Raw genomic sequence first — 144,179 nt, 5'->3', positions numbered from 1 at the left:
GCCGTCAGACTCTGTTACTTCACCCTCAGGGGCCATGTGGGATGCAGCTCCCTCCTGCTCCGGTGCCACTGCTTCTCTGCCAGATGATGCTAACCCACACAAGAACAGGGTGACAAAACAAAAATGGGGGGAAGACAGAAGAGACACATGGTCAGTGCATGCAACACCACAACCATTGGCGGACACAACACACAGGTAGCAGCCCTATGCACTAAGCCATGCACTAACAGTGCAGGGGAAAAGCACATGCCCAAGGGGGACTCTGTCTAGACCCATTTCATGCACAGCTGGAACCCATGGGAGCCTGACTAGGTGTAGAGGACAAATATCCCCTTTGGGGTTGGAGTTGGAATGAGGCTTCAAAACAATGGATCTACCTTTGATCGTCTGCCCTTGCCTAGGGGAAACCACAGGCCACCACCCCCACCCAGACACATCGGCAAGTGCGCAGAGTCAGCTGAATGACAGTGTACTCACCCCCTTGTGGCTGCTGTGATGCCCACAAGCGCCAATCCAACTCCGTATATGCCACTGCCAGGATCCGGTATATCAGGGGGGTCATGGTGCGACGGGCACCCCTTCCACATTGGGAGGCCATCCCCAGCTGGGCCTCCGCCGTCTTCTTGCTCCAGTGGCGCAGGTCCTCCCATCTTTTCCGGCAGTGGGTGTTCTGTTTATTGTAGACCCCCAGGGTCCGCACTCCCTTGGCGATGGCACGCTGAACACCCTTCTTCTGGTGGGCGCTGACGTAGAGGAAAAGTGTGGCAATAATGGATGTTACTATCCTGTACAGTTCTTCTCACACATTGTCAAAAAACCTCCCACCCTGCCCCAGACATATATACACACACACTATCCTCACATGCTGGTCTGCCCCCCCATCCATCCACGACACTCCATACAATCATGTGCCATCCACCATGCTCACAGTGTACTCACCTGTTTGTCCAGACACTGTAGCCATTGTCGCTTCCAGACACAGGTTACAGCAGCACTTGCAGTGTTGGTCCTCTCCTGTTGAAGGTCAGGTATCAAGTGAGTGAACAGTTAGAAAATGGCGACCATGTCCACGGCGGTGCATACCGTCACCGCCGGCATACATCGTCATTGGCTCCTGGAACCCATAGGGCCCAATGTTAACCAATGCTGAATTGCGCCGCGGTCTTCAACAGCCTACCGCAACGGTGTGCAACGCCAGCGCAGTTACCTCATTTCCCCTTGTCCCAACCTACAGGTCAGGCAGCCGCCATTTCAGGGGGCCACATGGCAGGCCAAATAACTGCATCACACCTATTTAGGCCAGGAGTACAGACAGACAAAGGCATATAGAGAAAATGTAACGTTTTTACAAAACAGCATTGTGATACCTAAGTGTTGTATGACACTCTGCTCACCCTTCTCCTCCATAGGGCACATCTGCTGGGGAAGGTGATGAGATGGCGGCATCCTCCAGTGTACAGACCCATGGTGGACCTGTGGACAATGGAAGAGAGGCACATAGGGCCTGATTACAACTTTGGAGGAGGGTGTTAATCTGTCCCAAATGTGATGGATATCCTGCCCACCGTATTACGAGTTCCATAGGATATAATGGACACATAATACGGCGGGTGGTATATCCGTCACATTTGGGACAGATTAACACCCTCCTCCAAAGTTGTAATCAGGCCCATAATTATCACTCACAGACTTGATTGTGCAACAATCCAGGAACTGTGAGCCCAGTTGGAGCCAGACCTGATTTCACCTATCCGCCATCCCACAGGAATACCCCCTCTAGTGCAGGTCCTGTCTGTACTCCAGGGAAGTCCCAGCCAGTGTTCTCTAACATGTTGTTCAAAGTGTTGTCTGCCCTGCTGACACACATGCACAGCTACATCATTTTCCCTCAAGTGGAGGATTTGCCTACAGTGAAAGGTGACTTCTTTCCCCTGGGACATATCCCCCACATCATTGGTGCCATTGAGGGTACACATGTGGCATTTGTCCCCCCCGCAGGAATTAACAGGTGTACAGAAACCGGAAAAGCTACCATTCCATGAATGTGCAGATAGTGTGTTTGGCAGATCAGTACATCTCCAATGTGAATGCCAAGTATCCTGGCTCAGTGCATGACACTTACATTTTGAGGAATAGCAGCATCCCTTATGTGATGGGGCAACTCCAGAGGCACCAGGGGTGGCTAATAAGGGAGCCTGAAGTCACCACACAGTTTTATTTGCTGTCTGGGTATAGGAGATTCCCTAATGTTTGGAGTATATCAAACAGTTGTCCCTCAGTATTTGCAGGTGACTCAGGTTACCCCAACCTGTCATGGCTACTGACCCCAGTGAGGAATCCCAGGACAAGGGCAGGTGACGCTACAATGAGGCACATGGGCGAACTAGGAGGATAATCGTACGCACCTGCAGCCTCCTGAAGGCCAGATTCTGGTGCCTCCATCTGACAGGTGGCTCTCTATACTACTCACCAAAGAAGGTGTGCCAGATCATCGTGGCCTGCTGTATGTTGCACAACCTGGCTTTGCGATGCCAGGTGCCTTTTCTGCAGGAGGATGGTCTTGTGGCAGCTGTGGAGCCTGTGGACAGTGAAGAAGAGGAGGCAGAAGAAGAAGAAGTAGACAACAGAAACAACATCATCATGCAATTTTTCCAGTGAGACACAGGTAAGACGATGCAACTGCTTCCCACATATCATACTATTGTAGGACCTAGCATAAGTCTGCCTTTTTAACTCTGTGTATGGACCCTGTCTTGTCACTTTGACTTTCCATTTCACAGATCTGGGTCCCCATTTGTGCCCTCTGCTATGTTTACTCCTGGCCTACAGCTGTGTAACACTGGTATGTGAACACGTATATTGACATTGCTATGTTCCAGAGATTTTGCAATTACACAATTGTGAAAGCACATACTGACTCCAGATTGTTTTGTGATTCAAGGGTGTTTATTTCTGTGCAAATAAGTGGAGGGGGGTATGAAATGGGCTGGGGTGATGGTGGAGGAATGTCTATAGCAGAGTCCAGTCTCTTGGTCTCACATGTGCATTGTCCAATGGGGCATAGGAAGTGGAGCTATGGCAGTTTAAGGTGGACAGGGTGACAAAGTGGGACAGAAGGGTGACATTCAGGAGGGTCTTATTTCCTGGTGGGGGTCTTGGCAATGTTCTCTGTCTTGTTCCTGGATCCCAGGGACCGTCTGCGGGCTGGTTCGCCTTCTGCAGGGGGTGGGGTGTTGGTGGCCTGTTATTCCTGTGGCGGTGCTTCCTGTCCACTAGCGCCGGCGTGGGTGGAGGGCTGTTCATCATCCAGGCTAGTGTCAGGGGCCTGTTTGTGTGCCACTGTGTCCCTCCTGGTGTTGACAAGGTCTGCCTGCACCCCTGCAATGGTGACCAGAGTGGTGTTAATGGACCTCAAGTCCTCCCTGATCCACAGGTAGTGTTCACCCTGCAGCCGCTGGTCTCCTGAAACTTGGCCAGTACCGTGCCCATGCTCTTCTGGGAATGGTGGTAAGCTCCCTTGATGTTGGAAAGTGCCTCGTGGAGTGTCGGTTCCCTGGGCCTGTCCACTCCCTGTCGCACAGTAGTCCTCCCAGCTTCCCTGTTATCCTGTGCCTCTGTCCCCTGAACCGTGTGCCCGCTGCCACTGACCCCAAGTCCCTGATTGTCTTTGGTTGGTGGGTTTGCCTGGGTTCCCTGTAGTGGTGGACACACTACTGATTGACGTGTCCTGGGGACAGAGGGATGGGACCGCTGGGTGGGTGCTGTGGTGGTGTTTCCTGAGGGGGAGGTTCAGTGGTGGTTTGGGACTGTGTCAGGGGAACCGACTGTCCCGAGGTCCCTGATGGGCCGGGCTGGTCATCTTTATCCGGGCGTGCAGAGCTGCTGTCATCTCTGTGGGCCTCTTCTGTGGGGTGGCTGGATATGTCTGGCACCTCCTGTCCGGTGACGATGGGTAGGGGTCCTATTGGGGTGTAAATGCATAGTTTTATGTTTGTGCCATCTTGTGCATTGGGTGAGGTACCCTCTACTCCTGTGCTTGCATAATTGTGTTTGCCCTTTTGTGATAGTTGTTTTGGGGTCTGTGTGGGTTTCTGTACTGGACATGCTTTGGTGAAGGTGGTCCATGCATAGGTGTTGCATGCAGGGCCTTGGTATTGAGATGTGTGGGTTGTGATAGTGGGACATATGGAGATGATGGTGTGATGGGGTGAGGGTAAGGGTGGGGGTATGTGATGGCATGCAGGTGGGGTGGAGGGGATAAAGTAGTTAAGATATGACTTACCAGAGTCCAGTCCTCCTGCTACTCCTGCGAGGCCCTCAGGATGCATTATTGCCAAAACTTGTTCCTCCCATGTTGTTAGTTGTGGGGGACGAGGTGTGGGTCCACCGCCAGTCCTCTGTACAGCAATCTGATACCACGGAACATACCTTCTGCCGTAGGTCGTTCCACCTCTTCCTGATGTCATCCCGTTTTCTTGGATGCTGTCCCACTGCGTTGACCCTGTCGACGATTCTCCGCCATAGCTCCATCTTCCTTGCAATGGATGTCTGCTGCACCCATGATCCGAATAGTTGTGGCACTATCCGGATGATTTCCTCCACCATGACCCTGAGCTCCTCCTCTGAAAACCTGGGGTGTCTTTGAGGTGCCATGATGTGGTGTGGTTGATGTGTGAGGTGCTGTCTGATGTGATGTGTGGGGGGATGTGTTGGTGTGTGTGTTTAAGGTGCGTGGATGTTGTATAAGTGATGGTGTTGTGTGTCTGTGGATGCTGGTCTCTCTCTCTGGCCTTCTTTGAAATTTTAGGTTGTAAGGGTTTGTGGGTAATGTGGGGGTGTGTTTTATAGTGGTGTGGGTGTGGTGTGTGTATGTGTATCAGGTGTATGTATTTCCAATGTAGTTGTGTTTTGTAAATGTGTGTGTATTTTGAGCATGGCGGTGTGTACCGCCAATGGATTACCGCAGTTGAAAGACTGCTGCGTTGATTCGTGGGTTGCGATAGTGTGGGCGTATTCTTGTTGGCGTGATGGTGTGGGTTTTGGTATCACCAGTTTAGCACTGATCTTTGGTATGGTGGACTTGTGTGGGTGTCTGTATTGTGGTGGATCCGAGATGTGGGTCGTAATACCTGTAGCGGTATTCCGCCGCCGCAACGGTATGTCGCCGTTTTCAGCACGGCGGAAAGCGGGATTTACCACCAGGGTTGTAATGAGGGCCTCAGTGTTCTCTTTTGTTCCTATTATTAGACATCTGAGTTAAATAGCTAAAGAACATGATATAGTATTAGTTCAAGGCTTCTTTTTTTACCTACATTAACATTTGGCACTGCGTATGCCCACAAGAATAATCTGACATGTTTACTCACCCCGCTAGAAAAGAGCTTTATAGGACATACTGACGACAGGAGAAAGGCATTGAAGGACAAGTTAGAGAAAGGATTAGAGAAGAGGACTTATAAGAATGATTATGCTTACACTGCTATTAAAACACATAAATTGCCTTAGATGCATTACATGTAGGGAAGCTTTGTATATAAAGGCCGAAATCACACACTGACACTTCATTTGTGGGAACGAGTGAATGTAGGCATGTGTTTTTGTTTCAGAGTAAATGGACATTTATGTTGAATGGTCAGGACCCTGCGATTCCTGGGATCTACTAAATGTGTGGACTTAATGCTTATTACCGTCTTCCTAGAGGATAGGATGGGACATGCTATTTGGAGATAGTTTTCCCTAAAAGTTATCAGATAGATTTCCGAAGGTGACTGAATTACATCATAAGCGACAGATGAGGGAAACCTCTTCTACAATTGTGGGAGATATTTTTTTTGTGCGGTAACTCCTGCTGTAGGAGTTATTTTGAATGCAATCAAGATACGAAAGTTGTCTATTATTGGGGATATCATGCTGACAAACTTTACAGGGGCAATACTCCTGTTAGATACTGAATTAGCTGCGGATAGAGCTTTGACTCTTCAAAATAGAAATAGGCTTGCTCTAGACATACTTTTAGCAAAAGACGGCGAAGTCTGTAGGATGATTAGTGCTAGGCATTGTTGTTGTTACATACCCAATAAGGATAAGATGATAAAAGACTTAGGGCCAGATGTAGGAAACAGTATGCACGTCGGAAACAGTGATTTTTGCTGTTTGCGACGTGCAAACTGCACTATGCAATGCACAAAACCCATTTTGCTATATAGTAACCTGGTTACCAAATCGCAAAATGGGTTTGCGAGTCGCAATTAGGAAGGGGAGTTCCCTTCCTAATTGCAAGTCGCAGTGCAATGCAGGATTGCTTTGTGACCACAAACGCGGTTGCAATCCAATCGCAATTAGCAACCATTTCAAATGGGTGTTATCCCATTCACAAAAGGGAAGGGGTCCCCCGGGGACCCCTTCCCCTTTGTGAATGGCATTAAAAACATTTTTCCTATGGACCACTGCCTGCTCTGAAAAAATGAAACGAAAACGTTAAATTTTTTAGTTTTGTAATGCACCTTGTTTTCCTTTAAGGAAAACGGGCTGCACTACAAAAAAAACTTGCTTTATTTAAAAGCAGTCAGAGACATGGTGGTCTGCTGTCTCCAGCAGGCTACCATACCTGTGAGTGCCGCAAGTCTCAAGGGGGTCGCAAATTGCAAACCCACCTCATGATTATTCATGAGGTGGCCATTTGCGACCCCCTTGCGAGTCGCAAACAGCGTCTGGGACACTGTTGTGCATAGGGTTTTGTGACTCGCAAATTGCGAGTTGCTCTGTCTCGCAATTTGCGAGTCGCACAACCCAATTTACCTACATCTGGCCCTTACTTACTAACTTAGCTAATTCGAGTAAAGATTTGAAGGAATTGAAGGAACCAGGGGTTTGGGAAAAGGTTGGCAAATATTTGCTTCAGTGTGCAATTGGTTTAGTCAAATTTGGAATGGGGTAATATTGAAAATTGTACAGGGGATATTAATTGTGATTGCTTGTATATTAGGATTATGGGGTATATGCAAATTATGGCAAAGAATAAAATTAAAAAGGTCTAAAAATAATCAGAGGAGGGAAGAACAACCCAGGGGAAGAATATATAGGGAACATTTCAGAAGAAGGCAGAATACATCAGAGACAGAATTGTAAAATGATGGTAAAGAAAGGTGTGATGACATATTTAGTCATCAGAGGAGGGACTGTTGAAGCAGATATGCTAATTAAGAAAATTAGTAATGATGTATATGTGTTTACTAATGAAAACTGCATAGAAAAATTAACCATAGAGAAAATAATGTGCAAGTTTCAAAATGTGCCCTCAGGGTGTGATCACCATGTGTACTAATATAACTGAAACTGTATGAGATGATGAAAATATATGAGAACAATTTTGTAATATGTCATTTTGAAAGGTAAAACCTATGTTTTTGCATTATTTTGTAGTGCTAAATTAGCTGAACTTAAGACCTAGTCTTCCTAGGCCTCGCATACAGAGAGCAGAAATACTAAACGCCTTGCAAGAAACTGGATGCATGAACTGACCCTGACCTGCCCGATGTAAAAGTTGCTCAGCTAGAATTTTCGGCAATATACCGGCAGACAGGAGATGATGAAGACAATTTGATAGAATTATGTGTAGAGTAGGCTAAATGTACTTTCCCAGGACTCGAACAATAGAGACACTGACTGAAGAGGAACATGCAACAATTTTGGTACCTGAAGAGCCGGATAATGAGGTCATCCTATAATGGACCAATCCACATCTTGTGAACAAACTGATATTGAAATTAGTAGATTCGGTAAAGAAATACTATAGGTTAAAGTTATATCTGCTGACTGACTGACCAATTAGGAATTAGGGGGATGACCCTAATAAAAAGTAATGACAAGGGGCTGAAACATCAGATGCAAGGGGAGAATTGATGACGTCAGGAGACACTGTCTGAGGTGCTGTTGTCGAGCTCATAATCTGTGAGCCTGATCCGTGGCTGACTAATTGATGACCTGAAGACGAAGGCTGACTTATTGCTGATTCATCCTAGATAGGTAGCTATGAAAATGTGACTGCCGATTTTCGGCCTTTCCTTCTAGGTACCAACTGCGCTGATTATAGAAATTCTCACTTAGATTGATTTTTCCAAATTGATGATTTTTGTCTAAAAAGTTTTCCAATGAAGACCCACATGCTGATGCTAATCTTGGTTAGGTAGGCTGTCAAGGGTGACGTTGACAGTGACAATTGACTGACAAACTTATTTACTGAACTCTGCTATTAATCCTGGTATTCTTGGCTTATGAAATTGCATTTTCCGCATATGCTTTCTTCAAGTGATGATGTTTTCTATTAATGAATTAATAAATTGAGTGGATTGAATAAAGAGTGAACTAATAGATGATTTAGAGTTGTAATCAATAGGGAAATAAAAATTGTCAACTCTTTACCGAGTTGTGGTTATTCATGAGTAGTAGTTGGTCTTTCACAAAGTGCTTCCTGGATATTGATGACAATTGTATATCTAGTAATTACTGCATGACTAGGATACTCCATGCGATTAAAAAGTTTAATCGACCTATATGCGTCCCCATGTAAGTTTACTTACTAAAGACCAGGCGCGCTATCAAATGTTAAGGGTTTACAACATCCTGTCAAAAGGCGAACAATTTTAGATTACCTAAAAAAGTTTACAAGAAAACCCATGTTGATGACAAAATCTTATGTTCAATGTCAAAGGGATAGGTAGGCGACAGGAGGCAAAAATGGGGTAGCTATTCTCTTCTCATGAAAATCTCATATACAACTAATAACTCACCATCTCAATTCAGAAGGTAGATATGTTTTTGCACAAGTTAAAGTGAAAAAACATATTTTTTTACTTTTTTAACATCTATTTTTGTAAAAATGTTTCTATTGAAATTATAAAATTAGATAATACTCCCCTTTTCTTGGGGGGTGATTTTAATTTTAGTTGTGTCTCGTTACTGGACTGTTCCCCTACAGTCAAATTCTGGACCCACTAAATCTTATTACATTTTGAAATCGTTTTTCTATGCCAGTAAACTAATTTTTAGAGACTGGCACATCCTACAGATAAAGAATGTACCAACATTTCTAATGTGCACTCCTCTTTCTCCATGATTGACTGAACTCTAGCTCATGTACCTTATGTCAGACGATTACTGACTCCAACATACAACTTGTTCCGATGTCTGACCATGCTTTAATTTCCTAACAGTCGCCCAGTTGACATTTCAACAGAAAATCCATCCGCTGCCATGACGATCCAGCCACTGCAATTAGATGTTGGTGGTCCCATAGTCGAAAGTCCGCATTTGAACCCCATCTTCACCAAAGAACAGTGCCTGTGTCAATGAGGGGAGAGGAAAAGGTGGATGCCAGCAGGAACCCATACACCCTTACCGCCATATAGCTTTATATGTGACTTACCACCAAGGAAAAAGTGTTGGTTAGGCCTCCATTTCTAAACTGTTGGATTGGGGGCGAAGGGGGTGTATACTCACCTTTTTTCCTGATTCCACTTCTGTTGCTGCTGCCACTGACCCATGGAGAAAACACAACACCCTTGTTGCCGGACTTGAAGATAGGGATGCCATATTGTGAGGGTAAGTTGGGTGGGCATTGCACAGGAGGATAGCACTGCACTGCAGGCATATAGATGGCACAGTATTTTTTTTTAATCACAGTAACATGCAAATGTTGGGGAGACAATTGTGTCACACATGGCTGGGGACACACTGGCAGAACACGCAAACATTCACAACTTTTATTATGGTGTCAGTATTCATTGCCAAATGAATGCTAAACCACAATGATGGTACATTCACACTTGCCAATGGTGTCCATGTGTGCGCAGTGCAAGGGGACCTGTACAGGTAGATTTTTGCCATCAGCGTATGTGAGTCAGTAAGTATATGTGTGTGAGTATGTGTGTGTGTTTCTGTTGGATTGGCTGGTTGAGGTAAAGAGAGCTGGAATGGGTGGTGTGGCTGTGTCCTAGTGTATGTCACTTACATATGAGATCGATGTTGTTGTGTATGTTGTGTTGCTGTGTGGCACATTCAGGTGAGTGTCATTGTTGTACGGTGGACGTTGTCATGATGTGTGTAGTTATGTTCGTGTGTCTGTGTGTTTGTGTGGATGGGTGTGTAGTTGTGTTGGTTGTTGTGGTTGTGTCATGTGTGGGTGCAACATCAATAGGGTGTGGATGTTGTGGCATGGATGTATGTCAATGTATTTTCCGCATGTATATGCTGTGTTGTGTTGGAATAGCAATGGGTGATTGTGTGAATGTGATGTGTTGTGTGTAGTACAGGGGTACACATATTGCTGAGGGACAATTGTGTGCATTACTTAACTCTATTCCATTGCCCCTGCCATTGTACAAAGTCCATTGGGTCCCACCACCATCTCCCTCTGTCAGCAATCAGTCTCCTGTCCAGTGCTTACAGAGCTGTACAATTTAAATTCAGTGGGTGGACCACCATTGACTTTATGGTCTTTTCTTGTCCACCGCCGACATACCTTGGCAGTACACCGCCAAGATCTAAATCAGGCCCATAGTCCTTAATCCAATTAATTCCAAGAAATTGGCATCTGCGATAGATTATCATTTTCTCAAGAATAATCATTAAGGGCCAGATGTAGGAAGATTTGATTTTGCGACTCGCAATTTGCGAGTCGCAAAATCATATGCAGAATTGTGTCCCAGACACCTTCTGCGAATCGCAAGGTGGTCACAAAGACCCACCTCATTAATATTAATGAGGTGGGTTGCAATTTGGGACCCCCTTGCGATTCCCTGCACTCACAGGGATAGTGGCCTGCTGGAGACACCATACCTCCATGTCTGTGACTACTTTTTTAATAAAGCAGTTGTTTTTTTTTGTACTGCAGCCCGTTTTCCTTAAAGGAAAACAAGTTGCAATACAAAAGAAAAAATGAAAACATTTGGTTTCGTTTTTTCAGAGTAGGCAGTGGTCCATTGGACCACTGCCTGCTCTGAAAAAATATTTCTCGCGACATTCACAAAGGGGAAGGGGTCCCATGGGGACCCCTTCCCTTTTGCGAATGAGTTAGCACCCACTTGAGATGGGTTCGCGGTCACAAAGCAATTCTGCATCGCGGTGCGAATCGCAAATAGGAAGGGAACACCCCTTCCTATTTGCGAGTCGCATTCCCATTTTGCGAGTCGGTACCGACTCGCAAAATGGGAATGTGTATCGCGATGCACGTTTTGCATGGCGCAAACTGCGATTTTCGCAGTTTGCACCATGCAAAACGCTGTGTACGTCTGGCCCTTAGATACTTCAAAGATTATTCATTGGAATATATTTAAAGCATTTATTCAAGGAACCTCAATATCTATTATGGCACATGAAAACAAAGCCTTTCATGCTCACTTTTCTACATTTGAGAAACAGATAGCTTACCTTAAAAGGCTTTTCATCTTTTCACAGAGAATAAATACATATCTCTGCTTCAGAAGTTCAGATATGAATATAATAACTTTCTAAGTAAAAGGGCACGGTTGCTTATCTCAAAGGTAAAATCAAACTTTCACTTAAATTAAACACATCTGGTTGACTTTTAACCAATTATCTACAGATTAAAAAAGAAAAAAACTCAAATACCAGCCATTAAAAGGTGGTACATTGCTTACTACTCCAGAGGAGCTATCAAAGGAGTATTTTGTCTTTTTAATACCTCTTTATATCATAAGCATACAGTCCACCAGGGTGATGTCATTAATACATTTGTCAGAAACTGCTAGTTACCTCAACTTTCCGATACAAATAGACTCATTTTAGAAAACTCTATTGATATTCAAGAAATGTGCATGCCCATTAAATCACTAAACTCCAATAAGTCACCCAGTCCAGATGGTATCCTTGCTGAATTCTACAAATGTGTCCAATCTCAACTCTCTTCTATTTTAATTTCATTACTTAGAGAATTTCAAAATACTTCCATAGTGAGTGGATCTTTTAATGAAGCCACCGTCATTGTCCTTCTAAAACCTAATAAAGACTCTACTTTGGTCCCTGGTTATCATCTGATATCCCTCATTGACCAAGATTGCAAAATAGAAGCCAACATTTTAGCAAACAGGCTAACACCTCTTTTCAATTCACTCAATTATCCAGACACACCAGACAGGTTTTATAAAAGGTTGATTAGCTGAACACTACCCTTGCTTATTATGCCATTTACTTTCTTCTGCTAATGACCTAAAGTATCCAGTACGCCTAAGGGCCTTAGATGCATAAAAAGCATTCAATAGAGTAAATTGGCAATTAAAAAAAACCACTAGAAGTTTGGATAATAATTTTGTTGGGCTAATAAGGGGAAGCATTTTAAACAGGTAGTCGAAACTTGGTGCTACCAACTTTTTACCTCATATATACTCTCCCAAATTGATAAATACAAATGTGGCCATATATTAAAGACTTTGGAGGTTTGTTATAGAAAAAGGCTCACATTTTCTTCACTCATGTTTTGAGGCTTCTCTTACTGTGAGTGATAAATGTATTGTACTCTTCCAAATATCATGATAAAAAAGCATGAGAGAATATAGATTACTAGGCGTGGGTGAAATTGTAATTATACCAGAGTAATTGACATAGTACTGACAATTCCATTGTCTAAACTCTGCGAAATTATGTCATTACGCCATATCGCATAATTCTAGGAAGAAATTGTACTGCTTGGGTAATTTTTTAATATGAGCAGCAATAATTCAGGAAGATTTTTTTTACTCCAGCTAAACATTTGGGTACTTTTTAGTCCAAAACTATAAATATAATAAGCAAATCGTTCAAGTAATTTTGAAGTAAAAAAGGTACAAATCCTAATGCGAGCAACTGGAAATGAACTCAAAATTAAATTTAGGTAATTTATTCAGTGTGAGGTCCATTGTGCAGAATTATGCAGAGTTTTGCATAATACACTACTCAAAAGTAAGTGACTTATACCCTACACTAAAACTTAGTCATACGACCAATTCCTCAAATAGTATACAGACCGATGTATCCCAAAATCATAAAACTGAGACACATAAAAACAACTGTTACAATATTTGTTTAAGATTACAGTAAGCATAATCTAAACATTTTATAAGTTTACTTATAAGAGTTAGTTTGTGAAGTAAAACAGTATTTTACAGCCTCACTAATCATCCTTACTTTAGCTTCTCTATAAGCTGGCCCTAAATATTTCCATCGGAGGTCTAATAGCTTTGGCTTTCAGTCTTCTAGCCACAAAGTCTACACTCATCAATGCCAGCTAGAAGGGTGTTCCATGATCATTTGATCTGAAGCAAAGTAATATCCATTAATCTAAAGTTGTAATTAGAACATTGGATTGCAGGGAGCTCCATTGGAGGCAATGGAGTGCTCTGAGCTCTTACTGGTTGGTAAGGGCCCAGAGCATCAACATTCCAATGTTCTTTGTCAACAGCAATAGCTGTGAACAAAGGCCTCACAGAGACCAAGGGGATTTTAATCCCTTTGGGCTCTGTGAGGACTGTGAGGACTTTGTACTATTTATTTTCACACTCTGCCCTGTAGTGGCAGAATGTTCTAATAGCCTTTTAGCTTTCGTTGTTGGGCTACACCGGCAATTAAAGTCCCACTCCCTTGTTAAAGGCTCTCATCTTTGGCTCGGGCCTTTAACGCTCCATCTGGCCTTTAATAGCCAGCATAGCCAACTATGGTGGGCTCTAAGGCTGTATTAGAACATTTGAATGTTGGGAGCTCCTTTGAAGACAATGGAGTAGCCCCTGGCTTATAATAGCTGGTATAAGCCTTCTGCTCCAACATTCCATTGTTTGTCTTTCTGTTTCTCCCTTTTTCATTTAGTACATTCTACCCTTTGTGCTTGGAATATTCTAATAGCCTTTTAGCCCTTCTGCGTCAGATTATACCTGTTGCTAAAGGCCCTGACCCTTGTTATAGGGTCTCACCTATGGCTCGGGCCTATAATTCGGGTTCAAGGCCTTTAACAACTGGTATAGTCCTCAGCACTGGGCAATAATCCCATAGTATTTCCTTTTTGCTGTAGATTCCTGGATTTGATATATGGTTGTTTTGATATGATGTAAGAATCGATTATCAGTTCTCTATGTTCATGCCTCACAGTTAACTATAATTCTTCATCACATTCAGCAGGGTCTTCCTTATCCAGCTCTTAGGCAAATTGCTAGTCATTGCAACAAGATCAGCCAATTGCACTAGTTTTTGTGCTTTAACTGTCTAATTTAGTGTTAAAAAGTCCAGGACCAATCTCCTAAAGTGTCTGGATTTGAACTCTTACAGTATTAAACCCTTTAGTGTATTATACTCTTAGTATTGCAGTTACAGATGTAATTAGTTTTGGCAGTAAAAAAATGGGTAATTAATGATTTTTAAATTTAATTCAAAGTGTAATTTACATTAGGGTGTAGTTGCACATAGTCAAAGCAGAGATTTGATGTTTTTCATATACATTTTATTCAAAGTCAGTGTTATCTTACTACTGAAAACAGATGATGCATTGAGAAGTGAGGGAATGATTTTAATATTTAGAAGTTGTACTCAATCTCCTGTTGCTTTCCTCCATAGGACTCGGCAAATGTTTTAACAGCTTTGGTGATTAGACCAGTTTTTACCTATCTTGTAGCAAAATTCTGGAACTATGGTACCCATTTAGCAATATTTATTCTCAGATTATTGTAACTGTTTACATTTCTAATTGTTGCTAATAACCCATGTTCTTTGCTTACTCTGATTTCAAAACAGAGTGCTTTTGTTTTTGAACAGTTTACTGTGAGGCCATTATCTGGGTTATAATTGTGCAATCTCTATAATTGAAATTGGAGCCCTTTAGAAGTCGTTGAAAGTATTATCAAGTAATCCGCATATCCCTGGTGGGCAATTGGTTATTTCCCCGAATTCTGAGACACCCTTCTATTAAGTCAAGATACTTGGCAAAGATGTCTCTGATGTAATGCAACAATAAAATTGGTCACATCATCAGGACTGCAGTTGGTTCCACAAGAGATTTTGATTTACCTTGTCAAAGTCAGTACTATAATCTATGTAATAAACTTGTAATGTAAGGTGTCTGTTGATTACCTTCTGGGCTAGCAGTGCCAAGGCTGCAGTAATATCCAATGTCAAACACCCTTCGTGAAAGCCTGTTTGATGTAATGGTACTACATTTATTTCTTTTGTGCATGTTTCAGACTTGAGTAGTAGATATTTTGCGAAAATCTTACCAATGCAGATCAGAGGCACAATACGTTTTCTTGGGTCGTTTTTCGTTTTTGGGTCGGCCATTTGGACTGGACACTTGAGAAGAACAACGCTTTACAATCAAGGAGGCAATTTTTAATTAGGTTAAAAATAGCATGATTTTTTAAAAAGATACATCAGAACTTTCTGATGATTTTGCTTTGGTCTTTTATTTGCTCCATATTCAAGTTTAGTTGCTAGAGAACTAATTTCCCTGTTTTGTTGATGATAAAGTGTATTAACTGAAACAAAATTAAGTAAGGACCTTGTTCAGTAGTTATTCCCAATCAGCAAGGCAATTGTTGAGTTTGTGTTTTTTAGTGGGCATCTGTAGACCAAAAGAACAGATTCGCTGGACACAGGAAGACAACTAACACAGAAGATCCAAGGCACGAGAACAGGAGTCCTGCTGCACAAAGAAAAATATGGCAATTCCTGCCTACTGCCCGAAGGACTCAACAATTGCTTCTGATGTGTCTCCTGGAAACCTAGAGGACTCTAAAAAAAAACCAGAGCACTTGCAGCCTTCTGAAAATTGCCAAGGTCCTCCCTCAGAGTGAAGGTATTGCTCTCTTGCACCCTACAGTCAAGGAACCAGTGAAGTCCAGTTGAGCGGCTGGATGCTGACCAACTAACCAGACCAGGCAGCCCAACTGAAATCCATACAACAGATTTGAAGGACAAAACCTACCAGTGTGTTAAGTTTGGTGGCACTGGGACTTTCAGGGCCCGAGACATACCATTACCCTGGGTACTGGACCCCTAACATCAGACTCCCAGAAAGAAAGTCCACTTCAGATGCCCAAAAGCTCACAAGAAAACACCAGTAAAGGTACTTCAGGACACATAAGAACCACCCCCCAGAGAGGGCCTGCTGACCTGCAATCTACCTTCAAGGACCCTAAGACCCACAACTCCTGGCTGACCAATCTGCGCTGCACCTGTCCTCCCTGGCCCCTACATCAACAAACCAGCTATGCTCTAGAGCAGTGTTTCCCAACCTTTTGATTTCTGTGGACCCCCACCTTAACATTAATGGAACCCAGGGACCCCCACTCAATCATCATTAGAATTCGGGGACCCCCGTCTGAGTCATTACTGGAAGCTGGGGACCTCATTTGTCAATATTAATTAATATTTTTTAATTTTCTAGGCTCTTGCTGACCCCCTGAGAAGGCTTCGCGGACCCCTAGGGGTCCCCGGACCACAGGTTGGGAACCACTGCTCTAGAGGTCCCTAATCCCTTGCGGCTTCCAGGATCAAAGGGGTCCACCAGACTTACCTGTTAGTCCATCTGTGCAGTCTGTTTCCAAGTGGCCCCCCTCTCTGATGTGCACCAGCTTCAAGATTTTCAGCCATTGCTCCCACTTGAACCCAAAAGCAGAACATTTTCTAAACTTTGAAAAATAACTAAAAAAGTACTTACCGTAAACTGATAATGTTGTTCTTAAAAGGTTTATAAAAATCTGAAGTATTACTGTAAATTGGTCTCAAGATATTTTTTTGACTGTGTCTCTACATTTATTGATACTGTGAGTATGTTTAGCACATCTCCAAGATAAGCTTAACTGGTCACCTACACTACATCAAAAACAGAGCATTATGTGATCTGCTTTTTACCTCTGGATACCAAAGTGGGTTTTACTGGTCTCTCTGCACAGTGCAAGTCTTTTTTGTACACCATATAGAGAGCCAGCCTCCTCCTTTATGCACCAATCATACACTCACTTGCCTATAGACACACTTAATCACCCATGCAGGACTCGGACACTCACTTAGTCACACATACACAACCTCATACACTTAGTGAATCACCCATGCAAAACCTATGCACTCAATCAGTCATTCATACACTACTTATACACTCAACTATAGATGCACTCATGCACTCAGTCACCCATACACAAGTTATGTACTCAGTCAACCAAACACTATTCATGCACTAACTCACTGATTCATCCACTAATCCTGCACTCACTCACACATCCATACATCACATATGCACTCACTCACTTACTTATACACCACTCATGCATGCACTCACACACCCATACAGGCGGTCATGTTCTCAGTAAATCACCCACCCACCACTTTGCACTCACTCAGTCACCTATACACCACTCATATTCTCAGTGAATAACTCATGCACAAAGTGACACAAACACAAAACAAAGAACATGTATTTAGACTGTTATAAACAAACGTATTACAAGTAATTATTCTTTTTAAACCACAATGGGTGGTTCTACCAATAACCTTAAATTTGTTTGTGTTTTCAAACAATTTTCAGGTTTTTGGGGATTTTTTTAAACAAAACTTTGAAATATAGGGTTATGAAACGAAAAACACAAATCTTCCTTTAAGAACAACAGAAAAGAATAGCTAAAACGTACGAGTGATAATGCTGCTAAGTATGTTAGGGATTGATTGCTCCCCAGCACTCAAAATGCCGTTACATTTTAGGCAGTATTGTCCCACATCAGAAAGTTCAGGAACAGTGGCTGGTGGATCTATAGAGACCGCAGGGTGAGATGATGTGCCTAGTTGCATACATTCAAGGGGCTTCATCATGGATGAAGTTCAACAGGAATATTTTTTCTTCGCTTCCTAGAAGAGTACTTTTTTTGCACAATGTTTATGTCACCTTCCATGCATTCATCTTCTTTTCTCCTTCAGGGATTTCAATAAAGGTTCAGGCAATGCTTTCCTTCCTCTTTCTTGGTGGTTCTTCCTCTTGCTGAGAATTATTGCTGTGAATGTCTTCAGTGCCTTGTGAAGCAGCTGCCATGGTGTAGTTTTTTCAACAACTAATAAAAAATGTAAAAAAAAAAAACACTAGAAAACACAGGTCTGTTCTAGGTGAAACACAACAAAAGGATGGTAAAAAAACATATGGGGCATTCCTTTGCAAATAATAGAAAGGTGTTTCACCAATCAATTCCTGTTTTGTCTGTGTCACATAGGGTGTCCAATGTCATTGTGTTCACATAGCGACGGCATTACGTCTTCATGAAATTTTATAAAAAGACACTTTAAAACTTGTTTGTCTCCATTACTACAACTTTTAGTATTTTATTAGTAAATATCTTACTTCAAATTATATTTTAAAAGTCTCTTTCTATACAATTTAATACTGTAAAAAACATGGTAGAGTCGCGACCCTACAAAAAAGTATTAAAACCATCAGTAAAATTAATTTGATCTAAAACTATAAAATGTGTATATATCTGTTTTCGGAGTATGAAAATCTGGTGGAGTTGCATCTCCCATATGACTAGCGTGACAGGTATGTGACTCCACAGGATAAAAAAAAAAATATAGAAATATTTTAACATCATAATAATAAATACACTTTGGAACAACCATAAAAAATTTAAAACATCAGTTAAAAAAGCAAAAAGATACAGTTACACAATAAAATTTTAAAAACAACTGTTACCAAGACTTTATAGTTAGGAAACAACATTAAAAAAAAACGTAGATATCACTGTAAAAACCAAAGGTTACAGGGATGTTATAGTTAGGCAATAGAATTAAAAGAACCATAGAAATTCAATGAAAAAAATCAAAGTCTCCAGGGACATTATAATTAGGAAATACAATTAAAAAACATTGAAATTCACTTAAAAAATCAAAGGCTACAGGGATTTTACTGTTAGGGAATATAATTTAAAAAACCTTAGAAAATCATGTGATAAAACCAAAGGTTTCAGGGACGTTATTGTTAGGAAATAAATTTAAAAAAAACTTAGAAATTCATTGAAAAAAACAAAGGTTACACAAATGTTATAGTTACACTCAGAGTTCACTCATATAAAACCATAGAAATTCAACAGTTATAGTTACCTGAGCTAACTTTAAATTACACCCCTACAATGCACTGCTTATGACCTCACATATTACATCACTCGTGACATGGTCAGTGACATCACTGATGACATCACTTATGATGTCTCAAATGAAATCACTGATATTATCCACAGAACCACTCGCACACTGACCCCCAAACCCAATCACCCTCTGATACACCCACTCAAACACCCATTTATTCATCGACAGAGCCACATCACACACACCGACTCAGTCATACATACAATCACTCACCCTGCCGCTAACTCACACACCCACTGACTCATTCATACAGCTACTCACTCACCCAGTCACTCACTCATTTATCCTGTCAACAAAGCCACTCACACAGCCACACCGCCCCTTACTTACCCATTTACTCACCCATAAACTCACTCACACAGCAGATATTTACCTATACAGCCACTCACACAGCCACTCACCCCAGAAAGCCACTGACAGCCAGTCACTCACCCATCCAACCACTAAAACACCCACTCATTCACCAATACAGCAACTCACACAGCCACTCACTCACCCATACAGTTACTGATATACCCACTTATTCACCCACATAACTACTCACACATCCATTTCCTGCAGCCTCTCATACACCCACTCAAACATGCATAGAATCATTCAGACTTTGACTCACTCACCCCAACAGCTACTCACACACCAACTTATTAAGTCTTCCATATACTAACACATATACATTCAACTATATGCTCACTATCAAAAGAACACACTCACTAATCATCCACTCTCACACTCATTCACTCACCTATACACTCACTGACACACCCACACACTCTTCCCAACACTAGTTACACGCTGTCACTCACTCTCACATCCACTCACACACCCACTCAGTCACCTATACAGTTTGTACAATGCCTGCTCACTGATCCATACAACACTGTTACACCCACTTATCCATTCACATCCATTCATACAGTCATTCAAAAAAGCCAATCACTCACCCACAGAGCCACTTAGACACCCAGTCTCTCACCAATACAGATTCTCATACACCCACACACTCACCCATAAGCCACTCAGTCAGCCACTCACACACCCATTCACCCATCTCTTGACATTCTCACACAGCCAGTCACTCACCCATACGGCCAGTCACATAGACACTCACTTACCCATACAACCAAACACCCAACCATTTATTCAAACATACAGGCACTCACATACACACTCATCCACCAATACCTTTACACAGAATGAATGATGTTATCAGTAATGTCATCAGTGATGTCATTTTTGATGTCATCAGTGATTTCATCAGTTTATGTCCCTGACTATGTCATTAGTGATGTAATATGTGAGGCCATAATCAGTGCATTGTGGTGTCGTAAGTTATAATTAGCTCAGGTAACTATAACTGTTGAATGTCTATGGTTTTGAACAAGTGAAATCCAAGCCTAACTGTAATGTCCCTGTAACCTTTGTTTTTTTCAGTGAATTTCTAAGGTTTTTTTTTTTATTCTATTTCTTAGCTATTATGTCCCTGTAAACTTTGTTTTTTCAGGGAATTTCTAATGTTTCTTAATTCTATTTCCTAACTATAACACACCTTTAACCTTTGGTTTTTAAGTGAATTTCTATGTGTTTTATTTTGTATTCCTAACTATAATGTCTCTGTAACCTTTGTTTTTTCAGTGAAAAAACTAACTATATATATATATATATATATATATATATATATATATATTGGGAGATACTACAGCTTTTACCAGTGTCCCCCACTTCTTGCCCCAATTATGACTGCTAGATACTGCTTTCTGATTCTGAGGGTGCTCTGGGCTCTGCTAACCAGACGTAGGGTCTGTGTTGTGATTATATGTATATGCAAATTAGTCATCATTATAATTGCCATGACAACCTACATGTAAATCTTTCATATAAGGTAGGGCATGTAGGTTTAAAAGCCCAGCATATTTAATGCACTCAAGTGTGCACTGTTGTGGGGCCTGCTGTCAATTTAAAAGCCAGCCCTGCCTTGAAAGCTGTTTTTAAATTACATTTTAATGCAAAATTCGACCTTGGAATTAAGGGTACTTCCAAAGTCTCAAACTACCTTACTTTTACATATATGTCACCCAAAGGTCTCCCCTAAGTGTCCCAGGGGTACAGTGGCTTGTAACTATCAGCAGGGACATTAGAAAATATGTTGCATATGCCTTGGTGAGGGATAAACTGGCAATTTCATTTTTTACCATTTTAGTACTTTGGCTCCACAGTCTAACATGGGATTGCTTTATTCAAGTATAACTATTGATAGAAAGGAGGTGGAAATGTCCTTCTTGGACTCAAAATGGTAGAATAAATCCAACAACTTGACATTGTTGTATTTGTTATCAATTTTACAGAAAAGATGTTATAGATCTTTTTTTTCTGTGATCAAAATCCAGCATTCCAGTAGCTCTTCCCTGATTGGCCAGCCTCTGCCAGGCTGAGACAAGCTGCCTTAATGAGGTGTGAAGTGGCCTGCTCTGAGACAATGGACATCTGATGGGTATAGATCTACAATATCCAGAGCAAAAGGTAGGAAGGGGGCTGGGTAACCAAACTGGTCGTCAAAGAGGAATTGATAGTAAGGACAGGACCCAGGCTCACCGCCACATTCTCCCACCCCTGCCAGATGGGAGCCCCAGTGATTAGATTAGCAGAGGGCCTGAAGGGGGAGGGTTGGGGAGATTAGGCCACACTAGTGGGATGACTTTGCCAGACCTGACCTAAAGGAAAGATTTTCTCCATCTTGGATTTTGGAAAAATAGCGCTTCCTTGGATAGATTTTTGCCACATTTCACAGGAAGTGGTCACCCCAGAGGGTGGCACCCCGCACCCCATTGGTCAGGTGTGCCCCCCTTAATTGTCAATCCAGGAACAATGAAAAAATATGGGAGAATCGACCAGCAACTTAGATCATTGCCCAAACTCAATTAGAAGGACTGTCCTTCTGAAACCCTGGTCCACACCCCAAAGGACTGCACTCTGCATGACTGCACCTGCTGTGCACTGAGGAACAACAGCTCTAAGGACTTTCCCTGGCTTCAAGAAATGTGGACTCCCTGATAGCAATAGGTTAACAGAGCTTGGGAGCCGTGGCCTGCAGCCACTGAAGCCGCACGCCTAAGCGCGATGCTCCGAGAGCCGTGAACGGGGCCCAGCTAATCCTGCAGCAAAAAAGCCCTGAACGGAGCTCTGGATGACACCTCCAACTTATGAAGGCTCGCAGCACTTGTAGGTAGGAGTGCTGCCGGTGGAAATTGAGCAGCAGCAGAGGGGGAACCGGAGCTTGAAATTCGCGGCTGCGTCAAAACAAAATGGCGGCCGCGACTCAGCATCGGACCGGTGGAGCGCTCCTCCAGGAGGAGAGCGCGTAAAGCATTGGGGACCGCAGCAGCTAAGACTCTACTCCCCAAAAGGAAGTCGAGAACAGTGGCGAAGCCCCCCTCGATGGAAATCGAAAGAGAAAGTGGTAAGAGGAGGGGGGAAGCGCGGCAGTACGGGAGAGCCTGATTAAAACGGCCCGTCTGGCTGAAGCAGAGTGGACAGATCTTCACACTGCAGCCGCAGTTCCATAATAGCGAGGTACAAGGAATCACAGGAGATGACCACCCCACATTAAACTAAGAAATTGTTCCTGGCCAAATATATACTGCAATACTGGATCTTAATTTAACCCCAGAATAAAACCTACAATCAAGAAAAACCTGAGGAACCCCAGAACATAAACAAGCAAATGGTAGGAGTGCAAACAATTTTTGACTGGAAAGTCAACGCCCACCCTAATAATCAGGGGCACGAAACCCTACAGCTCCCTGAACCTCTCCCCCCCATCTGGGGGCCCCAACTCTTTGACAACGACTTAACACAAACAGGAAGGGAATAAATACTAAGCCATCCCTCACAGCACTACAATCCCTCCCAATCGGTCACCTCATTGAATATATGCAGAACGACAGAGAGGTTCATTCCATTAAATCTCTGGATTATTAATACTCTGTGCTTAACGGAAGAAGATATTTTGCCCTTGTAAATAACCACAGAAGCAGCGAAATGGGTAAACTGAAAAAACGTGAAGGCCAAGACCTGCAAGAAACTACAGTAACCAAGCTCCCTGAACAATCCCCCAGACTAAGCTCCCAGGATAGCACAATAAACCAGGAGATGACACTGGACACGATAGTACAAGCTATCAGGGAATCTCGCGATGCCCTTGAACAGAAGATAGATAGTTTGACTTTGGGACCTCCTGGACTCCACCGCACCAGACGTTGCCTTCATCACTGAGACCTGGATGAACACCTCCTCGGCCCCCGACATCGCCATAGCCATCCCCGAAGGCTACAAGATTTCCAGGAAAGAACGCACCAACCAAGTAGGAGGAGGAATCGCCATTGTCTTCAAGGACTCCATCAACGTCACCACCTCCACCGGAGACACCCCCCTCGCCGCCGAACACCTGCACTTCCAGATCCACACAGACCCCAGGACCACCCTCAGAGGAACTCTCATCTACCGACCCCCTGGACGGCGCGCCCTCTTCAGCGACTCTATCACCGACTTCATCTCCCCACACGCACTTGCCTCGCCGGACTACATCCTCCTCGGCGACCTCAACTTCCATCTGGAACAGAACAACGACCCTAACACCACCGCCCAGCACGCCAACCTCGCCAACCTCGGTCTCAAGCAACTGGTGAACACCCCCACCCACATCGCCAGACACACGCTCGACCCCATCTTCTCCGCCAGCAACCACGTACACTTCAGCCACTCCTCCGCTTTACACTGGACCGACCACAGACGTGTCCACTTCACCTTCCGACGCGAGACTCGCCACCTCCGCACACAACCCATCCCACGTCGACAGTGGAACAAAGTCCCAGAAGAACAGCTTCTCTCCACCCTCATCGACAACCAACCCACCTTCTCCTCAGACCCCAACGACGAAGCCCTCAGCCTCACGAATTGGATCACCAACTGCGCAGACAACCTCGCTCTCCTCAGACGCCTCCCATGACAGACCAACACCAAAAAACCTCTCTGGTTCACTGACACCCTTAAGGAATAAAAAAAAACTGCCGCACTCTCGAGAAAGACTGGCGTAAGGACCACACCGCAGATAACATGACTGCCCTCAAGAACGCTACCCGCGAACACCACCAACTGATCCGCGCCGCCAAAAGAAATTTCTTCACAGACAGACTGGACAAAAACAGCCACAACAGCAGAGAACTCTTCAACATCGTCAAAGAGCTCTCCAACCCCAACGCCAACGCCAACGCCATCACGCCCTCACAAGACCTTTGCAACTCCCTCGCCACCTTCTTCCATCGTAAGATCACCGACCTACACGACAGCTTCGGACACCAGACCCAGCCGACCACCACAGAACCCACAACCCCAGCCATCACCCTCAACGCCTGGACCCACATCAACACGGAAGAGACCAAAGCCACCATGAACTCCATCCACTCCGGTGCCCCCTCGGACCCCTGCCCACACTTCATCTTCAACAAAGCCGACTACATCATCGCCCCGCACCTCCAGACCATCATCAACAGCTCCTTTTCGTCTGCTACCTTCCCCGAGAGCTGGAAACACGCTGAAGTCAACGCCCTACTGAAGAAACCTACGGCGGACCCAAGCGACCTGAAGAACTTCCGCCCCATCTCGCTCCTCCCCTTCCCTGCCAAAGTCATAGAGAAGCCCGTCAACAAGCAGCTTACCAACTTCCTTGAAGACAACAACCTTCTCGACCCCTCTCAGTCCGGATTCCGAGCCAACCACAGCACAGAAACCGCCCTCATCTCAGTCACAGACGACATCAGAACCCTGATGGACAACGGAGAAACAGTCGCCCTCATCCTCCTCGACCTCTTGGCTGCCTTTGACACCGTCTGCCACCGCACCCTAATAACCCGCCTTCGCTCCACCGGGATCCAAGGACAGGCCCTAGACTGGATCACCTCCTTCCTCTCCAACCGCTCCCAAAGAGTCTACCTCCCACCTTTCCGCTCAGACCCCACCGAGATCATCTGCGGCGTCCCACAAGGCTCCTCGCTCAGCCCAACTCTCTTCAATGTCTACATGAGCCCCCTCGCCGACATCGTACGCAAACACAGCATCATCATCACCTCCTACGCCGATGACACTCAGCTGATACTTTCCCTCACGAAGGACCCCACCAGCGTCAAGACCAACCTGCAAGACTGGATGAAACTCAGCCGTCTGAAACTGAACTCAGACAAAACGGGAGTCCTCATCCTCGGAAACACCCCGACCGCCTGGGATGACTCCTGGTGGCCCACGGCCCTTGGCACTGCACCGACCCCCTCAGACCACGCACGCAACCTCGGTTTCATCCTGGACCCACTTCTCACCATGACCAAACAAGTCAACGCCGTATCATCCTCCTGCTTCCTCACCGTCCGCATGCTCCGAAAGATCTTCCGTTGGATCCCCGCTGACACCAGAAAGACCGTGACCCACGCCCTCGTCACAAGCCGCCTGGACTACGGCAACACCCTATACGTCGGAACCACCGCTAAACTCCAGAAACGTCTGCAACTAATTCAAAACGCCTCCGCCCGCCTCATCCTCAACATACCCCGCAACAGCCACATCTCCGCCCACTTGAGACACCTGCACTGGCTTCCCATCAGAAAAACAATCACCTTCCGACTCCTCACCCACGCACACAAAGCCCTCCACAACAAGGGACTCGAATACCTCAACCGCCGCCTCAGCTTCTCCACCCCCACCCGTCTTCTTCGCTCCACCAGCCTCGCTCACGCCGCCGTCCCTCGGATCCGCCGCTACACGGCGGGTGGGAGGTCCTTCTCCTACCTGGCGACCAAGACTTGGAACTCCCTCCCCACCATCCTCAGGACCACCCAGGACCACTCCGCATTCCGGAGACTACTCAAGACCTGGCTTTTTGAGCAGCAGTAACCCCTTCCCCCTAGCGCCTTGAGACCCGCACGGGTGAGTAGCGCGCTTTATAAATGTTTATGATTTGATTTGATTTGACTGTGGGCCTTTCAATACTAAGGGATGACCACCGCAGACTCACAGAAAGAGTGGGATCAAATGAGAAGGCGCTTGAACAACTGACTTCAACCCAGAAATCCTTGACCACAGACCTCATTGAACTTACCTCTCGGGTAAAAACGCTGGAAACAAGAGCAGAAGATGCAGAAAATCGCGCCCGCAGGAGCAACCTTAGAGTGATCGGTCTGCCGGAGGGAACGGAATCATCAGTTGCGAATATGGAATCCTTCCTAGAGAACTGGCTCAAGGAAATTGTGGCTCCGGAGGGCCTCTCATAATTTTTTGCAATAGAGAGAGCCCATAAAGTCCCTGGCAAACCCCCTCCCCCGGAGTGAGACCACGACCGATTGTTTTGAAATTTGCTTCATTTCAAAGACAGGGACTACATTTTAAATCAAACCCATCTGAAAGGTGAAATTCCATTGGAAAACCAGAGAGTCATGATTTTCCCAGATTTCACGAAAGAAACGCAAGCACAAAGGGCCTCCTTCAAAGACTCCAAACGCATATTACGCAAGCACGGAATGCAATATGCGATGCTCTTTCCGGGCAAACTTAGAGTGGAGTAAGAGGGCAAGACACATTTTTTCACATCACCACAACTGGTCTGGGATTGGCTGGAGTCTATGAACATTACCTCTTCTAACCCCCGGCACAAGGATCTTTGAACATCCCTTAGGAAGTGCCGCAGATCAACTAAAAGAGGTACGGAGGTTGCCCCCAAGACACAAAACACTAAGAAATGCGAGAAGCATTGGATGCAGCTGCAGCATTGAGTGGAGGAAACTTCCCCTTGACCCAATCCTCTGGAAATGTCTCGGACCACTACTCGAGCTGTGGGGGCTCCTCAATATCCTCACGGGACACCCTCATCAGTATGCCCAAAGTGACCCCGAGATCGTCAGAAGATATCATTTGATCTTTGATAAGATGAGGTGTTGTGAGTAATGATACGAAAATAACTAGCTTGTGGTATTGAGGGGGAGAAGTAAAACTTGGAACTAATACAAGCAGTCTAGTCAATACCAAGAGAACATGGGAATAGTATAAATGATGGAAGAACCTTGAAGTAAAATGTTATTATTTAGAAACTTAGCAAATGTTACCAGGACATCCTGAGAGGAGGAAACTCAGAGGGGTGGGAAAAAAAAAAATGGTCCGGGGCGTGGGCTCTTGGCTTCTGATGCACCACCCACCTATAGGATGCTAGGTAAAGTTGTAATAGTTTGGACAGGGATAGTTCTGGTCACCGGTCCTGGGGAGAGGGAGTTGGGAGTTTGGTTTATTCATTTAGAAAGGGGAATAACTCATACACTCACCGTTATCAAATCATATAGCCTTCAAACTAGAGACACGCTATCAAGGCGTAAATTTAAACGCCAGGGAAAACGTACACATCATAACTGCTCCATGCAAGTAAACCTTGAAAATTACCTCAAAGTATAAAATAGCCACCTGGAATGTCAGGGGCCTAAATAATATGTCTAAGAGGTACAAGGTGTATAGCCAGCTTAAGCGCTAGGGATAAATATAGCTCTAATACAAGAAACGGACCTCATAGAACAAGAAATCAACACCCTTAAAAAGAGATGGAGAGGCCAAATAACTGCCACTAATTACTCAGCATTTGCCAGAGGAGTGCTGCTATGGATCCGTCCTGGTGTGCCCTTCCAAAAACTGCACAAGATCATAGATAAAGAGGGGAGATATGTAACAGTAGTTGGAAGACTGGAGGGAAAGGATATATCAATAGGTAGTATACATGCACCAAATCAAGAACAGGGAACATTTTTTAACAAGCTATCTCTGGAAATAGGACCATTCCTTGCAGGACCCAATATAATCGGGAGTGACTTCAATTGTATAGCAAATATTAATCTGGATAGATCTCATCCTCCCTTAACACATTCTCAGTCTACAAAAACTGCCAAATTGTTTAAAGAATGGCAACAAAACTGGCAACTGAGAGACTGCTGGAGACAACTCAACCCGCACACTCGAGATTGCTCATTTTACTCATCAGTACACGATTTACATGTTAGGCTTGACACTTTTCTAACATCCCCTGAAATGCAAAGTGAAGTAATAGCAGCTGAATACCTTAGCCGCACGATATCCAATCACATCCCTCTGGTGGTTTCATTGGCCCGGGGTAGAGAGAGGCCGACAATCCCAACATGGCACCTCAGAGCAGAAATGTTGGAAGACGAAGCTTTCAAACACCTACTTCATATAACTATGGACTAGTTTTTAAAAACAAAACACAGGGATGGCGTCTTCCAGATCCATTGAGTGGGAGACGTTCAAAACAGTAATCAGAGGCACTTGCATTAATGAGAACATAGGGGTTCAAAGGTCACTGGAAATGGAACTCCAGAGGCTGGAAGACTCCCTCAGGGATATTGAGCGCAGATGCCCGGACTGCCCAAACCTTGCCCCCCTGTTAACAGAAACCAAAGAAAAAATAACTGAAACAAATACGATACTAGCATGCTTCGACTATAGGCAATGCTTAACTAAACAACACACAGGGGGAGGTAAGTCGGGCGCCCTGTTGTCCTGGCTCGCTAACCCACCGAAACAACAAACAGTCATAGTGGAAATAGAAGACACCCCAGGCAATAGTATATATGGGCAGAAAGAGATAAACGCTAGCTTTGCTGACTACTACTCTACACTATATGCACCTCCTACCGAAACTCTTAATAATTTCCAGATGCGGGAGCTGGAAGACCTTGCCCTCCCTAAATTGGGAAACGGGGATAGTTTGACCTTAGCCAAACCAATATTGATCACAGAGATCAAGTCCACGATACAAAGTATGGCTAGAGGCAAGGTCCCAGGCGCTGATGGACTCCCATGGAGTTCTATAACATATACCAGGATCAATTAGCCCCACATCTGTGCACATTGTACTCGGAGGAATGGAACAGTAAACGCCTACCTCAGTCCACTAATGAGGCTATTATGGTACCATTATTGAAACCAGATAGACCGCCTAATGATGTCCGCTCATACCGACCGCTGTCGATGCTTAACATGGACTATAAAATTCTAAGCCGGATATTAGCCAATAGACTCTTACCTCATATGTCCTCATTGATCCATCAAGACCAATCGGGCTTTATCCCACAGCGTAGTACAGCCCAAAACGTTAGGCGACTGGTCACAATACTTCACTCAGTACCTCCAACAATGGCACAGGCAGCGATTATATCAGTAGATACTGAGATGTGATTATTTAGAACAGGTCATGTTAAAGCTGAGGTTAGGATAAGCTAGGGATTTATCCGCTGGACAAAACTGCTATATACTAACCCAACTGCGAGAGTACGAACATGCAGCACTATATAAAACCCTTTGCAGATAGTTAGGGGCACCAGACAAGGTTTTCCATTGTTGCCTTTACTGTTTGCAGTGGCCGTGGAACCTCTGGCCCAAATGGCCAGAACAGGGCGATTCTTTAGAGGTATATCGGTTAGCCACTGGACTCACCACATTGCTCTCTATGCAGATGACATGCTGCTCTCCCTTTGGAACACTGAGGCCGACCTACCGGGAGCAATGAACATGCTAGAGAGCTTTGGAGAAGCCTCGGGTCTGCGAATCAACTGGAAGAAATCAGCAATCTTCCCCTTGATAGAAGGCACTGCAAGGCTCAATGACACAAGAGGACTGCCCTGGTCATCTAATACATTTAAATACCTAGGAGTGAACATATACCACAAAATAGAAGACTTGATAGAGGGGAACATACACAGAGCACTGAGAATGATAAGATCCAACATGCCCTTCTGGGAAACATTGCCATTGGCAGTGCCAGGAAGAATCGCCTTACTTAAAATGATAGTGCTGCCCAGATTGGTATACTACTACTCTACAACCCCACTCACAATCCCAAAAGCAGTGTTCAAGGACATAGAATCAATGACCACAAGCTTTATTTGGGGAGCGGGCAGACATAGAATTGCATTGCACTCCCTCTAAAGACCCACTGCAGAAGGGGGATTAGCGGCCCCAGACTTAGAATTATACTATTGGGCTGGGCAGTTACAATGGCTTGCAAAGTTAATCAGTGAGCCCCCAGTAGCACGCAAACTACAAGCCCCCCTAAATTGCCCACTAGAAGCGATACTGAGCATACTATTGAACCCTAGGAGACAAAAACAACAACTGCCACTGGAGTGGGAGTCGACAAGATATTGTTGGGAGCAATACCTAAACCATACACACACAAAGACTCCGTACATACCAGAAGCGCCTTTAACCTGCCTGAAACACATAATGGGGAGTCCAGTACTAATAGGACTTAATAAACTAGTGGCACATAACATAACAAAACTGGGGGACCTGTGCTGCAGTGGGAAACTACGCACATACACAGAACTGAAAGAACAGTTCGATATCCCGTCCGGACTGTTTATTACCTACAACACAGTTACAAGAATTATACAAAAGACAAGGAGAGCAGGCACACAGGAACCTCCAACCCACAGAGGTTGCAGTCTTATTTGCTCAATAGGGGAGCAGAGAGGAATGATTTCAGCAATCTACTAGACCCTACATAAAAGCACATATACACCTCTAAACAAACTTAGACTTAAATGGCAGACAGAATTAGAAACTGACATACATGATCCGCAGTGGACAAGGATTACCTCTCATGTATACTCAGTATCTAGGAATACCAGATTTTAAATTAATAAACCTATATATTTATTTTAACCCCACATATGATAGCTAAAAGGTATAATACAAGAGGAACAGGCTGCCCTAAATGTGCTGAACCAGCGGCAGGACTTGTGCATATGCTGTGGAGTTGCCCACGAATAAGACCATATTTGGAAGAAATAATCAGGAACATCTCTGCTAGCACAGAAAGAACACTGACTCCTTCCCCATAATGGGGCTACTGGGAGACTTCCCTCGCCCCTCAGTCTACAAAATATCTAACAAATTTATTGATCTAGCCCTAGTCCTAGCTAAAAGGGAAATTACGTCACATTGGAAAGATACAATGGGCCCTCAAGTAAATAGATGGCAAGACGCTTTAATAAAATGGGCTGAAATTGAAGGAACTGTACTACTGCAAGAAGCCATGCAGGGGAGGAGACCAAGGGATGTTGCAAAACAACAGGGACTCAATCTTGGAGAGCTTAAAGTTCCTAGACAACCCTACACCTGAAGATGCCATATCTACCTCAGAATCCGACTCCGAGCTCGCCTCTACACCCAAGACATAAAACTGTACATGTTTGTGATAGGCTGTTATAATAATCTGTGAAACACTGACTCATGGAAATTACACAGTGGCTTCAAGTGCATGAAGGGGGGGGTCTTAAGAGTCAAAGTTTGGAATGTCGACTGTTTGGAAAAAGCAATAAAAGATATAAAATAAAAGGTTAACAGAGCTTCACCTGCACCATCTCCATCAAGACGACCTCAGCAGGACAGCCTTCAGTGGCCTTTGGAGATATTAGCCAGGTGCATTCTGGACAACATAGTCCCAACATCCCAAGGTCAGAGCTTATAGACCCTTGGACTGGTGTTGTGGATGCCCCAAGGTCACTGTCGGACCCTATAAAAAGAAGAAGGACTGCCCTGCTGAACCCCAGGTCTGCACCAAGAAGAACTGCACTCACAAGGACTGCACCTGCTGCACACACCGGGCTTCACAAAAGATGACTTTGCTGGGGTTCTAAAGGATTCAGAAGTGCATTCTATATAAGCAACAGGTATAAAAGAGCTACTAAGAGTCACCTGCATCAACCCCTGCCAGAATATCCCAGCTGGACAGTGTACAGTGGACTTTTAAGGATTTGGCTAAGTGCATTGTGGAATTGTTGTCCCAACATACCAAGGAGGAACTCAGAGATTTTGGAACCTTGTATTGGTGTCGCAGACCACTTTCCTGCATCAAGAAACACTACTGGAAGTAAGTGTAAAAGTGTTACATCGTGCGCGGGTGGAACTCTTGAGTTTTACTGTTCCAGCAGGACCTATCTCAACCCTTTGAGCGCTATTTACTTCTAAGTGCTAGTTTCACTTTTAATCTTTAAAAACTCATATCTCTGGTTTCCTACTTTGGATTTTTGTCATAAAAATATAAGCTATTTTTAAAAAAATTGGTGTTGGATTTTTATTGTGTTTTGTGTTCTACTTATTTAATGTATTGGTATTTTTAAATGGTTTGCACACCTGTCTCCTAAGCTAAGCATACCTGGTCATTGCCAGCTACCAAGGGTTGAGCAGGGATTAATGTATTGAGCCCTTGACTGGACTTATTATTAGTGGTGAGTACTAATAAATCACCTTTTACCATTCAACATATATATATATATATATATATATATATATATATATATATATATATATATGTATATATATATACATATGTATATATATATATGTATATATGTATATATATATATATATACATATATATATATATATATATGTGAACACTTGGTTAAGCGTTTCTATCTCTGCACCTGAACGCCAAAGGTGCTAGAATAGGACGCGCGCCGCCACATCTATTATATCGAACACAACACCTTAAAATATCATTAAGGCTTCCAGCACTCCACGATGGTTAAACCGAAGATTTATTTAAACAAAACAGGAACGCGTTTCGGCGTAGCCGCCTTTGTCAACCTGCGGGCCGCCATTTTGGTCCCCTTTATATATCCTATGTGCTAGAGTTCACTTAAAGCAACACCCTTCACCAAAATAAATCAGATGATAACATGTGAATCAAAATGCATACAAGTCACAAATGAATTGATACAAAACAAAAAAAAAATTTATATTTTAAGGTGTTGTGTTCGATATATATATATATATATATATATATATATATATATATATATGTTGTTTGGAAGTAGGTAGCAGGGTAGTTATACACCTTCACGATTTAGCGGTGGGAAGCAGTAAAGGGTAGTAAGGGTAATGTTAGGGTTTGGGGAGGACAGTGGTAAAGGGCGGAGGGTAAATTTAGTGTTCAGGGGTGGGCAGTGGTAAAAGGTAGTAAGGGAAATTTTAGGAATTAGCGAAGGTTCATAGAAATCATTTAGGGGATGTCAGGGGTTGTGGCTGCAATTCCTGACTTGCCCCTTGCAACCTCTGGCAGTGTAACCCTCAGAGGTGGCATATTCAGTGCCAGGAACACAGTGGCAGCTAGATCCTATGGACAGGTGAGGCTCCTTTCTTGTTGTTTTCCCTCATTTCTTATTACACTAATAGTAAATGTTAGAAATGGCGTCTCTGGTTGGCAATCAGTTTGCACTCTGTCCAAGTAGGGACCCTCATGTAGCAATGCATCATTTTCTCACTCTCAAGTGAAGCCACGTATCTCTTTCCGGCCGGGGCACTTCAGGTCCACACAGGTTTACGTTGGTTTTGATGGCCAGCAATGATGCATGAGAAATCCAGCCACACAGTGATGTAAAACCATGCTGCATGGGGTTTGCTTTTTTTTCAGCAGCTGCAAGTGGGTGTTGCGTCATTTCTCCAACTACAATGCAGGTGATGTGTTGATTTCCCAGCAGGGATGCAGGTGATGCATCGATTTCAGCCACATGGCAGGTGGCTTGTCATTTTTACAGCTGCATTGAAGGTGTTGCGTCAAAATGTTCCCCGCACAGCTTCCCGTGCATGGATTTTAGTCCTTGTTCTACCAGCTTCACCTTTCAAGGGACCCAAGGACTGGATAGGGCACCACTTGGCAGGGCAGGAGTCTCAACAGAAAGTCCAGGTGCTGGCAGAGGAAGTCTTCGATGGCCTTGAGACTTCAAAAAAGGAAGCAAGCTCAGTCCTTGCCTTTGGAGATTCTTCACTAACAGGAATATACCACAAAGTCCAGTCTTTGTCCTCTTTCAGGCAGAATCAGCAACTGCAGGCCAGTCCAGCAAAGCACAGCCACAGCAAATGGGCCTTACTCCTCCTCTAGCTCTTCAGCTATTCTCCTTGGCAGAGGTTCCTCTTAGTTCCAGAAGTAATCTAAAAATCTAGGGTTTTGAGTCCACTACTTATACCCCTTTCTTCATTTGAAGTAGGCAGACTTCAATGGAAAGTCTCTGTTGTACACAAGATCCTGCCTTGCCCAGGCCTGGCCCCAGACTCACAACTGGGATAGGGGACTGCATTGTGTGAGGCTATGTATAGCCCATTCAGGTGTAAGTGACCACTCCTCCCTCCACTCTAGCTCAGTTGTCCCATCCGGATATGCATGCTATACCCCAGATCCCTTTGTGTCACTGTGTAGAGGGAATTCACAAACAGCTCAATTGTCATTTTGACCCAGACAGGGAATACACAGGCAGGCTGAGACACAGGATGGTTTAAGCAAGAAAATGCCCACTTACTAAAAGTGACAGTTTCAAACTGACCATCTAAAAACCAACTTTACCAAAAGATGTATTTTTAAATTGTGGGTTTAGAGACCCCAAACTCTATTTCTCCATCTCCTCCCAAAGGGAAACTGCACTTAAAAGATATTTAAAGGCAGCCCTCATGTTAACCTATGAAAGAGGTAGGCCTTGCAACAGTGAAAAATAAATTTGCCTGTATTTCACTGTTAGACACATAAAACACAACCGTACATGTCCCACCTTTAACATACACTGCTCTCTGTCCATGGGGATACCTAGGACCTACCTTAGGTGTGCCTTTCATGTATAAAAAGGGAAGGTTTGGCCCTAGCAAGTGGGTACACTTACCAGGTCAAATTGGCAGTTTAAAAATGCAGCTACTGCAGTGGAAGGTCTGAGCCATGTTTACATGCATAGTCATGTGGGTGGCATAACCAATACTGCAGGCCCACTAGTAGAATCTGATTTACAGGATCTGGGTACCTCTAGTGCATTTTACAATGGACTTACTAGTAGATCAAATATGCCAATGAGAGATAAGCCAATTACACATACAATGTACATAGGGCACTCTTGCACTTTACTTGCACTTTAGCACTGGTCAGCAGTGGTAAAGTACCTAGAGCACCAAAAATAGCAAAAACAGTCCAGCACACAGTCAAAACATGGGAAGAAGAGGCAAAAAAAGAAGTCGACTTCTAAGTCGACGAATAGTTCTCTTGGACCCCTCTCCTGGTGACAAGCGTGCTCCTTGGGACACAGAGGTTGGACCCCATAGACACAGACTGTCCTGAGGTCCTGCTGTCTCCAATTTGGAGGAGGTAAGATCTTGCCTTCCCTGAGAATGACAGTACAGCGTCTTCTTTACCTCCTGAGGCCCCTGTGCACTATTTGCAAAATTCCTTTGTGCACAGCCTTGCCCAGGTCCCCAGCACTCTATCCTGTGATGCTCACCTCGCTGAGTTGTTCTCTGGTGGCGAGGGACCTTCCATTGCAGTGCTGCACCAACAGTATTTTGTACCCCCTTTGTCCCTGGGTCCTGGGACTCCCGTGGGTGCTACCTGGTGTCCTGAGGGCTCTCTAAAATCCTGAGAGCACCCTCTTCCTCCTCACACAGAGTTGAGGCCACCAGGTACCTCCTGGGTCCAGATAGTGCCAACTTGACACAAAAAGTGACTTTGCCGGAACCAAGGCTTGTTGGAGATATCCAGCGCCAAAAGTCACCTGCATCCAACTCCTCTTCGTGGGAAATCCAGTGCATCATGCAGGAACCCACTGACATCTTCCTTGGGTGCATTTCAGCACTCTTCGTCCAACCAGGGACTCTTCTTTTGTACCCTCTTCCGGGTTGGCAGGGGCTTCTGTCCTTCCTGAAACTTCTTTCGACTTCTAGACTTGGTTTCCTTCCTTTGCATGTCTTCAGGTCCAGGAATCCACCATTTTTTGTTTGCAGTCTTGCTTGGTTCTTGCAATAACTCTAATCATGAATTGTAGTATGCCCTAAGGAAACTTGCAGTACTTTACTCCTGCTTTTCTGGGCTCTGGGGTGGGGTAATTTACTTACCTTTACTGTATACGTACTCTCCCAGCGATTCTCTACACACTACACTTGTCTAGGGGGGAATTCGTAATTTGCATTCCACTTTCTTAGTATATGGTTTGTGTTGCCCCTAGACCTATTTTCTTCCATTGCATTCTATAGCATTTCATATTGTTTGCACCATCCAATTTTTTAATTACTTACTTTATTTTGGTGTCAAGTGTATACTTTGTGTATAATACTTACCTCCAGAAGGAGTATTGCCTCTAAGATATTTTTGGTGCTGTGTCACTCAAATTAACTACCTTTATTTTTGGTAAGACTGAGTATTGTATTTACTTGTGTATAAGTACTGTGTAACTATAAGTGGTATTGCAGGAGCTTTGCATGTCTCCTAGTTCAGCCTACACTGCTCTGCTATAGCTACCTCTACCAGCCTAAGCTGCTAGAACACTACTACATTTCACTAATAAAGGATAACTGGACCTGGTGTAAGGTGTAAATACCCAAGGTATCCACTACAAACCAGGCCAGCCTCCTACAGTTCCCTGCCCCTTATTCTTTTTTTGTTTTATATTTAAGGACTCAGGGACCAGCCAGTCACAATGATTTGTCTCTTGTGGATCTGTGGTTCCATTGTGAATCTGCAGCAGGAAATATACTATGTTTTGTTCACCATCATTTCTCCAAAACTACTGAATGAATTTACACCAAATCACAAAAAGCATGCTTTCTAGACCAAGATATTTCTTTCTACCAAATTTGGTGCAATTCCATTTTCATCCAACCAGTCGTTTTAGCTGTAGCTGTGCCCAATTTTCCAATGGAAGAAGGAATGGGAAAAAAAAATATATATATATATATATATTTACATGGACATTATAATTAGGTTCATGTTTTACCCACATAAAACCATAGAAATTCAGCAGTTATGGTTATACTTATGTTAAGAAACTATAACTTATGGTCTAAAGTTACTTTCTGCACCCCCCTTAGGCCATCCTCACGGGCAATGCAATGGCATCCCCCGTCTTCACTTCTTGGCGGGGCTCCAGGATGGGGTCCGGGGCCACTCTTCTAGTTTCCCAGGGAAGGCGACTCTGTCTTCTCTGTGGGGCCCCGGGATGGTGCCTAGGACCCCATCTTGCACCTTCACGGGTGCAATGGTGTTCCCCAGCTTTACTTCTTTTGAGGGCAGCCCTCAGGGCCTAGCCCATCCATGGGGCACTTAACCAGAGCAGCGGCAGAACCCTACGCACTTCACCGTTCACTTAGAAAAGGTCACAGACGCTCATAGGGGGTCATTACAACATTGGCGGTAAATGCCGCTTACCACCGTGCAGAAGACCGCCCACACACTGCCACGGCCGCGGAGTTCTGCCACGGTCATTATGACCCAAAGCCCGGAATCTGCCAAAATCTAGACACCCACACAAGTCTGCCACACCAAAGGTCAGTGATAAACTGGCGATAACAAAACCGACACCGTCACGCCAACAGGAATACGCCCACACTATCACGACCCACGAATCCACGCGGCGGTCTTTCAACCGCGGTATTCCATTGGCGGTACACACCGCCGCGCTCAACATACACACACATTTACGGGCTGGACTGTTCCTATGGGTAGCAGGTTCAAGACTGATTTGCACATGTCTGGGTCCAGACTGCAGTGGTGTGGTGAGCATAAAAATGATGGATTAAACACAGATCTGTGACTGGGGTGTATATTTGATTTTTTCATCATTACATTCATCATCTGTTTTTTTTCGTTTTGTTGCCCTAAGTGGGAAGGGTATGCCAAGACATAGGTCCCGTGCTCACTGTGCCACTGGATTTAAGCTAGCCTGGCTGATGAGGGGTGATATTCTGAAACTGGTCCTGTATCCTTGTTTCAGGTCCAGGGAGCACCTGGGCCGCCAGTTCGAGCTGGACTGTTCTCATAGGGAGCAGGGTCAAGACAAATTTGCATATGGCACAGTGAATAAAAAAAACAATTGATTATTTCCAGATCTGTGACTGGGGTGAATATTTGATTCTTTCATCATTTCATCCATCATCTGTACGTTTTGCTACTCTGCATAGTTGCCATTTGAGAGATTGGTTTGTTAGCAGAGGGTAGTCCCTCCTCATATTCCAGCATGCACATCCATTATTCAATAGAGAGTTGTCAGTGGAGAGTTTAGTTCCTCCCATATACTGCTAGTTTTCTATAATTGTGTTGTGATCCTGCAAGAGTCTCACAAGAGTAAAGTGCAAGCTTCAAGGAGTGACACTTGCCATATTAGGTGTCTCATGAGACTCACATGGGAAATTACTGTGTCTTCTATGAGTTGTCATGATATTCCATGTGTCATGATATTGTATGGGGAGAAATAGGAAAAAGGAGCAAGGTTAATCAATAGTTAACATTCTTATTACATGTTTGAAGAAACACTGTGATGTGATTGGCTGCAGAGTCAGTGATAGCTCAGATTGTCATTGGTGGTTTGGAGGAGAAGGAAGTCTTTTTGACTTTTGCTTAGCAGAGATGATTTAATATGGAACTGAAAAAAACTGGTGTCATCACCTCCACTTAAGAGAAATACTAATGAAGTCAATAATGTAATAGGCTTTGCATTTTCCAACAGTTCCAGAGTTTCATGTTACTATAATGTAGAACTTAATGTTGTATTCCACCTACAACTGGTGGTTGACATTGCAAAAAAACAAAAAGGAACATTTATGTCAAGCTTTGACAACTCTGTTCAGTTTAGTGCGCACAGAAAAAATGTGTAATTTAACTGCATTTACACGTGTCAAAGATGCACAGGAGTTTTTGTTGGTGATGCTAAATGTGATAGAACAGTGGTTCCCAACCTGTGGGCCAGGGCCCTCTGGGGGTCTGGGGGTCTGTGAAGCCTCTTCAGGGGGTCCCCCACTGCTCAGAAAATTAAATAATATTAACAGATTAATAAACTGCATATAACAAAGTTGTTAAATGTACGAATTACATTTTTAAAACATACAGTAAATGTCAAGGAATTCGAATTTGGGGGCTGAAAACTAAATTAGTATGCTCAGATTAATTTGTGGGAGCAGTGCAGATGCAACAGACAGAATATAGTTGACAATGTTTGGCTTTTGGCACAGTTGAATTTTGAAAAGCTCCAACCTTCCTATTAACATTTTAATTTTGTATATATATTTGTTTGCAAATTAAATAAAATGTGTCATTGTTTTTGTATGTGTTTGATGAATGCTTTTGAATTTTTTTGTGTATTGCTTTGCATTTCAAATCATGTATAATGTTTAGGCAGGGGTTCCCTGACTTTCATTAATGACTCTGTGGGGGGGGGGGGGTCCCTTGATTCCAATAATGATTAAGTGGAGTTCCCCGGGTTCTAATAATGATAGAGTGTTGCTCCACCAAAGTTAATAGCTTGGTTATTCATAGAACTATGAGTGTGACAATTTTCACTATCCAGGCCTAACAGTCATTTTATCAAACTATTTGTGCGCCTTACAATACCAGACTGAAAGTCCGTAGCTTTCAAAAACGGTTTTGTGAAAGCTGTATAGAACAACTCCTGTCTAGACTGCACATCAGAACTACTGTCTACATTAATTGAAAGACACGGTTCAAAATATCTTATTTTCATGCTACAAAGATGTACAGCTGATGGTAGCAAAATCAATCCTGAAATCACCAACTTTAAAGCTGGTCAGATATCCATTTGTAAGAAAACATGCACTACTGTTGCCATTTTATTTCACCATGGAGAGTTAATCAACTCTGGCCACTACACCGAGTACCCTAAAAACTCACATGGCTGGACTGAATGTAATGGCTTGTCTTACAGTAAAGCAAAGTTTATCCTATAAAGTTCCAAACTCTTATCTCTTATTTCTGGATGCAAAGTTCTAGAAAAACAATATTCACAAAAATGTATGTAGATATAAATAGGCAGAAAATGTTCATTTTCATTGTCCTTATGGCCTACCAAGGATAATGACTATATCATGATTGCTATTTTTCTAATAATCATAAACAGAATTAAAATAAATAAATGAGAATCAATGGGTGCTCTGCACTAACATTGGTTTCATGCACATAAAATATGTGGGGTCTTTCATAAAACTAATTGATTTATTACTCCCCTCAATTACATAATGGATTGCATTTCATCAAACTATATACACTGTTGGTATTCTGGAATATATAAATTATACATATTACATCAGAATATATTCAATGTAAATTCAAACTACATTATGAAAAGTACAGTTTTGCAAGAAAGGAAAACAGGAAGTACTGCCCCCATGGAGTGCACACAAGGAATTATCTGCCAGGCTCTTGTGAGATTCTCACAGATTCTTGAGAGAGACTTGTGAGAGCTACCAATTATAGTGGGCTTTTCTGGCTCTCTCAAGGGTTTTTAAGAAGCAAAATTGAAAACCTACTACAAACAATATTGATAATGAAACTGTAGGGTAGCTCTGAAAAGAGTCACTTTTATTAAAATTTTCAACAACTTTAAAGTTTTTTTGTGTTTTCCAGCTTTTTAAAACATTTTGTATGTTTTTTAATTTTGTTATTGGGTAGAACTAAACCAACATTTATGGAAAACATAAAAAACATAACATCTCCTTAAAGACAAGCAGGAAAAAACTGTGGAAAAAATAACTGTTAAAAAAAAAAATACTGCCTAGCGGGAATTTGTGATCTTGGCCAAGCTTGGCCTGTGCATACCTTCTTTTTTCTGATGCAAAACATGATATCCTGACATAAGCAGCAAAGAAGTGCTTTATTAAGATAAGCAGGGTTTTTATCTGCTTGAGCACTTCAAGTTCAAATGAAGAGTTTTCTACCTCCATGGTACGTGCTAACTCTGCCTGAACAGGCCTTTGTGAGTGCATACACCTGAGGTATCTCCCCATGCCTGTGGTGCTCATACAGTACTGTTGTTTCTACACACCCAGCTGAACTCCTTCTTGAAAGGTTTGCAGTTGACATACTTTTCGGAGACTTTATTGCCACTTAGTCTCATGTTGAAAAAAGTCCACACCAAAGATTCTTTGGCAGGCTGTGTTGGCTGAGCTGGTGAAACTGCACTGGCTGCTCATCAAAATTTGATAAATACATTTTTGTACAGGAAAACAAGCTAAAAACTTCTACCCACAGCATAATTCAATTGAGCAAATCAAGCAAAAAGGATAGAATGTTTTTTTTCTAAACATAAACATTCATGTGAACTAATCATAATCCTTCTTTTAGATATGTTTCCTGTTTGAAAGCACTGTTATTAACCTAATTTTAAATGTATGATCTTGTGAGTCATTTGCAAAAGCCAGGCAGGAAATGCAGCCCCCTCGGAGTCCACACACGAGATTCTGTGCTCGACTCCTGTGCGCAGCGCACAATTGTCATCAATAAAAAAAAATAATAATAATTATAATGACTCTCTTATTACAGATTTGCTTTACAAAATAACTGAAGACATGAGTAAGATCTCTATACAATAGAATAAAACAAAAATGATAAGTCTACCACCTCACAAATGTCCTGTGAGTGGCTCAGGAGCCTCTCACAAGAGTAATCACATACCTTTAAAATAGATTTATATAGTGAATACAGATACTATACAATATTGCAAAAAAACTGATCACGCTCTTTCCGAATTTTAATTAAGACATAAATGTAAAAACAAATACAATGGCTATGAAAAGTAGGGTATTAGAATATTAGTGAACTTGCTGGGAAGGTGTCGCAATATGAGACTTACAAGAACTGAATAGATGGACATTCTCAATATAAATATTGTTGTATTACTGTGTTTTAAACTCAGATATCATTTTCAGAAACATTTTGCAAACTGTGCATCCTTTCCTCCTATGTTACAGTACAAAAGCCATTCCATTTCAAAATAATATCCTCACACAGGATATATTATTCAGTTATTCTACCATACATACATAAAATAACTATTGTACTTAAAAAAAAAAACTCTAGAAACTCAGTGAAAAACAACAAAGGTTAAAGTTGCATTATAGGTAGGTGAATTTCTCAGTGACACATTAACATTTTGACCTAGAAAACACAGAAATTCAGCAGTTATAGTTGGTAGCACAAATTATAACTTGCACCCCCACTAATGACCAGACATATGACATGACTCATGACATGAGAGCCATCCATTTGAAGAAACGGGTAGCCCCCTCTTTGAGGTCTTGCAGAACCCATTCCCCAGAACCTATGTTAAAATAGGAGGCGGGCCACACTGCGCCTCTGACAGAGCCTAAAAAGGCCCTGCAGAGTGCCCACATGAGTCCAGCATTTTCCAAAATGGGGAGGGGTGTGCACAGACTCCCTCCCTGAGTCTCCAAAGCCCCCAGGGTGTCCACACCCATTGCTGAGATTATTTAAAATGAGGGTGGCCCACATGCCCCCTCCCTTAGCCTCTAAAGGCCACAGAGAGTCCCCACTTGGGGGCAAGATTACTTAAAACAGGGGCTCCCTCCACAGGGCTCACAATTTTGAAAGAGTGGTGCCCTGGTGCCCTCCTAAAGCACCTAGCAAATACTTGTTGTGGGGGGGAGCCCCAAGCCCAATTGGCCCCAGTTAGCTTCCCGCATGCAGTGGGAGCTTGCGTTTCTCTCACCTAGAGGGAGCAGATACTAACGCTGCTCCCTACAGGTGGGAGCAATACTTTGATAACAGATCAAGGCGGTCATTAGGAACACGGCAGTAAACACCGCTGACCGCAGTGGCGACGGTGAACAGAAGACCGCCATTGGCGGTGAACAGAAACCCGCCATATAATGAACCAAAAATCAGATTCCAACAAAAATCAACAGTCCACCAGTTTCCGCTAGGACCCTGTCGGCGGAAATGCTGGAGCTCCCAACCCATCACCACCAAGCACACCCGCATCCCTCCCTCCAAATAATGATGCAAAAATCACCTTGGCGCTCAGTGGAAGCAGAAAGACCATTGGCGGTGCACACCGCCACGGGCGGCAAGTGGACCCAACAGTAAGAAGTGCATGCATTGGATAAGTTAGAAACCCACACACATGACACACATCCACAACACCACAAAAATGCTCGCAGACACACCCCACAATCCTTTACATGAAAGTAGGCCAACGAAGACAGAGACCACCAGAAGCAGACACCAAACACCACAATCCACAAGTCTCACACCCAACCGCAGAAGAGCACCCTCACCGTGAGTCCACCCCAGACATTATTCAGCAGACTCACTATGTTACGCCCCAAATACCCACGCTTCACAGAAAGGTAGCTAAGGACCATGGTGGATGAAATCCTGAAGGTGGAGCCACAACTATTCGGGGCTCAGGTGCAGCACACACCCATCGCCAGGAAGATGGAGCTATGGCAGACCATGGTCAACAGGATCAATGCAGTGGGACACCATCCACGCACCAGGGGCGACATCCACAAGCGATCGTACAACCAGCAGGGGAAGGTCAGGGCCATTGCAGTCCAGAAGACTGGGGGAGGACCTCCACCAACACCACCCGACTACACTGACTGGGAGGAAAAGGTACTCCTGCACCCTGAGCAACTCACTGGACTCACTGGAGAAATGGACATGGGTAAGTTGTCTACATTTACCCCATATCCATCGCACCTGGAATGCATGCATCACCCCATCCCTCCAAAACCCACCAGGAGCAACACCCCAACCAGCCCACAGGCACTGAATCCACCACCCCTGCATGCTCACAAACCCACTAACAGTCCCACATCCCTCTCCCTGTGCACAGCCACCCACCCCTGCAAGGAAACACAATGCAGCTCCACATACAAAGCCAAAAGCAATGCTACCCCCACTAAAGCATCCTGCATGGCCCCAAAGTGTGTAAGCTGCACAAGCCCACCCAGGCCTCTGCACCCCATCCGACCATGCAAATGTAACAGACATGTCTATTTCCCCCAACAGGCACCACCACCCATGCCACCCTGATGGACAGGACAAAGAGTGCCAATGCCCCCCAGGGAGAAAGACGTATCTCACAGGACACTGGGGATGGAACCCTGGACACCGATGAGCAGGCTGGCCCCTCACACAGCCCTGGACTTTCACCATCCAGCAGCCCCACCCAGGATACCACTGACACCCCTACCACCCAGGCAAGAACATCAGCCCCGGGCAGCCGTCCACACACCTGTGTATCCAGGCCACAGACTTTTGGAACACAGGTACAGAGGCCACAGTCACCCCCAACCAACAGGCAGGAAGACGATGGCCCCAGTACAAGTGGCACCGCCAGACCTGTGCAGGGGACACAGGCACAGGGGGCTAGTACACAGGATGGATGCTGCAGCCCAGGACGTGATCTCTGAGGTCCTGGGGGCCTACCAGCATACCCATGACAGATTGGCCCAGATAGTATCCACCCTGGAGCAGAGTCAGAGGATGCAGCAAGCACACTACCAAGAGGCCATGGAGCACTGGAAAATGCACAACGCCACAATGGCCAGCATAGCAGGTGCGCTGCTGCAGCGTGTACAAACCCAGCCTGAGGCCCACACAGTACAGGAAGCCCCTACTACAGCACAGGAGACAGACCGGACAATGAGAGCATCAGCAGCAACTTCACACAAACTACCCTCTGAGAAAACACAGGGGACATTCATCAAATCCCCTATAGTCCAACAACAGGAGCCCAAACGGACCCTCAGGCCAAGATATGGGACTGGAACACCTGCCAAGAACAAGGCCCCCTAAAAGAAGTGACTCTGCAATAATCTGTCCACCAACTATCCACCACAATCAACCACCAAACAGTGCTAACAATAAGTAAGAACTCATGTAAGCATTGATGGACCTACCAATACTTACAACAGTGCTGCCACCATGTTGGCATTTAGGATACCCACCCTTGACCCACTGCCATCACTGTAATTTGCACGATTCAATCACTGCACCAAATAAAGCAGATATCACACCTGTAACATTGTCCCCTGTCATAATGTGTGAACAAAATGAAGTATGGATGCAACTGGTTGATAACTACTTTATTTGTACCTGCATAGCATGAAATGACCCACTCGCCTTACATGTTGTTGTGCCTAAGTATGTTTAGAAAAAGAAACACTAAATTTTATTCTGTCCTATGCAGACCTGGGCACAGTGGCAATTAGTACATTCCAACCCCCCTAGATGAAAGGCACACTGACAGTATGATTCACAGACACCAATCTCAGCCCTTATTCCCACATAGTTACTGGAAGTAGAGTTGTATCACTTGGGTCCTGGAATTTATATCTTCCCCTTCCTCATCAGCACTATCACTCTTGTCCCCTCTCTGAGGAAGCTGATCTGGATATACAGCACCCTCCACCTCCAAGAGGGGGATAGAATTTCTCACAGCCACGTTGTGCAGCATGCAGCAGGCCACCACTATTCTACACACCTTTTCAGGCCCATAGGTCAGGTAACCACCAGAGATATGTAGACAACAAAATCTAGCCTTCAGGAGACCTATTGTGCGCTCTATCACCCTCCTAGTACGTCCATGGGCCTCATTGTAATTCCTCTCTGTATCTGTTCCAGGATTCCTCACTGGTGTCAGGAGCCAATGCAAGTTGGGATAGCCAGAATCACCTAGAAAAAGGTGCAAAACAGAACTGTCATTGACAAGCCTCAGAGGCAGACAACCTGGCTGTCTGCTAGGTGGCAGTAAGTGACAGACACACCTACCTATGATCCCCCCTCTGTTCCTTTGTAGTTGTTCCATCTTCTGTGGCACACTACTGTTCCTCAGCACAAATGAATCATGGACTGAACCAGGGAACATGGCATTCACATGTGAGATGTACTGCAGCACATAACAATTGAATGTTCATGGAGTGAAAGTTCTTCCTGTTTCTGTACACCTGTTCACTGACTCTTGGGAGGATTATAGGTATGTGGGTGCCATCTATGGCACCTATCACATGTGGTATGTTGGCAAAGGCATAGAAGTCCGACTTGATGGCAGGGAGTTCAGTACTTTGGTGATACCTCACATAGGACTGCAGATGTCACCCAAGAGAAAATGGAGAGGCTTGTGGATGGGGTCCTTCCACTGTATGCCAAGCTCTACAGACGGCCAGAGGTACAGGTGAGTAGGGGGATTGTGGGCAATGGTTGTGTGTAATGGATGGTGTTGGCAGCATATATGTGTGCACCTCTGACCCTGGATGGGCCAGGGTTCCTGACATGCTGCGAGTGTATGTGCTGTTAGTCTATTTGTACTGTCCGCCCCACAGTGGATGTATAGCCAGCTGTATATGTTTGCCAAGTGTCTGACCTCTGTGATACATTTCTGTGTGTCCGTTTTAGGTCAGCACTCACCAGAAGAGGGCACTTTGGCATGCCATCACCAAGGAGGTGCTGACCCTTGGGGTCTACAACCGGTGGAGCACCCACTGCAGGAAGAGGTGGGAGGACCTGCAGCGCTGGGCGTGAAAAATCTGCGAGGCCTAGTTGGGGAAGTCCTCCCAACAGGGGAAGGGGTGTCCGTCGGGCACTGACCCCCTTTATGCTACGCATCCTGGTGGTGGCGTACCCAGACCTGGATGGGCGCTTGAAGGCTGCACAGTAGTCACAAGGGGGTGAGTACACATACCATATATTTGACCCTTGATGAATGTCTGGGTGTGCATTCAGGTTTATGCTGCTTAGTTGCAGGGAATCTGACTGATATTTATCGACATGATGGTCCCCGTAGGGAGTAGGGGTGTTTTGTTCAGTCTCCTACATGTCGGGTCCTTAAGTTGTTTAGGGAATGGGTATAGAGCAGGGTTCTGGACACTAGTCAGGGGCATGGCCATGGGTATATTGGAAGCTGCTGCCTGTTGGAGGGTCTTCTGGGTGTATGTATGAACCACTATGTTCACTCCTTTCAGCTATTTACAAGTGTCTCTCCTGTTTTGTCTCCCCATCAGTGTTCTCTTGTGTTGTCTGTGTACATCAGCATCATCTGGCGAGGGAGCTGAGGCACCGGCGAGTGGGGATGTAGCGGCCCACGGATCTTCTGAGGCAGAGTCATCAGACACTAAGGGGACCAGTGGGTTGGAGGGTGAGTGGAGTACCACGGGGGAGGCGACTACCACTGGAGGTAGTAACTCCAATACCTCCTCTGATGGGGGCTCCCTGGCAGTGGCAGACCCTAGTGGGCCCACAACTACTGTATCATCTACGCCACCCCCATGCCATCACAGCCCTCCCATTTGCTCCCCATTGAGTTGCCCGTGCCTGCTCACCCAGAAGGTTGGGCGTCTCCTTCGCCCCAGGCACCTCTTCCCCTGCCCCAGTTAGCCCTTCTGCCCTCACGGAGGAGGCTTTTGACCTCCTGAAAACTATCTCTGTAGGGCAGACAGCCATCGTCAATGCCATCCAGGGGCTAGCATCAGAGATGCAGCAGACCAATGCCTATCTGCATGGCATTCGTGGTGCTGTGTCTTGCCTACAGAGATCTTTTCAGGCTCTGGCCTCCTCTTTGATGACAGCCAGTGTCCCTGGTCATTCCGTCCCCCCTCCAACCTCCTCTACCCCTTGCATCACCCCACTCCCTTCACCCGTCCAAAGCACACATTCTGACATGCAGGCACACACCTCAAACCACAAGAAGCACACTTCTAAACACAAGCACCACACCTCCCACCACAAGCATTCACGCAGCCAACATACACATGCACACAAAGCAACATTCACTTCCCCCAGTGTGCCCACCTCTTCCACCTCCCTCTCTGTCCCCTCTACATGCACACCCCCAGGCACTGCACCTTCATTCACTGTTGCTGAACCTATTCCTGCACTCACCACAATAGAACACATCCATACATGCACCCCAGACACCACACCTTCACTCACCACAACTACTTTAGTTGACACATGCAGCACACTCACCAGACTTGCAGACACCCACACAACATACATTCACACTGGCAGCCTGTCTTCTCCCACTATGTCCACCCCCCTCCTCCAAAAACACACAAACGCACCAAAACACCCACCCATCACACATCCACCACACCTCAGCATGCTGTCCAGTCACCTGCAACCACAACATGTACCCCTACACCACTTATGTCCACACCCTCTGCCTCCACTCCCACACCCTCCTCCAGGTCCAACCCAATTGCTCCAAAAACTTTTTCTCTCCTGTGCTGAGCTCTTCCAACCCACTGGCCCACCCCGTCTCATCCCTAAATGTGCACACCTCCTTGCACTTTCAACTCCTTCAATTTCACAGCTCCCCGTACGCCCTTCACATTCCTATGCCCCTTCCCCAGAGAGGAAGAAGCCCCGTGCTGAGCCAATTCCATCTGGCTCCACCAGGTCCAAGCACACTCCCCCCCCTTCCAAGGCCAAACCCAAACTCATTCCACCTTCAGAATGCAAATCCAAGGCCCACCCCATCATAAATCCCCATCCCCACCACCCCCTGACCCTGTTCCCTGAGGTGCCTGGATGCCCTATTGTTGCCCCTCTAAAGTAGAGTAACGTAGCATTTGAGGGAGTCAGGTTGAGGCCATTGTAGCCCATGGGTCGCATGACACTGTAGACTGGCCATTGGCCTTACTTGAGAATTGCTTGTTCAGAGAGCTGCCTTAAAAGTTTATGTGTGGCCTGTGTTTTGGAGGCACACTCTGGATCCCTGGTCTCTCTTTTCATTGTTTGTGGGTGTGGGGCATTTGTATGTACTATGGTCAGGTTGGATTTGGCTGGTGCCGGGTAAGTACCTCTTGCTGTGGGGTGAATGGCTTGTGCTGCTGTGAAGGGCTGGGGGAGCGTTGCAAGTTGGGTGGAGTGGGTGGGTATGTAACTGTACCCTTTCTTCACTTGTTTCGTAGGTTGCAGTACTTACTGTTGATGTCTTCGTCGGCAGTCTCGGTCATGGAGGTATACGGCAAGGAGCAGGGCTGGCATGACCTGCAGCTCTCTATCCATGTCTGCTTCGGCGTGTTATGTCAGCCTCCGGTGAGTGTTCCCTTATATTTGGTTTGTTTCCGCCTGGCTTTGTGTGGCGGTGTTTCCCACCCCGGAACTGATGGCGGTCTAGTGGTTCATTATTTGATGGGCGGGTTGGGCTTTTCCGTCAGTCTGTGGGCGGCCTCTGCCGTCGTTGTCGGCACTCCTCTGCTGGCACTGGGTGGTTTTCAGGATGCCTGTGTTTTAGTTGCTTCATTATTTGACGGTCCGGACCGCTCCTCTGTTAGTGGTTTTTACTGCTGCCGTTGCCATTTTGTACACCAGCATGGCTGCTGTTTAGCATGGCTAAAAGTTAGTGGCATAGTGGAGAGTTGTGTGTAGTATCCTAGAGTGAAATTGTGAAGATGTGAGTAGAGTGGAGTGCAAGGGACTGTGATGTATTGGAGCAGCATAGTGTGGAGTCGCCTAGAGTGGCATACACAGGAGTGGTACAGAGTAGAGTGGACTGGTGAAGAGTGTATTGACATAGAGTGTAGGAGACTAAAGTGGCATAGAGTGCAGTGACATTGAGTGCAGTGACATTGATTTAAATGGCATATAGCGCATTGTAGAGTGCTGTGGTGTAGACTAGAGTGGTGCACAGTAGATTGCAGTGGTGCAGAGTAGAGTGCTGCAAAGTAGAGAGGTCCAGTGCAGAGTGGTGTAGAGTAGGGTGGCATAGAGTGGTGCAGATTGGAGTGGCATAGAGTTGAGTGTTGCAGAGGGCATTGGCACAGAGTAGAGCTGAGTGGCATAGAGTCCAGTGGTGTGGAGTGCAGGGTAGAGTTGAGTGGCATAAAGTTCAGTGTTGTAGAATGGTGCAGAGTAGAGTAGCATAGAGTGGGGCAGAGTGTAGTGTAGTGTCAGAGTGCAGTGACAGTTTGCAGTGGCATAGAGTGGAGAAGTGCAGAGCAGAGAGGTGTAGAGTTCAGTGATGGAGAGTGCAATGTTGCAGAGTAGAGTGTCACAGTGCAGTGGAGTAGAGTGGAGTAGAGAGCAGTGGCATAGAGTACAGTGATGTAGAGTGCATTGCAGTGATATAGAGTACAGTTGTGTAGAATGCACTGGTGTAAAGTGCAGTGCTTAAGAGTACAGTGATGTAGAGTGCAGTGACATAGAGTGGAGTGATGCATAGTGGAATAGAGTGGTGTAGCATGCAGTGGCATAGAGTAGATTGTTTCAGAGTAGAGTTAACTGGCATAGAGTTAAGTGGTGCAGCGTAGAGTGCAGCGGCATAGCGTGGAATAGAGTGTAGTGACGTAAAGTGGTGTATAGTGCAGTGGCATGGGGTGCAATGGTGCAGAGTAGATTAGATTAGAGTGGGGTACAGTGTATTGGTGTAGAGTGCAAGGGCATAGAGTTGAATGTTACAGGGAAAAATACATTGGTGTAGAATATGTTGGCATGGAGTGCAGTGGCATAAAGTGAAGTGTTCCATAGTGGCATAGAGTGGAGTTGTGCAGAGTAGTTTAGTGTGGCCTAGACTGGAGTGATGCAGAGTGCAGTGGCAAAGAGTGGAATAATGTAGAATGCAGTGGTGTGGAGTGGTATAAAGTGGAGTGGTATAGAGTAGAGTGCAGTCGTGTGGCTGTTTGATCACAGATTTAATTGCTGCTTAAAAATAGTGATTCTTGGGGGGGTGCTAGGCGCGGACCGTGACGTCCTCCATTCTCTAATCCCCCTTATATCCATACAACTATCTGGCCTCCCGACAGAGCGGAAGGGCTGGGACTGGCCACACTGACGGGGCGGAGGTCTAGGGGTGATCTTGCCCCAAGATTCACAAAGGAGAGGGCCAGGATGACCTGTGGCCTGTGAGCAGTGGCGTGGCCACGTGGTGTTGGCTGTGGAAAGGTGGTGTGCCACGCCGTTGGACCGGCATCAGCTGGCAGAGAGAGGAGGGCAGTGATCGTGGGTGGCCCCCAGGTACAGGGGCTCATGTGTGGGGTGCCCTGTCTGGGGTTGTCTCGGCCAGCAGAGCTGCTGCCGGCGCCTGATAGAGTCTTTACTCCCTAGCCCCGCCTCCCTCTCTGCTGGCAGTGCTGGTGAAGACATCCAGGACCCAGGACCCAGGAGGCAGACAGCACGAGGGGCAGCGAGCGTGGGGGTGAGGGCGGAAGAGGCCCGCTGCTGCAAAACGTCTCACGGCTGAGGTACGGGATGGGGTGCGGTGCAGGTGGGCCGGGGCCTAGGCCCGGTGGATAGCGCTAGGGGCTGTTGGAACTGCGAAGGGGTAGCTGTGGATGGTTGGCTCCCTCTCCCCCCCCCCCAATTGCCCCTGCCCATTCTCCTCTGTGGAAGCGACGGCACGGCTGACACAGCAGGGGACTGTGGGGACCTGCTTTCCCCCCCCCCTCTTTTTTTAGTGAAGAGCCTTTGGCGGATCTGGTGTACGGAGGCAGAGCGGAATGGTGCAGTGTGGACGTGTGCACTGCGCACAGGAGGGGGTCCAAACGGCTTGTGGACCTTTCCCTGGGAGTGTATTGAGGCCAGTGGGTGAGCGTGACTGCAACTGGAGGGGCTGCTGGTAGACCTCCTCGGCGGGATCGCCGTACTAGCGTGGTCAGAAACATGGGGTGCCCTCAGCTCTAGGTGAACAAAAGGGACAACTATGCAGTGCCGAAACCTGCAGGAAGATCAGTGGTACCAGATGTTGCTGAAGGGGGCCAGGAGAAGGACCGGGCCAAGCGGATGAGCCTTTTTTGTGCACATTTATGGCGGCAATCCAAGATCTGCGTAGATCGCTGGATGTGGTCATGGTGGAAGTAAATCTTCTTTGCCCAGATCTCAAAAAAGTAGCGGAGAAGGTCATTAATGCAGAAATGGATATTGCCTGGTTACAGTCTACATCTAAGGGGCTGGAGAATCAGATCCAGTTTCTTACCGCAGAGCACGAGAAACAACATTAGAGTGGCAGAGGTCCCGAAGGGCACTGAGGGCCTGAGTGTCGAGCTTGTCTTGGAGACCCTGATCGTGGTCTCCTTGCACCCTAAGAGACTCTCTAGTTCTTCACAGTTGAGCGGGCGCATAGGGCTCCGGTCTGGCACCCGAGGCCAGGGGCTCCCCCGACGACCATCATTGCATGAATTTTTAACTTTCGAGACAGAGGCGCCATCCTGCAGGCTGCCAGATCACATGGAGATCTTCAATATGAGAATGCTACTGTACGTTTCTTTCCAGACTTCCCACTGAGGATCCAACAGAGCAGCCAAAGCTTTCAGGAGGTCAAAAAAATGCTGCGGGACCATGAATTCAAATACATAATGCTCTACCCGGCTAGACTGAGAGTAATCGCAGAGAGGAAGGCATGGCATTTTGACACTCCGGAGAAGGCCTGGGAGTGGCTTGAGGGGTCCCGGTCAGCGGGCTGTGCTGCTCGAGGGGGTCCCAGAGGTGGCTGCAATGGGGGGGTAGGATGAAGCCTTCCTCCCTGAGACAGGAACAGGGAGTGGAGGCCGGCTGAAAGTAGTCATCAGGAATGGTACCGTTGGCCGTAACACATCGCTGTGACTACTGGGCCCATTTGGTGGTGGTCCCTGGTGTCGACTGGGGACGGAGCACACGTAGCGCCTGCAAATAATTTTCTGGAGGCACACATCCCATAATGAATATTGGGGGATGGTTTTGAAATGCATTTTATCTTGGCGTTACTGTTGGAAGTGACGTGGGACAATGGCGCCTGCTCACCCACACAAACATTGAAGTTGTAATGGACGACAGGCACTCCACTGATTGGGGGGTGGGCAGTTTTAAGCCCGCTAAGTGGGGTAGCGGGGTGTGGGAATGTTTAGTTGAGAACTATTGATGTACTGTTTTTGGTTGTATATTGTTTCCAAGCCACTGTACGACAATGGGCTACTGAGTGATGCTGCCAGGGATGGTGGAGCCAGGGAGGGGACACCAGATCAGATGTGCAGCGCAGTGTCTCGGGTGGAAAGGAGGGAATACACATGGTAGGGACAATGACACGCACCCGTAGCGTCATGACATGGAATGTGAATGGTCTTGGTAGTCGTATTAAATGCACCATAGTCATTCAGTACTTGCGTAGGCACGGCCCGACCTAGTCCTTTTGCAAGAAATACACCAGGTGGGGAACCGTTATAAAGCTCTTGACAGGTTTGGGTACCTCTTGGTAGCACGCTGGAGTAACACATCGGACTCTAGAGGGGTGGGGATTCTCCTAAAAAAATCAATGCCCTTCATGCTGTTAGGCACCTGGTGGGACCCCGTAGGCCAATATGTGGCTGTTTCAGGTGTTTGGGAAGGCCGAGTCCTCAATCTGTGTTCAGTGTATGTTTCCCCAAGACTTCAGAGAGCCACCCTGATGGACTTTTTCCCCCTGCTGCTCCATTTCTTACCGGGACTTCTGATTATGGGGGGGTGATATGAACCTGGGTTCTGACCCTGGGTTAGATTGGCTCTCACATGCGAAGGGGCCGTCTGCCTCTGCGGCACTCCAGTCCTTTATGGAATCTTTTGGTTTGACAGATCTGTGGAGGGCACTCAATCCTGGAATATACCTCTATCCCCCATGACAATTCATCTAGGCTGGACTATTTACTCACGTAAGGAGCCCATGTGGGCGAGTTCTGAGAGGCAGCCCATTACCCATGAAGGACTTAGGATCGCTCCCCTGCAGGGGTTGTCCTGCTGGGTCCTTTGGGGTCCAACTCCTGAGGGACAAGGTTTTGCAGATGAAATAAGGGAGATGGCCACCCAATATTTTGAGGAGAATTTAGGGTCGGTGTACTCGTCATATATCCTGTGGGAGGCCCTTAAAACTATACTTTGTGGCCACGTTCAAGACTTGATCGGTAGGAAGAAAAAGGAGCATAATCTATAAGCATCGGACCTCGAGCGGGAGATCACAGCTCTCAAGGCCCACTGTGATGTGGACGGGGGCGGAGAGTGACCTTCGCCACCAGTAATGGCTCAAGCGCTGCGAGCTGCGCACCATGGCCGAACAACATATGCTGGCATATGCGTTGGCGACCCAGCATCGCCTCTACGATAAGGGCGACAAAGCCAAGAAACTGCTGGCTCGGTTAGACAAGAGGGACAAGGAACGAACATGGGTCGGGCGGTAGAGAGTAGGGGCGGCGGCCACTGTGAGACGAATGAGTCCATAGTGGAGGCGTTCGCAACATACTACGAGGAGGTGTATACGTCGGTGACTCGGATGAAGGAGGACGAATGCGCAGACATCCTGCGTGACATAGCGCTTCTGGGGCTCTCTGCTGAGGAGAGGGAAGCGTTGGATGCTAAATTGACAGAGGGGAAGGTTACCGCAGTGTTTGGGGGCTGCAGTTGGGTAAAGTGGCGGGTCCCAACGGACTCCTCGTGGAGTTGTTCAAATGCCTGGGAAGCAAGATAACTCGCCATATGTTGCTCATGTTTCGGGAGGCGAGAGAGGAAGGAGCACTACCGCCGGACAAGCGGACTGCCACTATCGTAGTGATCCCGAAGAAGGGTAAACCCCCTGAGAAGTGTGCCTCCTACAGGCCCATCTCCCTTTTAAACATGGAGGTCAAGGTCCTGGCAAAAGTTCTGGCTACTAGATTGGGTGTGCTTTTTACTAAGCTCATTCATCCGGACCAATTGGGCTTCATTTCGTCCAGGTCAACGCGCTTAAATTTGCAGAGACTCTACGGGGTCTTACACATGATGGACCAGTGGACGGAGGGGCAGGCGGATCTTCTGTCCCTTGATGCGAGAATGGCCTTCAACAGTGTGGAATGGCCTTATAGTTTTGTAGTCCTCAAAAGGTTTTGAGTGGGCCCACGATTCCTGGCCTTGGTCAGGCTGTTATACAGTGAGCCGGTGGCTAGAGTGTGGGTCAATGCAACATTGTCACAACCATTTGCCCTACACAGGGGCACGAGAAAGGGTTGTCAGCTGTCTCCGTTCCTATTTGCGTTAGCGCTTGAACCATTGGTGGAATGGATCAGACAGGACCCCCTGATTAATGGCATTGACTTGAGAGCATCATGGGAGGAGCGTATATTCCTATACGCAGATGATATTCTACTGTATGTCACCCGTCCCCGATGGTCAGTCGATAGGATCCTGCAGATCTTTCACATATTCAGCGATCACTCTGGCTACCAGATCAATTGGGCCAAGTCACTGATGTTCCCTCTGGCCGGTGGCCCACTAGCCCTCCCCCAGGAGTTTGATGTATCGATCTCCATGGGAGGCTTCAAATACCTGGGTATATACGTGACAAGGGACCGGGAGCGCTTCCTCAGTGAGAATCCGAAGCCCCTGCTTGACGGATTTCAAGGAGATGTGGCTCAATGGAGAGCGCTGCCCCTCTCTCTTATGGTTAGAGCAGCCCTTTATAAGATGATGACACTGCCACGTCTGTTATACGTTTTTTAGAATACCTCCTTTAGCAGGGTTCTGCAAAGTTGGTCCTGGAGAACCTGGTCCATGCCAGATTTTTTGCATATCCACATTTAGAAAAATTTATATTTTTGAAACATCTTTTTTCTAAATGTGGATATGCTAAAAACCTGGCATGGACCCGGCTCTCCAGGATCAACTTTTCAGAATCCTGCCCTATAGGATTTCAGCTGAGGTGATCCAGCGCCGGGACATCAGATCACTGCTCTGGGATGGTGGCTGCTCTTGGGTGAAATTGGAACTTGGGGTGTATGAGGGAGGTCTGGCGATTCCGGTTCCTCTTCGTTACTACTGCTTGATGCAGTTGGTGACGGTCAATGACTGGGCCTTTGCTGACCAGGAGGACCCGACATTTCGGGTGTACAGGCAGATGATGGGCAGAGGGGGTTGTGAGCAGGTGTTATGTGCCCCAGTGAACGCGCGGGTGCTGCTGGCGCACACCGCATCCGTGGTGGGGGGGTGGTCTGAGGCTACCCGATTCCTTGGGTGGGGAACTACTCTGATGACCAGGACTCCCCTGTGGTGTAGAGATATGTTGGGGGACTTAAAGACCCTGGAGACGTTCCGAGGGTGGTCTCTTCTGGGGATTGAGTGTTTGGGAGACATCTGGAAGGGTCAGGCAATGGTGACGTTCGAAGTCCTGCAGGGGGAAATATGCCATGGCTGGAGCAGAGCAGTTTAGACATCTGCAACTGCTGGATGCTCTGGGTCGCTATGTCCCAGTTGAGGAACAGTTGCCGGAGGCAGCCCCCCTGGAGGAACGCCTTCTGATGGAGCCTCTAGTGGCAAAGGTCATCTTGTTACTGTACAAGAAATTCCCCGGACCCGATGACCACCCTGCGTGCTAAGTGGGAGGTGGACATGGGAGCACTGAATGATGAGGACTGGGGTAGGCGAGACAGGGTCCCAGAGTGGTGGCAATCAAGGCATGTCTCTGATTGATCCAGGTATGGATTCTACATAAGGCATATTACTCCAGGGTGGTATTGCACAAGATGGGCAGGGCGCAGACCACATTGTGCCTGTGGCGATGCGGGCTGGAGGGCACCTTTTATCATAGTCTTTGGACCTGCCCTGTGATAAAGACCTATTGGGAAAGGGTTACTGGGGTGGTAGCCCGAGTGTTGGGGAGGGAGGTCCCACTTTACACTAGGCTGCTCCTGCTGAATGTGACAGGGGAGGAACACTGGTCGGAGCAGCAAGAACTATGGCTAGCCATTGCAGCGATGATAGCCAAACGCATCATAGCGCGAACATGGGGTACTGAGTCTCCACTCAAGATACATGACTGGGAGACGGACCTGGACTGGTGCTGCAGTGCTGAAAAAGTAATATATGAGAGTAGGGGCTGCCCCAAGAAGTGGGCGAAGATCTGGGGTGGGTGGGGGGCCTACAGATACACGGGATGACTTTTGGTGGGCTATGTAGCGGCGGGGGTGGTCAGGACCTTGACAGCTCTGGACTGGGGAGTCGCTTGAGCGGTGTACGAACTCTTACAATTTGCTATTCACAGAGGTGGGTTTCTGGCTGGCGGCAAATCGATGGCAGTCTAGTTGTCACTTCCTCTATTGTACAATGGCTGTTTCGTTGTTTGATAAAAAAGATTTAAAAAAAAAAAAAGAAAATTGTGATTCTTTTTGCTACAACTAGAGAGCCATCAGGGGGCTTTTGATCATGGCTAGATTCACTCAGATATCAAATGTTATTAAGTTTATGCAGCATGGTAAATAACAAGGATGAGGAGAGTAAACGTACAGCACAAAAATGCAGTCATTTCTTATTCAAATGTAAAGCTCATATGCCATGCAAGGTCCATAGTTTATAGTCCGATGTTCATCATATGAAACAATACCTTTGGTGTGAATTTGAAGGGTGAGGATTTCATTTTGAACCACTTAATTTGTCAACAAGAATGTAAACCATTGTTTTCAAATGGCAATTTATGGCTTCTATGACTATTTGTTTTGGTATACTTGAAATGGCACAGAGCCAGGACCGGGTTAACCTTTAGGGCTGCCTAACAGTCTGGCACTGCCAGTTCAGACAGCTGAAAAGGGCAAGAAGGTGTACTGCTTTACTTGACCCTGTAATGGCCTGCAGAACCCAAAAAAATAGATCACACATTGACCCTTTCAAACTAGTCTATCCAACTGTGCCTGTCATAGGACTCTTGTCATGGGGACAAGACTGACTGTTTTGGGCTGCAGCACCACCACTTGTAGGAAACTGAGTCAATCCCACACAATCTGGTAGCTGTTGGCCTAGCCCTTCCAGCTAGCTAGCAGCACCTCAACCAAAACAATAAGTAAAGGTGATTCAAGGCAGATTGATGTATGACACTCTATGACTCCTCAGGGAAGACAGATTAACAGATCCTGCCCTTTTATCTCATTCCCATAGGTCTCACACACACAAATAGGCAAACATAGAGATGCAGGACAGTTTTCAATGCATTTTATTTAAAATACTGCAATCTACGATAAAATGCATGAGCTGCAATTATTAAGAAGATGAAACATAGCACAATCAGAGTAGTTTTGAAGACTGAAAAGCAGATAAATAATGCCAACATATTGGAATAAACATGTGCCTAAGAATTCCTACCCACACTACTTAGCTTCTATGCATGAACATGGCAGTGTTAGCCCTTATCTCTACCTGTGCTTCGTCTATGGAAGGAACACTCGCCCCATACCTGAAAAGCAGGGGTCTGCTCGCCATCTCCTCAGTTGGCTGTAGAGACAAGGCTGAGGTCAGCAACATGGCACTGAAATGCCGTACAGCATAGGATGGATCCTCTGGCTGGAATGACCCCCTAACCTTCTTTAGGCAGTGCGATGTTTATATAATAAAAAGTGTTGGGTTGTGAGAAAGAGGCCTGATGTGATCATGTGTCTGTGTGTCTGGCCTGCTGCACACTCTTGTGGTGGTAATACTAGATAGATTATAATGTACAGTACTTGGGCAGCCTTGGACAGAGGTACACAGTGAAATGTTGTGCAAGGAATGCAATAACAACACTTTCTCAGTATACCAGTTGATTAGAAAAATAAAACATCTCCACTGAAAAGTCAGCTGTGCTAAAATGAATTAAAATAAATAACTGAAATGCAGCATGTCATGGGTAAAAGGGCACAGGCCCCAGACCGATGCAAAAATATGTGTGCTAAAGTAAGACTCTAAAATGAATCCACAATGTGCCAAATTACTCAAAATTCCAGCACAGCACTGTGACATGGACCTATGATTTAATTTTCTTTCTCATCAAGTTGTTGCCCAGAGTCACCCATTGTAAATCATACAGATGATGACTATGGTTGACTTACCTAGTTTCCTTTTCCAGAGACTGTTCCATTTGTTCATGAAAGTCTAGCACAGCCTTGAAGTGTGAATGTAATTTTTGGTAATTTATACATGTATCTTTAGATGGCACCTGGAGTTTAGCTGCATGCTCTGACAACTTTTAACCAGGCATTATTAAATTTGGAATCAATGTTAAAATATATAAAATTGTTTTCTACACTTCTAACATAGCTGATAGATTACTGGCAAATCCAATTGCATTGCTTGTTCAGCAGTGGCAAGCAAAACATAATGGCTTTGACAATTCTTGTTCCAAGTGAGGCTGGTGACCTTTTTTGTTTATGTGAGACATGTCAAAGGATGCGCATCCTGTTCCTGTAGTCTCAGCAGGATTTTCTGCTAGAGATTATTGGTAAGACCTCTGAAGACAATTCACTGGTGCTGTGCAAGGCACAGCCGACCTCCTGCAAATTCTGCCTCAAAATATCATCCAAAGTGTTGGACCTGGCTATTTTTACAGGGTCATCCCCAAACATTTTGCCTCCTTCCTCTTATTTTTCCTGACCTGTTTTTGTTGCCTTTAGAACTCTGAGCACTTTACCACTGCTAACCAGTGCTAAAGTGCATATGATCTCTGTGTAAATTGTACTGCTGATTGGTTTATCCATGATTTGCATATTTGATTTACTACTAAGTCCCTAGTAAAGTGCACTAGAGGTGCCCAGGGCCTTTAAATCAAATGCTACTAGTGGGCCTGCAGCACTGGTTGTGCCGCCCACCTAAGAAGCCCTGTAATCATGTCTCAGACCTGCCACTGCAGTGTCTGTGTGTGCAGTTTTTAAACTGTAAATTCGACTTGGCAAGTGTACCCACTTGCCAGGACTAACCCTTCCCTTTTCCTACATGTCAGACACCCCTAAGGTAGGCCCTAGGTAGCCCCATGGGCACGGTGCAGTGTATGGTTAAGGTAGGACATATACTATTGTGTTTTATATGTCCTGAGAGTGAAATACTGCCAAAGTGGGTTTTTACTGTTGCAAGGCCATCTCTCTCATAGGTTAACCCGGGGGCTGCCTTTCAACATGGTTTAAGCGTAGATTCCCTCTGGGAGCAGATAGACATGTGGAGTTTGGGACCTTTGAACTCATAATTTAAAAACACATATTTTAGTTAAGTTGATTTTAAGATTGTGTGTTTGAAAATACCACTTTTAGAAAGTGGGTATTTTCTTGCTTGAACCATTTCTGTGCCTCTGCCTGTTTGTGGATTCCCTGTCTGGGTCAGTTTGACAGTTGCACCTCTCTCCAGACAGTGACACAAAGGTGGCTGGGGTGTAGCCTGCATAACCTGATGAGCCATCTGTGCTAGGAGGGAAGGGAGGAGTGGTCACTCACACTTGAAAGGGCTGTGCCTGCCCTCACACAGTGCAGTCTCCAACCCCCTGGTGTGTGTCTGAGGCCTTGCCTGGGCAAGGTAGGATTTCACAAACAAATGAGACTTTACTTTGAAGTAAGCCTACTTCAGAGGGTATAAGAAGAGCACCCAAAACCACAGACGTTAGACTTTAGACACTTCTTGGGGTAGACACTCTACCTCACAGACACTTCTTTGGGTAGACACTCTATCTCACAGACACTTCTGGACAAGAATCCTTTTGGTGAAAAATCCCTGAACCGTACCTGCCAAGAGGAACTGCCTGGGTGCCCAAAGGACTCACTGGGACTGCTGCCTTGGTGCTGCATTGCTGCCTTTCTGCTCTCTGGCTGTGCTGAGACGTGCTCTCCAAGGGCTTGGATAGAGCTTGCCTCCTGTTCCCTGAAGTCTCAGGACCAAAAAGACTTCACTTCTGTAACTGGACTCCTTGTGCAGTGACAATTTGATGCACAGCCTGCTAAAAACGACATACAGCCTGCCGCGGCAGAAATTCACTGCACGCCGAACCGGAACGACGCAGCCTGACTTTGCAAGGAGAAGATCGACGCAGCGCCTGTGTAGCAACTGTAACTTCGGCGCATGTCCCACCGGATCGACGCACAGCTGACCAGGAACAACGCAGCCCGACTTCCAGAGAGAAATAGACGCAGCGCCTGCCGTGCAGGAGAAATTTCCATGCAATGCCAACTGGATCGACACAGTGCTTGTGACTTTGCTCCGCAGGCCCAGGATTAAGCGCACCATCCCCGGGGCACCAGAAAACCCCGCAACCCAAAGATGAACCAAGTCTGCATGCCGAAAATCAACGCAAAGCCTTCCCCTGCGTGGAAAATAACAACGCAAGTCGGTGTGCGAAGGGGTGAAACTGACACACACCTCCCCGTTTTCCACACATCAACTCCTCTGTGGGCCCTTGCTGAAATTTGGAACGTGAACCAGGTACTTTGTGCTTTCAAGAGACCTTTATTATTTTTAAGAGACCTTTATTTGTTTTGCAAAGACTTAAGACACTTTATATCACTTTTACAGTGATATCTCAACATCTACTTATTGCATTTTTATAGTTTTGGCCTGCATCCTATCAGATAAATATGATATATTTTTCTAAACATTGTGTGGTGTATTTTTGTGGTGCTATACTGTGTTATTGTATGATTTATTGCACAAATATTTCACACATTTCCTTCTACGTTAAGCCCGACTGCTCAGTGCCAAGCTACCAGAGGGTGGGCACAGGATCATTTGGATTGCGTGTGACTTACCCTAACTGGAGTGAGGGTCCTTGCTCGGACAGGGGGTAACCTGACTGCCAACCAAAGACCCCATTTCTAACACAAAGAAAAAGGAAAATAAATGCAAATGTGACAGTGAAAAGACAACCCTTGCATGCTAAATGTTTAAATATGAAAAATAAGCTAAAAAAAATTGAGACAGGTATGCAGGCTATGTAAGTGATGCATTGAGAACTATTCTCAAAATTATGGCTGTATTGTGACCATTTTGAGTGCAGGGTTGGCTAGTGTCTGGGCACAACTGCGGGGTGGGGGCACAAACCAAAGACAACAATATTACAAATAAAAAAAAAGAATTACCTGACCTGCCGCATCACCACCACCTTGCTGCTGCTGCTGGCAGGAAGACACGCTCCTCTGCCAGAGCAGAGTAGCCACCGCTGGTTGAGTGCAAATATCACTGTCCAACGCTATCACATTCTCAGTTGTGAGCATGTCCAGCAGTCTTCTGAAACCTTGAATAAATTGAAAACGCATGTAAAGTGCACAGTTAACGCAGACTCATGAAATACCACCCACTATTACAAATGTTCTTGAAGTACTTGAGACAGTAGTTAGGTGGCTCAATCTCTCTAAGAGGCTTGACCCCAAAAAATCATAATTTGAAACTTCTGGTTGGACCTCCAGACCCTGTAGAAATTCTTGAAACTTAATTGAAGGCATCCAGGACTAACTGATGAAAATAAAAGTTTGAAATATGTGCATAATACGTGATATTCGTGTGGTTTCCTTTAAAATGTGTGTTTAAATTCCCCATGTGACTGTTTTGTTCTCCATTAATTTTCTTTTCTGCCCCCCCATAGTTATCAGTGATCCAGAAGAGAGTTGTTTGCAATATTACAATAGTCGTTGTTAGAAGCAGCTAATGTGTAAAGTGTTTGTGAATTTTTTGCCTGTGTATAGGTACATCTGCACTAGTAGCTTGTCCTCGCACCACAATGTAAGAACCTCTTTCAGAGGTTCACGGGGCAAACATGACCTACTGGAACTAATCATGGTGGTTGCAGGCTTTTACTTTGAAATTTCTGGGGACTGACCTACTATGAATCCTGATTAACTGGACTAAGCACTACTCTTTAAGTACTTGACTCTGCTAGAGCAGGTGCCTTTAATAAAATGTATTAATGAGTGTTGTGAGAGAACAGGGCTGATTGCAGAGGCCCCATAACTTTTTCCCCCCATTTTCCAATTTTTGCTGGTGTTTTCCTGACTCTGATGGTGCCCTGGATACTGCCAACCAGTCCCAGGGCCTGTGCTCTGTGTAAAACCAGTATGCAAATTAGGCTAATTATAATTGGCCAAGTCAACCTATCTATAAGTCCCTAGTATATGGTAGGGCATGTAGGTTTAGGGACCACAGCATAGGTAGTGCTGCTGATGTGCCCAGTGTCATTTTAAAGGCAGGCCTGCATTGCTGGCTGTTTTTAAATTAAAGTTATATGCAAATTCGACTTTGGAATTAAAAGTACTTCCAAAGTCTTAAAGTACCTTATTTTTACAAATACGTCACCCCTAAGGTGTGCCCCATGTGCCCCTAGGGCTGGGTGCCATGTAACTATAAGCAGGGACCTTATGTAAATAGTTTTATAAGCCCTGGTGAGGTAAAAACAGCCAAATTCACTTTCCCTCATTGTAGTGAATGGCCTTCATAGGCTAGAATGGGGAGACTTTGTTTTAATTTTAAAAGTCCCCTTAAGTGACAGATACAAAGAGTTTGGTATCAAATTAATTGTTATAATAAATCCTACAACTTCCAGTTGTGGGATTTAGTATAACTTGTTCAGGTAAAGAGTTTTAAACTTTACCTGAAAAGTTGCCAACTTCAGCCTTGCATTGTTTTTACTGCTGTGCCTTAATGAGGTGGGAAGTGGCCTGGCTTCACACAATGAGATGTGCCTGTGGGAGGGGATCTCCCCTCAACAGATGGTGAGGCAGGAAGGGGGAGGGCTGCCAAACTGGTCTTCAAAGGCAGAGAAGGACATTTGGAGCAACCCAGCAACACCCCCACATCCTGCAACCCCAGACAACTAGGTGTCCCCTTGATTAGATTAGGAGAGGGCAGGAGAGGGGTGTGTTTATGATTTTTAGCCACACCAGTGGGTGGGCTCAGCCAGATCTAACCTCCAAAAATCCCTTTCAGCCATGATGGATTTTAGAGGAATGTTGCCTCCTTGGATTGATTTTTGCCACACTTCCCAGGAAGTGGTCATCACAGTGGGAAGAACCCTGCCCCTGATTGGAGAACCAGGACCCCCCTGTTTTTCACCCAGGAGCAAGGATAAAACTGGCAGACCTGCACCCACACCTCAGTTCCCTACCACATCCCTACCAGGAAGAACTACAGAAGAAGAAGGAATGCCCTGCTGGACCCCTGTCCTGCACCTGAACCCTGCACTCTGAAGGACTGCACCAGCTGAACACTTGGGCTTCACCACAAGAAGGACTTTGCCTGGCTTCAACTGGTTGAAGGAGGGACTCCCTGTTTGCTACAGGTGAAAAATTGCTAACCAGAGTCCCCTGCACCAACTCCTTAAGAAATCAACCAGCTGACCACTGTCCAGTGGCCAAAAAGGAGTTTGTGCCAGATGCATTCTGGGAGTTGTAGTCTACTCCCCCAAGGATCATCTCAGAGCTTCTGGACCCTTGGGGTGAGCTGTGGATCCCAAAAGAACCTTAAAAGAACATCTGGGAGAAGATCCAGAAGTTTGGAGAAGTTTGGAGAACTTTTGAAAAAAAAGCTCCATAGAGGGACCGACCCGTCGAAGCTACTCTAGCCGGCTTGGTTTGCAGGTTCATCCCGGTGAAGAAAATCTCCAAAAAAGAGACTAAGTTCAAACGTAGAAAGTTGACCGGGACCTCCCAGCAGCGTATCCGAGGAGGGCTCCAAAGACGTCGGATCAAGATCCATATTTACCCCGGTCAAAGGATTTTCACCTTGAAAAAATGACTAAGTCCGAAGGTAAAAATCTCCACCGAGGGCTCCTGCGCCACGTATCCGGTGAAGAGTTCCAGGAGGTCGGATTGGACTGGCAGGTTTGTCCTACCTGCCCTTACCAATAACCCATTTTCCAACAAGTGTTTATGTATTTTGAATAATGAGTTTATGTAGAGAATGTAAATATCATAGAAAAATAATGCACTCATTTGAAAATGTGACCTCAAAGAATGGTCATCAATGCTCACGAAATATACTAATTAATTTTTTACACCTATGAAATGTTGAAAAGATATTAGATTAATGCAGTAATATGTCATATTAAGGGTTATGAAGTATGCTTTAGCCTTATTAATTGTAGGCCTTAATTTAGTGAGTGTCTTGGCCTATTTTGCCAGGCCTCATGCAGAAGCTGTATTTCTTAGCGTTTAATAAAAAATGCTGACCAAGTGAATCAGACTGTGAAATGTCTATTGTATTGTTAAATGTGCTTAACAGAAGCTTTCTGTGAGAACCGACTGCTAGGAGATGATGTTCCTGCTAATGCAACATCTTATGTGTAATGTGTGTGAGATGGATTTTCCCAGGACAAGAACAATGAAGATGCTGACTGGAGTGGAAGCTGCAACAATATTGTTACCTGACAAGCCGGATGATGAGAACATCATAAAGCGGATCAATCAATTATATGTGAACCGAGAAATATTAGAATTCATAGATTTGACATAGAAATATTATTGGACAACGTATGATTATACGATTAACTGACCAATAAGGAATTAGGGGATAGTTTAGGTGACTTTGATATAACAACGCCGCAGAAGGAAAAGTTTCCGATTTTTAGGGGAGAGACAGTCACTTCGACATTCGGAGAGAAGACAGCCATTGCCCTTATTTTTCCTGACCAAAAGGTTATTATCTTCTTGTGCGTCTTTACTAGAGAAGTGCTTATCTTTAATGCTAAATGACTTTACCCATACTTTCCTGACCAAGACCTGATGCTTTGCTGATCGACTGATGACCTGAGGACGAAGACTGATACTGCTTTGCAGACCCATACAGTGGATAGGTATAATGTGACAAACTGTGATTATTGTGCATATTTTGCTTTTTCTTTCTAGGTACAAACTGCGCTGTTTTGAAATTTGTGTTATTAATTGTTTTGCCTGAAGCCCAACATGCTGATGCTAATCTGATGTTAGTCGAGGATTCTTACTATTGACGAAGAAACTGATGTCTAATGGATTTCTCTGCTTAACTACATGTATTACATCTTGTTAACACAGCTGACTCTGCTATTGATTTGCGCTGTAACTTTAGAATGTGTCGTAGTTCGAGATTTGATTAGATTGCGTTTCTTCCGCCGCTTTGGACAACCAGTGGTGTTTTTTTATGTGTTTCATTTGATTTTGAGATTATTCTACATGACTTTAGCATAGTTAATATAAGGAAATAAATGTACTAAACTTTTACTAAAGGTGTGGTTATTCATGGCTGAAAGATCATGGTGCGTGACAATTACTGACTCCATTGATTATTGATTTTATTGATTACTAATGATTGTTGATTATTGTGTATTGATTGTGTACTGGAGCTATGGTAAGAACTTCTTAATTGCGAGTCAAAGGGTTCATCGACCTATTCGTGTCCCCTTGTAAGTATACTTATTAAGGTCTGACGAGTTAACAATTCTCAGTCATAGTGCAGATCAAGAAGCACATAGCTTCCCGGGGTTGACATAAATGAAAGATGTATGCAGTCACAACTAAATACATCACACAATAAATAATACACCCAGTCTTCTTAAGGCTGACACTCTATCACTGTTAGAAGTTCCTTGACGGCTTCTGAAAAGTCAATGTTTCCCAGCACAATACACATTTTATTCATAGCAAATTCCCCAGAGGCTTAACAGTCAAGCAATCAGTCTTTCCCACTTTTCCTTGGTGTGGCAGTTCAGTATTCCTGGTGTTTAACAGAAGTTTGGATGCTGTAAGCAAGGTTGCTGGTGCCCATATTGCTCTTCCAATTGTGCTGTAAGTCTGAATCCATAGGCCAGTCTTGAATGCCCCTGGGTTCGGTTGATGGAATTTGTGGCTGTGCTGTTCTCCTGCAGGTCACAATCTGCCATGGCTGCAGCTTTTATCTTCATTACAACTCCCTCCTGCCAACAGGGGCCATGAACATTGCATGCTGGGTGACTGTCCCTTCAGGTGAAAAACACTGCACAGGTAATGTTCCTCTTCCTAACACAATGCTGTACCAGGACAACAGCCTTTATTTTCACTCCTACCAGGCATATTGAGTTTGCAACTATGCACTTATTAATGCAATGGTCCTCAACATATAACTAAAATCATAATCTCACACTCTGATGCAAGGATCCACTTGACAGGATCCTCTTTAGACCTTGCTCCTTCCAGGCTCTCTTCTCCTGCTCAAGGGTCCTCTGCTCATGGGAGACAGGCATATGCAGGTGCTGTAGGCCCCAGGGCAAATCGGCTTGTTCTGTGGGCGATGTCCTCTCTCCCAGCTGGGAAACAGGCAGACCTCAGTCTCCAGTCTTGGTCACAGCAGTCAGACGACTTGCTGAAATTCTCCACAGTGATGTACATTTCCAGTTTGACTAATATGGGGGGCTCAAAATCCCCTTTTTATAATTTATTCCCAAGTAGAAATGTGATTTTTTGGCTATGTCTTTGATGTTTCTGATGTAGGGGTGGTCCTCTTTGAAGTGTTCACTCCTCTGTCCTATGCTTTGTCCAGAAAGCAATCGATCACAGCATAAGTGGTTCTAAATTTTATAGCAATGGACACAGGCCAGAGGAGTGAGTAGAAAGTCACACCTGGATGTACATGACTGTCAAAAGGTTGCCAAGGCCCCCAGCAGTATGTTTTTGTGATTCCCTTATCAGTCCCATCTCTGAGAATTGACCAGGCACCACTGACCAGTGACTCTCACAGTATCAAAGAACTCTTTTGAAGTACACAAGAATGCCTGGCTCTCCCTTCCTCCTGTGTGTGTGTCACCCAGCTCCCAGGAATGCAGACAATGCACAAATCTATCTTGGATAGATCCTTCATTTCAACATGCCCCTCTCAGGGCCCAGGCTTTGAATATGGACCTCACAGGCCTCCATGTACTATACCAAACACAGTCACACATACATCACAGAAGGTGCATGCTATCACATGTGCATTGCACAATGCTTCATACTAACATGATGTAGGCCAAGAGTGAGTTAGGTACACATCAGTGGAACTTTATATGAGTGGGCGGCTGTGGGGTTGGGCTCAGGGGTACAGAGGACACGGACTCGGATTTCAGAACCCTTAACAGGGCTGATACGTGGTTTATTTGTATTATAGGACAGATGGGAAAATAACAATGATGGTAGGTCTTCTTTTCTTCGTGGTTTTTCTCTTCTACGTGGGTGGTGGGTTTATAAGGGTCCTTTAATAGTTTTCTTTTTCTTCTTCTTAGGTGGCGACCTTCAGGTGGCTTCTTCTGGGTCTCGCGGTTTCTCAGAAGAACAAAAGGATAGGCCAGGTAAGTGGGACGATATTTTATTATCTCTCAATTAAGTGGTTAGTGCAGGGGAAGTGCAAGGGGGTACGAATTATAGGAGGTGGTGTTTTAGTCGGGGTTTAGGAATTTAAGGGAGTAGGCTGTTATGGTGCTCTGTCAGGCTAGGGATCGGGTGGGAAGATGGTCTGTGATTTCCCCAGTCCCTGTTCCCTGAATAGCCTTTCCTAGCCTCCTCCTGCCCTCCCCCTTCTCTTCTTCCTCCCTCCAACTCCCCTTTTTCCCCTTTACTGTGGCTGCCTCTGAAGAACGCACGTACCTTGTACAGCCACGACCCTCCAGGGCCGTGGCAGTCTGTCTCTCTTTCTCTCGGCGGTTCCGTGTCTTCAGTGCCTGGACTGGACGTCGGCTCAGCACGTCTTTCCGATCCGGTGGCGGCCGTCTCCTCACGTTCGGCGTCTTCATTCGTCTTCTCCTTTCTGGATGCGGCTGTGCGGCTTCTCTCCTGCTCCTCCAGCTCTACTCCGCGGCGTTCGGTTGCGGCGTCTTCCTTTTGTGAAGACGCGGCAACCCGGAAGTCCGGTGCAGATCGTAGTCTCCGCCCCCACGCGTCTCCTTGACGACACGAACTGGTGCCGGAGGAAGTGTGCGGCAGCTGCCATTGTTGTGCGATGGTAGGCGAGGTGAGCGACACCCGCCTTCAGCAGGTAAGCCTCATTCCACTGACACAAGTAAAAGTGTCTTTTTACTTTATAGCTCACTGACAAAAAATGTGTATGCTTCCACCACTGTGCTCCTGCGGCTTTCCTCTGGGTAAGGGCAGTAAACATTTACCACTATATGGGAAACACATTGGCCCTCATTACAACATTGGCGGTAAATCCCGCTTACCGCCGCGCAGAAGACCACCAACACACCGCTGCGGCGGCGGAATTCCGCTACAGCTATTAGGACACACAGCTCGGAATCCGCCAAAATCCAGACACCTGATACACATACACACACCACTCCCACACACCCAATCCAATATAAAACACACACCCACATCACCCACAAACCCTTACGACCAGAATTGCGAAAGAAGGCCAGAGAGAGACACCACGAGAAACAACACTAGCATCCGCAGACAAACAACATCATCACTCACACAACATCCATGTACCTCAGACAACACACAAAAACGCATCCCCTCACACATCACAACACACACCACCCCACACATCACCCACACCACATCATGGCACCACAACGACACCCCAGGTTCTCAGAGGAGGAGCTCAGGTTCATGGTAGAGGAAATCGTCCGGGTAGAGCCACAGCTATTCGGATCACAGGTCCAGCACACCTCCATTGCTAGGAAGATGGAGCTATGGTACAGAATCATCAACAGGGTCAACGCAGTGGGACAGCATCCAAGAACACGGGATGACATCAGGAAGAGGTGGAACGACCTACGGGGGAAGGTGCGTTTCGTGGTCTCAAGACACCAGATTGCTGTACAGAGGACTGGCGATGGACCCCCACCTCCTCCCCCACAACTAACAACATGGGAGGAGCAAGTCTTGGCAATACTCCATCCTGAGGGCCTCGCAGGAGTAGCAGGAGGAATGGACTCTGGTAAGTCAACTCTTAACTATTAATTCCCCCACCCTACCTGCACGCCATCACATACCCCCACCCTCACCCTCACCCCATCACTCCAACACCTCACATATGTCCCGCTATCACAAAGCACCCATCCCAACAGCAAGCCCTGCATGCAACACCAAAGCATGGACACCCATCACCAAAGCATGTCCACTACAGATACCCACACAGACCCCAAACCAAATATCACACAAGGACCTAGAAATGGATGCAAGCACTGGAGTACAGGGTCACTCACCAATTGCACACGATGGCACACACAGATGCAATAATCATTCCTTTACACTCCTGCAGGAACCCTACCCAACGTCACCGGGCAGGAGGTTCCAGACATGCCCATTCCCCCTACAGAAGAGGCCCACAGTGATGACAGCAGCTCTGTACAACTGGATCAAGATGACCAGCCCGGCCCATCTGGGACCTCGGGACAGTCGGTTCCCCTGACACTGGCACAAGCCACCCTGAGCTTCCTCCTCAGGAAACACCAGCATAGCACCCACCCAGTGGGCCCATCCCTCTGTCCCCAGGACACGTCAAGCAGCAGTGTGTCCACCACTACAGGGAACCCAGGCAAACCCACCACCCCAAGAAAATCAGGGACCTGGGGGCAGTGGCAGTGAGCACACGGTTCAGGGGACAGAGGCACAAGACAACAGGGAAGCTGGGAGGCCTGCTGGGAGACGGGGGAGGACAAGCCCAGGGAACCGACTTTCCAGGAGGGACTCATGGCGATCCAGGGAGCATAGCAAGATTCCCAGGAGACGATGGGCCAAATACTGGACAAGATGCAGGAGAACCAGCGGCTGCAGGAGGGACAGTACCTGGAGATCAGGGAGGACACTGGTCACCATTGCAGGGGTGCTGGCAGACATGGGCAATGCTATATGGGAGGCAGTGGCACACCACCGGGCCCCTGCCACTAGCCAAACCAATGAACAGCCCTCCACCTCCACTGCTGCTAGTGAACAGGAGGCCCTGCCACAGGACCAACAGGCCACAAGCACCCCTCCCCCTGCAGAAAGAGAACCACCCCGCAAACATTCCCTGTGATCCAGGCAGAAGCCAGAGACTATTGCCAAGACCCCGCCAGGAAATAAGACTCTCCTATATGTCACCCTTGTGTCCAACCCTGTCCACCTTGAACTGCTGTTGCCCACCTTCCTATGCCCCCTTGGATAATGCACCTGTGATCCTCATAGACTGGACTCCATCCTGGACTTTCCTCTACCATCACCACAGCCCATTGCACACCCCCTTCTACTTATTAGCACTTACTTAAAGACCATTTGAAAAAATACAAATATGGAGTATGTCAATTGGCTTAACTATGTATTTGTTTAACAAGGTTTCAAGTGTACAGTAATGTATACATAGGAATGACCTGTAGTTGGCTGCTGTCAACACACCAGGAGCGATAATGGGGCACAAATATCTGCAAATAGAGATGCCAAAGGGTACAGTGAGTGGCCACAGAAGTGGGAAATCAGCCTGCCAGTGACAATGTCAAACACAAAAGTGTCAATCAAAAGTTAAGTTACACTGTCTTACCTGTGTGTCATTGGAAGTATTGACAAATTATTGCACTTCTGTTGTCCTCATCCTCATCCTGTGCCTCCTCATCTTTACTGTCCACAGGGTCCGCTGCTGCCACACGCCCATCTCCAGCCTCATCCTCCTGCAGAAAAGGCACCTGGGGACATAAGGCAAGGTTGTGCAACATACAGCATGCCACGATGATCTGGCAGACCTTCTTGGGTGAGTACCACAGGGAACCACCTGTGAGATGAAGGCAACAAAACCTAGCCTTTAGGAGACCGAGGGGGTGATTCTAACCCTGGCGGTCGGTGTTAAAGCGGCGGCCAACCCGCCAACAGGCTGGCGGTAAAAAAAATGGGATTCTGAGCCTGGCGGGAACCGCCAACACAGACAGCCACCTTAACACTCCGACCGCCACGGCGGTACAAACAAACAGCGCGGCGGTCACCGCCAACAGACAGGCGGCAGACAATGTACCGCCCACACTATTACAACTCACCAATACGCCACCTTTTCCGGGGCGGGAGCACCGCCGATAAAAACACGGCGGAAACAGACTACGGACGGGAAAACGCTCACCACTACGCACTCCAGGAGGAAGGAGGACAGCATGGAACCCGAATTAAACATCCTACCTGCTCTCGTCTACCTTCTCATCTACCACGAGTACGAAGTCCGGCGCAGACGACAACGGTGAGTACTGCACCTACGACACACGGGAGGGGGAGGACGAAAGGTTACGGGCACACACATATGCGACCCTCCCCCCCCCCAACTATGTACTCACCAATGCAGAGCACCAAGTCACAGTGACACCACCCAAACACCCCTGAAAAATGCTAGGACATAATCATATTTGGAATAAATATTTATGTACCAAAAAGCTCCAGAAAATTATCGTACAACCATGAAAGATATTCACAACAAAACTAATGACATACACATCAGTGTATAACTGAAGTACCAAGTCCTGCACATCCTACGAATTCAGCATGTCCGTGGGCCAAAGTCTTGAGAAATAAGGGCAAAGCCCACACAGGAGACCTGAGTCCTTTGGAGAGAACACTGCAGGGGCATCAGATGTAAAAACTACAGGCACCTCAGGGGGAAGGGAAGGGGGGGCACCACAGCCACATGAGTCCACGACGCCAGATCCACGAGGAGCCACCATGCCCACATCTCAATGTCTCTACAGTGGGTGGGCTGCCCACTGGACCATCCTGGGGAGTGCAAAGCCACAGTCTCTCAATGTCTCTACAGTGGGTGGGCTGCCCACTGGACCATCCTGGGGAGTGCAAAGCCACAGTCTCTCAATGTCTCTACAGTGGGTGGGCTGCCCACTGGACCATCCTGGGGAGTGCAAAGCCACAGTCCATCAGGTTGATGACAGTCTCCACTGGTCAAGGAGGAGGCATGGTGGGCACAGTGAACCATAAACGGTGCTTGAGACGGCGGTGCCCAGCGGAGCGGTGCTTGAGAGGAAGGGCCCAGCGGAGCGGTGCTTGAGAGGAAGTGCCCAGCGGAGCGGTGCTTGAGACGCCGGAGACCAGCGGAGCGGTGCTTGAGAGAAAGGGCCCAGCGGAGCGGTGCTTGAGACGCCGGTGCCCAGCGGAGCGGTGCTTGAGAGGAAGGGCCCAGCGGAGCGGTGCTTGAGAGGAAGGGCCCAGCGGAGTGGTGCTTCAGAGGAAGGGCCCAGTGGAGCGGTGCTTGAGACGGCGGTGCCCAGCGGAGCGGTGCTTGAGAGGAAGGGCCCAGCGGAGCGGTGCTTGAGACGGCGGTGCCCAGCGGAGCGGTGCTTGAGACGCCGGTGCCCAGCGGAGCGGTGCTTGAGACGGCGGTGCCCAGCGGAGCGGTGCTTGAGAGGAAGGGCCCAGCGGAGCGGTGCTTGAGAGGAAGGGCCCAGCGGAGCGGTGCTTGAGACGCCGGTGCCCAGCGGAGCGGTGCTTGAGATGGCGGTGCCCAGCGGAGCGGTGCTTGAGACGGCGGTGCCCAGCGGAGCGGTGCTTGAGAGGAAGGGCCCAGCGGAGCGGTGCTTGAGAGGAAGGGCCCAGAGGAGCGGTGCTTCAGAGGAAGGGCCCAGCGGAGCGGTGCTTGAGAGGAAGGGCCCAGCGGAGCGGTGCTTGAGAGGAAGGGCCCAGCGGAGCGGTGCTTGAGAGGAAGGGCCCAGCGGAGCGGTGCTTGAGACGGCGGTGCCCAGCGGAGCGGTGCTTGAGACGGCGGGGCCCTGTTCAGCAGTGCTCTTCTGCACCGCGGGCCCTGTTCAGCGGTGCTCTTCTCCACGGCGGGGCCCTGTTCAGCGGTGCCTATCTCCACGGCGGGCCCTGTTCAGCGGTGCTCTTCTGCACGGCGGGGCCCTGTTCAGCGGTGCCTATCTCCACGGCAGGCCCTGTTCAGCGGTGCTCCTCTGCACCGCGGGCCCTGTTCAGCGGTGCTCTTCTGCACCGCGGGCCCTGTTCAGCGGTGCTCTTCTGCACGGCGGGCCCTGTTCAGCGGTGCCTATCTCCACGGCGGGCCCTGTTCAGCGGTGCTCTTCTGCACCGCGGGCCCTGTTCAGCGGTGCTCTTCTGCACCGCGGGCCCTGTTCAGCGGTGCTCTTCTCCACGGCGGGGCCCTGTTCAGCGGTGCCTATCTCCACGGCGGGCCCTGTTCAGCGGTGCTCTTCTGCACGGCGGGGCCCTGTTCAGCGGTGCCTATCTCCACGGCGGGCCCTGTTCAGCGGTGCTCTTCTCCACGGCGGGGCCCTGTTCAGCGGTGCCTATCTCCACGGCGGCCCTGTTCAGCGGTGCTCTTCTCCACGGCGGGGCCCTGTTCAGCGGTGCCTATCTCCACGGCGGGCCCTGTTCAGCGGTGCTCTTCTGCACGGCGGGGCCCTGTTCAGCGGTGCCTATCTCCACTGCGGGCCCTGTTCAGCGGTGCTCTTCTCCACGGCGGGGCCCTGTTCAGCGGTGCCTATCTCCACGGCGGGCCCTGTTCAGCGGTGCTCTTCTGCACCGCGGGCCCTGTTCAGCGGTGCTCTTCTCCACGGCGGGCCCTGTTCAGCGGTGCTCTTCTGCACCGCGGGCCCTGTTCAGCGGTGCTCTTCTCCACGGCGGGGCCCTGTTCAGCGGTGCCTATCTCCACGGCGGGCCCTGTTCAGCGGTGCTCTTCTCCACGGCGGGGCCCTGTTCAGCGGTGCCTATCTCCACGGCGGGCCCTGTTCAGCGGTGCTCTTTTGCACCGCGGGCCCTGTTCAGCGGTGCTCTTCTCCACGGCGGGGCCCTGTTCAGCGGTGCTCTTCTTCACCGCGGGCCCTGTTCAGCGGTGCTCATCCAGCAGGTCAAGGGAGCCAGACCTGGCCTGGACTCCCTGCTCAGTCGCCCTCGGACCGTGACGTTTCTGGACCCTTCGGGGACGGACTCCTGGCCTCCTTAGTGTCCTCCTTCCCAGCTGGGATGTGGCATGTGGGGTCCACCTTCTCCGCGCTCCTGCTGCCCTTCTGCTCCTTTGATGGGGCTCTCGGGCCCTTGCCTCCCCTACATGGTGTGGGTGGTGAAGTGGCCGCACATTGCTCCTTGGGGGCAGCCCTGTCGGTCCTCGCACGGCGGCCCTTGTTTTTGCGGGTCCTCTTGCCGGGGGGGGGGCTGGACGTGTCCTTGCTGCTGATCGATGTGTCACTGCTGGCAAAGGGTGGGCTCCAGAACCCAGGCACAACAGTGACACCCGAAGCTGGGCTGGTGGTGGCTGCGGTGCTCTTGGGACTCTTTGAAGATGGATGGGGGAGCTCATCGGGGGGAAAGAGGTTAAGGTTAGCCAGGAAAAGTTTTTTAGGGCCAAGGTAAAGGGTAGGAGAAGTGGAGATGGAAGTGGAGGTAGAGGAGGTGGTTGTAGGAGAGTCAGGTGTGCTGTCATTGGGTGAAGGTGCTGGTGCTGTAGGCTGTCGTGAGGTGGATGGCTGTAGGGTGGGTGTCTGCCTGTGTTTGTGTGTCTTGGAAGAGGGGGTGACAGACACAGGGGGAGAGGACACAGGGGACGTGTAAATGGCAGTGGGGGTGGTGACTGCACGAGTGTGGACTGTCCTGGAGGGTGAGGTGGTGATGGAAGCACTGGCTGATGTTGGGGTGCATGCAGGTGTGAGTGTAGACGTCACAGGGAGGGAGGAGGGAGACGAGGAGGAGGGGGACACAGGGGTGGCAGTGGCTGTTGGCATGTCTGCATCTGGGTGTTGCTTGGGTGAGTGTTTGTGGGATCTGTGGTGCTTGTGTTTGGATGAGCTGCTCTTGGGTGTTGAGGTGTGTGCAGGCTGGTCTGATGGTGTGGATGGGATAGGCTGAGGAACAGGAGACAGAGAAAGGCTGGAGGCAGTAAGAAGAGGGAGGCTGGAAACAGGGACAATGGCTGCCATCAGTGCTGAGGCCAGAGCAGTGAACGCTCGTTGATGGGCAGCCTGACCCGAATGAATGCCCTCCAGGTACGCATTGCTCTGTTGCACCTCCCTTTGCACACCCTGGATGGCATTCAAAAGGGTCGTCTGCCCAACAATGAGCGTCCTTACCAGGTCAATGAGCTCCGCACTGAGGGCAGCAGGGGCAACAGGGGCAGGGGCTGAGGTGCCTGGGGCGAAGGAGACGCGCGCCTTCCTGGGCGAACCGGCACGGAGCGAAGACTGAGGGGCTGCTGGGAGGGCGGGGCTGGTGCGCTGGGTGGCGGCTGTACCTGTAGAGGCGGGGGCACGGATGTTGCCGCCACCCCTAGGGAGCTCCCATCCGAGGACGTGTCGCTTTCGCTGCTCTCACCAGCGGTCCCCGTCGTGGTGCTCCCCTCGCCCTCCGGATCACTGGTGCCCTCGTGTCTGTTCCTGGGCACACCGGGGCCTTGTGTCCTGCAGCTCCCTCGTGCTCCGATGCCAAATCTCCTCCGCCTGATGATGCTAATGCACACATGCACAAGAAGATGAAGAGAAAGGGTGGGGGGAGAAAAAAGAAGACCAGGTTGAGTGCATGCAATGTCAACACCGTTGGCGGAGAGGACAGACACAGGTGCCTAATGCACTAAGCCGCGCATTCGGGGTACACTACTCAGTACTACTGACTAAGACAACAGGCCAAGAGACGTCAAACGCGCACATGGGAGATGCTGGACCTTCAATGGCTGTACTTGTCACCCTACCGAGGTGGGGGCCGGGGGCACAGGGCCATGCCTAAGGGAGAGGACTACACTACAGAAAGCGCCCTGGCCTAATGTCACCCACAGCCCTCCTCCCCCACCCAGACGCCTCCACTGCGCAGAAAGATAGGAGAATGTGCACATACTCACCCCCTTGTGTCTGCTGTGATGTCTTAAAGCGCCCATCCAATTCAGGGTAGGCCACCGCCAGGATCCGGAACATCAGGGGGGTCATGGTGCGACTGGCACCCCTCCTAGGTTGGGAGGCCATCCCCAGCAGTGTTTCTGCGGTCTTCCTTGTTCCGCGGCGGATGTCCTCCCACCTCTTGCGGCAGTGGGTGCCCCGTCTGTTGTGGACCCCCAAGTTCCGGACTTCCTTGGCGATGGCACGCCAAATCTCGATCTTCTGATGGGCGCTGACCTATTTGACATGTACAGGGTGGAAAGGAGGAAATCATCAATGACCTGCATGTTAGATGTAATTGGCCCCCCCCACCCACTTTGCCATATGGCACATGCTCTCATCTGTCGGGCGTTGCACTCCTCATTCGCCCCCCACCCCACAAACTTACATCCACCCCAATCCACACAGGCATAGCCCATTCCATGTGCACCCGGTGTACTCACTTGTTGGTCTGGAGGACCGTAGAGTAGCGCATACTGGGGGAGGACCCCATCCACGAGCTTCTCCAACTCTTCAGACGTGAAGGCAGGGGCCCTTTCCCCAGTCGCAGCAGCCATTGTATCTTCCAGACCGAGGTCACAGCAGCACTTGCAGTATAGGTCCTCTCCTGTGGATAATCAGGTCTCGAGTGATTAAGCAGGTAGAAAATGGCGGTCACGCCCGTGGCGGTGCGTACCGCAGCGGTGCTTACCGCGACCGCCGGTGCACTTCGTCATTGGCTCCTGAAACCCATAGGCTTCAATGTTAACCAATGCGGCTTTGCGCCGTGGTCTTCGACCGCCTACCGCCACGGTGTGCCCCGCCAGCGCATTGACCTCACATCCCATTGTCCCACTTCACAGGTCAGGCAGCCGCCATTTCAAGGGCCTACATGGCTTAATTTTGACTGCGACACACAGGCCTAGGCCTTGCATTGCCACACATACACGCCTTTCAACCCATTGCCATTCTTTAACTGTGCAAGCTGTCTGTACGTACCTGTGGTTTGGCTGACTCTGTGCTCCATGATGTCCTTCCTAGGCACCGTCCGCTGGGACTTGCGATGAGAAGGAGGAATCCTCGCGTGTACCGACCGCTGGTGGACCTGTCGACAATGGAAGAACGCCATATAATACTTCGATACAGACTTGACCGTGCCACTATCCATGAACTGTGTGCCCAGCTGGAGCCAGCCCTGATGTCCCCCATCCGCCAACCCACAGGGATTCCCCCTCTGGTGCAGGTTTTGTCAGTCCTCCATTTTTTGGCCAGTGGGTCATTCCAGACCACAGTGGCCATGTCATCTGGAATGTCTCAGCCTATGTTTTCTAAGATTTTGAGTAGAGTGTTGTCTGCCCTGATGAAACTCATGCGGAGCTACATCATTTTCCCCGAGGAGGGTGACTTGCCTACAGTGAAGGGTGATTTCTATGCCCTTGGACATATCCCCAACATCATTGGTGGCATTGATGGGACCCATGTGGCTTTGGTACCCCCAAAAGACGATGAGCAGGTGTACCGAAACAGAAAAAATTATCATTCGATGAATGTCCAGGTGGTCTGTTTGGCTGACCAGTACATCTCCCATGTAAATGCCAAGTTCCCAGGGTCAGTGCATGACGCGTATGTGATGCGAAATAGCAGCATCCCCTATGTGATGGAGCAGCTACAGAGACAACGTGTGTGGCTAATAGGTGACTCTGGTTACCCCAACCTGCCGTGGCTACTGACCCCAGTGAGGAATCCCCGGACAAGGGCAGAGGAACGCTACAATGAGGCCCATGGGCGTACTAGGAGGGTGATTGAGCGAACCTTTGGCCTCCTGAAGGCCAGGTTTAGGTGCCTGCATATGACAGGTGGATCCCTAATGTACTCACCAAAGAAGGTGTGCCATATCATCGTGGCGTGCTGTATGCTTCACAACCTGGCTTTGCGACGCCAGGTGCCTTTCCTGCAGGAGGATGGTCCAGATGGTGGTGTTGTAGAAGCCGTGGAGCCTGTGGAGAGTGAAGAGGAGGAAGACTCAGAGGACGACACAGACAATAGGGACAGAGTGATACAACAGTATTTCCAGTAACACCCAGGTAAGAATCACCCACGCCATTTCCCAATTGCTTCTAGCCTCCTGCATCTGTACTTTCTGTAGTTCCCACCAGATATTTTTGGGTAATTTTTGATTTTCCCTTCCCTTCTCAGTATGACGCAGTGCCTGACTTCTGCTTGGTTTGCCCATGAACTACAGCGTATTGACATTGGTATGTTGTCATCACTAATTGACAGAACAGATATTGAACAGTAATATGTAATACATTTGCTAATAATACAGCATGACTCCAAACTGATTTGTGTGCAATATGTGATTTAATTACAGGGCTAGATATTGGTACATGTGATTCTAAGGGTGATGGGTGGGGGTGGAGTAATGTCCATGGCAGAGTCCAGTTCTCAGTCTCACAGGTGCATTGTCCTTTTGCCTGTGGAAGGATGGAGCAGAGGCAGTTCATGGTTGGACAGGGTGGCAATGTGGGACAGTGGGAAGAGTTCAGGAGGTATGTCCTGCTGGCGGGGGTCTTGACATCCTACTCTGTCTTTTTTTTGGATCTCAGGCTCCTCTTACGGGGTGGTTGTTCTTCAGCAGGAGGTGGGGTTCTGGTGGCCTGCCGTGGTGTTGGGGCCTCCTGTCCACTAGCGCCGGCGGAGGTGGTAGGCTGTTCCTGGTCCGGGCTAGTGACAGGGGCCCTGTGTGGTGCCACATGGTCCCGCAACGCGTCTTCTATCCTGTTGAGGGCCAGGACGATGGTCCCCATTGCGGTCCCGATGATTCTCAGCTCCTCCCTGAACCCCATGTAGCGTTCCTCCTGCTGTGCCTGGATCTCCGTGAACCTGGCCAGTACCGTCGCCATCGTCTCTTGGGAGTGGTGGTAGGCCCCCATGATGGTGGTGAGGGCCTCTTGGAGAGTGGGTTCCCTGGGCCTCTCCTCCCCCCCCCTGTCGCACAGCAGCCCTCCGAGCTGCCCGGTTTCCCCCGGCCTCTGTCCCCTGGACGGTGTGCCCGCTACCACTGCCCCCAGGTCCCTGTTGTTGTTGGGGTGTTGGATTAGCCTGGGTGCCCTGTAGTGGCAGACACACCGCTGATTGAGCTGTCCTAGAGACAGAGGCATGGGCCCGCTGGGTGGGAGCTGTGCTGGTGTTGGCAGAGGGGGTCGGGTCTGGTGTGGCCTGTGGCTGCCTGAGGGGAACCGACTGCCCAGAGGTCCCCGATGGTCCGGGCTGGTCATCAGGTTCACTGTCGACAGAGCTGCTATCCTCAGTGTGGGCCTGTTCCGGTGGTGGGATGGACACTTCTGGACCCTCCTGGCTGGTGTGTTGTCGTTCGGGTCCTGCATGGGGTAAGAGAGTTTGGTTATTGTTTCTGTGTGTGCAATAGCGTGCGTGTTATGGGTGCCCTTGTCCCCCAGTGCAGGCATTCCCTTGAGGGAGGTGTTGTGAGGGTAGTTAGTGGGGGGGGGGGGGCGGTTAGTGCAGTGGTCATGCTTAGGTGATGGGTGCCCATGATTTGTGTTGGCATGCAGGAGTTGGTGTTGGGATGGGTGGGTTGTGCTGGTGAGACATTGTCAGGGAGGATGTGTGCTGGGGGGTTGGGGGTGAGGGTGGGGGTGTGGGTTGGCATGCTGGTGGGGTGGGGGGGATATAGTAGTTGAGATGGGACTTACCAGAGTCCATTCCTCCGGCTACTCCAGCGAGGCCCTGAGGATGCAGGATGTTCAAGACCTCTTGCTCCCACGATGTAAATTCGGGAGGGGTGGGTGGGGGTCCGCCGCCAGTCTTCTGGACGGCGATGTTGTGCCTGGAGACCATCGATCGGACCTTCCCCCGTAGGTCATTCCATCTTTTGCGGATGTCCTCCCTATTCCTGGGATGCTGTCCCACCGCGTTGACCCTGTCCACGATCTGCTGCCATAGCTCCGCCTTCCTGGCTATACTGGTGTGCTGCACCTGTGAGCTGAAGAGCTGGGGTTCCACTCCTAGGATTTCCTCCACCATGACCCGGAGTTCTTGGTCCGAAAAGCGTGGGTGCCTTTGGGGTGCCATGGGGTGGTGTGGGTGAGGTGTGGGGTGGTGTATGTGATGAGGAGTATGTTGGTGAGTGGTGCTTTGTGCTACTATGTGGTGTTTGTGATGGTGTAGTGTGCCTCAGTGTGTCTTGCTATGGATTGTCTGCTGTGTCTCTCTCTCCTTCTCTCAGTAATTATGGTCGCAGGGGTTTGTGGGTGATGTGGGTGTGTGTTTTATAGTTGGTTGATTGTGTGGGAGTGGTGTGTGTATGTGTATCAGGTGTGTGTATTTCAAATTGTCCAATGTGGCTGTGTTTTGGTGATGTGTGTGTATTCTGACCGCGGCGGTGTGTAGCGCCAATGGAATACCGCGTTTGAATGACCGCCGTGTGGATTCGTGGGTCGTAATGGCATGGGCGTATTTCTGTTGGCGTGACGGTGGAGGTTTGGTCATCTCCAGTTTATCGCTGCCCGCAGATGTGGCGGGCTGCAGTGGAGGACGGATTTTTGGAGGTTTGGCCGCCGAGGTCAGAATGACCCCCCGAACGTCCTCTCTATAATTCTTCTTGTTCGCCCATGTGCCTCATTGTAACGTTCCTCTGCCCTTGTCCTGGGATTCCTCAAAGTAGCCATGAGAGGTTGGGGTAACCAGAGTCACCTGCAAATATTGAGGGACACCTGTTAAACACACACTAACTCTTAGGGCCCACACGATACCCATACACCAACATCCACTGGGTGGAAACCAGGGCTCACCGATTAGCCACACCTGGTGCCTCTGGAGTTGAGCCATCACATATGGGATGCTGCTATTCCTCAGGATAAAGGCATCATGCACAGACCAATGATACTTTGCATTGACATGGGAGATGTACTGGTCCGCCAGGCACACTATCTACACATTCATTGAGTGAAAGCTCTTTTGATTTCTGAACACCTGTTCATTTCTCTGGGGGGGGCAAATGTAATATGTGTACCATCAATTTCGCCAATAATGTTGGGGATATGTCCCTTTGCATACAAATCAGCTTTCACTGTGGCCAAATCCTCCACTTGGGGAAAAACGATGTAGTTGTGCATGTGTTTAATCAGGGCAGACAACACTCTGGTCAGCACTATCGAGAAAATTGGATGAGACATTTCTGCTGCCAAGCCCACTGTCACTTGGAAGGAGCCAGTTGCCAGAAAATGGAGCACTGATAGCATTTGCACAAGCGGGGGGATCCCAGTGGAGTGACGATTAGCAGAGGTTAGGTCAGGCTCCAATTGAGCACACAGCTCCGTGATTGTGGCCCTGTCAAGTCTATAGGTGAGGAGAATATGCCTGTCCTCCATTGTTACCAAGTCCACCAGGGGTCTGTACATGGGGGGATGTCTCCATCTCCTATTCATCTGCAGCGGTTGGAAACTATGGGGCAGAAGGGTGAGCAGCTGGTCAGCATCTCATATTTCCAACCAGTACACTTGATTGCATGTTGTGATTGTAACAGTATATTGTTGGAGAGGTCCGCCTGTCCTGTATGGAGGGACATCTGGAAATGAGGTAATTCCGCTGATGTTGTGCGCTGTTGCGGGAGGCGGTCAAAAACCGCTGTGCAACTCCTCATTGGTTATCATTGAGTCCTATGAGTTACTGTGGCCAATGGTGATGTACACTGGTGGTTACGGTACGCATCGCCATGGACGTCACAGCCATTTTCTATCTGTTCACTCACTTGCTATCTGACCTTCAGGAGAAGACCTTCACTGCATGTGCTGCTGTGACCTCTGTCTGGAATGGAGCATGGCTCGTGTCACTGGGGAAAGGTCCCCTCCCTTCACCGCTGTGGAGTTAGAGAAACTGGTGGATGGGGTCCTAGCCCAGTATCGAATGCTGTATGGGCCACCAGACCAACAAGTGAGTACACTGTGAGAATGATGCATGGGGCATGAATGCATGGAGTGGTGTGTGTGAAGGCCTCGAGTATGGGGGGATTGTGGATGGGGCCTGGGCAGCGTGCTGCATGTATTCTGGGCCATGTCTGTGCGTAAGGGTATTTGAAGGGCTATGGTGGGACATGAGGATAACAGGCAGGAAGGTCTGATTTATACCTTTTTCTATGTGTATTTCTCTGCAGATCAGTGCCCATCAGAAAAAAGGTATATGGCTTGCCATCGCCAAGGACGTGCGAACCCTGGGGATCCACTGCAGGCAGAGCACCCACTGTCAGAAACGGTGGGAGTTCCTGAGACGTTGGGCCCAGAAGACAGCGGAGGCCCAGCTGGGGATGGCCTCCCAACGAGGAAGGGGTGCCCGTCAAACCCTGACCTTCCTTATGTCCTGCATACTGGCGGTGGCCTATCTGGAGCTAGGTTGGAGCTTGTGGGTATCACAGCAGCCACAAGGGAGTGAGTACAGTTCGCCAATATACTACTTGCGCATGGTGGGGTGGTATCCGGGAGGGGGATGTGGGCCTGTGTGTGCCCCTAGGCCAGGCCGGACATTGCAAGGTAGGTTCCATGTTGGGCAAGGTTTGATGTAAACTTCCTCCAACCAAGCTAGTAGCCATCCACTACTGGGCGGGGTCTGTGGGTCTCAGGTATGCTGTAATTGATGTTAGGTGTCCATGTCCATGGCCGATGGTGACTAGCATTGTGACTCGTAGTGCATTGCCTAGAGCGTAGGACTGTTCCCTGTGTGTTTGTGTCATGTACGCCAATGGTGGTGTTGTTGCTGCCATTGACCAAGTGTATCCCTTGTCTCTACCCTCCCCGTCCTTATGTGCATTAGCATAATCTGGCGGAGGAGCAGAGGCACCAGCGACAGAAGGAGCTGCATCTCACAGGACCCAGGATGCCGAATCCACCGATGGTGAGGGCACCAGCGGGATAGAGTGCAAGGGAAGCACCACAGCAGAGGCTGGAGGGGGCAGTTTGGACAGTGATATGTACTGTTAGTCATTCAATGATTTCTAAACAGGTGTCCCTTCCTGGGCTCTGCAATGCGGGGGTCGCAAACTTGGCCTGTTTTCTGAAGAGTACTCCTGTCCCTTTGATTCATCCAGCATTTCATACACTTTCAAATGGAAGGTATGAGGTCCTGAATGAACAGAGCTGTTGCCTAGGCAAGTTCAGTCTCTAAAACTGCAACTTGTTGCAGACATGTTTTATTTCCCCCCACACAAGATAAGAGTAGCAGACATGTGGCCTCACATTGATACCACTAATATAAATTATGTCAAGCTGAGCAGACTAAAGTTGCTACTGTTCCAGAAACAAGTTGCATTGACATCGGCTAGAGATACATATGCTCTCCAGATAGCAAGATCATCAGCCAAGGTACAATACCTATTAAATACACTACTTCCATAAGCACTTTAGAGAGCTGGTATCCAGAATATTTAACACTTCAAGCACTACGGGGATTGTGCATTTCTTTAGGGCTGTGGGGTCTGGATTCGTTTCCATCTTCCAGACCGCCTTTGGAGTCATTCCTCCAACCGTCCACTCACTGTTTTTAAGTGTGTTTGGCAGCCTTCCTGTGACTGTGGCATTGATCAGCGGGATACTGCTGCTGGTGTTCCTGATACGCAGTGGTTGTGCATTCCAGCTAAGTGGAGTAATGTAACTTCTACCACCAGCCCAGTTGTGCCGTGATCACCTGGTGCAGTTCTTTGGTGCTCCTTTGCTGGAAGAATTGGAGCATGATTGTCACTGTCATTCTGACCAGTCGTGTGGTGTGAGCAACGTGTCTTTCATTGCACCTGATACCTCTTCAAACATCTACCTTCGGTGTGCCTTGTTGTTCTGCCAGTGCCTTCTATGGACCAAGAGCTGCTGATGTTCCTGATGAGGGTTTATTCATGGTGGTGCCCCATGAGACAGAGGCTGATTTGCGAGGCCACTGACGAGCCATCATTGGTGGACTATCTGGGTCCTTTAGGCATTTTGGATGGTCCTGCCCTTGCGGGTGATCCTGCGCTTGAGGCTGCTGGGCACTACTGCTTCGTGGTTCCTGTAGGAAGCTGGCCTGGTCTGTCATGGGTACCTAAGGTACTTATGCCTTATACCAGGTCCAGGTATCCCCTATAAGTGAAATGAAGGCAGTGTCTGGAAGCCAGGCTCTCTAGAGGTAGCTCTGGATGAGCAGCCAAGGCTTACCTAGGAGACATGCAAAGTGCATGCAATACCACTGTAGTCACACAGTACTCACACACATGAGAGAAAATACTCAATGTTACAAAAGTAAATGTTCTTTATTTTGGTGACACAAATGGCAAAAATACCATAGAGACTATGGCCCTCATTACCGCCGCCCGCCAAGGTTTTACCGCCAAGTGGCCGCCTATGTGGCCACAGTCCCACCAGCCGCATTATGACATCCCCGCTGGGCAAGGGGGGGATGTCGGCCGTAACATTGGAGCAGGCTCCTAATGGAGCCAGCCGTGTTGCGGCTGTGCAACGGGTGCAGATGCACCCGTCACGCTTTTCACTGTCTGCTGTGCAGACAGTGAAACGCAGGGTGGGGCTGTGCCTGTGGGCCCCTCCACTTCCCGCCAGCCTTTCCATGGTGGTCTCTACTGCCATGGACAGGCTGGCGTGAAGGGGAGTCGTAATCCCCTGGGCAGCGATGCAAGCAGCGCTGCCCTGGTGGATTAAAACCACTGGGACAACCATGGGGGCAAACAGCCGGTTCCGGCGGTTAAAACGCGGCGCTAAAGTCGTGGTCGTAATGAGGCAGATTATACTGCCAGCCTGTTGGCTGTACAATCATCAAAACAACCCTGGTGGTCTTTGACTGCCAGGGTTGTAATGAGGCCCTATATTCCCTTAGGAGGTAAGTAATACACAAATTATATACACTAGTGTGCAAAAACAGGTGTAAAAACAGTTAGAAAACAGTGCAAATAGTGAAAATCACAATAGTTAGAAATGGGCCTAGGGGGAACACAAACCATATACTAAGAAAGTGGAATGCGAATGTCCGTTTCCCACCTAGGCAAGTGTAGTGTGTAGATGGTGACTGGGGGTATCCAAAAAGCACAAAGGTAAGTACCACAACACCCCCTAGTGACCAGGAAGGGAGGAGTTCATTATTAGAATTTCCACAAAACACCCACTTAGAAGAAAAGAAGAGAATTGCAAAGTCCAGAGATGATTGCAAGAAACCAATGGATTCCTGAAGAGGAATACCCGTGGAAAGAGGGAACCAATTCCAGAAGAGACAGTACAGTTCAGTGACGGCAGAAACCCCTACCCATCAGGCCGAGGATGCAGGAGTTTGTCGACCGTGAGGAAGGGAAGTCACCACTGGAGTCAGAGTTCCATTCATGGAAAATGCAGATGATGTCCCATGTCAGAAGGAAGATTGCAGTCAGGTTTGCATTTCCGGATTCCACCAACAAGCCCTGGCAAAGACAAAACTCATGGTTGGTGGAAAGTGGTGCTACCATGGACCAGGAAGGCTCAGGAGGACTCAACCCAGTAGAGGGAGCCAGAAGGGGCCCTCAGCATCACAGGGAGCCCACAGAAGCACAGACAGCACTCACAGGAGTCCTACAGGATGGGGACACAGAAGGTGCAAATGGAGCCCATGCAGCACTACGAAAAGGGATCCTACACTGCAGGAGAGCCACTCTGGGAGCTGTGCATTGCAGGAAGGAGGGCTGGGGGCTGGATCTACATGATGCCTGAAGACCTCTTGGCAGAAGTGCCAACAAGCCTTGGCAGCTGCAAAAGATGCAGTGCATGAGGGTACTGTCCTGTGTGGGAAGGCAAGGGCTTACCTCCACCCAAGTGGGACAGCTGGTAGAGAGGACCGGAGGGACCACTTCTGACCACCACACATATTGCAGGTTCCAGGCAGCTCATCAGGAGAGGGGTTCCACGCAGCCAGTCCTTGTTGCTGTTAGTGCCTGCAGATTCAGGGGAGTGACTCCTTCACTCCAAGAGAGATTGAAGACGGGCTGTCCTCAGAGGATGCATGGCATGTTGAAGAAGCTGGAAGGAGCTGTGAAAACAATGTGGCAGGCAAAGTCTTCGTCTTTGTTGCAGATGTTCGGGTCCTGGAGAGTCCAGATGCAGTTTCTTTGATCAGAAGTGGAGGTTGCAGAGGAATCCTGCTGGAATCTTGCAAGCCGAACCACACAAAAGAGAGACCCTAAATAGTCCTGAAAGGGGGACTGGTCATGTAACTGGAAGACCACCAATCAGGAGGGTCCTCTGATGTTACCTGCCTGACCTGGCCATTCAGATGCTCCCAGAGTTTCCTGTCAACCTTGGATTCAAGATGGAAAAACCCAAGGACCCTCTAGAGGAGCTCTGGGCACCACCCCTGGGGTGGTGATGGACAGGGGAGTGGTCACTCTCCTTTCCTTTGTCCCGTTTTGCATCATAGCAGAGACTGGAGGTCCCTGAACCAGTGTAGACTGGTTTATGCATGGAGGGCACCAAATGTGCCCTTCAAAGCATACCAGTGACTTTGAGAGGCTACCCCTCCCAAGTCCAGTAACACCTATATCCAAAGGGAGAGAGTGTAACACCACTCTCCCAAAGGAAATCCTTTGTTCTGCCTTCCTGGGTTTGAGCTTCTCAAGCAACAAGGGCAGAAACCTGTGTGTGAGGTGGCAGCAGTTGGGACTGCCTGGAAAACCTCAGAAGGTTGTAGGAGCAATGCTGATGGTCCTGTAAGGAGCCCCCAGAGTGCATGGAATCATACAACCAATACGTGGAAAAGTATTGGGGCATGATTTGGACATGTTTGATACCAAACATGCCTAGGTTCGGAGTTACCATTATATAGCTGGACATAGGTACTTTTGATAAAGTTGGTTTTTAAATTGTCAGTTTGAAAATGCCACTTTTAGAAAGTGGGCATTTTCTTGTTTAAACCATTCTGTGACTCTGCCTTTTTGTGGATTCCCTGTTTGGGTCAGACTGACAGTTGAGCTGTTTGTGAAACCTCACTAGACAGTGAAACAAAGGGAGCTGGGACAAGCCTGCATATCCTGATGGGCCATCTGAGCTTGAGTGGAGGGAAGAGTGGTCACTTACACCTGAATGGGCTGTGCCTGCCCTCACACAATACAGTCTCCAACCCCCTGGTGTGTGTCTGGGGCCAGGCCTGGACAAGGCAGGATCCTGTGAACAACTGATACTTTCCTTTGAAGTTTGCCTACGCAAAAGGCAGAAAGGGGTATAAGTAGTGGACCCAAAGCCTCAGATTTTTAGATTGCTTCTGGAATCAAGAGGAACTTCTGCCAAGGAGAAGACCTGAAGAGCTGGAGGAGGAGTACTGCCCCTTTGCCTGTGACTGTGTTTTGCTGGGTTGGCCTGCAGTTGCTGCTTCTGACTGAAAGAGGACAAAGACTCAACTTTGTTGTGCATTCCTGCTTGAGAAGAATCTCCAAGTGCTTGAATTGAGCTTGCCTCCTGTTTTGAAGTACACAGGCCATCAACGACTTCCTCTGCCAGCACCTGGACTCTCTCTGCTGACACTACTGCCATGCCAAGTGGTGCCCTGTCCAGTCTCTGAGCCCTTGAGAGCAGAAACTGGCAGAACAAGACCTGAAATCCACGCACAGAACGCTGAAGTTTTTGATGCACCACCTGCAATGCAGCTGAAAAATGACACGCCACCCACGTCGCAAAAGAAATCAATGCTTCACCTGCATCGCGGCTGGGAGATCAATGCATGACGCCTGGAGAAACAATGCAACACCCACTTGCAGCTGCTGATAACAATGCAAACCCCATGCAGTGTGGTTTTCTAACATCGTGCAACTGGATTTCTCATGCATCGTCCCTGGGTGTCAAAGTCTTTGTGAACCTGTGTGGATCCGAGGTGCCCTGTCCAGAAATTGACGCATCACTCCCTTGTGAGGGAGAAAAATTATGCGTCGCCTACCCAAACAAAGAAGAAACAACCACAGCCTTGCTTGTAAAGAATCAACGCATCGCTGAATTTTCTGATGCATGCTTGCCCGTGCACCTTTATTTTTTAACCAAAATCAGTTACTTTGTGGAAAATCAACATTTCCATTGTTTTCTCTGAAGGAAGTAGGACTATTATTCTTTTGAAAATTCATATTTTGATGTGTGCTTGTTGGACTTTTGTCATTTTGGTCTTGTTGGATTTAAATAAATATTGCCTATTTTTCGAAACTGGTGTGGTGTCCATTTTGTGGTGCTTTCACTGTGTTACTGTGTGTGTTGGTACAAATACTTTACGCATTGCTTCTGGGTTAAGCCGTTCTGCTCATGCCAAGCTACCCACGGGATGAGTGGGGGTTAGCCAGGTGTGTTTCTCCTTTGCCCTGACTAGACTGAGGGTCCTTGCTTGGAGAAGGGGTAACCAGGCTGCCAACCAAAGACCCCATTTCTGACAGCAATAATACCAATATAGTGCTTATAATAATAACAATAAAACGTAATTGTATTCATCATATATTGACATAGATTATATGGAAATGTTTTACTTCCAATTTCAAATAATATTAGTTAGCACATCTTACATAGACATCTTACATAGACAATGTATGCCATGAGTGAACATAAACACAATTTTATCATTCACATTTGTCATCGTCATCTTCTGAATAGGTGTCATCATTCTCTGCCTTTGTTTGATTTTCACACTTGGGAACTCTGCACACGTCAGTGCACTTGAGGTCATATAGACAGCAGACTCATGTTGGCAATTTGCTGTTCCTAATGCAGTTGCATGCAAAAAGATCTAACACGGCCTAAGGTGCTGGCTGCCCCTCTATCCAGTCTACTACCAGTTGCTCTGCTCCTGTGTGGTTTTCCAACTTCCACCATCTCCCAATTGGACTAGGCTACTGTGGATCATTCAGAAGACATCTGTTGCGTATAGCAGCTTGATAATTTGCATGCTTTGCATGTTTCTTCAGACAGTTCCTGCAAGGTGGAAGTTGATGACTGTCTATTGCACACTTAGGTGATATCTCAAGTCATTCACACGATGAACTGAAACTTTTGGTGCATACAGCAAGCGCAAGAATTGCTGCAATTTTTCCATTAGTTCTTCAGAGAGATCCCATTCATCTCTGAGCTGAGAAAACCCTGCTGTGTATGTCTATTGACAGACAGGATTTTGAATGCGCTTACTTTTCCTTTTCACACAAATGCGCTTACTGTGTTACACCCAATAAACATATGGAGACCTATCATAGCTCAACAAACATTTTCACCAGGGGTTAAAGCTATTTTTCCAATGTCAAGGACTCACATACATATTTTAGTACCACATTTCAGAAACAATTTAGCCATGATTCTGTCATGGAATTCCGAGCACATGTTAAACACATTGGTGTCATTTGAGCTTATCGTTACTGCCTCATAGCACTCATTAGCAGCATGTGCAGCATGCAGCAACAAACCACCATCTTATTCTTCCTGTGTACTGTTGAGATCAGGCACTTTGTGGCTTCCTTTAGTTGTGATTTTGTAGCATTCATCTTCACAGTTCGCAAAGTGTTTTATTTTCAAGTTTTACAAAAAATACTCTGGTTTCCTCCATTCGTTAACAAGAAATGTGATAATAGTTATTTTATTCCTTATGTATCTTAGGAATCTCCTTCACTGTCTGACAGTCTGGGTAGATGAGATGCTCTGTACCTGGTGCCTGAGTTCTTACCCTCTGATTGTCCTTTCGTTGTTCTTAATAGATGTCTCATTGTACGTATCAAATACAACAGTGATTATTTAACTCCTATTTCCTTTCCACAAAGCTATGGACAAGACAGGCATAGCCACCTCATCAAAATTTTATTCCTCTCCTTTTACGCCCTGAACAAGAACTATACCACCAATCAGCGTGGCTGCATTTCCAGGTATTCCCCAATAAGGGGAACCATTTTTCTACAAGTATGTTGCTAAAACAGCTTTGTTTGTCTGTTGCAACAGAACTTCTAGAGTTACTAAAGCCCATGTAAAAGGTCCTAAGGGATGAGAGATGACATCCATCATTTGAAGGTTCCGATTCTGTGCTGTCACAATGATTCAACCAAATAGTGCTTTGTTTGCTTGCATGATGATTGTCCTGCCATTGCTGTTCACTGCCTTCTTGGACTTGTCAGTGAAGGTTTTTAGTTTGTTCATTTTTATTGGATCATGAAACTTCTTAGTAGGTGGATGATTGTAAAGTCGCTCAAGTTTGAAGTCTGCATAGCACTGTTCACCTATTTCATGTGCCTTTATTATGTTGGATACTATGCCTTGAGATGCCTTTTTGGCCAAGGAGAGACTAATGAGAGCATGTGGCCCAACAAATGGGTTTATGCGGCTTTAAACCAGACTAATAGCTCTCCTAACAGTATTTTCATATTTTTCAATTTGTGACTTATGTAGGTCTGCATGAGTAAGATCTGATCTGTTGTTACAGACCATGTCCCTTACCCCAAAAGGCGCTTCTGTGTTCAGCCGTCATATAATATATTTTGACAGCACCTGCCTTGAGGTTGAACCTTGCCGTACCCCCCGGAGTCTATGTGTCTTTGCTGACAGCTACCCCATCTCTTGATCAACCAGAATTCATCCAAATGGATTAACATCTGACAATTGAACTGAAAAGCATCTGTTGATGAAGTTGTGGTGTATCTCTGGATGGTTTACTGCAAGTTAAGTCATTTCAGCATATTGTACAGGAAGATGTCTAGCATAGTTCATCCTGTCATAAGCATAATGTCATGGGATCATATAGTGTATGGTGGTGAGATGTAAATGACAATATCCTTCTCAAGCAGCACTCAGCAGATCCAGCTAGACATTTCATTTTCAACAATATCCATATGCGACATCCAAAATGCTGTGAGATCTCCATTGTCATGATGAAGATGTCCCAGGAATACATCCTAACGCTAATTTTCTTTGGCAAAGACAGCTTTCTGCAAGGCTACAAGAAGTCATCTAATCTCTGTTGGCATAGGTCTTTTGCAAAGTCATTAACATCCTCATTGATTGAGTAGACTACCTGAATGTTCTCTTTGTAATTCTTTTCCACCCAGGGGATAAATTCCAACCAAGCCAGCATCAACATAGCTTCATATGCATCTTCACTTGAACTGCACAAATCTACATACTACATTCTAGTATGGATGTTATCATGTCTACTTCAATGCAAAGGTCGCAAAGACCAGCATCTTGAAAGCGTTTTCCAAGTATGGACATGACATTAAAAATGATGTGAAATATGCCCCTTTGAAAAATGATTCATTTGTATGTTGATTTATGCCTCCGCATGATCTCAGTTTCTTTTGCGTAAAGAGTTTGATCAATGACCAGTACAATCTTCGCCAAATGCAGTGATTCCCTTATCAGCTCTGGCTGTTTCAGAATTTCAGAAACAGTTGTCGATTCAGTTGCAGGGACATTATTGGTGAGCAAAAAGCCAGTGGAATCTTGTGATCCACTAACTAGGTCTCTAGTACTGATGTTAAATCCTGTCCAACTTGGTATTATTTGTGCGAGGCTCGCTTCTTGTCTTGTACCAACCCAGAGTATGTTCTTATTTTGTGCAAGCTTCAGATGGACAGCACATACCAGAATGACTTTGGTACTTGTCATCAATGGCTGAGGCCCAACTTATTCACCAGAGATATACATGAACTATTCTTTGGTATTTGTGATGGTCAATGTTCTTTGCTTTTGTTTCTCAATGCTTAGGAGAGGAGCTTTAAAAGGTTATGGTCCAAACAACTTGGGCTGCACAGCTAAACCGTTGACTTGATGAGTTGTCTCCTTACCAATAAGCATCTCTTCAAGTCTATCAATGTTTTCCCATGCTAAATTAGTGAAGACATGAGGGTGGATGTTGGCTGGAAGAGCAATTTGCTCACTTGAAGTAGCAGCAAGTTTCTGAAGACACAAGGTTGTATCATTTTCTTCCAGTTGTGAATATGAAATTGCATGACCAAGTCTGTTTAGAGTGCAAATGATTTCAACATTGCTTGTCAGCGTTTTTACGGCATATGGAAGCAACAATTCCTTGGGGGTTTCGTGCTGGCTATTTGTGACTGCATATATAATGTCTTGACTGAATGATTGCATAATGATTCTGTATTCAGGATCTCCAGTCAGAAATCCTAATAGGAACCGTTTAAGGTAATCAGGCACTGTAAATTAATCTTTATCAATGTCTGATATATGACATGGCCAAGGTGTTGATGTCAAGTTTGTTTTAATCATTGTTCTTATGTGCAATGTTGTTTGATCAATGATCGTGTTCATTTCTGTTGCCTTAAGCGTCAAAACTGATAATTCTCTTTTCAAACTCGGTTTTTCTCTTACAACGTCCTGTAGCATGATAGTATCAGGTTCGGCCAATAATTTTCCTTAGTTGACTGGGAATAAGTGGAGGCTGTCACCGAACTCAGAGTCCAATTTTCTTCTAATATGATTCTTGTTTGATTCGTCTATTCCCTGTATTCCTCCGTGTGTATTGAGGGTTTCAAGCCTTTCAGTGGGAGTAGTCACATGTATAAACTCTTTGTTAGGAAGAATCACAGTTCATCATAAGCTGCATTTCTCATATTTTTGTAGTGATCTTTGGTTTGAATGCTAGATTCATGATCTTCCTCTTGTGCTTTAACCCTTGCATAGTTCCTATAACGAGATGCATAATAATAGGCTTCTGCAGCCACTATGTCGCTACTACAAAGTGTTAAGATCCTTGAATCACAGTTAATGGTTACGCACTTTCGAAGCCTTTTGTCAACTGTAAGCTCTGTGCCTTGATTAGATTCTCACACGTTGAAGTTTCCTTGGAACATTTTATTTTTCCACAAAATAAACATTCTTCAGCATGCACGTTTGACTTTAATGATTTTCTTCTGTTTAAGGGTTTACCTGTGCGATCACTCATTCCAAATTCCTCATTGACACTTGCTTCATCTATTTTCCTTATTAGTCTGTAAATCTCTCCTCATAGTTAATAGACTGTAGTAAAATACTTGGGGAACCATGTTGCTTTCCACATTTCTTGCAATTTCTAATAGTGGAATGTGATTCCTTACTTGAGCTGTCGCCTCTAACAGAGTTTTCCATGATGAGTAGCCCTGCTGGCTTGTCAGCATAACTCCATGTTGGACATTTGACCATAAATGAATTATACACTGGGGATAAGATGGTCAGGATGTGCTTATTTCAGTGTTCTTCACAATGCTGTACTGTCATTCACCACCAGCTCTGTCGAGTGGTAACCTCATTGAAATCCTCCTTGCCTCCAGATCTTTTGAACCACGGTGGTAATAGTTCTTTATGTGTATTTTAGTATTTGGTAGCTTTCTTCTGTAACTGTCTGCCTTTATAGAGCTATGTTTTGGCTGGTAAAGAGATGAGAAAGGTGTTTTTCCTCTCCAATTTTAAAGGCGTAATTACTTCCTTTTCTTCTTCAGTTCTAATGAGGCACTAAATAATAGAAGCTAGAAAGCATAAACGTATCAATTGAAGGAGTCCCATCAAGATGTAACTCATTCGATTAGATTAGCTATTATCAAAGCCAGAGTCTTTTAGGCCCTGTGGAGAACCGTTCAAAAATAGAGGAAGCAGCAAGGATGTTGTATAAAAGGACGCAAACATTTGCTGCAGAGTCTTTTTGTTTTGTGGGTTTCGGTTTTCTATGTACAGCCCAGGGCAGGTGGCTTTATTCTGGCAAACCATTAATGTTCTAAGGCAGGTCCGCTAGTAGCCTTTAATATACAGGCTCTGGGCGCATGCAGTGCCACTTTATTAGGGACTTATATAGGTAATTTAATATGCTAATTGGGGATAAACTCCTGCTATCATGTTTTAAGGAGGAAGCACATTTACTTTAGTACTGGTTAACAGTGGTAATATGTGCAGAGTTCTGCTACTCTTAATATTTTGGTGAATTGACGTCCATGATGTTCTTTAATGCTGTGGAGATTGGTGTATTGGGATTTCATAGGCTGAGTAAGATTTGTTTATGCCAGTGCATGTAAGTGCTCATCAAAGATAATGTTGCCAGGTCCACAGCCATGTCAGGCATTATTGGTCTTAAGAGGTGGGAATTGTGGAAATTATTACTCAAGTTGCATGAGGATCAACCAATGCAAGATAGTAAAGAGATTTAGATAAACTGTCACACTTTGGTGCTTTCCCGTGTGTAGATGCCACATCTAAAATATGTAGGAACTTTGTTTTATGAAGAACTACTTGGTAAGCGAGGCTGCAAAGGTAGTTTAAGAGAGGTGAAGGATAAAGCTATGCACTGCCTGTTCCTTCAAATTTGACAATTGGCTATGACAGAATAGGTAAAGTGTTGTAAAAGAACAGACTAGAGATAGAGGGGCTGGGATTTCAAGTTGTGAGGGAGTTTGATTTTGTTCTGACTGAATTTTAAAATCCGAACAAATCAATTAGGATTTTCCTATCTAGTTCAGCTGACAGTTCATGATCAGCGGATTGAAAAACAGAAGAAGCAGAAACATTTGCAGTATTGTGCGAGTACACAGTTCTTTCAACAGGCTATAGGTGAATATGTGAAAAGCAGTTGGCAGTGTCATGAATCTTTGGAGAATTCGATGACCAGCCTGAAAGCAAGAGCTGACTTTTTAGAGTGGCTGCACTTCCCCAGTATATATAGTGAAGGGCGATCTGAGAGTAAGAGTTGCAATTTTCAGTGTAAGAGCTGCAGCAATGATTGAGGAATGTGGACAACTATTAGGTGCCTTAAAACTGCTGCGCTGCCACCCTAAAAAAGACTGGCTGCCGATGAAGGGACGAGCTGTGCGTTGTGAATGTGTTCTTGTGCTTCAGGAAGTAGTTTGTCAGCTGGGGAAATTATGGCCCATATTTGTAATTTTTTAGCGCCACAGTTGCGTCATTCTTTGACATTAAAATGGTGCAAACGTACAAAATATAATTGTATTTTGTAAGTTTGCGCCGTTCTCTGGTCAAAAAAAGACACAAATACGGCGCTAAAAAAGTATATATATGGGCCTATGTTTGAGATGCTGGCTGGCGTTTTTTCAAAGCCCTTATGAAGACTGCCATTGTGTAACATAGGGCAGGGAGGATAGACCCGACCTTTCAGGGAAGTGCGGCAGGGTAGGTAGATGAAGGATGAACCACGGCAGATTTATTTTTAGAGTGAAACTGCTCCTCCCAAGAAGAGACTTCAGAACTTCCATTCAACCCCTTCAACCCTTGCATCGGGATGGTTGCAAAGCCAATCTTAACAGCTTTCCAGACTTAACACTTGCCCCTTTCTATGGCATCTTACATGCTACAACATCTTCAAGGGCCTGAAGAAATATGACCCCATTAGCTCTGACCTGGCTCCACTTGTAGGCTTGCACCACCTACAAAACCTGCTGTGCCCTCGCTTATTTGGGAGAAAAGTTCACCACCTCCATTTACTGTCAGCACACACAGCCAAGACACAGTCAGTCAGGAAACAAAGTGCAAACAAATATATAAAGGTAACCAGGCTTCCATAACTAGGCACTCAGGTTCAGAAACAATGATCCCTTATTCACTCAGACAGCATAACCTTGTTGCATTTTAGGAAAAAAGTGACACTATACAAATAACACATAATACAATGCCAAAGGCCAGGGCCTGGTCGAAACCACAGGGTGTGATCACAAAAAAATTACCTAGCTTTAGAGAAGCAACGCCAGCGCTGTACTGCAGTGGCCTCCTCTCTAAAAAAGTAAAATGCAAATTGGGCCCAACTGAGAAGCATGGATCATCCTGTCATTAGTGCAACTTAATCTCTTGCAGTCTACCCAAGGCACCATCAGAAGGGCAGCTTAGCAGTGCAAAAACAGTAATCTTAAGCTTTCCAGGTGGGTGAAGGCATCTGGATTGTTATCATGTCCCCTCAGATAAATCAGCAATTGGTTATTCTAAGGCACAGTAGAAGAACCACTTCTCTTCCAGTTGATGAGTACAGTCCCAGCAATTACCTTATAAATTGTAATTGTTCAGGTGAATTCTTAACACACATCACCAAAAGGCATTACATACACACACCAAAGAGGGAGGTCTGGAGAGTACATGGCTGTGCAGTGCATGCTGTGTATGTATTGAGACCAAAAGTAGCAAGCTACATGGATCAGAAGCGGCACCCGGATACTTCAGGAGAAATCACAAGGATGTCCCCCACAGCAGACATTTGAGTTACACAATGCCAAAGATACCCTTCTGTGGGCAGTGCCTTCAGGGCTATCCAAATCATAATCCACTGCAATTGCACCACCAAGTAATACGATTTATAGGCAGGTGCACCTATACCATCAGTATCCAAGGTGATCAAGACTGAGAGCAAGCCACTGAAGTCACAAAACACTGCTGGATGTAGTATTAAGTGGCTTTTAGTGAACAGAAACAGAAGGCGAGGCTGAGCAAACATCTAGGACAGTGGTATGCACCCCACTGGGAAAGCGGGAGCCGCTGTGAAAAAATCAATGAAGATTGAAGGGACCTAAGCATCTTACCATAGATTTCCCTCTAGAAAAATATCTGAGTTTGTACAGACAGGAATGCCTAAGTTCCTGGACGTTTGCAGGGTGGTCGGAATTATGAAGGGCCCGGCCTCAGTCAGAAAGGCCAGACGTGTCCATCAGCAGGAAGATGCAGAACTTATTCTTATTGACAAGCAAACCCCAGACTTATCCGAAGGACTCCAGTGTGCTCATTATCAGCTCAAGGCAGAGTTGATGTCATTTCAATAGTCAGGCTATCATCACTGTTTAATTATATTAATTGATTATAACCCGCTTTTTGCAACCCAAGACTGATGCCATGCTATCAAATTTTACATGCTAACTACTCCATTGCAATGGCAAGCACTAGGGATGACACGGGCACCCCTCCCTGCTTAGTGCCCATATACCTATGCCACAGTCTTGAGTGCTTCTGCCCCATACGCACCCATGCTAATGGATCCATCTATAGAACCTTAATCAGAGACAGTATATCTCTTCTTAATCCCATAAATCTTAATCCCATAAGTCCCAGCACTATGAATAAGTACATCCAGAGAGGCTATCAAATTCCTTCTCCATATAGATGGACAGCGCTACCGCCCATTGCTGCTTTACCGGCAACACCCAAAATGTTTGAGGATGTGTTGCTTCCTGGCATAAAGTCGCACTGGTCAGAGTGTACTAAGGATGGCAAGTGCGGTTTAATGCAGTTTGCTATTATCTTACCTAAGAGATCATAGTGTAGGTTAAGGATGGCAGGCAGACGGTGTGATCCTCTGCCTAAGGGACTTAAAAAGCTTAATGATGAGAGTCTCTAGGAATATTCTGGCAGCCTAACTATCGCAGGAACTACATTATACAATTTTGCATGATATTTAGTGAGATCTGCCTGGAAGTACTTCAATTATTCCCGAGGGAGCCCATTATTTCCCAGTGTCTTCCCCACATCTAGTTATTTGATTGTGAGGGACATTGTATGTTCTGTAATGTGGCCCTCCATCTCAAGTCTACTCTCCATGTTCTATATCCCCAGTGGTGCTTTGTATTGCACCATTTGATCGTCACCTGCATCTTACAGGGGGACCATACAATAACTGGTAATATCCAGTCCGCATGGATGTCAGCCTGCATGTGTATGAAGTGCCCATCTGCATGAAGAACAGCCATAATCACGGATGATTTGCTTTAACTAGTACCGAGATGAGTCAGCCATCTCTGTCTCCTTCTGCATGTCTCAGCACCACATATCCCCCAAAATCATGTTGAGCCAAACAAGAACTTAAGTCATAGTGTTGATGACGCTTCTGCATCAGGAGACGGAGTGCCTCTTCAACAGTTACTGCCTCTAGTCCTAGTTACGGAAATCCAACCCCACTTGGGCAAGCTGGGACAGCAATGCCGATAGAACCCTAAATACAGACCCTGGGGATTTCAGTTTTAAAGCGTTCCACTCGTTCAGGGGATCAGACACCATACCTGAGTTAGCTTCAAAACAATGCTTAATTTTTTTCCCGATAGTTTCCATATACATGGCATCATTAAAGGCCGATGCCTACAGGCGCCATGTGTGTATTCGCACTTTCAAAGGCCCTCAGCGCATTGACAGGAAGTGTGAGCATTGGCCTGAGTTAGTCATCAATACAATTTTCAGTGATGTGCAGTAAGGCTATGGTAAGTGAAAGCATGTCTATTCTTGTGTGTACAACATGAATATTGGAGAAATGGCAATAGTCGCTAGCAATGGGTTTGCCTATCTCCATGCAGCCAAGTACCAATGATTGACCCAGCTGTCTATGTGTTAAGAGGTCTCATGTGCCTATGAAACCTCAAAGGAAGGTGGGATGTGTTCAATGTTGTGTTGCACATTAATTTCTTTCTCACTAGCAGTGGCTCATTTAAGGCCAAATGTATCAAAGGATTTTGCATTTGTAAACGGTGCGAATCGCAAAATTCCATGGTTTGCAAATGCAAAATCGTCTTTTACGATGTATGAAAGGCATTCGCAGTACAGTTCTAAGGAATCGCTAAATTAGCGATTTCTTGCAATTGCGATGAGATAATGCGAATACCGACGTGAATTTGCAAATCGCATTCTGCGGTTCGCAAATTCTGAATCGCAATGCAATGCATCAACAAGTCGCAAATTGCAAATAAGCGCAGAATGGGTTTTTTGTACGTGCAATTTACCACAAATTGAAATCAGGCGGTAAACAGGTGCAACCTATATAAAGAGGCCCAGAATGACTTAGCCTCTTTTCCAAAATGGCTACACTCTACGCCATGGCGAGGAGGGTGAGGATCCTGGCAGGTTTGAGGAGAGAGAGGAGGAGACAGGAGCGTACTTTTAGAGTGTGCATTACCCTTTTTGATTAGACAAAGGAGGAGATATATGATAAGTACAGGTTAACTTCAGCCATGAGAATTGACCTGATAGCTGATCTACAACCTCTACTGCAGCGAAACACACACAGGACCAACGGCATACCCACCCATGTCAAGGTATTATGCTCCCTGCACCGCTTAGCCTCAGGGAGCTGTCAAGGAGTCATAGCAGCAGCTGGAGGTGTCTCACAGAGTGCGCTTTCACGCTTTTTCAATGCATTCCTCAATGCCATGCTTAGAAAAATCCATCTGCACATAAGATTTCCCAACACCCCACAGGATTTGCTACAAACGAAATACAATTTCTACCAGATTTCCCAATTCACACATGTCATTAGCTGCATCAATGGGACACATGTAGCTATCTGTCCACTGTCGGCCACAGCGTATGTTTATCGGAACAGAAAGAGTACACATTCCATGAACAAACAAATCAGAAGCAATGCCTCTAACGGTATGATGGATCTTCTGGCCAGATACCCAGGTCCACACATGACTCTTACATCTACAGGCTCAGTGGAATACACACAACACTACATGCTGAGGAGTTTGGCGAAGGATACCTACTTGGTGATGTGATAGTTGACAATGTCTCCTTGATGTATATGTGATGTCATTGATAACAATTACTCATTTTACTCTCCTTTCATTTTAGGAGACAGTGCCTCTGCAGTGCGGTCCTTCATACTTACACCCTATCTGAATCCTGCCACGCCAGGCGAAAGGAGGTACAATGCAGCACCCAGGATGACACGCAGCATTGTAGAGAGGACCTTCGGCCTGCTGAAGAGCCATTTCAGATGCCTGCACAAGAGTGGTGGGTTACTGCAATACAGCCCCAAAAACACCTGCAAAATCGTGGCTACATGTGCCATGTTGCATAACATTGCAACAGCGAGGGGCATACCAGAACCCACAGAGCCTGACTCCCATGAGGATGACGATCCCTTGCCACCCCATCAGCCAGCAGACAGAAACAGTGAAGCAGAGGACAAACAAAGACATGCTGAGATCACACACAACTATTTTTGATGGAGTAATGACAACACCACGTCAACCTGTATGTATTACTGTAGGTAGTATCTTTATTGCCTTGACTTCAGGTAATATATGTGTGATTAGGACATAGGTAAGCACTATACACAAACAGGTGTTAGTTACAGTGGCACACTATTAGCATCATAATATCACCTCTTGTTGCTGGTCCCGAGACAATACTGTATCTGGTACTGGAATCCTAGGATCCATCACAGGGGCTCTGAGACTTCTGAGGCTAGAGAGCTCCTTACTAGTTCGCTGTTTGTAGCACTCTGTGCTGTCTGCATTGTCCCCAAAACATTGGTAATTTGGACCAATCCTCGTGCAACATCCCAAATGCAATTTGCTATCTCCACTTGCATGCCCACGGCACGTCGTGACACCAAAGCAGTTGTGGTAGTGAGCCGACTGACAGATCTGCGGAACTCATCCAACCTGCCCATCAATTGGTGATGGCCCCTACGGTGGCTGACATGCCCCTGCTGCATCACAGTGCAGAGTTCCCTAATGGCATTTGTCATCTCCTTTGCGTGTTCTGCTGCTGTTTGCTGTCCCTCATGCCGCTTGCACATGTTTTCACTGAGAGACTCCAACTGCTTGTGCAGTGATCCCATGTTTTCATTGAGAGACTCAAACTGCCTGTGCATTGCTCCCATGTTATGATTGATTGACACTGACTGCCTGTGCATTGACCTCATGTGTTTACATTGCAGGTGCAGCACTTTCAGCATGGAAGCCTCAAGGCCACCAAACAGTGATGGGCCCTCACCTTCCTCAGTGCACTGTCTGCCTTCTTCGCGACGCCTCCTGAGGGGAGTGGACTGATGCTGGGGCAGAGACTGCTGTCTGTCAAAGCTTCTAGCCTCTGGGGGTAGTGTGGGTACTTCATCTAGCATTTCATCATTGTCCATGTTATGCTCAGGGAGGGGTAGCACTCTTGCCCTGCGTCTAGTTGGTGCTTGTATGAAGGACTCACTGGTGTTTGAGTCAGACTGTAGGTGACTTTCGCTGTCCCCCACATTTCCACCTTCTGCTGCGTCAGGGCCCGGAACATCTGCAACAACAATGTGCAGCATGTCATTCTTGGTTATGTACTCACACATTTGCCTAATATGATTAAATTTACCCTGGCATAGTATCTCTGAAAGTCTTTTGTGTTGTGTATCTGTTTGGTTTTACCCAACTCACTATTTATGTGGTAGATGCACTTAGGGGTGTAGACTACCACTCCATAATGCATTGTTGTGTTGTATGTAAGATGTGGCATGGACTACTTATCACACTGCACAGTTGCCATAGCTATTTTCTAAGGGCCATTTGTACATGCACATATGGGGAAACACATTATTACTGCCCTTACTTTTGCTAGTGCTGGGTGTGCCCGAGGTGTCAATGTCAGTGACACCACTGACAGCTTCAGGAAGCAGTGTCAACTCCACCATGTCTTCCATTGGTGTAGACCTGGGTGGGAGGTCCTCCTCCAGTGCTCCTTGCCTCCTTCAGCCTGCTTGCTACCTTCTCTTTGGCACATGAATACAAGTCATACCAGTGCTTGCATATCTCCTTGATGGAGCGCTACACAACACCCACAGCGCATATTTTGGTGGTTATTATTTGAGCTGGGGTCTTACTCCTATCAATGAATACTCTGATTTGTTACACATATTAATTATTGTTGTCCTAAACCTAAAGGACCCAAGAGGCAAAAATAGCTAACAACTCTCATCTCAGTTCCTTTCAACTCAAAACTAGTGGCTCAACTACACCACAAACCAAAGCTGCCTGGTTCCATACTGTAAATATGTAAAGTTTACAATGTTACTTGCATCATGTTTCTCATCAATAATTTGTAATACATACATTTAAATGTAATCATGATGTATTGCTATATTTATATAACAACAATTATAGTGAAAAACAGTGTTTGTGCCCTTGTGTTTGTGTGGGGGAAAGGAATGTGAGAGGAGGTGTAAATATGTCAGTTGTCATCTACCATATTGTGCTGCTTGTGTTTTTTGTCCACTTTTCACGCATAACCTCTTTCTCTGTATTAGATGTTGCAGTGTACATAACCTTGAAATAATATTATATTTGTTTTCAACAAGAAATGAGCAAGCCAATATTTGATTACACTCCAGTTCTCCTTGCACCATAAAGGTGCTATACTGATACATCATAGACCACCTTTGACATTCTTGTCCTCCTATTTGCAGCTATCCCAAATAAATTGCATTAGTAATGTGTGCCTGTTGCATTAGTTGGCTATGATGTGTGAGTTCAAAAACCAAACCTTTTTTATTTACATGACTTGCATGTACATCCCAGATAGGTGTAATCATTCCATACGTTCTATTTACAATTTGATTGGTGAATTGCGAATGCTATCGCTTCTGTTGTATCCAGTGGGTAATTTGTAAAAGAATGCTTTGCTCAAAAACCCTCAACCAGTGCTATGTAATGTTGTGGGTGCCTAATACAAGCCTGTTTAGTCTTTATTCAACCTCATGCCTCTTTCATCAAGAAGCAACACCTTCTGTGCCTTTATCTCACTCTTGCAGTTGCAAGTTGCCTCAGATGTGTCTCTGTAAAACTAGTAGTGAGATGCTTGGGGTATTCTCTCTGTCCGGGAAGAACCATTTTTTACTCCTATTGATCACTATAGTTATTTCTAGATATAGCGGTTTGTAGTCGCTTCCCTTGCTGGCGTTAACTCAAAACTTCTAATTTTGTCAAAAAGATGGGTATACATTAAAATATAATTGATTGGGCATAGTTGCATTCCATTTTTTTTTAAAGTCTGGCATGCATGACGATTCAAATGTGTGTGCCCATTTACACTGAACATTCCCTTTGAGCCCAGAAACATTCCTAGTGCAATGTCACATGTAGCTAACATACTTGCAGGGAAGCTGCATTGTTAGCATCGTTAATTTTATATGATGACAGGATCTGCTTAAACAAGGGATTCGCATTTCTTGGCTCCAGTCTATGATTACAATCTCCCAACAATAGAATACTATCTTTATAGACATTTGTACCAATCCATTCCATGTATTCCTTAAATCTTCTTAGTTTAGACTCACACTTTTCCGCGCTTCCCACTTGAATGTATAAATTGATTGTTATCATGCAATCATATCTATTGTTTGCTTTGTGCAAGTGTAAGCTACAGGCCACAATCCTTTTACATTTTACTTTTATCAGTTATACCTTTCTTGATATCTTAGTGGATGTAAGTGTTATCAACCCTCTAGATGATCACTCCTGTTGACTCCTCCCAGCTGTTCGATTTACCCGTATAAGCCAGTCTATTGTAGGTATTTTGTTGCACAGCAAGGATCTCTATAGACATATAGGCCCTCACTATGACATTGTCAGTAAATGCTGCTTACCGCCGCAGTGACATCCACCAACATACTGCTGCTGTGGCGAATATCCGTTAGCCATATTATGACACACACACACAAAACCAACAGAAAACTGCCAAATACACAAATCCGCTAGCCCAAAGGTCAGTGGTAACGTGTTGGTACAAACACCCATACCGTTACGCCAACAAAACAATGCCCGCCAAATTATTTTCCACGTATCACCACGGCAAACATTCAATGGCTGTAAACCATTGGCGGTACACACCAGCGCACTCAGAATGGCCACCCAAATACAAAAGAACACAACATTGGCCAAAAACTAAAATCACACACTTGCCACAGATACACATACTTCACACGCTCATCCACAGCACTATAAAACACACACCCACATTACCCACAACCCTTTATGAATACCAATAATCGCCACAAGACTAACACGAAGACCACTGAAACAACTACACACACACACCACAAACACCCATCCATCCGTCACGCACACCACATCCCACACCCCACCACATCACTTAACATAACACCCTCTGCACAACACACACCACACAACACTCATGTCTCCACAAAGTCACCCCTGTTTCACAGCTGAGGAGTTGCGGGTCATGGTGGAGGAAGTAGTCAGGGTGGAGCCACAGCTGTTTGGAGCACAGGTACAGAAATATCCATTGCCGGAAGATGGAGCTATGACGGAGAATCGTGGACAGGGTGGACGCCTTGGGGCAGCATACAAGAACAAGGGATGACATCAGGAAGAGGTGGAACAACCTATGGGGAAAGGTACTTTCCATGGCAGCAAGGCACCAGCTTACCATACAGAGGACTGGCGGTGGACCTCCACCTCCTCCCCCACATCTCACAGCATGTGAGGAGCGTGTCTTGGCAATACTGCATCCTGAGGGACTCAATAGAGTAGCCAGAGGACTGGACACTGGTAAGTCAATATTTACTAATCATCAACCCCCATACCTGCATGCCATTACACCTCCTTACCCTCACTCCCATCACTCCACTCAATCCCACACACTGCACCTACACATCTGACTAACCCCAATGCCACACCCTGCATGCTATACCAATTCATGGACAGCCCACTGAGCCCTGCATGTATACCCATCACCAAAACATGCACAGCATGGAGAACTTACAATCCCACAATACATCACCATACACAAACAAAGGTGGCAGGGCAACAGCAACAATAGAGGGGAAGCTAGGGATGTACAATATGTCACAGACATGAAGTATAATATATCACTTACATCCCCACAGGTGCCCCAGTCAATCTCAGCGGCGAGGAGGTGCCACGACTATCCAATCCCCCAACAGAAGATGCCCCCAGTGATGAGAGTAACTCTGGACTTCAGGATCTGGATGAACTACCTGGCCCATCAGGGACCACTGGTCAGTTGGCCATCCCTGCCCACTCACAGTCCACCAGTCCACCAAGGTGCCACCCCCATCAGTATCCAAAACCACAGCACCCACCCAATGTACCCACACCTCTCTCCCCACAACATGTCAATCAGCAGTGTGCCCACCTGTACAGGGACCCCAGTCCACACCTCACGCCCAAGACAATCAGGGACCTGGGGTCAATGGCAGGGGGCACACCATTCAGGGGACAGAGGCACAGGGGTAGAGGGACACTGAGAGGACCGCTGTGCACCAGGGGGAAGACAGGCGCAGGAAATGGACTCTCCAGGAGGCACTCACTAATGTCCTGGGTGCTTACCAACAATCCAAGGACAAGATGGGACAGATCCTTACCAACATGCAGGAGAACAAGCGGCTGCAGGAAATGCACCATTAGGAGATAAGGGAGGATGTGCAGGCCCCCACACCACCATGGCCTACATAGCAGGGGTGCTGGCAGATATGGCCAACATCATGAGGGAATGGACAGCACCCTAGCAGGCCCCTACCACTAGGCAGTATACTGACCAGCCTACCACTTCTGCTGGAGCTAGTGGGCAGGAGACTCTGCCACAGGACCCACAGGTCACAAGCACCTCTCCCCCTGCAGACGGTGAACCACCCCTCAAACATTCCCTGTGACACAGACAGAAGCCAGAGACACTTGCCAAGACCAAGACTATCGCCAGGAATTGAGACCCTCCTCATTATCCCCCATGTGTCCCACCTTGTCACTTTGTTCACTTTGAACTGCCTTTGCTCTGCTTCCTTTGGCCTCTTGGACACTGGACCTGTGCTACAAACAGACTGGAACAATAACATGGACTTTCCTCAACTATCACCCCATACTTTTGCACTTTTCTGTCAATTATTTGCAATACAAGAAACACCCTTGAACACAACTTGAGTGAAAGTGTTTTATGTGATGAAAATGTGCATATGTGGAAACAGTCACATCATGTGCAAATGTTCAGAACACTGTGATAGCATACATTTAATGATCTGTAGCTGTCTGTAGTCACCACATCAGTTCACAGTTGTTATATCACCAACATCTGCAAAATGAGAAGCCATAGGTGATAGTAAGTAGAGATGTAAAGGAAGTGAGTGCCAACCTGCTACAGCCACACAGACAACATAAATAATCAGAGGAATGGTCAGTTCCACTGTCTCACCTGTGTCTCATTGGAAGTATTGACGTATAACTGATGTTCTGTTGTTCACATCCTCATCCTCTGCCTCCTCATCCTCAGTGTCCTCTGGGTCCACTGCTGCCACTGGGGCATTTCCAGTCTCCTCCTCCTGTAGATAAGGCACATGTTGTCTGAGAGCCAGGTAGTGCAACATGCAGTATACCACTACTATCTAGCAGACCTTCTCAGGTGAGTACAACAGGGTTCCACCTGTTAGATGGAGGCATCTGAACCTGCCCTTCAGGAGGCCAAAGGTCCTTTCAATAATTCCTCTGGTTCACCTATTTGAATCAATATAATGACTCTCAGTCCCTGTCCTGGCGTTCCTCACAGGGGTCAGAAGCCACAATAAGTTTGGGTAGCCAGAGTCACCTGCAAGTATTGAGGGACAGCCTTTTACAATGGTATGGGGTTAACACCAGAAGGCATACACTGACATGCATTAGGTGGGGAATCAGGCTCACGAACTAGCCACACCCTGTGCCTCTGTAGTTGTGCCATCACATTTGGGATGCTGCTATTCCTCAGGATGAAGGCATCATGCACTGAACCAGGATACTTGGCAGTGATGTCGGATATGTACTGGTCAGCCAAGCACCCTATTTGCACATTGAGGGGCATATTTATACTCTGATTGCACCGGATTTGCGTCATTTATTTTTACGCAAATCCGGCGCAAATGTAACTCGATAATTATACTTTGGTGCTAGACCCATCTAGCGCCAAATGTATGGAGTCTGAGTCATTTTTACCATGGAAACCTACCTTGCGTTAATGAGATACAAGGTAGGCATTCCAGGGCAAAAAATGACTCTAAGGCCTTTGTGCCTTATATATACTCCCGTGCAAAAATGAGGCACGGGAGCGGGAGGACCTTAAAAAATGACTCTAAACCAGTTTAGAGCCATTTTGTAACGCCTTTGTCAGGGCAGGCGTTAAGGGACTTGTGGGCTCATTTCCATGGTGGGATACCATGGAAGCAGTCCACAGGTGCCCTTCCCTGCCCCCAGGGACACGCCCTGCCACCCTCACCCACCCCTGGAGGACACCCATGGATGGGGGGACTCACCTACGGTAAGTAGAGGTAAGTATTTTATTTTTATTTTTTAAAGTGGCATAGGGGGGCCTAACTTGGGCCCCCCTGCATGCTGTTGTGGCCAATGACCATGCCCAGGGGACTAAAGTCCCCTGGGCATGGCCATTGGGCAGGGGGCATGACTGCTGTTTTTGTTAAGACTGATGTCATTTCCATGGGGGTTATGCCTCAAAAAATGACGCTAGTCAGGTTTGAGTCAATATTTTTTACTCTAACCTGACTTGCACCATTTTTTACGCACAACCCCCATTCTTCCCTACGCCTCTGCTGCCCAGTTAGTGTCATTTATTTTTACGCTAACCAGGCCGCAGCGCCGGATAACGTCATTCCATAAATAAGGCACCCGGCTGGCGCGTTGAAATGGCGTTAGCTGGGAGTAAACTTTTTGACACAAATCAGCGCTCGTGCTGATTTGCATCAAAAAGTATAAATATGGGCCTGAGTGTGTGGAAACTCTTGCTATTCCTGACACCTGTTCATTCTGGCAGGGGGGGCAAGCGCAATATGTGTACCGGCAATCACCCCAATAAGATTGGGTATATGTCCCATTGCACAGAATCCTACCTTTACAGTGGCCAACTCTTCCAACTGGGGGGAAGCAATGTAGCTGCACGTGTGTTTCACAAAACTGTTGCCAGCACGATTGGGAACATTGGCTAGTGACATTCCTGCTGCCAATCCCACTGTCACTTGGAGAGAACCAGTTGCCAGGAAATAGAGCACTAATAGAACCTGCACAAGAGGGGGATCTCAGTGGAGTGACGGATAGCTGATTTCAGATCGGGGGCCAAATGAGCACACAGCTCTGTGATTGTGACCCTGTCCAGTCTATAGGTGAGTATTATGTGCCTGTCCTCCAGTGTAGCCAAGTCCACAAGGGGTCTGTAGGCGGGGTTTTGTCTCCTCCTCCTATTCCTCCGCAGTGGTAGGTATCTAAGGGACACAAGAGTGAGTAGGCTGTCACAATTAGAACAATGGAACCACCTCCTCAGTGCACATTGATCATTGGTGTAGTGGGACAATGGGAATGTCAATGTATGTGAAAATTGTAGCAATGACAGAGTTATGGATTATCTGAATGTAATTCCCCACCATGAAATGGCAACCGCCTGTCCTATATATCTAAGGACAGGTGTAAGTGAAGTAACTCCGCCGACGTTGGTCGTCATGGCGGAAGGCGGTCTTGCACCACCGTGCAAATCCTCATTGGCAGATATGGGTCTCTATGGAGTACAGTGGCCAATGGGGATCAGCGGCAGAGGAGACAGTGTATAACCACCGCGGACGTGATTGCCATTTTCTTTCTAAATCCTCACTTGATTCCTGACTTTCCACAGGACAACACCTACACTTCATGTGCTGCTGTGACCTGTGTCTGGATCCTGCCATGGCCCATGTGACTGGGGTAGGTCCTACCTACACTTTAGGCCACAAGCACTCACACAACAACAGTTGCACACACAGCAACATCTAATGCCTCCATTGTCTCCCCCCTCCTCCTCCATCACTGTCATATGCACATTCACACCTGCATGCACTTCATCAACAGCCAGCACCACCATCATCACACCAAGCAGCACACACACCTCACTAGCAGACACCTCCACAACATCCATCCAGGCATCCCTTGTGTCCTCTCTCACCCTGCCTGCCCCCCTCCTAAGAGACAAAAACACACACACTCAGACACCAAAAGCCATTCATCTCACCTCAGCACACTGCCCATGCACCAGCACCCAGGTCCAGCAGATATACACCCCCAATAACCACTCCCTTAACTTCCACTCCCATCCCTCCACTCCCATCCCACTCCACCGTCCCTAAGAAGCTTTTCCTTGCCCAACTTGACATAATCCCTCCCCCTTCACTCCCCCATCCTGCCCGTAAGAGCAGGGTCACAATGACCCAGCCCAGCACCTCAGCCAAACAGTCCTCGGGGACAGTGCAGGGACCTCCTAGTCAGAGAGGCAAGAAAGGAAAGGATCCCACTCCACCACCCAAGAGAGGGAAGGATCCCTCTCCACCACCCAAGAGTGGGAAGGATCCCACTCCACCACCCACGAAAAGGAAGGTTCCCACTCCACCAACTATGAGAAGCAAGAGGCCCCCTCCAACAGCAGTGGGCAAGGAGCCCTCACCTCCAGCTGGGACACAGCAGCCCTCACCTCCAGGGACTGTTGCACAAGGAGACCCCCCAGAACCAGTGGGCAAATTCCCCACCTCAGAGACTGCGACCTTGCACTCCCCAGCAATGGGTAATGGGCATGGACCACCCTCCAGAACCAGTGGGCAAGTTCACCACCTCAGAGACTGTGACCCTGCACTCCCCAGCAAAGAGTAATGGGCATGGAGCCCCCTCCAGAACCAGTGGGAAATTTCCCACTTCAGCTGAGGTGCCCCCAAACACCCTTCCCCCTGAGGTGCCTGGCCATTCCCAACATGATGGCCTGGCACAGTGTAGTGCGCATTTCATCGTGGTACAAGTTGTGCCTTGGACTGTGCCCTGTGGCCATGTGGGCCTTTTGTACTTTAGACTGGGCATTTGTAGTTTCTGAACAGCGACTCCTATATCTCTTGTCACATGGTCAATATGGTGGCTGTTTCCATCAAATGACACTATCAGTTCTGACTAAATGTTGTCCTTGCATTATTATGACATGTGTCCTGCGAGACTGGTTTTCCTCTGCAGCTGGTTGTGCATATGGTGTGTGTATGTATGGTGTTTGTTGTGCGTGTGTGTGTCACTTTCCTTTTCCTGCCTCCCTTCCCTGTGTGCTAGATGGCCGTACTCCCCGTCGTCGTCTTCGACGGCATTGGTGTTCCAGGTTGGACATAGTGTAGATGAGCATTGGGAAGACTTGAAGTTCCAGCTCCATGGTGCCATTGGTCTTCTCTGTGTCATCTTCTCTGTTCTGTTTGCACCAGGGTTTTTATGGCGTTAGTACCGCCCTGGAAAATACTGGCGGTTTGCTATGTCATAATATGGTGAACAATAACTTGTCTTTCGCCTGGCTGTTGATGGCTACCCCCATGGTCAGTGGAGTTTACACCCTGGCAGTTGGTGTGTTACATTGGCTGTCTATGGGCGTTATCCACGCCATGGTCATAATTTGGCAGTAATTACTTTAACAGTCACGCCATTGTCATAATTACCACCATAATCTCATATCATTCCGTTATCTCTATCAACCTCTCTGAGTGTGACATTTTCACCAACCCACTGATGTTCCATGATAGGATCCCTAGGCTGTGCGACCACTCTTTTTCCTCATCTATATCACTTAGCCAACCAGGCTTATTATTGGCTGGTGAGGATAGAACTGCATATCGATTCTCTCTTCTTCTGACCCTCCGGTGTTCTTCAGGGTTAAGGTGTGTGCCTGTTATTTTTAGATCTCCCTTCTTACTGTTGCCTATTTGTGTTCTATTTGTGTTCCGTACTCAATTAATTTAACTTTCTATGGACCAAACCCAGCATAATACCTAAAAAAGGGTTTGTTAGTTAAGCCTGCTTCTGGTATGTCTATTGCCGGTACAAATTTAATGCCTTCTCTTAACACCTCAACTTCAGCCTTTTCAATCACTGCCTTGACAATTTCTGAGTACAATAATACTTTTGTTACTTCATTACTATGTTTGTTATTAGTGAATCCTATTTGTGTGAGATCTTTTGATGCAATTGCTTGTAAGCTGGGACATTTTGAGAGGAAAAAATAATAACTGTAAGCGAATCAGAGACTAATGTCCTTTCTCTTTTGCCTTTTGTCCTTTGTATGGACTCTAAATATATGCTTAGCCTATTTGTTTCCGACATTCTTTTCTGTTGTTCTATCGCTATCACCTTTCATACTTGTATCACCCTTCACTTTGTAGCCATCATTTTTTTGGATTACCCACCCAGGTTTCCCAATCCCTCTATTTCCTGCTCTTGTATCAGGAGAGCAGAGGTAAGTGCAACAGACATCTGTGGCAATCCAGGGATACTAGGAGCATCTAACATATTCCTCCTAGTGTGGGCAACCTTGGGACATTAACCAGTGTATGATAACACTGTTATGGAATGAGGTCTCTTGTCCTCACAATCTGCAAGTGAGCCGGTGGTATAAACTATTCAGTGAAAGTGGGACTCCAGTACAGTACCAGTAAGAATGGACCCAGTTAGAAGTAGAACTTGCTAAGACCGAACCAACTACAACAGAAGGGAGAATTAAACATTGGAGGTGATAGTGCTGAACAATGCCATTCTAAAATCACATAAGTCACAATTACAGACCATTGCATGGGAGCTAAAACAAATAAATGACCTGTGTCGACCTTAGTAACACCTGTAGATTAAAATAAGAAATCCACTGCCTATTAACATCAAAGGTTGGCTGAATTTCTAACAGCTAAATTAAAAGGTGTTGCAACTGTACACGTCTCCAAATACCCAATGTTGATAAAGAATTGGGGAGAGCCCACAATGTACAGACAGTATATACCACATATAAAGAGAATAAGAAAAGGCTAAGAGTGGGGTGTCTTGAAATGGAAAAAAAGTGAAATAGTGTTTAAATACACCTAGAATGAGAAAACATCCAGTTAAAGTTCCAAAAAGAAACCAGAAAGAATTGCACAAAAAGGATCTAATGAACTGTATTTGGAAGAAGAAATAGGAAGGGGAGGTTTGGTGTAGTGGTATAGTGGATCAAAAAGAGGTGCACTGTGCAAAGGGTCCAGGCAAACCCCAAAGGTATCACAGAGGCACAAATTACATCCCAAATGCTCTCTTGTGTGGTAGTCCGAGCAAGCAGCTAGGCATGTCATAGGGTAGTGCTAAGCATGTAAGGTACACACACAGGCAGTAAGTGAGACACACACTCAATAAATAAATATGACACCAATATATAAAAGTAACACATACTTTTATATAAATAAATCTAGATACCAAGATCTCTGGAATCAGGGCCACAACATCTATAGATACTTCATCCCATAGTTTGTTTGGTAATTTTCCACAGACAATGTGCATCTGCCAAGTTTTTAACAACTTATCACTACAAGAACATTCCATACACTCCATGCCTGCCCGCTCGACCTCTACATCCATTCCTGGCCACCAAAAACTGTCTCTCAAATTTTCTTTTGTTTTAACAATTCCTACATGACCTACATGAGCCTGTTTTATTACCCTATCTCTCAGACTAAGTGGTGGAATTCATCTATTTCCTCTTAGCAACAAAGGTCTGTCAATATCAATAGCTAGTTCCTCCTTAATTAAATTCTACACTTTTAATAGTTTGTGAAATTTCCCACAATTAATTGCTCAATTGACTTTCACCCACACCTGTTCTTTATATAATTAATTTTTAAATTTGTCCTCTGTTATAGCCCCAAGTGTAAACTCATTCACTTCCTAATTAAATTCACAAACTTCTTCTTCCACAACTTGTTCCATATTTTGTTCCTCTTCGGTTTCATTCACCTTGACTAACCTTGAAAGACAGTCTACACTCACAATTAATATGTGAGGTACATATTCCACTCTGTACTTAAATTCCTGTAATCCAACTATACATCTTCGTATTTTTCCAGAGATTCAGTCCAGACCCTTATTATTAAATATTTTCCCTGGTGGCTTATGATCTGACAATACCACAAAATCGTTTCCACAAATAAAATTCCTAAAGTTTCTGAGGACCCAGAAAATGGCCAATATCTCTCTTTCTATTATTGAACAGTTTTTTTCTGTGACACTCAATGTTTTAGATGCACATGCTATTAATCTTTTTTTTTTCCTTTATTGTCTTGTGTCATCACAGCTCCTAAACCTTTGGAGTTTGCATCAGTAATGATGTATGTCTCCCTAACAAGGACAAACCCCTATAGGCACAATGCATCTTTCAACTCGTCTTTTGTTGCTTAGAATTCTGCTTCACACAACTCAAACTACAAAAAATGATTTACCTTTCTTTCATAACCCCATCATATTCATCGATTTGGATGTGGTGTCACTGAGTTCCATATATTAATAACTAATTCTGAGTTGGGTTTCACACCTTCTCCTGAAATCAAATGTCCTAAGTACTCAACCTCAATCATGCCAAACCACCATTTCTTCATCTTGAGGGTGAGACCAGCCTTTTCCAACCTCTCTAATATCATTCAAACACGACTAGCATGTTCTTCTACTGTACTACCAAACATCAACACATCAACCTGGTAGCAATTTACTCCTTCCAAATTTGTAATACTTTGTTCATTATGCGTTGAAACACTGATGCAGCTGACACAAGACTGAACAGCATCCTCCTAAATTTAAACGCTCCAAAAGGTGTTGTAAATGCTGCAAGATCCTGTGACTTCTCATCTAACTCCACCTGATGTTACACAGATGCCAAATCCAGTGTGGCGAATGGTTTCGCTCTCCCCAACATCAACACTATCTCTTCAATGTTACGAAGAGGGAACCTGTCAACCACTGCCTCTCTATATGATGCCCTGAGGTCCACACATAAACTAATATCTCCATTGCTCTTTTTTGCCACCACTATGGAGGCTAACCATTCAACTGCTTCTACTTCCTCTATTACTCCTGACCCCTCTAGTCTCTTAAATCCTTCACTCACCAACTCTTGAAATGCCAAGGGAACTCTTCTAACTTCTGCAACCACTGGAACTGCATCTCTCTTTAATTTAATACTATGCATGCATTTTCTAAGACAACCTAGGGATTCAGAGAATACCTCAGGGAATTTCAACACAAAATCCATCTCATTATTCTTTTTTACTTCTTGAACCTGTACCCGAGGCTGAGCATTAGGATTAAGCACCACACCCAATTATTTTTGATGTGACCAACTTAGTAGGTTGTCTCCTTTATTTGAAGCATATACTTTAACTAAAATGTATCTCCCACCTAACATCTTTCAAAGAATTCTAGCATTTTGATTGGCTGTCCCCATTACCTTCAGGGTTCACATCCATTGCATGTAATTTCTTTCCCTTCACAAAAATTATTTTAAAACACTTTTTTGAAATAATGGTCAAATGTGAACATGAGTCAAAACATATTAACACTTTCACCCAATCCACTATGACATTCTCAATAGGATGTTCATTCTTGTCTGAACACCAGTAAAATGTTGTTTTCTTCCACAACCATTGCATACTCCATCCAAAACAGGACATATGCTTGATTTGCCTTATGATCACTATTCCCACATCTGAAACATTCTTCTTTAAATTTTACATGTATATCCTTCTCTTTTCCCTTTGCAAACTTCCTTGTTCTTCACCTCACCTACCACTTCTTCAACTTTCTCTGTGCCATTTTTAAAAAGTGGCACGGTACACAGTGCAGCACCACTTTTCTTGCGACTTTTAGCATCCCCCTACCACCACCATGTGTGCGCTGAATTTAAAATACAGCTCATCATGGCGCAGTGTAGGAGGCAATAGCGTCAGAATTTGCAACGGTATTGATGTACTGTTTAGGGCTAGCGCCATAATTTTGTTGCTAACCCTGAATAGTACATAGCGGCCCATTGAAAACAATGGCATGCCCCATTTTAATGCCTGCTACGAGCAGGTGTCAAAAATGCTGAAAAAAAATGCAAAAAAATCACTTAGATTTCTTTGCACCATTTTTTCAGCTCCCCCTAATGGTAAAATGCCCCTCTTTCATACATTATGGTGCAGGCATAATGGAGGGCAAGAGGGGAAGCAAAAGTGGAGGGAAGCCGAGCTGTGGCGGTGGTGGCCTCCTTCAGCCTGGGAGGTGGTAGCCCACGCTCAACTGACATGACGAGAGTCGGCAGGATCAGCTCTGACAACCCTAGAACTACCTGCAGTGACACTTGAAACCTCAGACTGCATTATCTGATGGCTGGCCCTGGTGCTTGATGTTTGATACCCAAACTATACCTCGGCCTCCAGATCTGAGGCCCACGCAACTCACGAGGCATGTAGCAAAACATTTAAACTAGCCCTGGGCCACAGGCTTGATCCGTAGCTTGGCTCGAGAGATCCTACCTGCCTACCCACCTAGAAACGACTTATGTTTGAAACAGTTTGGATGGGGAACTGTTTTGCCTCCTGTCCTGGGGAAGAGGAGTTGAGGGTGTTTTGGTTGTTTATGGGGGGTGATTGCTTTCAGCTTTACCTGTGATGAATCCATGCCCACAAGAAGCGCTAGTCTAGGTCGCCTGGCCGGGTAGTGGTTGTGCGGGGGAGGTGGTTGGAGGGCCTCTGCTATGGGTGACCAGCAGGGATATAGGATACTCTCCTGGAATATAAGAGGGATGCATAATATGACCAACCGGTACAAGGTATACTATTGAACCAGACGAGGGGCGCATATGGCAGTGTTACAAAAGATCCATCTGATGGCCGCGGAGGGCACAGCACTGCACAGGCGGTGGAGGGGGCAATTATTCTATTCTACTTATTCAGCTTACACAAGGGGCACCTTAATATGGTTCAGGGCGAGGGTCTCATTCCAGGTCACTAACACATTAACAGATCTTGACGAATGCCATGTACTGGTAACCGGCCACTTGGGTGGACGAGATATAACCTTGATCAATGTGTATGCTCCTAACATGGAACAGGGCGCGTTTCTCAACAAATTAACAACCATGCTGGCTCCTCACATGCTTCACTTGGTGCTGATGGTGGGGGACTTTAATTGCGTGGCTAACCCAGGCATGGATAGATCCCACCCACTGCTGTGGGAATCCACAATTAATGCGCTTGCTAGAAAAATCCCAGATTGGCAGACAGAGTGGCATCTGGTAGACATATGGAGAACTCTCAACCCTGTACCCAGGGAATATTCTCATTACTCCTCTGCCCATGATCTCCATATACGGCTCGATACGTTCCTGAGCACTCCAGAGGTGCATGCACAGGCGCGGGGAGTGGAATATCTGGGGAAAACCATTTTCAATCATAATCCGTTACTACTGCACTTGTCCTGGACAAGAGCTACCACATGCATTCCCATCTGGAGATTTAAGGCAGACTCGCTGACAGACCCCGCTTTCAGGGAACACATTAGGGAACATATAACCCACTACTTTGAGGACAACTAGCCCACAGCTCCTTCACCACAGACACTGGAAGGCATTCAAGGTAGTGGTGCGCAGTCGATGTATGGAGGCTTCCATTGGGATTAGAGGGTCCTTACTTCGGGATATAATGATTGCAGAGAGGGACCTCAGGTCACTGGAGAAAATTGCACTGGATTATCCGTAGAGGCGAGAGGAGGAGCTCGAGGCCAGGAAAAAAGTGGTGAAGCATACCAAGACTCTCAGATGCTTCAACTATAAGTAGTACACTGCAAGGGCCCACACTGAAAGGGATAAAACGGGGGCGCTGCTGGCATGGTTGGCTTACCCCGCCAAGAGAGGGACCCCTATAATGGAGATCACCACCTCACTGGGTGCAAAACTTTATCATCAACCTGACATAAACTCGTATTTCCAAGACTATTACTCCACCCTCTACACCAGCTCATCCCATGGGACGGGAGCAGAGCTGCAAGATTTCCTGTTGGCACTCTCGCCTCGAGCACTGACTGAGGTGGAGTGCGTGGCCCTGGGTTGGAATATCGATGTATCAGAGATCGGGGCAGATATAGCGGGCTCGGCTCGTGGAAAGACCCCAGGCACGGATGGACTTCCCATTGGGTTCTATGCAACTTATGCATGTACAGTCACCCCTAAGCTGGCGTCAATGTATAATAGGCACGAGTCACTGGCCGTATACCGGCCTCGATGGGTGAAGCCTTAATTGTTCCATTGCTCAAGCCCAGTAAACCCCCTGACGAAGGAGGGGCATACAGGCCCCTCTCCATGCTTATTACGGACTACATAATATTGAGTAGGGTACTAGCAACAAGACTACTGCCACACAGCTTGTCCACTCGGACCAAGCGGATTCATCCCCACTAGGGGTACCGCCCAGAGTGTACTCCGGCTGTTATCCCTCATGGAATTGGCGACCCCTGCTGACCCAGGTTCTGCAGTCCTTGCCATAGATATAGAGAAGGCATTTGACAGCATGGAGGGTGATTACCTATATAGAGTTCTCACTCACATGGGCCTTGAGGAAGGCTTTATTAGATGGACACAATTGCTTTACGCAGACCCCAAGGCAAGGGTAAGAATGGGCACATGCGTCTCACTGCAGTACACAGTTGGCGGGGGCACCAGACAGGGATGTCCGCTGCCACCACTGCTGTTCACTCTGGCGATGGAGCCGTTAGCCGCTCATGCCAGGACAGCCGCCTGGTACCAAGGTCTGGTCAGGTGCGGTCGGCGTCATGTGATTGTGCTGTATGCGGATGACCTCCTCTTATTCTTGTGAAACACTCGACCGGAAAGGGAGGTTGCGCAGACTCTACTGGAACGCTTCGGATAGTTATCGGGTTTGCAGGTCAATTGGCAAAAATCATTTTTGTTCTCAATGATAGCAGGCGCCGCACCGCCAACAGAGCTGGGCGGAGTGACATGGGAGCCGCGCTGTATCACGTACTTAGGGATGAGAATCTTCCACTCCCAGCCAGATATCCTAGATTCTAACATCGGAAGGGCGGTGAGGGCTCTGAGGTCGTGCTTTGGTTTTTGGGATCGCTCCTGTTATCAGTGCCGGAAGGGTCACCCTCCTCAAGATGGTGGCGCTGCATAGGTTGCTGTATTATTTTGCGGCATTGCCCCTCTGGGTGTTGTGTGCCTTGCCGTTATTCGCAGATGTTGGAGGCGATGCCTCTGTAGGGCGGGACTGAATATGCCGTACTCTCCAGATGTACCATTACCCTGGTTTCGCTGGCTTCCTGGGATGGGAAAGAGGAGGGGCCTACTAACCTGGGTTGAGGCAGGGGTCACACAGCTGGGGGAGCTGTACAGAGGGGGCAACTTACTACCCTTTGAGGATTTTCGGCAGGAACATGACCTCCAGCATGGCCATTTTCTATTACACTGCGCACTCACCCGAACTATTGGGCGACATTGGGGGACGGGAGCTGCTGAACCTCCTCAACATGGTCTCAGTAATTATTTGCTGACAGCAGGGTGCACACATAAGGCGGTCACTAGGTTATATAGGGCGATTGAGGAAGAAGAAGGGATTCCCCTACTGGGACTGAAGCAGAAATGGGAGCATGATCTGGGGACGCAGATACCAGATACAGACTGGGTACGCATTCTGGAAAGAATGCCTAAGGTGTCCAGAAATTCTTATACAGTTTTACATACTACACAGAGCTTACCTCACCCCACTCAGATTATGAGACCACTTTAGAATAAGAGAGGCAAAATGCCCCTGCTGGAAAATGGGGGCAGCGGATTTCCTCCACATGATTTGGTCCTGTCCCCGGCTGGAATCCTACTGGGACACAGTGGTCGCAGAAGTGGCTAACATCACAGAGATCAACATCACCCGCACACCCGCTAGATGCATACTTCATTGGTTCCTGCATACACCCAGGAATAAGGCCCTTGCATTTATATTAGCCAAAAGGGAGTTGACGAGGAACTGGAAGTCCCCGGGGGGCCCGTGGCTCCTGTGGCTCCATGACTGGTGAAGGGAGCTTAGCAAATGGGCGGAAAGTGAGGGAGCAGTGCTATACACAGAACTTAGAAGAGGTCTGGCGTCTCCCGAGATGAAGGAGGCTTGGGATCAGATTGTCATAGCATTGCAGAGGGAACATTCGGACCTGGGTAGAGATGCCCTCACACAGGCTAATTCACATGCGGATTGATGCCCTCACAGGAATCAAGCCATATGGCACACACTATGAATAGCAGGGGTCCTCGGGCGAGCTAATTGGGACACTCCTCGCTACTAACACAGCCGGGAGAATCAGGCACGACCAGGCAGGAAACATAGTCACCACAGGATATTAGCTGAGGGGGGAGGGAGGGAACTAGTTACATTTTGTTTGAGCACCACACGCTCTCAACAGACACGCATAGTCTCAATTACCAGGTGCATTTCAATTTGGCTGTTATTTGTACACCAACCCAACAGGTGAGCAAGCTAGGCTTGCCTGATCCACATGCTAGCTAAAGGGATACCAATGAGAATGAAACTCTCTGAGGCAGATGGAAAATGCTATATTTGTATAAAGATGCTACCACCAGTTATCCCATTGATTCTGTAAAGGAACGAACGGCAGCTAACAATATTCTATACACAATGAGAATTCTTTATCTATCTGGCTCATTAATGTTTGTGTGAATCATCTCCACTTTACAGCAATAAAATTTGTTTACAAAAAAATAAATAATGGAGTGCAAGCAGTTACAAAGTGGCGCAATGCTTGCAGTGTGTCACTTTTGTAAATTTGGTGCAATGTTTTTGCCATAATATCACCACATTAGCGTAAAATAAATGACTCTAATATGGCAATTATAATGCACAAGGGGCTCTTAAATCTGCCCCTTAATTTTTTATCTTTAACAGAACTTAACTCCGGAGCACACTTCATTATATGCTTAGCTCTCTTTGCCACCATAAAAGGTGGGTCACCCTTCTAAGTTAGAAAGTAGTCTTTTGTGTAGATCCTTCATGGTTTTCCCAAAGGAAATAAGCATTCAAATTATAGAATAATTGAAATGAGTAGAAAAAAACAGCCATTGGTGACAAGGTTTTCATTTGTAATTTTATTCACAATTGCGGAGTTACAAAAGCTATACAAAGTTACATAGAATCTCATGGTGGTGTGGTTATAAAGCATTTGCACGTTCTCTAAAATTGTGCAATACAAGTGCCAAAAATTGAGCTGCAGCTTATAATGATTTTTCATTGTGTATTGACCACTGTAGGAGGCTGGCCTGGCTTGTAGTGGGTACCAAGGGGTACTTACACTCTGTACCAGGTCCAGTTATCCCTTATTAGTGTAGAAGAGGTGTTTCTAGCAGCTTAGGCTGATAGAAGGTAGCTATAGCAGAGCATCTTAGGCTGAACTAGGAGACATACAAAGCTCCTAGTATACCACTGGTGTCATATGCACAATATCATAAGAAAACACAATACACAGATATATGCCAAAAGTATCTCAGTGAGTACCCTCAGTATGAGGATGCCAAATATACACAAGATATATGTACACAATACCAAAAATATGCAGTAATAGCAAAAGGAAGTAATGCAAGAAGTGCAAAGTTACAATAGATTGCAATAGGAGCACATAGGTATAGGGGCAACACAAACCATATACTCCAAAAGTGGAATGCGAACCACGAATGGACCCCAAACCTATGTGAGCTTGTAGAGGGTCACTGGGACTCTAAGAAAACAGTGAGGGTTAGAAAAATAGCCCACCCCAAGACCCTGAAAGGTAGGTGTAAAGTGCACCTCCAACCCCCAGAGAGCACAGAAGACGTGATAGGGGGATTCTGCAAGGAAAACCAACACCAGCAAAGCAACAACAGTGGATTTCCAGACCTGAGTACCTGTGAAACACGGGGACCAAGTCCAAGAGTCGCGACAGTGTCGAGAGTGGCCAGATGCCCAGGAAAGGCCAGCTGAGGGTGCAAAGGAGCTGCCACTGGATGGAAGAAGCTTGGTGTTTTGCAAGAACAAAGAGGACTAGGAACTTCCCCTTTGGAGGAAGGATGTGACACGTTGTGAAGAAGCTTTCAGAGGTGTTCCCACGCAGAAAGACTGCAAACAAGCCTTGCTAGCTGCAAGGGTTGCGGTTAGGGTTTTTGAATGCTGCTGTGGCCCAGGAAGGACCAGGATGTCGCCACTTAGATGAGGAGACAGAGGGGTCGCTCCGCAAGTCAGGGAGCCCTCACAGAAGCAGGCAGCACCCGCAGAAATACCAGAACAGGCACTTAGAAGAGGAGGGAACCGGAGTCCACCCGAAGTCACAAAAGGGAGTCCCATGATGCCGGAGGACAACTCAGAAGGTTGTGCACTGCAGGTTAGAGTGTCGGAGACCCAGGCTTGGCTGTGCACAAAGGAAATCCTGGAAGAGTGCACAGGAGCCGGAGCAGCTGCAAATCACGTGGTACTCAGCAATGCAGTCTAGCGTGGGGAGGCAAGGACTTACCTCCACCAAACTTGGACTGAAGAGTCACTGGACTGTGGGAGCCACTTGGACAGAGTTGCTGAGTTCCAGGGACCACGTTCGTCATGCTGAGAGGGGACCCAGAGGACCGGTGATGCAGTCTTTTGTTGCCTGCGGTTGCAGGGGGAAGATTCCGTCGACCCACTGGAGATTTCTTCAGAGCTCCTGGTCCAAGAAGGAGGCAGGCTACCCCCAGAGCTTGCACCCCAGGAAACAGGCAAGAAAGGCAGCAGGATGAAGCAATACAAGGTTGCAGTAGTTGTCTTTGCTACTTTGTTGCGTTTTTACAGGCGTCCTGAGCAGTCAGCGGTCGATCCTTTGGCAGAAGGTGAAGATGGAGATGCAGAGGAACTCTGGTGAGCTCTTGCATTCGGTATCTGAAGAATTCCCCAAAGCAGAGACCCTAAATAGCCAGAAAAGGAGGTTTGGCTACCTAGGAAGGAGGATAGGCTAGTAACACAGGTAAGAGCCTATCAGAAGGTGTCACTGACGTCACCTGCTGGCCCTGGCCACTCAGAGCAGTCCAGTGTGCCAGCACACCTCTGAATCCAAGATGGCAGAGGTCTGGGGCACGCTGGAGGAGCTCTGGGCACCTCCCCTGGGAGGTGCAGGTCAGGGGAGTGGTCACTCCTCTTTCCTTTGTCCAGTTTCGCGCCAGAGCAGGGCTGGGGGATCCCTGAACCGGTGTAGACTGCCAGAATGGTATTGGGGTGACAATTCCATGATCTTAGACATGTTACATGGCCATGTTCGGAGTTACCATTGTGATGCTATACATAGGTAGTGACCTATGTATAGTGCACGCGTGAAATGGTGTCCCCGCACTCACAAAGTCCGGGGAATTTGCCCTGAACGATGTGGGGGCACCTTGGCTAGTGCCAGGGTGCCCACACACTAAGTAACTTTGCACCCAACCTTCACTAGGTGAAGGTTAGACATATAGGTGACTTATAAGTTACTTAAGTGCAGTGGTAAATGGCTGTGAAATAACGTGGACATTATTTCACTCAGGCTGCAGTGGCAGGCCTGTGTAAGAATTGTCAGAGCTCCCTTTGGGTGGCAAAAGAAATGCTGCAGCCCATAGGGATCTCCTGGAACCCCAATACCCTGGGTACCTCAGTACCATATAATAGGGAATTATAAGGGTGTTCCCGTATGCCAATGTGAATTGGTGAAATTGGTCACTAGCCTGTTAGTGACAATTTGGAAAGCAGAGAGAGCATAACCACTGAGGTTCTGGTTAGCAGAGCCTAAGTGAGACAGTTAGTCATCACACAGGGAACACATACAGGGCACACTTATGAGCACTGGGGCCCTGGCTGGCAGGGTCCCAGTGACACATACACTAAAACAACACATATACAGTGAAATATGGGGGTAACATGCCAGGCAAGATGGTACTTTCTACAGCCACGAAGCAATTCTTATAGCAAAATATGATGAACAAAAATGCATATGAAGGAAACCTATGTATTCCCAAAATGTGCGCATAATACTGAGATTAGGAACACTGCATATCATTTGATTCAGAGGCAAATATGTATTCTTCCTTGCACACTTCAGACATTTGTGGTCTAGTACGGTTTCTACCTCCCAGGGGGCATAGGATGGGCGGATCCCCAATCAGCTAGATTATATTGCCCCTTTTATGTTGGAGCAGGGCCCAATGCCATGAAGGGATGCCTCCATCTTTTCTTTTATCAGTCTGGAAATAAGCGTTGTCTAGTGGTTTTGTACTTCTCTCTAAGCGGATTAGGGGAAAATCCCCACTCAGGGCAAAACTCCAATCTGCCTCCCTGTAAAAAAAAAGCTCTATTGCCCATTGTGGCTTAAGGGTGCGGCAAGATGCCACAGTGGGTACCTCCATCTTTTTGTTTATTTTGGTCCCACTTTGAAATCCCCTCTGTCTAGTGGATGTTCTGCCCCCCAGGGACAAATTAGGTGAAACACTTCCAATTGGGGCAATCCCACTCTCTACCACCAGAGAATAGAACGACTGCAGCTCTCCTAATTTGGGTTGATGCTTGGCCATTTGCCAGGGTGGTCACCTCCATCCATGTTTTGTGTTTTCTCTGGTATCTAATGGAATGTGTGCTTCCCTGGGTTTGCCACACGTCTGTCTCCTGAGTTGGGCAGAAATAATGTATTGATGCTTTTGGGGAGAGGGCATGGAATAGGTCATGATGGGGTGCTCCCACCACTTCTTTGCCTCAGTAAAAATCCCTGATGTCTAGTGGACTTTATACATCCACAGGGGGCATATTACAGGCACATCCCTAATTGGAGCAACACTCCTATATGTTCTTGGGGGGAATAAAGAATTGATGCCAGTTGGATAGCCATCTCCCCCTTTTAAAAATAATTCTGTGGTGTAGTGGGCTTCCTACCCCCACAAGGGGCAGATTTGAGCAACCCCACCCATTACACCTCCAGAGGGGTTGAAAAACTATTTCTGCTTGTGTGCCCTCACCCATTTCATTTTAAAAAAGAAATTATGTTGTTTAGTGGTCTTTATACACCCCAAAGGAGAACCCCCAAATCTGCCTTGTGGGAGTTGGCAGGGAAACACTATGTATCCCTACCTGGATGAGTGCAGAGTCCTATTCCATGGTCTTATTTCCCTGGTGTCTAGTGAGTTTTCTTGTTCTCTGTTTGCATCCAATCTGCCTCCTAGACTGGGCAGAAAGACTGTACTGATGCTGCTCCTTTTTACCCCAGGGGGACAGATTACAGACAAACACCCAATCAGGGCAAAGGTCCTATTTGCTCTGCTGGGATCAGAACAAACCTTTTGCCCCTTATGGTATGGGGAACTTGGTCTATGCCAAGATGGGAAGAGCTACCCATTCCTTTTTATATTTAAAAAAAAAGGAATTGTTGGTGCCTACTGGGCTATCCACTCCTTACAATGGCAGAGTACCTTCTTTTGGTGAGGGCCAAAGCGACCTGCCAGCGTGGGCAATCCCAACCTCTTTCCTTGCTAGTGAGATCACTGGTGTCTATTAGGCTTGCTGCCCACTGTGTATCAAACTGGGGATCAACACACTCCTTCAGCCCCCAGGGGGAAGACAAACTGATTATGCTCTTGAGGTAGAACAAAGACCTATGGCCCAGAAGCAATGTGATTTTTTTATGCAAAATATTAAACCCTGGTGTTTAGTGCTGTAGATCCCTGCTTGGAGATCACCTTTGAGGGCAACTCCCAAACAGGGATCCACTTGAGGGAGATAACTTTGGGTAGGGAGCTTTCTCCCTTTCCATCAATACCTCTGCTATTGGAATCAGTGCTCTACGAGGTGAGCCATGTCGTCCAGCTCTGATGCAAGTGTACAAAAAAAATATTCAATAGGATCATTTTATTTTCCCTTTGCTGGAAAATGGCCCTCCCTGACAAACTTTTTGGCTTCCTCCTCCTCTTTTTCTGACCTCATTTTTGTTGGCTTTCGGACTCTGGGTGCTTTACCACTGCTAACCAGTACTAAAGTGCATGTGCTCTCTCCCTAAAAACATGGTAATATTGGCTCGTTCCCAATCGGCATATTTAATTTACTTGGAAATCCCTAGTAAGGTGCACTATATGTAAATGAAATGCTATTAGTGGGCCTGTAGCACAGATTGTGCCATCCACATAGGTAGTCTCTTAACCATGTTTCAGGCTTGCTATTGCAAGGCCTGTGTGTGCAGTTTCACTGCCACTTCGATTTGGTATTTAAAACTAAATGTCAAACCTTAAACTCCACTTTTCTACATATAAGTCACCCCAAGGTCGGCCCCAGCGAACCCATGTAAGTAACAGACAGGACATGTACCTATGTGTTTTACATGTCCTGGTAGTGAAAAACTCACAAATAGTTTTTTACTACTCTGAGGCCTGCTCCTCTTGTAGACTAGCATTAGAACTGCCCTCATATACATTTAAGTGGTAGATTCTTACATGGAAGGAGTGGCCCTGTCATATTTAGTATTGCCAGAATGGTGATAGAAAATCCTGCTTACTAGTGAAGTTGGTTTTATTAACTATTTTAGAAATGTCACTTTTAGAAAGTGGGCATTCCTCTGCACTTACTGCACCTGTGCCTTATAGCCCTGTCTCCAGTCCATGTCTGGTCTGTGCTGGTTGACAGCCCCCCCTGTGCATTATACCCAGACAGCTATAAACACAGGACATTCAAGATATTCAGTCCCATCTGCATACTGAATGGGTCTCCCTGGGCAGGAAAGGTGGAGGGTTTTCCCTCTTATATTTCAAAGGCCAGTGGCCTGCCCTCACACAAAGGACTGATAACCCCCCACAGGGATCTTCGCAGACAGGACTGGACTGAAAGGGGAACTTGTGCACTTCAAAACCACTCTTTGAGGTTTCACCCACTTCAAAGGCAGTTTGGGTATATGAACTGTGTAGGAAGTTGGCTCTGTATGTGCTATTTCAAAGTAAGGAATAGCATGCACAGAGTCCAAGGGTTCCCCTTAGAGGTAAAATAGTGGTAAAAATAGATAATACTAATGCTCTATTTTGTGGTAGTGTGGTCGAGCAATAGGCTTATCCAAGGAGTAGTGTTAAGCATTTGTTGTACATACACATAGACAATAAATGAGGTACACACACTCAGAGACAAATCCAGCCAATAGGTTTTTATATAGAAAAATATCTTTTCTTAGTTTATTTTAAGAACCACAGGTTCAAATTCTACATGTAATATCTCATTCGAAAGGTATTGCAGGTAAGTACTTTAGGAACTTCAAATCATAAAAATTGCATGTATACTTTTCAAGTTATTCACAAATAGCTGTTTTAAAAGTGGACACTTAGTGCAATTTTCACAGTTCCTGGGGGAGGTAAGTTTTGGTTAGTTTTACCAGGTAAGTAGGACACTTACAGGGTTCAGTTCTTGGTCCAAGGTAGCCCACCGTTGGGGGTTCAGAGCAACCCCAAAGTCACCACACCAGCAGCTCAGGGCCGGTCAGGTGCAGAGTTCAAAGTGGTGCCCAAAACACATAGGCTAGAATGGAGAGAAGGGGGTGCCCCGGTTCCGGTCGGCTTGCAGGTAAGTACCCGCGTCTTCGGAGGGCAGACCAGGGGGGTTTTGTAGGGCACCGGGGGGGGACACAAGTCCACACAGAAATTTCACCCTCAGCAGCGCGGGGGCGGCCGGGTGCAGTGTAGAAACAGGCGTCGGGTTTGCAATGTTAGTCTATGAGAGATCTCGGGATCTCTTCAGCGCTGCAGGCAGGCAAGGGGGGGATTCCTCGGGGAAACCTCCACTTGGGCAAGGGAGAGGGACTCCTGGGGGTCACTTCTCCAGTGAAAGTCCGGTCCTTCAGGTCCTGGGGGCTGCGGGTGCAGGGTCTCTCCCAGGCGTCGGGACTTTAGGTTCAAAGAGTCGCGGTCAGGGGAAGCCTCGGGATTCCCTCTGCAGGCGGCGCTGTGGGGGCTCAGGGGGGACAGGTTTTGGTACTCACAGTATCAGAGTAGTCCTGGGGTCCCTCCTGAGGTGTTGGATCTCCACCAGCCGAGTCGGGGTCGCCGGGTGCAGTGTTGCAAGTCTCACGCTTCTTGCGGGGAGCTTGCAGGGTTCTTTAAAGCTGCTGGAAACAAAGTTGCAGCTTTTCTTGGAGCAGGTCCGCTGTCCTCGGGAGTTTCTTGTCTTTTCGAAGCAGGGGCAGTCCTCAGAGGATGTCGAGGTCGCTGGTCCCTTTGGAAGGCGTCGCTGGAGCAGGATCTTTGGAAGGCAGGAGACAGGCCGGTGAGTTTCTGGAGCCAAGGCAGTTGTCGTCTTCTGGTCTTCCTCTGCAGGGGTTTTCAGCTAGGCAGTCCTTCTTCTTGTAGTTGCAGGAATCTAATTTTCTAGGGTTCAGGGTAGCCCTTAAATACTAAATTTAAGGGCGTGTTTAGGTCTGGGGGGTTAGTAGCCAATGGCTACTAGCCCTGAGGGTGGGTACACCCTCTTTGTGCCTCCTCCCAAGGGGAGGGGGTCACAATCCTAACCCTATTGGGGGAATCCTCCATCTGCAAGATGGAGGATTTCTAAAAGTTAGAGTCACCTCAGCTCAGGACACCTTAGGGGCTGTCCTGACTGGCCAGTGACTCCTCCTTGTTATTCTCATTATTTTCTCCGGCCTTGCCGCCAAAAGTGGGGCCTGGCCGGAGGGGGCGGGCAACTCCACTAGCTGGAGTGTCCTGCTGGGTTGGCACAAAGGAGGTGAGCCTTTGAGGCTCACCGCCAGGTGTGACAATTCCTGCCTGGGAGAGGTGTTAGCATCTCCACCCAGTGCAGGCTTTGTTACTGGCCTCAGAGTGACAAAGGCACTCTCCCCATGGGGCCAGCAACATGTCTCGGTTTGTGGCAGGCTGCTAAAACTAGTCAGCCTACACAGATAGTCGGTTAAGTTTCAGGGGGCACCTCTAAGGTGCCCTCTGTGGTGTATTTTACAATAAAATGTACACTGGCATCAGTGTGCATTTATTGTGCTGAGAAGTTTGATACCAAACTTCCCAGTTTTCAGTGTAGCCATTATGGTGCTGTGGAGTTCGTGTTTGACAGACTCCCAGACCATATACTCTTATGGCTACCCTGCACTTACAATGTCTAAGGTTTTGTTTAGACACTGTAGGGGTACCATGCTCATGCACTGGTACCCTCACCTATGGTATAGTGCACCCTGCCTTAGGGCTGTAAGGCCTGCTAGAGGGGTGTCTTACCTATACTGCATAGGCAGTGAGAGGCTGGCATGGCACCCTGAGGGGAGTGCCATGTCGACTTACTCGTTTTGTCCTCACTAGCACACACAAGCTGGCAAGCAGTGTGTCTGTGCTGAGTGAGAGGTCTCCAGGGTGGCATAAGACATGCTGCAGCCCTTAGAGACCTTCCTTGGCATCAGGGCCCTTGGTACTAGAAGTACCAGTTACAAGGGACTTATCTGGATGCCAGGGTCTGCCAATTGTGGATACAAAAGTACAGGTTAGGGAAAGAACACTGGTGCTGGGGCCTGGTTAGCAGACCTCAGCACACTTTCAATTGTAAACATAGCATCAGCAAAGGCAAAAAGTCCGGGGGTAACCATGCCAAGGAGGCATTTCCTTACACAAACCCCCCCCAAACGAAAGAGGATGAGACTAACCTTTCCCAAGAGAGTCTTCATTTTCTAAGTGGAAGAACCTGGAAAGGCCATCTGCATTGGCATGGGCAGTCCCAGGTCTGTGTTCCACTATAAAGTCCATTCCCTGTAGGGAGATGGACCACCTCAACAGTTTAGGATTTTCACCTTTCATTTGCATCAGCCATTTGAGAGGTCTGTGGTCAGTTTGAACTAGGAAGTGAGTCCCAAAGAGGTATGGTCTCAGCTTCTTCAGGGACCAAACCACAGCAAAGGCCTCCCTCTCAATGGCACTCCAACGCTGCTCCCTGGGGAGTAACCTCCTGCTAATGAAAGCAACAGGCTGGTCAAGGCCATCATCATTTGTTTGGGACAAAACTGCCCCTATCCCATGTTCAGAGGCATCAGTCTGCACAATGAACTGCTTAGAATAATCTGGAGCTTTGAGAACTGGTGCTGAGCACATTGCTTGTTTCAGGGTGTCAAAGGCCTGTTGGCAGTCCACAGTCCAGTTCACTTTCTTGGGCATTTTCTTGGAGGTGAGCTCAGTGAGGGCTGTCACAATGGATCCATATCCCTTCACAAACCTCCTGTAATACCCAGTCAAGCCAAGGAATGCCCTGACTTGAGTCTGGGTTTTTGGAGCTACCCAGTCCAGAATGGTCTGGATCTTGGGTTGGAGTGGCTGAACTTGGCCTCCACCTACAAGGTGGCCCAAGTAAACCACAGTTCCCTGCCCTATCTGGCATTTGGATGCCTTGATAGAGAGGCCTGCAGATTGCAGAGCCTTCAAAACCTTCCTCAGGTGGACCAGGTGATCCTGCCAGGTGGAGCTAAAGACAGCAATATCATCAAGATAAGCTGTGCTAAAGGACTCCAAGCCAGCAAGGACTTGATTCACCAACCTTTGGAAGGTGGCAGGGGCATTCTTTAAACCAAAGGGCATGACAGTAAACTGATAATGCCCATCAGGTGTGGAGAATGCTGTCTTTTCTTTTGCTCCAGGTGCCATTTTTATTTGCCAGTACCCTGCTGTCAAGTCAAAGGTACTTAGAAATTTGGCAGCACCTAATTTATCAATGAGCTCATCAGCTCTTGGAATTGGATGGGCATCTGTCTTGGTGACAGAATTGAGCCCTCTGTAGTCCACACAAAACCTCATCTCTTTCTTTCCATCTTTGGTGTGAGGTTTGGGGACTAAGACCACTGGGCTAGCCCAGGGGCTGTCAGAGCGCTCAATTACTCCCAATTCCAGCATCTTGTGGACTTCCACCTTGATGCTTTCTTTAACATGGTCAGATTGTCTAAAGATTTTGTTCTTGACAGGCATGCTGTCTCCTGTGTCCACATCATGGGTACACAGGTGTGTCTGACCAGGGGTTAAGGAGAAGAGTTCAGGAAACTGTTGTAGGACTCTCCTACAATCAGCTTGCTGTTGGCCAGAGAGGGTGTCTGAGTAGATCACTCCATCTACTGTCCCATCTTTTGGGTCTGATGACAGAAGATCAGGGAGAGGTTCACTCTCTGCCTCCTGATCCTCATCTGTTACCATCAACAGATTGACATCAGCCCTGTCGTGGAAGAGCTTAAGGCGGTTTACATGGATCACCCTCTTGGGGCTCCTGCTTGTGCCCAGGTCCACCAAGTAGGTGACCTGACTCTTCCTCTCTAGTACTGGGTAAGGGCCACTCCATTTGTCCTGGAGTGCCCTGGGAGCCACAGGCTCCAGAACCCAGACTTTCTGCCCTGGTTGGAACTCAACCAGTGCAGCCTTTTGGTCATACCAAAACTTCTGGAGCTGTTGGCTGGCCTCAAGGTTTTTGGTTGCCTTTTCCATGTACTCTGCCATTCTAGAGCGAAGGCCAAGTACATAGTCCACTATGTCCTGTTTAGGCTCCTGGAGAGGTCTCTCCCAGCCTTCTTTAACAAGGGCAAGTGGTCCCCTTACAGGATGGCCAAACAGAAGTTCAAAGGGTGAGAATCCTACTCCCTTCTGTGGCACCTCCCTGTAAGCGAAAAGCAGACATGGCAGGAGGACATCCCATCTCCTTTTGAGTTTTTCTGGGAGCCCCATGATCATGCCCTTTAATGTCTTGTTGAATCTCTCAACTAAGCCATTAGTTTGTGGATGGTAAGGTGTAGTGAATTTATAAGTCACTCCACACTCATTCCACATGTGCTTTAGGTATGCTGACATGAAGTTGGTACCTCTGTCAGATACCACCTCCTTAGGGAAACCCACTCTGGTAAAGATACCAATGAGGGCCTTGGCTACTGCAGGGGCAGTAGTCGACCTAAGGGGAATAGCTTCAGGATACCTGGTAGCATGATCCACTACTACCAGGATATACATATTTCCTGAGGCTGTGGGAGGTTCCAGTGGACCAACTATGTCCACACCCACTCTTTCAAAGGGCACCCCCACCACTGGAAGTGGAATGAGGGGGGCCTTTGGATGCCCACCTGTCTTACCACTGGCTTGACAGGTGGGGCAGGAGAGGCAAAACTCCTTAACCATGTTGGACATATTGGGCCAGTAGAAGTGGTTGACTAACCTCTCCCACGTCTTGGTTTGTCCCAAATGTCCAGCAAGGGGAATGTCATGGGCCAATGTTAGGATGAACTCTCTGAACAGCTGAGGCACTACCACTCTCCTAGTGGCACCAGGTTTGGGGTCTCTGGCCTCAGTGTACAGGAGTCCATCCTCCCAATAGACCCTATGCGTTCCATTTTTCTTGCCTTTGGACTCTTCAGCAGCTTGCTGCCTAAGGCCTTCAAGAGAGGGACAGGTTTCTTGTCCCTTACACAGCTCCTCCCTGGGGGGTCCCCCTGGGCCTAAGAGCTCAACCTGGTAAGGTTCAAGCTCCAAAGGCTCAGTTCCCTCAGAGGGCAGAACTTCTTCCTGAGAAGAGAGGTTCCCTTTCTTTTGCTGTGTTGCAGTTGGTTTCCCAACTGACTTTCCTGTTCTCTTGGTAGGCTGGGCCATTTTTCCAGACTCCAGCTCTACTTTTTCACCCTGTGCCTTGCATTGTGCTCTTGTTTTCACACACACCAGTTCAGGGATACCCAGCATTGCTGCATGGGTTTTTAGTTCTACCTCAGCCCATGCTGAGGACTCCAGGTCATTTCCAAGCAGACAGTCCACTGGGATATTTGAGGAGACCACCACCTGTTTCAGGCCATTGACCCCTCCCCATTCTAAAGTAACCATTGCCATGGGATGTACTTTTCTCTGATTGTCAGCGTTGGTGACTGTGTAAGTTTTTCCAGTCAGGTATTGGCCAGGGGAAACCAGTTTCTCTGTCACCATGGTGACACTGGCACCTGTATCCCTCAGGCCCTCTATTCCAGTCCCATTAATTAAGAGTTGCTGTCTGTATTTTTGCATGTTAGGCGGCCAGACAGCTAGTGTGGCTAAATCCACCCCACCCTCAGAAACTAGAGTAGCTTCAGTGTAGACCCTGATTTGCTCTGGGCACACTGTTGATCCCACTTGGAGACTAGCCATACCAGTGTTACCTGGATGGGAGTTTGGAGTGGAACCTTTCTTGGGACAGGCCTTGTCTCCAGTTTGGTGTCCATGCTGTTTACAGCTATGACACCAGGCCTTTTTGGGATCAAAGTTTTTACCCTTGTACCCATTGTTTTGAGAAGAGGCTCTGGGCCCACCCTCCTGTGCAGGTTTTTGGGGGCCTGTAGAAGACTCTTTACTATTTTTAGTTTTGGTTGTCTCATCACCCTTCCCCTGGGGAGTCTTTGTGACCCCTTTCTTTTGGTCACCCCCTGTTGAAGTCTTGGACACCCTTGTCTTGACCCAATGGTCCGCCTTCTTTCCCAATTCTTGGGGAGAAATTGGTCCTAGGTCTACCAGATGCTGATGCAGTTTATCATTGAAACAATTACTTAACAGGTGTTCTTTCACAAATAAATTGTACAGCCCATCATAATTACTTACACCACTGCCTTGAATCCAACCATCTAGTGTTTTCACTGAGTAGTCAACAAAGTCAACCCAGGTCTGGCTCGAGGATTTTTGAGCCCCCCTGAACCTAATCCTGTACTCCTCAGTGGAGAATCCAAAGCCCTCAATCAGGGTACCCTTCATGAGGTCATAAGATTCTGCATCTTGTCCAGAGAGTGTGAGGAGTCTATCCCTACACTTTCCTGTGAACATTTCCCAAAGGAGAGCACCCCAGTGAGATCTGTTCACTTTTCTGGTTACACAAGCCCTCTCAAAAGCTGTGAACCATTTGGTGATGTCATCACCATCTTCATATTTAGTTACAATCCCTTTAGGGATTTTCAACATGTCAGGAGAATCTCTGACCCTATTTATGTTGCTGCCACCATTGATGGGTCCTAGGCCCATCTCTTGTCTTTCCCTCTCTATGGCTAGGATCTGTCTTTCCAAAGCCAATCTTTTGGCCATCCTGGCTAACTGGATGTCCTCTTCACTGGGGTTATCCTCAGTGATTTCAGAGGTGTTGGTCTCTCCTGTGAGGGAACCAGCATCTCTGACTATTATTTTTGGAGTCAGGGTTTGAGGGACCCTGTTCTCCCTAGATAGGACTGGTAGGGGGGAATTGTCCTCCAAGTCACTATCCTCTTCCTCTGAGTTGCCACCCTCAGAGGGGTTGGCCTTTTCAAACTCTGCCAAAAGCTCCTGGAGCTGTATTTTGGTAGGTTTGGGGCCCATTGTTATTTTCTTTAGTTTACAGAGTGACCTTAGCTCTCTCATCTGTAGATGGAGGTAAGGTGTGGTGTCGAGTTCCACCACATTCACATCTGTGCTAGACATTATGCTTCTAAAAGTTGGAATACTTTTTAAGAAACTAAAACTGATTCTAGAATCTAATTCAAACTTTTAACAAACTTTTAAACTCTAAAAGAAATGCTAAACAGGATCTAACACAAGGCCCTAGCAGGTCTTTTAAGAATTTAGAAAACTTTTCAAATTGCAAAAATCAATTTCTAATGACAATTTTGGAATTTGTCGTGTGATCAGGTATTGGCTGAGTAGTCCAGCAAATGCAAAGTCTTGTACCCCACCGCTGATCCACCAATGTAGGAAGTTGGCTCTGTATGTGCTATTTCAAAGTAAGGAATAGCATGCACAGAGTCCAAGGGTTCCCCTTAGAGGTAAAATAGTGGTAAAAATAGATAATACTAATGCTCTATTTTGTGGTAGTGTGGTCGAGCAATAGGCTTATCCAAGGAGTAGTGTTAAGCATTTGTTGTACATACACATAGACAATAAATGAGGTACACACACTCAGAGACAAATCCAGCCAATAGGTTTTTATATAGAAAAATATCTTTTCTTAGTTTATTTTAAGAACCACAGGTTCAAATTCTACATGTAATATCTCATTCGAAAGGTATTGCAGGTAAGTACTTTAGGAACTTCAAATCATAAAAATTGCATGTATACTTTTCAAGTTATTCACAAATAGCTGTTTTAAAAGTGGACACAGTGCAATTTTCACAGTTCCTGGGGGAGGTAAGTTTTGGTTAGTTTTACCAGGTAAGTAGGACACTTACAGGGTTCAGTTCTTGGTCCAAGGTAGCCCACCGTTGGGGGTTCAGAGCAACCCCAAAGTCACCACACCAGCAGCTCAGGGCCGGTCAGGTGCAGAGTTCAAAGTGGTGCCCAAAACACATAGGCTAGAATGGAGAGAAGGGGGTGCCCCGGTTCCGGTCGGCTTGCAGGTAAGAACCCGCGTCTTCGGAGGGCAGACCAGGGGGGTTTTGTAGGGCACCGGGGGGGGACACAAGTCCACACAGAAATTTCACCCTCAGCAGCGCGGGGGCGGCCGGGTGCAGTGTAGAAACAGGCGTCGGGTTTGCAATGTTAGTCTATGAGAGATCTCGGGATCTCTTCAGCGCTGCAGGCAGGCAAGGGGGGGATTCCTCGGGGAAACCTCCACTTGGGCAAGGGAGAGGGACTCCTGGGGGTCACTTCTCCAGTGAAAGTCCGGTCCTTCAGGTCCTGGGGGCTGCGGGTGCAGGGTCTCTCCCAGGCGTCGGGACTTTAGGTTCAAAGAGTCGCGGTCAGGGGAAGCCTCGGGATTCCCTCTGCAGGCGGCGCTGTGGGGGCTCAGGGGGGACAGGTTTTGGTACTCACAGTATCAGAGTAGTCCTGGGGTCCCTCCTGAGGTGTTGGATCTCCACCAGCCGAGTCGGGGTCGCCGGGTGCAGTGTTGCAAGTCTCACGCTTCTTGCGGGGAGCTTGCAGGGTTCTTTAAAGCTGCTGGAAACAAAGTTGCAGCTTTTCTTGGAGCAGGTCCGCTGTCCTCGGGAGTTTCTTGTCTTTTCGAAGCAGGGGCAGTCCTCAGAGGATGTCGAGGTCGCTGGTCCCTTTGGAAGGCGTCGCTGGAGCAGGATCTTTGGAAGGCAGGAGACAGGCCGGTGAGTTTCTGGAGCCAAGGCAGTTGTCGTCTTCTGGTCTTCCTCTGCAGGGGTTTTCAGCTAGGCAGTCCTTCTTCTTGTAGTTGCAGGAATCTAATTTTCTAGGGTTCAGGGTAGCCCTTAAATACTAAATTTAAGGGCGTGTTTAGGTCTGGGGGGTTAGTAGCCAATGGCTACTAGCCCTGAGGGTGGGTACACCCTCTTTGTGCCTCCTCCCAAGGGGAGGGGGTCACAATCCTAACCCTATTGGGGGAATCCTCCATCTGCAAGATGGAGGATTTCTAAAAGTTAGAGTCACCTCAGCTCAGGACACCTTAGGGGCTGTCCTGACTGGCCAGTGACTCCTCCTTGTTATTCTCATTATTTTCTCCGGCCTTGCCGCCAAAAGTGGGGCCTGGCCGGAGGGGGCGGGCAACTCCACTAGCTGGAGTGTCCTGCTGGGTTGGCACAAAGGAGGTGAGCCTTTGAGGCTCACCGCCAGGTGTGACAATTCCTGCCTGGGAGAGGTGTTAGCATCTCCACCCAGTGCAGGCTTTGTTACTGGCCTCAGAGTGACAAAGGCACTCTCCCCATGGGGCCAGCAACATGTCTCGGTTTGTGGCAGGCTGCTAAAACTAGTCAGCCTACACAGATAGTCGGTTAAGTTTCAGGGGGCACCTCTAAGGTGCCCTCTGTGGTGTATTTTACAATAAAATGTACACTGGCATCAGTGTGCATTTATTGTGCTGAGAAGTTTGATACCAAACTTCCCAGTTTTCAGTGTAGCCATTATGGTGCTGTGGAGTTCGTGTTTGACAGACTCCCAGACCATATACTCTTATGGCTACCCTGCACTTACAATGTCTAAGGTTTTGTTTAGACACTGTAGGGGTACCATGCTCATGCACTGGTACCCTCACCTATGGTATAGTGCACCCTGCCTTAGGGCTGTAAGGCCTGCTAGAGGGGTGTCTTACCTATACTGCATAGGCAGTGAGAGGCTGGCATGGCACCCTGAGGGGAGTGCCATGTCGACTTACTCGTTTTGTCCTCACTAGCACACACAAGCTGGCAAGCAGTGTGTCTGTGCTGAGTGAGAGGTCTCCAGGGTGGCATAAGACATGCTGCAGCCCTTAGAGACCTTCCTTGGCATCAGGGCCCTTGGTACTAGAAGTACCAGTTACAAGGGACTTATCTGGATGCCAGGGTCTGCCAATTGTGGATACAAAAGTACAGGTTAGGGAAAGAACACTGGTGCTGGGGCCTGGTTAGCAGACCTCAGCACACTTTCAATTGTAAACATAGCATCAGCAAAGGCAAAAAGTCCGGGGGTAACCATGCCAAGGAGGCATTTCCTTACAAACTGGTTCTCTGATCCCACCAAATCAGACACTTCTGGATCTACGCTGTCAGAGGGACAGCCTGGCCGCCCAAAGGACTCATCTGGACTGCGATACTGAGAAGGACTGCTGCCCTGCTAGTTGCCCTGCTGGCAGGACTCTGTGTTCACCAAGGACTTGGATTGAGCTTGGCTCCTGTTCTGAAGTCTCAGGGTCATGAAGACTTCACCACAGAGAAGAAAACCCCAGTGCATTTGAAATGTGACAAAACGCCTGCAGAAGTCCATGCAGTGCCTACCTGGGGGTGGAAAAATCCCTACATCACCTACCGGATTGACGCAGCTCCTTCTCCTTCTTCCAGTGCATCAAAGATTTCAACGTACCGTCCCTGGGCATCAAAATATCCCTGGATTGAGGTGAGGAACCATGACTGCACTCCTGGAAATAGACGCATCGCCTTGCAGTTTGGAAAGAAACAATGCTTTGTCTGTGCTGCGCCAGAAAATCTGCAGGCCCCAGTACGTCATTACTTTTGATGTATCCTAGGTACTGTGTGTTACAAGGATATAACCACTGATTCTTAAGGATTAAGACTCATTTAAACCTTTAAAAAATCATATCACGACCCGTGCATATTGGATTTTTGACATTTGGATCCTATTATATTCAGATAAATATTATTTATTTTTCATAACCTGTGTGGTGTATTTTTGTGGTGTTTTCACTGTGTTACTATATGAGTTACTGCACAAATACTTTATGCATTACCTTCTAAGTTATGCCTGCCTGCTTTGTGCCAAGTTACCAGAGGGTGAGCACAGGATAATTTGGGTTGTGTTGTGACTTACTCTGATGAGGATTGTGGTCCCTACTTGGACAAGGGTGTTTACCTCTGCCAACTAGAGATCCCAATTTCTAACAAATGTTCACAGTAATGACTTCAGCACGCAGTGCAAGCAGATCATCATTACAAAACAAAAATAAACACCCTTCAAATGCTGGGAAGTTCTTCCCCAGTAGCCTGACCTACAAAATGAAAAGGGGAATCACCACAGAAGTTTACTGACATTGGCTTCTTGGTGTGACCATATCAGTGGAACATGGCTGACATGGAGTACACTTTGAAAGTGCCCAAGAGGTAAAATCCATTGATTCAAGGAGAGCAAGCCTTTTCTGATTGATTAGCATTTGTGCTCTTCCCCCAACATTGTTTTTTAAGGTGGACTAAGGGAAAGCAATATGTGCCAAGAGGCATACAGCAGCAATGTCGGCTGTGTCAGTGAATCTCCAGTGCAGCATTTAATAACCATATCAGTCTGCTAGATTTCTTGTTAAAGTATAATGGGACAGCAAGTATTAACAAGTAAGGGTTTTACAGCAACTGTATCATCACAATATTATTTGCAGAATTACACTACAGTAATCATTTATGTCAGAGCTGCACTCTAAAATCATACTTTTCAGCAGCAATCAGCATTTTGTTGATGTAATGTGCCTGTCAACCTAACTATAAGTTGGAGAAGAGAGGGAGTAAACATTAAATCAAGAGGTGTGTTAAAGGCAGTCAGGGAAAGCAAGGAGGCAAAGCATATGGGTTCAAAATGCAGAGTATGAGATTTACACTCAGGAGGAGTGCAAAAATATAGCTGGGTAGGATAAAGGTGAGGCAGTGAAGAGGAACTGTAGGGAGGAGGAGAGTAGGAAAGTGGAGCTTAAAAAGTTGACAAATGGAAATGAGATTGACAGCAGGTAGAGGAAGCAGGATAATAATGCTGTGTGAAAGATAATAGTGTAAACTTAAGGAATGCAAAGAAGGTAGGGGAGAATGATTAAGGGGATTAAAAGGTTCAACAGAGGAAAATCATGAAGAGAGAGAAAAAAGGATGTGTTAATAATGAGTGCAAGAAAAAAGAGGAGTAGGAAGAAATGAAAGAGGGCGTAATATGTGATATATGGACTTACAGAGTCAATCAATCAATCAGTAGATTTGTAGAGCACTTCTTGTCACCTGTGAGGGTATCCAGGTGCTGGCATGGTCCAGTTGATTGTCTGAAAAGCCAGGTATTAAGAGAATTTTGCAACTCTGAAATAGATGGGAAGGTCTGTAGATGAAAGGGTAGCTTGCTCCATTTCTTCACTTCTAGGTAGGAGAAGGAGCAAGCTCTGCATCTGGAATGTAGGATGTGGGAGGTGAGGGTTAGATGAAGGGAAGTGGAGCAGAGGTGTCTGATGGACTGGTGGAGGTTTATGCAGTGGTTCAAGTAGGCAGGTCTGCAATTGTGTAGGGCCTAATTGAGTAGGTTAGAAATCTGAACTGACATTTTTGTCCGTACAGGGAGCCAGTGGAGTTCCCTGAGGTAAGAGGTGATGTGGGTTCACCTAGGGAGATCCAGGATTAGTCTGGCAGCAGTGTTCTGTATGGTCTGCAGTCATAGGAGGGGGTGAGCTGGGAACCCTGTGTAGAGAGCATTGTCATATTACAGTCAACCGGAAATGAGGGCTTTGAGATAGCCACTTGAATATCTCACAAAGCATGCATAGGATGAAGAAGCAGGAGGAGATGGAGGTGACCTGAGTCATTGTGTTTACCTTGTTGTACACAATAATACCTAAGTTCCTAGCGTAGTCATTGGGGGTAGGAGGAGGTCAGAGTTCTGAGGGCCACCAGGATACGTCCCATGGGGTCCTTTTGTTTCCAAAGATCAGTACCTCTGTCTTGCCTGTGTTGAGCTTCAGCCAGTTGCCCTACATCCAGTTGGCAATGTCTGTCATGCAGTTGTGTATGTTGGTTTTGGTGCTGGTGGTGTCTATGGAGAAAGAGAGGAAGAGTTGTATGTCATCAGCTTAGGATAGGATGTTGAGTCTGTGAGTTTTGTGGGTTTTGGTGATGCTGGCCAAAGGTGTCATTTAGGTGTTGAAGAAGGTGGGGCTAAGTGAGGATCCTTGGGGTACTCCACAGATGGTTTCCTAAGACTTAGAGGTGAAGGGGGAAGGCAGACTTGTTGCATTCTTACGATGGGGGAAGAGAAATTCTTTGGATGCTTATGTTGTGCTGTTTTGTGATGAGGGTGTGGTGAGAGACCACATCGAAGGTTGCCAAGAGGTCTAAGAGGATCAGAGCCTTATTCTCTCCTTGGTCAAGTTGAGATTGGATGTCATCGGTGGCCGCAATGAGGGCTGTGGTTGCTGTGGAATCTAGGTTGGGAGGAGTAGAGTAGGAGGTTTCATTCCAGATGTGAGGAGAGTTTTTGAATGAGGTTTTTTTCTAATAGTTTGGCTGGAAATCAGAGCATAGAGACACGTTGGTAGTTGTTGAGTTCGCTGGGGTCAACTGAATGTTTGTTTTGTTTAGTAAGTAATGAGTACTTGGCTGATTCTAGCTACACCTAGGTTGAAGATGTGGTGAGGGCATAGGTCAATTGGGACCCCTGAGTGGACTGAGTTCATGATGGAGGCAGTGTCTTGTTGAGTGAGCTGACTCCATTCAGTTAGTTGCATGTCTGTTGTGGTAGCAGAGTTTCTGTAGATGGTGGCGATCTTGTCTTGGAAGAACTTTGCAAGGGTGTTGCAGAGTTCCTGTGAGGGGGTAATGTTTTTTGTTGCACCTGACAGGTTGGTGAATTCTTTGACAAAGTTGAAGAGTTTTTTGCTGGTTTTGGAGATTGTTTCGATGCGTGAGGTTAAGGCTTTTTTCTTCAAATCTCTTAACTGTCTGTGGTAGTGGCTGAGGACTTTCTTGAAGGCAGTCTTGTCAGCCTTGTCCTTGTTGGTGCACCATCTACTGTCCAGTTGCTTACATTGTCGATTAGCGGTTCTGAGGTCTTCAGTGTACCACCAAGCTTTCTTGGTGGATCTTCTGTGAATTTTGTTACCTATGGGAGTGACACTGTCAGCGCAGTTGGTGATCCATTTTTTTAAGTTTTTGATGTTCTGGTTTAGGTTGTTGGAGAAGATGGGGTAGATGATGTTGAGGTCGTTGATTTATGTATCTTTTGAGATTTTGCTCCAGCTGCAATGGGGGGTGTCGGGCAGACAGGTGTGAAGGTCCTTGAGCTGGTGATGTTGAAGTGGACGATAGAGTGGTCAGTTCAGGTGAGTTCCATGGTGTGGCAGTACCTGATGATGTTTCTGGATGGGTTCTAGCATGTGGTCCTTGGTGTGCGTGCAGCCATGGATGGGTTGGGTGAGTCCCATCTTGTTCATGGTGTCGTGGAGGTTGGTAGTATTGATGTCATTGTTGTCATTGAGATGGAAGTTGAGGTCACAGAGGAAAATGTAGTTGTTGGAATCTGTGGCAAGGGGGACAATGAAGTCAGTGATGAAGTTGCAGAATGATGAATGCGGTCCTGGAGGACGGTAGGCAAGGGTGTTCCTGTTCTGTAGTGGAAGTTCAGGTGCTCCATCGCTGGGGTGATATCATCATTTATGATGGTGCACTGGATGGATTACTTGTGTACAATGACGATCTTTTCACCAGGCTTGTTGATGCGGTTGCAGTGGGTGAACTTGTATCCTTTGGGTATTGTGGGGACTTTGTTTGGAACCGCCGCCCGCCAGGGTTGGAATCACCCCCATAATCTTGAAGCCCTCGCCTTGCAGAAAGACAGGGTTTTACTGGACACCTGAGATGTGAAATTTCAAATTTGGTGGGTGTAGAACGAAAAGGAGGCGAGCTCAATGTTTAGATACAATTGAAGTGCACTTGTCTGATTTTCATGATCTCATTTTAAGATTCCTCCTAAAATATCAGATCTCAAAAGCCACGTTTTCCTAATCCAGGAGCTGCAAACGTTTGCTATAAACGTGTGCACTTTTTGATCTCGGGCCGGTGCACGGGGAGAACCCTCTCTGATTTTTTTCAGTGATCACAGCTTTTAAGTAATTATATTTTGGAAACTCATTTGAAAACAAAAATACTGATTTCTTTTTACAGAATGAACTTGCATGTAGTAAATCTTTTAACTTCCACTGACAATTTGGCACGTATGCACTATTTCTTCATGGGACTTGCATTATGCGTCTTTCTTGAATTAAACAAACAGGACTACCACCGAAGTGATGACAATGTAAAATCGAAAATGGTACACACTGCATGAATACTAATTGGCTGCATACCTATATATTGAAAGAGACGACATTTTTTATATGTATTTCTATTTCGGCAACTGCACTTTCCATGCAGTCATTGTAGGTAAATAAATACAACTGAAATAGGAGCAGAAAAATTGCTGTTGTCTATTTAGTCCATGAAGATACGCCAGCATATCTGGCAACCACACCAACATTTCTTGAGGATCTTCACTCACTCGTAGCAAGGACAGCTCCAACCTATAAATGGAAAAATGCAAGAAAGAACACGCAAGAAGGAGACCTTCTCACCAATAGATAGCGGATTTGAAACAACATGCTCATGTCCGTCCGATATGGTCGAATCCGCCTATATTTCAGGAAGAAACAGTATAAACATGTCAGCAGACAATGCTGCAACTCAACGCCCCTAGGCGTATTTTTTTCCTCATGAACCACTCCTTTTCGCCCTGTAAGCAACCTTAGGTTTATATTTTGCTTCAAGCCAGACAGGGCATTCCGCTGCCTCTGGCTCTGTCTATGTTCTACAAATACTCTTCCGCTTACAAGCATGCAAGGTATTCCTCATGGCAAGAGGTAGTTGGCAGCTAAGATACTGTGAAAGAAGCAGAGAACATTTAGGAATACATTGGCTCATATTCTTCATGCATTCGCACTGAACACTAAAAAAGAAAACATATCCTTATCATTGACCAACGTGGCAAGAGAAATGCCAAACTACATGGTCAACACCTTAAACTTGAAGAATTGAAAAGAGGTCTAGGAAGACCATTTCAGTTGCATCCTCCCAAAAAATACCTCAGGGAATATTTGTAATTAGTAATAATGTTTAAAGTGAATTTTAGTTGGTTTAACCCAATGATAATTACTGTTGACCAACATGACTATAGTTTACTGAAAGATTACTTGAATAACCGTAAATAAGCTCAAAATGCACTCTGTAGTGCTGTTGGTGATCTGCTCAGTTTCTGACCAGCGTCTTGCCCAGCATGCTTAATAATACGCCAATTACCAATAAAATTGCAAGAAATGGGTTGAAAACGAAATATCCCTTCAACAATGCAATGTGATCTATGGTACTTTAATATTTTGAACAATGTCATTAGCCAAGATAGATAATAATGGGCAATTAGAAATTCTCTTGAGGCAGAACTCATACATTTTAGGCTTGGCATCCTTGGCGTCGTCCCCCCTGTCTTTTTTGCCTCTGCTTCCCACGTTTTCACTGTGTGCTGGACTCTGTTTTTGCTGTTGTTGGTACTCTGGGCACTTTACCACTGCTGACTTGTGATAAAGTGCAAGTGCTCCCTTGTAAAGTGTAGGTGTATTTGGCTTTTCCATGACTGGCATATCTGAATTGCTAGTAAGTCCCTAGTAAAATGCACTAGAGGTGTCCAGGACCTCTAAATCAAATGGTACTAGTGGGCCTGCAGCACTGGTTGTGCTACCCACATTAGTAGCCCTGTACATATGGCTCAGCCCTGCCCCTGCAATGTATGTGTGCAGTTTTAAACTGCCAATTCAACTTGACAAGTGTACCCACTTGCTAAGCCTAAACCTTCCCTTTTTAGGGTCGAGCGCTGAAGCACTCTGGCCCCTTGTGTAATCTCTCTGTGGGCTTTTAACCACGACCATGTCACTACCATCACTTTCATTGGTTTGTGGGCTTGCCTTTTAAAATTTGATTGATTGCATTAGTGAAAGGCATGCATGCGCCATGCCTTTTCCAGTGTTTAGCCCTCCTCTACAGCACTGGTAAAATACTGAAAACATACCATGCTCTGTGTTTTCTGAATGGCTTTTGCACTCTTTCTTTTTATTTCCTACGCAGCACGATCTCGCTGGGCAGTAGTCGAGCGATTTGCATGACATCAACCCTGTTGCATGGATAATTGAACATTTGCCTATATGTTTCACTATGAGTGAACTTCTGTTTCCTTCTCTGTGTCTCCTTTTCACTCATGGTGGCCATCGGATCGCTTATGTGAAACTGTTTTACTTTCATTTTTAGTTTATCTGCCAAGACAAGTCCATTTAGGAGTTTACAACGCTAAGAGCTCTAATTCATTTTATTTGTTACCATTGTACTTTTTGATGATGCTACACATGTTTCGAACTATCAAGAAACAAGAAACTTGTGATGATAGGGAACAAAAAATGTCCTTGCATTATCAGGTTTTTAGCACAATACAAAGTTTTTTTGTTTAGCTTTACCTTTTATATTGATGCAGACGCTCTTCCATTGACAATGTTATTCAGTCTTGAACCAAATGGTTACATTCTTTGTCACTTTTTGCAGTTGTCAAGAAAAGCGTGTCAATTTTTTTTCGGAGGACAATTGTACAGTGATTGTCGGTGGCACAGGACGATTTAAAATTGACTCTCAAAATGCACTTCACTGCAAAAGCTCTGCAATGTGATTTAACCTTTGCCACCTCCATAGAAGCAGCAACGAGTGTAAACTGGTGCACACATCCCACTGTTGAGCAAGCTACATTGATTTCATTCAAAGAACACATGTGATTTATAGAAGTAACCCTCTTTTAGTATAACACATGATATAATGAGCTTCCAAAACACTTTAAATGCTCTGAACATTTGTAAGTGCTTGCAAAGAGGCTATGCACCCACCTGTTTAGAATAACTAACTTAAGTGATTCTATTAAGGATCAAAAATGATTTGATGCTCCAATTTACAAAACACTTTGAGGTCGAGGCACAACCCGTTCCTAGAGG

This window comes from Pleurodeles waltl, chromosome 5, assembly GCF_031143425.1.
Source record: "Pleurodeles waltl isolate 20211129_DDA chromosome 5, aPleWal1.hap1.20221129, whole genome shotgun sequence".
Classification (NCBI taxonomy): Eukaryota; Metazoa; Chordata; class Amphibia; order Caudata; family Salamandridae; genus Pleurodeles; species Pleurodeles waltl.
This window is presented reverse-complemented; position numbering follows the sequence as displayed.